Below are 116,419 nucleotides of genomic sequence, written 5' to 3' on the forward strand. Positions count from 1 at the left end.
TACCCAGTGCAAACATGTTTACACAAACGATTAAGGAGATACATTCTTGCAAATAGAGTTAGGCGAATTTAATCAGTGATATTTATTTGAAGATGAATCCCATTAGAACGACAAAAAGATGTTCGAAACACGTCTAGAGTTTGCGCGCATTAAATCAGTGATCCTCAAATGATGGTGTAGGACGAACGATAAAGTGGTCTTGATTGGAGGGTGCAATGCCAAAGGGGCCGTCCATAAATGACGTCACGCACTTGGGGGGGGGGTGTGACGAGTGGGGGGGGGGGTGAGAAATGTGACGTCACATCAAAATGCGCATCCTTAAATAAATAAATATTTGTTATAACAACACTAATTGTTATAACAACACTAATTGTTATAACAACACTCCTACAACATGAGAGTGCAGCGCCACATTAAATACGCACTACAATGACAATAGTTTAAAGCGATTTGAAGCATGTTTGTATTTTAAAAATGGAAATATGGTTTAGGGGGGGGTCAGACATTTGTGACGATGTGTGACGAGGGGGGGGGGGGTGAGATATGTGACGTCACATCAAAATGCGCAACTTTAAATAAATATAGACAACACGTTCTACTTAATTAAATAGACGTTTTAAGAAATGTTTTCTCCTACAACATCAGAGTGCAGCGCCACATTAAATACGCACTACAATGACAATAATTTAAAGCGATTTGAAGCATGTTTATTTTTTTTGGGGGGGCAGGGCTTTGTGACGTCTTATTTGAGAGGGGGGGTTCTGACTTTTTGTGACGCCATGTAACGAGTGGGGGGAGGGTCAAAAATCGTCCAAAATCGCGTGACGTCATTTATGGACGGCCCCTAAGTAAACAATGCAGTCGTGTTGACACACCAAAGAGGACGTGGTGGTTGTGGTGCTGGCAGAACCGGCCCTAGACCTTTGGGGGCCCTAAGCAAAATTTGGTTGGAGGCCCCTTTGATGTATGATTTTTTTCACCCACTCGCTAGCAGTGACTCTAGGGGGGCCCTCTGCTGGCCACGGGGCCCTTTGCAATTGCAAGGGTCGCTTAGTGGCTGGGCCGGCTCTGGGTGCTGGACACGAATTGGGTTCATTGCGACCGATTCCAACAATCTCCTCGTTCTGCCCCGCGGTCACATGGCGGCGACGTCGAGTCACTGTTGACAAACCCAAGGCAAAGCCATTCTTTCTACCGCCAAACCCCACTAATACCCAGCCTCAATCCACCCACACGGTGTCCCAGATCACCACAAATCCTCCCTCCTCCCTCCTCCCTCTCTCTCTCTCTCCACCTAACTACTCTCCGCCTCCTCCTCCTCCTCCCACCACCATCGCTCACTCACTCAGCCATCACCGTCCTCACGAATCCTCCAAGCCACACGCTGCTCCCCCAGTGTGGCGCAAGAGACGGAGGAGGAGGAGGATAAGAAGACAAGCCAGTAGGAGGAGGAGAAGAGGAGGAGGATAAGAGGAGAAGGAGGATAAGAAGAGGAGGAGGAGGAGTTCCCGACAGTGGCTGGAAACATCCGGGGGCCCCCCTCTTCTTGGCTGACTTGGCTGGGCTTTTGAGCAAGAAAGCCAACTTCGCAAAGGGGGAATAGTGAATACATATTACTACTACTAACAATAGCATAACAAACACTTCACGTGGATCGCCAGGGAGCGTTAATTATTAATTTTTAAAACGCATTAGCGAAGAGGATCCAGCAATGCCGGACCACATAAGCGTCCCCGACTTCGTGAGCGAGACTCTGGAGGACTACAGCTCGCCCACCACCTCCACCTTCACCACCAAGATGAACATGTGCCGGTCGTCAGTCAATGCCGTGGAGGAGGTGAGTAGGGAGGACTTTAACACAGCGGTAGAGTTAGTGTGTTGTTGGTGTGTTGTTGGTGTGTTGTTGGTGTGTTGCTGTGTGTGTGGTGTGTGGTGTTGTGTGTGTGGACACGTGTGTGTTGTGTGTGCTGTTGTGTGTTGTGTTGTGTGTGTGGTGTTGTGTTGTTGTGTGTGTGGTGTTGTGTTGTTGGGTGTTGTGTGTGTGTGTGGTGTTGTGTGTTGTGTGTGTGGTGTTGTGTGTTGTGTGTGTGGACACGTGTGTGTTGTGTGTGCTGTTGTGTTGTGTGTGTGGTGTTGTGTGTTGTGTGTGTGGTGTTGTGTGTTGTGTGTGTGTTGTTGTGTTGTTGGGTGTTGTGTGTGTGGTGTTGTGTTGTTGGGTGTTGTGTGTGTGGTGTTGTGTGTTGTGTGTGTGGTGTTGTGTTGTTGGGTGTTGTGTGTTGTGTGTGTGGTGTTGTGTGTTGTGTATGGTGTTGTGTGTGGTGTTGTGTGAACACGTGTGTTGTGTGTGTGAACACGTGTGTTGTGTGTTGTGTGTGGTGTTGTGTGTGTGAACACGTGTGTTGTGTGTGTGTGTGAACACGTGTGTGTTGTGTGTGTGTGTGAACACGTGTGTGTTGTGTGTGTGTGAACACGTGTGTGTTGTGTGTGAACACGTGTGTGTTGTGTTGTGTGTTGTGTGTGAACACTTGTGTGTCATCAGCATGTTACTTCGCAGGTGGGCTTGGGGAAGGCGTCATCCAACAGTGGATAAACCGTGGCCGATATGCAGATATCGTATCGATTATACACATGCAGATATCGTATCGATTATACACATACGTGATGCTACGCCGTAGAAGTGGTGGTAGACTAACCGTACACATGATGCTATACATACAGTAGTGTAAGTGTTGGCATACGCAATTGATACACACGATACATTTATACACAGTACAGTCTATACATTGACACACACACAGTACAGTCTATACATTTACACACACACGATACAGTCTATACATTTACACACACACGATACAGTCTATACATTGACACACACAGTACAGTCTATACATTGACACACACACAGTACAGTCTATACATTGACACACACACAGTACAGTCTATACATTGACACACACACAGTGCAGTCTATACATTGACACACACACAGGGTACAGTCTATACATTAACACACACACATGGTACAGTCTGTACATTGACACACACAGTACAGCCTATACATTGACACACACAGTACAGTCTATACAGTGACACATACACACAGTACAGTCTATACGTTGACACACACACACATGGTACAGTCTATACAATGACATACACAGTACAGTCTATATATTGACACACACAGTACAGTCTATACATTGACACACACACAGTACAGTCTATACATCGACACACACAGTACAGTCTATACATTGACACACACAGTACAGTCTATACATTGACACACACACACAGTACAGTCTATACATTGACACACAGTACAGTCTATACAGTGACACACACAGTACAGTCTATACATTGACACACACACAGTACAGTCTATACATTGACACACACACGGTACAGTCTATACATTGACACATACACGGCTCACGACAGTGGCGACAAATGCTATGTTGCGGTTCTGGGTCTCCCCTGGGTCGGCTCAGCCTTAAACTTAGTACCTAGTGCAGTGTGTGAACATCAGCACTGGGGAGACAAAGGCGGCCCGGCGTGGTGTTGGCCAAGATATTTGTGTTTGATTTGCCCCCCAAGTGTTTGCGTGCAGAGCTCCCCCCCCCCACGATTGTTATTATTTGGGACCAGAAGCTGCCCTTCTTGCCACATCTGTATTGTTTCTATTGTTATTTCTATTATTTTAAATTATTTTTATTTATTTTTTCCTACGTGACTTTACCGAAAAAACCTAAGAGTATGAATCCGTATTGTTGTGTTACGAATTGACCCCAGCGTGCATTTTTAGGGCATCAACAAACACAACACTGTGGTCATACAACTCCTGTAGCAAGCCTTGTTTAATGTTTGAGAAGATGGGGGTGATGTAAAAGCCCTCTTGCAGCTCTGTTATAACGCGTGAAAGGGACACTAATGTAACATAGATGGCATCAATGAAGGCTGGCATGATTATCTACTTTCGTTCTCATTGTACTGAAAGTTTAATAGTAATTCGAGGTTTTGTCCACATTTCTCTGGTTTGTAAGTGATTTTTAGCCCGCCAGGACACTTTTTTCTCTGGGAACTGACGAATTCACGCCATTCTGTGTAGAATTATCGACATTATTAAGTGGAAGGAAGCCGTAGAAGAGTAAAAACGACTGGGATGGGCTGTGGTGGTCTGCACTGCAAGATACATACATTCTTGATCATTTGAAGGTTGTGTTATTCTAACTACTACATGATGAAAATGCTCACCCCAAGCTCTCATTACTTTAATAGTGCATTGTCTTTGAGCTGTCCGCCTTTTGGCGTCCTCTGGTCTAAGACCGTTTGAGACGAGGCTCAAAAGAAAGCTGTCTGGTGTGGACCAATCAGTTTCAAGGACAATGCATATATTATCAGAGTATGTTTCTTGTTTGCATTCTGACCACACGCATTGTGGTTAATGCAGACATGATTCCTTGTAAAAAAAAGGTTTCAGTTTTGTTGCCAGAAAAAAGGGGAGAAACCTATTCATATATTTTGGTACTGGCAAAGGAGGTCCCATGATGTAGATACTAATAGCTAGTCATTCATGTGCCGATTTAAACGCGTTTATCAAGCAACATAAAAAAACATAGTAATTCTCAGCAGGCCCCATGGTGCAAAATGCAGTCTCCAACTCTTATCCATTCTATCATGGGACTTTTCTTGTCACTATCAAAAATATAACAATCATGTCCGCATTAACCCCACAAAACTTGCGGTGAACATGCAAACAAAAACATGCTCTGGTAATATATGCATTGTATTTGAAAAACTGATTGGTCCACACCAGAGACAGCTTTCTTTAGAGCCTAGTCTCAAACAGTGTTAGACCAGAGGACGCCATCATCCATTGTGTCTCTCTGGCCTTTCTATTTACGTCCTATGAGAAGTAGGGCCATTACCCAAAATTTCGCTTCTTATATATTTTTCCTTTTAAGGCCTGTGCACCACTACCAACGCAGCATCACCAAATGATTTAGCTGCAACATTTGGGTCAAAATACAGGGGATGATCCATAATCATAGGCAGCCCCACTAGTTTCCCAATAACCCCATTTTCAACTCGGAGTCAAAGTGACTTTCTTGCTCATATGCGCATTGAGACGGTGCTTATCTCCTGTTGTGGAAATTCCACTTTCCTATGGCTTGACCGAGTCTATCCGTGGGTCAACCAATGTTGACTTCCCCACAAAGTGGTACTCGTCTAACGTGAGCCGGCAGAGATGATGGACCGGGTCAATCCTCAACCATGATTTGAACTCGCAACCTCATTCCCAGCCGATTGTTGTGCCACCAGGTGATCGAAGATTAGCAAAACGATGGTTCAATATCTTACACAGTAGTGTTCAATGATATATAATCCGTATTTTCCAGATTATAAGACACCCTGGAAAGAAAGACCCACTCTGGACTAGCGGTATCCGGTGTCAATTCGATGATACCATTTTGGCGTCTCACACGCACACTCCCCTACCAGATTATAAGACGGCACCTTCGGACGTTTGCTGCAAAACACGGAGAGAAAAGTCCGTCGTAATTATCAGACTACGGGAATATCGTCTATTGAGATTTGTCAAGATTTATGCGACGCGTGTAGAGGCTTTGAAACAAACATTTTTCTCGGTTAAGTCCCCACCCTCCCGCTGTTATTTTAGTGGGGTATCTGTAAACGGACCATCCTGTTTGTGGTCACACTTTTAGTCTGGGAAGCCAGTGTGCAAGCAGCAGATTAGCGATGTTTGAACGCTCAAAGCTTGCCGAGGAACAGCCACGGGGAGGTTGCAACTTGCATTCCTCCATGTTGAGTGTGTTATTGTTTACATGTTGTCTCTGTGCCTCTTACCTATCCTTTGCACTGAAGTCTCCTGCGACTGTGGTATATGTAGGGGAACGCCTCTTGCCCGCGATGATATGGGAGTGCGGGCAGTATCTGGAAGGATATGCATGATTTTACTCCAGCGATTAATAGGATGAATTTGCCACACGGCTACTCTTATCCGTAGAAAAAACCTGAGCATTAGGAAGCCACTTTGCTATGCATCAGGGGTAAAATCGCAGATAATAGGAAGAAAATTGGGCCGCGGATAATAGGAGTTTCCGTGGACCCTACATTTGCCATGGATAATAGGGCCGTGGTTCAGCGTAGTTATGAAATCTGTTTTGCTCCGACACGTATGTCTGTCTTTGAGTTGTGCGCCTTTTGGCGTCATCTGGTCCAACACCAATGGAGACTAGGCTCTAAGAAAAGCTGTCTCGGGTGTGGACCAATCAACTTCAAGGACAGTGCACATCATTATCATCATCAAAGTTGTTTCTTTTTGTTTGCATTTTGACTGCTTGTGTTGTGGTTATTGCAAACATGATACCTTGTATAAAGGTGTCAGTTTTTGTACCAGTTGAAAGGGTAAAAACCTATTACTACGTATGTATAGTTAGCATCCACATCCAGCCCTTTTTCAATCCACTGCGAGCGAGATGAAGGCTTTCCCCACAGCCTCACAGGCATTGCAGTTGTTTGACCACACTTTTTTAACCCTTGCTGGTTAGTTGAAGGGTCATGGCCAGGAATTGACCTCAGGTGGCCCGGGTTCGTAGCGCAGTGCGATAAAGCACTATAGCTTTAATTTATAAGATAGTTAATGCCTTCACACATGTGCACTACTTGTGCATCTTCATGGCTTGTTATAATATACCCCAGAATGTAAGTGATGTCTCTCAATCCGCAACAAATTTCACGCAAGACGTGATTGCGAGCTCGTGAGAGAAGCCAGCTAACATTTCAACATTGCCACATACAGAACAAACTAATTGCAGTAAAAACAAGATCCAGTACAATGTCGCATTCCCAACCATCATATATCCGCCATGACCAATTAACTGCCCACACCCAATGGACTTTGTGCACGGTGTAACTATAATTTGGAGCTTTCGTGACTGCAGGAATTACTCTTTGGTTCTTTCGGTAAAGTCACGTATAAAGATAAAATAATCAATTAAATTACCGAAAGAACCAAAGAGTAGGGTGTAACTATAGTTTTGTAGATATTCACATATCCGACCCTTTTCACATATCTGCCTATGCCTCACTCCCCAGCCAGTCGGAAATGCGACGTTCATACTGACTTTTACATTCAAATTCAAGTTTCATGCTCTTAGGTTTTTTCGGTAAAATAATTTTACTGGAGTAGTTACACCTGATAACGGAGGCTTGTGTTGCTTCCGAAACGTCGTTATTTAATTTAGTTATTTTCATTTAATATTATTTTATTATTATTATTATTTTTTTTACCTACGTGACTTTACCGAAAAAACCTAAGAGTATGCATCCTTGCAGTCACGAAAGCTTCAAATCTCGAATTAATTTCAAGTTTGCTTGTCGGAGGAAGAAAAAAACCCTGGGAGGTGTTTTTGTGGACACCTCTTGGAAAGCCAGACCCGATGCATGCACACACAGCTCGCACACAGCCCACATTAGTCCTTGGCGTGACACCTTCACCACCACCACCACCACACAGGAGAGGGCATAATCACGATCATGGGAGCCACAGCAATTTATGTAACGCAGTCTCGGCTGCGTGAAAGGAAACTAGAGATGAATGGCGGCTTAAAAGAAACGTCAACTATTACGGTCGTTTGCATTTTGAAATGTCAACACGGTTAGCGTTTGCTTTGCACGCCAATGGGAGGCAAAGTGAAAGCTGGTGAGTGAAGGGATCATTGTGGAGTGGTTTGGGAGGTGGTTCCTGGGCTGTATGTCGGCGTCGGTTGAGTGTCTTAAATTATTGTGCTGAATGGGTGGTGGGGGAGGCATACGGAAAATGAGGATGGGGTGGAATGGATAATGCGGAGGTGGGGTTGGTAGTTGGGTGATGGGGTGGAGGAGAGGGCACTTGAATGGATTAGTGGGGGCTGTGTTGGGGTTCGCTGAAGTGGGAGGGTGATTGCATGCTCGGGAAGGTGGAGAAGCAGGGTGCCAGGTGTTCAGCTCAGGTATGGGCTAACGAGTGGAAGGAGTGGGGGAGGCACGTGGTGCTGCTCGAGATGTGGGCGTTGTGGAATGCCGCCGTGCCTGGTCCACAACAATTTGGCCACGGGTTCCCTGTGGGGTGATGGATACAAACATACAGTGCTTGCTGCCGGAGTGAACTGTCAGTCACGTTTCTAGCTTTTTGCTCTCGGTTTTGCACCATACTGTGTCCAAACACCACACTGCAGATCAAAACACCCCCCCCCCCATTCTCTCGCACTGCTGCACTTAAGAATTGCATCCCTTCGTCTCTTTTAACAAGTTCTTGTGACGATAAAAAAAAATTCTGGTCATCAGAAAACATGACAACTGTCATGCTTATGAGTCTTCATTGTGTAAAGTGCAGCATCCAACTCCACTCTCCATGGCCGTTCTTGTGTGCTCACAAAAAGGGTCATTGCCTGAAACGCTACCTTTCATATACTGTAATCTTCCTTTTAAGGCCAAGTGTTATTGATTAATGTATTTTATGTGTGTGTGTTATTTGTGCTCTTTGGTTCTTTCGGTAAAGTCACGTAGGTAGAAAAATAAAATAAAGCAAAAATAATGTATCGTAGAAATGTTCTACCTATGTGACTTTACCGAAAGAATCAAAGAGTATGGATTCCTGCAGTCACGAAAGCTGCAAATCAAGATTGTGTTATTTGTGCTTGTGATCAACTGCCAAAGCAGCAGCATCACCACCACCACCATATACTTTGCTCAACTCAAGAAAAAATAACTCATCACATTTCACCTTCAGCCGTGTTATTTGTTACTGCCACTTGGCGTATGTGGGCCTCTGAGCCTGTGCTCGGCAAACGTGATTTATGCAAGTGAGTGAATAACTTTTTGTGCTCTCAAAGTTTAATTGTGTTTACAATATACTCTACCTCTGTCAGGATACCGCTACCCTGTTTGTAATAAAAGTGTCTGTACACTACCGACTTCAGATGCTCTCCGCTGTGTAGACCAGAGGCCACTTGAAGGGATTTCAGAGACAGCTCTGTGACATCCACTTCTGTGGGACTTGAAGGAGGGATTCTTCATCCCGTGACATAATTCCAAAAGCACAATCAGGATAGAATTGGGGTGGAAAATATTAAGAACGCGACTTCACCAAACTGCACTGACCCGCGTGGGGAAGTATGGCCAAATAATCCGCCCCCTCCCATTTTTCAGCAGTTGAATGATAAATGAACTGTACATGTGCTACATTTTGGCCATCAACAAATCCATAAAAATGTTAATGTGCCTTAGGGGAAATGTAAAAAATAACGTTTGTTAATTGTGTTACGAGCATAACACTGTGACATTAATTGCGACATTGCTTCCTGAAATAACTTTTTTACGAAAACATTGAAATTTATCTTTCTGGGGGAAGTGGGGGTGGTTACCACATGTTTCCTTCCTGTAGCATGTCCATTATGTTGCAAGAAGAATCGCCGCCACGTACCTGATCGATTGAACATACAGTGTCGTTATCACATGACTGAGTGTCTCTGCGTTTCGGGGAAGTGCTTGCCTGGAACCTAATTCTCCACCGGCTTCGTGAGCATTCACTTCGCATGGCAGTTTCATCATTCGAGCCCTTGTTCACTCATTAAAAAGCAACACAATTGTTAACACTTTGTTTGGTTATAAAAAAATAAAACACACGAATTACATTTTTGACGAAAGTTTTCAAAAGTGATTTCTTGCTCAATTCAGCAATTCACGTGGTGTCACTCATCTCCTGTTTACAGCTCTCCTAAGCCATTGGAGGAAATTCCACATTACCATGGCGGGGGGGGAGGAGGGTGAGTTTATGAATAGGACAACCACTGTTGACCTTCCAACATAAGTGGTGCTCTATTTGTATCGACCCCGGCGGGATGATGGGGTGAGTCAACCTGCAATCGGGATTTGAATTTGCGACGCTTCCAATCGCGAGCCGCTCGCTCTACCGCTGAGCCACCTAAACTAGTTGGTTAATTTTAATCAATCATTCACGGCCTTCGTCAAATTCCCCAGCTGGATGAAGGCTTCCCCCGTGCCATTTCAGCCATGTGGGGTCTGTTGGACTGTTGGACCATAACTTTAGCACGCTGTTCCTTGTGGGTTTATCAAAAGGGGGTTGGGGGGGGTAGGGGAGGAGACACCCAGGACCATTCCGATTTCACTCATCACTGATTTTAGCCGTGGCCGGGTATTCAGAATAAAAATGAGAATATGTATTATTCTGGATGAATCCGATGAGCTATTAGGCTCTTTTTTCACAGATGTCCAGTAGTTTCACAAATGTCGTTCAGTAGAATTGAACTCAGGTCGCTGGTTTTATATAGACCAGTGCGCTTAACCACTGCACCACCCCTCCTTCCTGCACGTTTAAGCCGACGTTGTTGATGATTTTCTCCACAGTGCCAGTGAAAGGGAGTGGGCGTATTCCTTTGTTTTGAGAGAGGGGAGAGTTAAGCCCGAAGGTTCACACGACCAAGTTGGGAAAGGCATGTAGGGCTTGAATACAACTCGGCTTGTTCTTTTGTCAATCCACTGCTGGATGAGAGCTTTACCCAGGCCATGCGGGTGCTGCGGGGTTCGCTGGTCAGTGTGGGTTTGCGAAGGTGGAGAACACAGATTCTTGAGCAATATTTGCACAACAGTGGATTTTGGTGCAGTGCCCACTTGCTGCCCCACAATGTAGCCATGTGATCGTCCTGTGTTACCTGTTACGTGTGGCGATGACCCATCCGAGCATTATCCAAGGCTAAACATTGCTTAGCCTGCCAAGCACTCATGAGATCGGGTGCATTCCGGATGATTTGTTCATTGGCGAATGAAACTGCAGCAACGCAAATCCGATAGTTTGTGTTGTCTCTTTCCCTTCCCGTGACGTATTTATATGAACGTCGTGTTTTTTCCGCATTATTTCCTCCTTTCTGGCGGCGACCTTCTGTGTTACAGTACTGTATTGTGTGACCCCGATGAGCGTGCAAGTGCTTGTGTGTGGCCCGATTGCCCGTGGCACTTCTTGCCTGCATCCTTCCTCGCGCTCCTTCCGTCCCCGTAATCCAAACGTACGTCCCCAGTGGCCACCGCGCCATTGTTGGCCGGTTTCTCCTTTCGTACGGCCAGGGGTGTCGGGGCGCGCGACTTCGAGGTCGGCGATGAGCCCGGCGGACGTGGCTACGGCTGGGAGCGACGTCGTGAACGCCGACGAACGAGCGAAGCGCCCGGGCGTTGTTTCGGGCGACCTGTCTCCGTCGTTGAGCCGCAGTCGCATTGCGGGCTGTTGCCAGGCTTTGATGGCTGCCGTGCATATTGAGTGAGCGGGGGGGGGGCCCCGCTCACTCAATATGTGCTGGAATCCACCGCAGTCGGCGTGCAGCATGCGAGGCCCTGCCACCACACTACACGCGCCTGTCAACCCCCGGCAGCGGTGGCAGCACAGATCAGAATGACCCAATAGACAAGGCTGACAGCGAGAACAATAGACGGATTGACGACCGCACGGGATACCGTATTCTCCGGGTTATAAGAGAGCGTTGGCAAGTCAGATGCGCTCCGAAACCCCGTGTTTGTTTCCACAATGTCCATGAAGTTTTACAATTCTGGTCTTGCACAAAACCGCGCACAGCGACTGGATTAAAAGACGCACCCCTAATTTTGGTTCTAAAATGCAGGGAGAGGAGAAAAGTGCGTTATAATCCAGATAATATGGTAATTGCATAATTGATGACAATTTTATGCATTTGCTCAGCCGATCTTATGTGCTACACATGTACGAATACAGCTTTTAGTCATTCTACTGCTGGATGAAGCCGTCCCCATATCACACAGCTCGTGGGTTTTATTTGTACCACACAGCACCACGTTGGTCAGTGCGGTTTAGTGAAGGCAGTGGAGCATTGATATAGGAGCACAGAAGTGCAGCACAACAATGGATTTGACTGCACTGCCATCTGCCGCTCGCCACCTAAGCCACGCAGCCTATAATGCCCTGTTACGCATGGTGGGCCCTGTCCCAGCTCAAAGCCGCTTTGCTTCCAAGATCTGACAAGCTTGGTTGCATTTCCGGGTGACTTGGTCATAGGCGTGCACTCTACAGTTCCGATAAATGTGATAATTTTATTTGAGTAATTTTGTTTTCATACATCATGCTGCCACTGAATGTCCATGCCCTGCGAAGCCTCTATTGCAACGTTTTTTTTCCCAGCCAGATTAAATTTGAGATCTGGGAAAACGTTAAATCAGGTAACTCTAACCTGTATTGACAGTAAGTTTTTCTTGTTGGTAATCTACCGGACACAATATCTGCCATATCACGTGATGTGAGGAAGTGCCATTGCTCAATATTTTTCATATTATAATGGCACAATTTTATCGATGAATGTTAGAGGGGTTTTGTGGTTGTTTAATTGTGCTTCTGCACCACTGCAAATGCAGCAGCAGCATCACCAAATCGTTTGTTTACCATATACAGTGGTGGAAATGTGCCAGTGTCCAATGGTAGGCCACACCAGCACTTCTCAGAATGGTTCCTATTCCTTTAACTGCGAAGTTTCCGCAGAGAGGGAAACAACGGCAGTGAACCTGGCAAACGGCACGAAAGGGTGTAATATTGGCACTTCTACATTTTGGTGACTGACAATATATGTAGTGATCTACAACTTTTGGATTATTCAATTTATATTTTGTCGGTTTGGTCATCATGAGACTCGAACCCTTACTCTAACCATAACCAAAGAAACAATTTGTAAATCACAAATGAGAATACCATTTTAGAAATGTAAAAATTGTATCGATATCATAGGAAAATATCCACGACGGGGTCATTATAAGGACGGTTGGCTACGCACGGTGTGAAAAAGTTTAACATACATAAGATGATTTCACTCTCCTCCTTTTTAATGTTGTAGTTCATGTAATTTCATTAGTTGTGAATTCTTGTAAAGGTGTATTTTAATGTTCACCGCAACACAAGCACAGACATACATTTGCACATTGTTTACTAAGAAAGGAATGGTTTGTTGCACTGAATGCTTTTTTTACACAAAGCCTTGAGGATTAACAATGCAAATGCAGATCTAGTCATGTGGTGCCTCCCAGTGTAATGTACGGTTAAAACAAATAAACAAAAACATCCAATTGAGGTTTACATCAAAATAAATCTCCATTTCCCAAAATTGTGATGAAGCGATTGAACATGTGGTGGCTCGAGAATTTAGCCGATGTAAATTGAATCGGGCAGCCCGGTTGTTATTTTCATATTGACTTGAGAAACTGATTAAGGTATATAGCTTTGTTCCAATACAGTGGCCTTTCTTTCACAGGAAAAGAGGGCCCAAGGTTGCTGGCTTAGTCTGCCACAAAGTCACTTTGCATGAAAAAGTATAATGTAACCTCGACTCGAAAGGCTGAGTGTGTGCTGCCCCTGCTACTTTCAGCACACAGCTGGGCTCGTACCAAAGTCCTCCTCGACAGATTATTCCGAGTGGATGATGGCTGCATACTGGACACGGCAGTTCTGGGCAGCTCTTTTGAGTTCCTCAATATTTGCCAATCTTAAGTGTGAGGCGTTCTCCTTGTTGTCGTATCTGGGCTTCGGGGCTGGCACTTTATATCAGATCCTCTCTCAATCCATCGTCCACTGAATTCCTGCTTAAAATATTCCCGAATTTGCGAGGGCATTGTGTGCCGGAACCCCATCTTGCTGCAGGATGCTTGTTGCAAAGTGACTTTGTGATCACCCTGTACTGTGTGGGTTTTCGTGTTTGCGCTGCACAGCTGTGTAGCTCTGTCGTGTTTTCGTTTTTGCTCGGCTGCTTGTTGTCCGGCGTGATGTCCAACGTTTCGCTGCTGGTGCTGAAGCAGCTGCCAGCAAGTGGAGCGAAGCGCCGGGCGTTAGGACGAGCAACGTGCGATACAAACCTAAAACACATCGGAGTCCTAGCCTGAAATGTCTCTCCAAGACAGAGTGCTTGGTGCTGCTTGAAAGCCACCCAAAAAAAATAGATTGAAACGTCACAAAATTGGTTGGACATCTTCCAACGCCTTTAATTCAGTAATTCCCATGTCCAAAACAAATATCCTTGCGCATAACAGCTCGTGCAAGGCCAAGGGAGGCGAGGCGATGGTTGCAATTTCAAGAATTGACTAATGTTAGTGATATAAATGTTGCCTCTCTTTACAATTGGACAACTTGCCAATTGTTTTTAACAGGTCTCTTAATTAAAATGTGGACATTTAAGGTTCCCATTGACACCTTTTGTAAAACAAAACATTACCACTGCATAGGTTTTCACCGTTGTACTTAATAATTCTCCCGATGTGTTTTCGGGTTGTGCCGCGTGTGCCTTAATGACGTCCAAAGTTTCACGCCAGCGTCTTCAGGGGCTAAGTCGCTCCCAGCACGTGGAGCGAAACGTCAGACATCGTGCCGAGCAAGACGCGGTACGGCCCAATATTCCATTCCTATTAGTTGCAGGGACAAACACACGAGCCTATTTGATATCATCACTGATCGGCGACAGTTACCCATTCTCCTGCTAGCATCTTTGTACCAAGGTACTCTGACTGAATGAAATAACAAAGAGTTTTAAAGCTTTTACCCTTTTGCCCCCATCCCAGCAGGTTCGAGTGTGACAAATAACTTGTGACATCACTGTACAGTGCAGATTTTAGCAACCGCACCAGGTACTCATTTGAGGCCGAGTCGACCTAGGGGAGGGAAAGGACCAGTTTAAATTGTCATCACGGGTTCATAGCGCAGCGTGCTAACCACTATACTACCGCTCCCCACAACACACACACGTACACGCACAACCACTTTAATTTGTGTCTGTCGGGGTAATTGGTGTGGCAGCAGATGCATGCACAGGTTTACTCTCCGGCACGATAATTGCACCATTGCGACAGGTTTTGGCACAGTGTAAATCGTACCGGTACAGTGTTTACTCTCTAATGGATGGCTCGTGTGACTTGCTATCTCTTCACAGTCCTATTTTTTTTTATTAAACGCAATTAAACGTGTGCCTGTGCCTTCAGACTCAGCCTTGAACGCATTAATGCCTTTTATCATTTGCCAGCACTATAGAGCCTTTGCACAGATGTTGTCTTCAATTGAGAACCCAATATTTATTTAATGGAATCATTGTAACGTAGTATTATATTGAGCTTGTTTTTGCACCGTACGTAGCCAAACATGCGAATTGGAGGTGTGGGGGAAGGGACAATCAACTTAACACCGAAAGCAGTTCTCAAGAAATTAGTTTTCACTATAGATTTAAAAGTGCATAGCTCCAGTGGCTTCCAAATATTGGAAGGAAGAGCGTTCCAGACGGCCGCAGAAGTGCACGTTGAAGCGCGGCGATGCAGTGACCGTCTTTGTCCAATGGCCAGACAACATGGAGGCCTCGTCGTGTTCTATATCGTATCGTAGGATGGTGAGAGGTCGCAGCGGCTTGGAGAGGCCTTCATCCAGTAGTGGATTGATCATGGCTGACGATGATGGTGATGTTCTATCAGGAGACATTGATTTTATATTTAAAAGAGGGACTTGCTTTAAAGCTTTCGTGACTGCAGGGATTCATATTCTTGGTTCTTTCGGTAAAGTCACGTAGAAGGGAAATAATAAATTAATACAAATATAAAACAATAAAAAGTTCTCACGACGTTTCGACTGCAACACAAGCAATCGTCATCAGGTGTGAAATCCACAGCAAAATTCTTGCTATCATGACGTTTCGACTGTAAGAAAAGCAATCATCATCAGGTGTGAAATCCACAGCAAAATTCTTGCAAAATTCTTGCTGTGGGTTTCACACCTGATGATGATTGCTTGTGTTGCAGTCGAAACGTCGTGAGAATTTGTATTGTTTTATATTTGTATTATTTTATTATTTCCCTTCTACGTGACTTTACCGAAAGAACCAAGAATATGAGGGACTTGCTGTTTGGTAAAAGGTTTGTTCTTAACGAGTTGCATTTTTGTTGACAACAAAATTGGCGCTGTTGTCTTTGTTAGAACGCAGCAACTCCGCTCGTCACCGCTCTCGCAAACGAGCCGTCGAGATACGTTTAGTTAATCTCGCTCGCGAACGGCGACGTGTTGCCCCTTTGTACCACAAATTCTCGCGGAAGGAATTGCCGTGGCGGGGAGAAGAGTCGGTTTCTTTATCAAAGTGTTGTACGACGTGTCGTCGTATACCACAGCGTTGCGTGCATTCTCGGGGTGCAAAGTGCGCTGGCAGGTCTTGGAGGCCCAGCTGCCAACACATTGACTCATTCGGAAAAAAACCGGTGCTTAAACGTTACAGCGAGTTTCCTGCTGGCATGGGGAGTCGTGTGGCACAGTGGTTAGCAACACTGCACTCTTAACCCGGTGACCTGCATTTGATTTTTGGCCATGACTTACATCAATAGCAAGTGATTTCTTAGCCGGTCATGCCCCCCCCAGCACCTCCCCCCACCCTTACACACCAGTGTGGTGAGGCCATAGTATGGGGATACCTTTATTCATCAACTTCTTCCTTGTTGCAATATATGCCCATATTTGGAGATTTCTCAGAATTATATAAGGCTACGTACCAAAGTGTATTTTCACATCTGCAAACGGAGATGGAGCAATGGAATCGGATTGTGCGCAGGAGCTAAATGGAAATTAAATCTCAGTACCTTGAGAGATGGTGGTAGCTTGGGGCAACGCCTTGAATTCATCCAGCAGTGAATAGATTACGGCTAATTATGAGGAATCTGTTTCGTCGGTATGCAGTGAAGTGACTTAAGCCTGCCAGCAATTTGGAGACAAAGCTACCGCTTCACTTAAATGAATGCCTGTTGCCCGATGCAATTCTTAATTCACTCACGTCACTTTTACTGGCAACATATTGCCATAGGCAAGACTAGATTTAGAATAATCTTTCCACTGCTGGATGACGTCCTCGACTGGGCAAAAAGAAGTGGCACGAGTGGTTCAAAGTTCATTTATTAGGTATAGCCCTGTGAGCCATTCGGCTCTTGAATCTTGGTTGAGGATTACGAGTCTGTTTATAGCATTTGCAAGTGCCGCGACCACACCGCCAGCCCTTTGATTGGAGTGGCCACTTCCCTCCAACGCCTTCAGTCTGATAGTAGCATCTTTAAATCACCAATATGACATATTACTGTTTTTGTTTGAAATGTGTATATTTTGCAGGTGCTCTTTTTTTTCCCCTTTCCGGCTGTAATCTTAATCTTTGTGCACTGGCTTTGAGGGGGGCCAGGTGGTTTTCAGCCGGTATAAGCTGGTGAGATACATTTAAAGGTTAACCTGGAAGTCACATGGAAAGTTTCAGAGAACCTGTAACCTTCAGGGCATCATAATTTAGTTTATTTACCTGTTCTTTACGCATGAATTTCATTTTAACAGCGTTTTTTTAAATGTCACACTCTCATATGCCCACACCACGCCGTTTACTCAGGCCCTGTTCACCAATTTTAGTTTTGGTAAAGTGACGCAGTTTGTATGTGGCAACCAGTTCACAGCTTTTAACCGCACTCATTTAGAAAACATCTTTGCCAATCGTGTAGGTGTTCCTGGTCGGGATGGATGGCTCTCTGATGTGTTTTTTGGGTTGCAGCGTGTGGTGTAAAGTTAGCATTAACAAATAAACAACACGAGTAACAACGATACAATTACTTGTTTTTTGCGGGAATTGAAACTGCTCCATTGCTAACCGGCATCTTGAAAGATACTTAAATACTTTTCCATAGTGTTGCTAAAATATTGTTCAACATTAGCAACATTTCTAGAAGGTGACATAATATGGGGCACCAATGCCACGGACCCTATTATCTGGAAATATACTTCACTGATCCATGGAAAAAAATGGGTTCTTGGACACTCTTCCACATTGACTGTTGGGTAAATTTACAGATAATAGGAAAGAATAGAACAGCGGGAAATTGGATATTTTGCAGATCGTACAACTCTTGTGGATAACAGGAGTCGTGAGTGTACTCGAATAACCTTTTAAGTCAATCCACTGCTGGATGAGGGCATCCCCTCGCCTTGCCAGGCCGTGGCAGCACATTTGACCGTCCGTTACCACGTAGGAGCATGGAAATGTAGAGTAGGACAATGAAGTTACTGTACTGCCCTCTTGCCCTTTGCAATGTAGCCCTTCGGCCGATGACCACTATTTATTGCACACGGTTGTCACGCATCCAAGAACTATCCACTACTCAGCCCTGCTTAGCTTCCAAGGTCTGATGCTACCAATGTTTTCGGATGTTGCTGATAATGTTGGTAATTGTTTGTGCGTACCGTGTATACTGACGCGCGCGCACCCACATCATTGCTACCTAGGGTGCCGTGCATTTGAAATACGACGACGCGAATAGATCTCTAAAGAAATGTGAAAACAGCCCGGTGTGTGAAATGTGAAGAAAAAAAAATGGCACTTTGTTTTAACACCCTTTGCAGCAGCGCGTAACATCACAGCTCAGCAACTTCACGGCAAAACACTCGTCGGGAGAAATGAATGGAGGCTTAAAATTAATTTGACACCAACCGCACCCGGACCTGCGTTGTGCACAGTGCGGAGTTTCTTGTAACAGGAGAGAGAGAGACTTTTTTTTTTACGTTGCACTGAGGGCGGGTTGGGGCGTTGGCCATCTGGCCCGGAGGCCCACCTGCACCTTCTCCGGTCCACATTGTGTGCGACCTGCGTTCGATTATATTGTAGATCACGTTGCACCCTCCCCGCATTGCGAGTCCACGGCTGGGCTGAGATGATGAATGTTGGATTGGGGGGCTAGGGGGGGTTACAATGCAGCAGAGGGTGCCCTGCCAGCATGCCAGCGTGCGATCGCTGTGTCTTTGGCACCGTCGGCAAGAGGCGCTGCCAACGCCGGCGAGCGGTGTGTGTTTTACTGGCAGCCGCCGATTGGTGTCGCTTTGCTCGACTAAGAGGCAGAGGTGCAGCCGCGCAATTTCTTGTTCACACCCCTGCTGACAGAAGGGGCCTCCCATCACGTAAAAGAACTCGAGAGAGCCTTTGGCCGAGGGTTTTCGGTCTACCCTTCTACGTTGGCCAGATCTCTTGGAAGAGGGGGGAGCACTCAAACGCTTGACCCCCACCGCACGCGACCTGCCGCCCCGTTGACAAACTGTGATGAGGCTGTGGGGGATTTAAGAAACATTCTCCCACGTTTCAGTTGCCGTGCCAGGAGTTCGAATCGAGCCAACTGGTACCAGTGTGCCGCCCATCGTCCCAACGCAGCATCCTCGTATTTGCTTTCTTTCGATGTTAACGCGTGCGCCAGCGAATGCAAATGTGTGCGGCCAGTTTCCAGCGTAGCTGCCGCATCGCACTCGGAAGAGCGTGTTACAGTTGTGTGGTTTTATTTAAAGCAGAAAGTGCCGACGAAATGAATTGCTACACCACGCGCAGCGCGTACAACTCTGTCGTTGCGATATTTTACAAGGCTGCGTATGGGGGGGGGGGGGCATTCCCACTGCTCATTCTGCCCAGCTTGCGTTGCGCCGCTATTCCATGTTGTGTATGAATTATCTGGTGGTGATGCTGCTGCTGCTGTGTTGGCAGCAGTGCAGGAATAACAAAAACTCAACACATTCATTGTCAACACTGTGTGGCCTTAAAAGGAAAAATAGATAATAGGTGACATTTTGGGCAATGGCAGTTTGTCATAGAACGTAACTAGAGAGAGGCCAACGAGTACAGAGCGGGTAATTGCTGTATTATCCACTATATATGTTTGGCCTATATGTATAATTGTATGTTGAGCTTCTTTCACACCGTACGTAGCCAACTTATCAGAGGTGCGGGGATGTTGGCTATCAATAACAAGGCAACTTCTATGACTAATTGGGAATGGGACGCAAGCGTAGGATTGATCACCCTGTCGCTGGCCGCCTTTGGGGAGGGTGTATAGTATGAAAGGCCGAAACACCCTAGGAACCAAAGGTTCACTACTGACGATGCGCTCCCCAAATTTCACCAGGCTCACTGTTCATGAACTCTTGGAAGTGCTTGCACAAAGGATAGTAACATCTCATCCTGTGTTCTTGGAATCAACAAACTGAACACAAAAGCAGTTCTCAAGAAATTACTTTTCAATCTAGATGATGATTTAAAAGCACACAGCTCCAATGTGCTATGAAGAAGGGGGCCATTGCCCATGATAGATTTTTGCCTTCTACAGCTTTGCAATGCACTCGTTTAGTGCATACTTAACAATTCATTTGAGGGTGTTATTGTTATTATTTGTACGGTATTTGGATTCATCGTGCTATAAACGTCTCTGAAGGATCTCGTTTTACTTTTCGGTAGCGTTTTGAGTCAACCTGTTTGTTGAGTTCGAACATTTATAAGGGCTGCTGCTGTCGCTGCTGCCTTGGGTTCAGAGCAATGGTTCTTAACCTGGGGGTGCACGATGCCCCTTTTTTGGGGGTGTGAGACATGACCAGATTTTTTTTAGAAGGTAAATAATCAAAAACACATTAAGCACGGGCATGTAAGTACAACTACTGTGTTTCATCAAACTTGTGTATTTATGTTTTTTTTTACCAAGGGGTGCAAGGCTGCAGTCAAAAGTTAAGAACCGCTGCTTTAGACCAAGGGGCGATCGTGGAAACGCTCGCGTTGGAGTGAGCTGCCTGCTGGGATGACGAAAAAAACAAAACGCAACTTCTTCGGGGTTCGAACGAAATTCCTGAGACCTGTTAAGCCAATATCACATCGCTCACTGACCCAACGACATCAGAACGCATGCGCGCTGCGCGCTGCGTGCTTGCCAGACCGTAGCACGGCACATGCAGGTAAAAATAAAACCCATTTCACCTGTGGGACACGGGGTGTGGGGAGGGATGGACTGGTGGAGCCACTCACAATGTTTGTCTCTGGTTCCTGGAAAAGAGAGGGGTGGGTCATCTCGGTCACACTCACACTGTATGCCGTGGCGCTGGGTATATCCGATAAATGAGTAATGGATTTCCCGGCCGATTACATGTCGGTTCAATTACCCGACTTATCGGATAACACGAACATTGTGTGGGGGTAAAAAGCCTAATTGTACTATGGTACAATGCTCTAAAACTAGTTGTGATATCGGGTGGAGTAAGTAATCGGTTACTCGACCAATTATACTATCGATTGGTTCGATTATATTTGACTAATCGGTTCACACGGAAGTAGTTCTCACCCGTGCCGCTGGACGGGAGGTGATGGGCGGGGCTTTGGTAAGCCAACATCATCATTGGCTGCATTACGCTGGGTGTGGCTTATACGGACGGGGGTTTCCTGCCTTCGGGGATTCGGGGTGTGGCAGAGGGACACCATTTTTTTTGAAGGGAGCCAAGTAATCGCCCAAACAGAGACGAGTCTATGAAAAGTTTTCGTCGATTAATCAGCTTGGCCAACTGTCCCGGCCGGTTCTAATCGCGTGAACCCCCGCCCGGTAGCTGCCATTCATTGCATTTCTTTTTTTTAACTCAAAGTTTGCCGAGCCAGACAACCACACGCTTTTAAAAAGCCAAGCGGCCAGCAACAAACGGCGCCGTTGTAGTCGCTGTCGATGAGAGTCGGCACGTTTTTTGAATCGAGTAAAGGTTGTGATAGGAACTTGTGAAAAGTAACGATTCGAAATGGAATTCCATGGTGGAGCAGTGATGGGGGAAAGGAGCAGAGAGAGCGAGGGAGAGATTTGTCCTGCAGTGTGGTTGTTGAACAAAGTGTGGGTGAGACAACGTGGATTTGGAGCTCTGTGAGCTACTTCTGTCCCATTTGGATTCAAGTGTAGTAACTAACTAACACGATGCCACTACACAAGTCACATGCTTCTGCGAAAATCATACATATACTGTCCTCCGTTACCTTAAAAAATGGAATTCCGAAATAGTCTTTCGCTAATTAACCCGTAAAAACTGTCTCCGGGTAATGATTCAGTCTAAGCTACTACAACCTGCGATTAATTATTGCTCGAACATGAACGCATGCGTGGTTTATGTTGTGTGCGCAAATGAATACGTGCACGGAGCGTCGCACGCGGTTAAAACAGAAACGAGACGGCTTGATGGTTAATTCTGTTCACGTTTCGCTTTTCTTCCTGACCTACCCGAATGTCACGTGGAGTCGAAATGGGATGCTGCTTCATTGTTTGTTATCGTCAGCACGTCTTGTTCCGATTTCTTTTCGTAACAATTCAAATGACATTGGTTGAGAATTTGGAAAGTACTCAACTCAAACAAAGACCACCCCCCCCCACCGTACAGCCTTCAATGGAGGCTGTTGGGGGGAATTGCTCTTAGAGACCACCTATGAAGGCCGGCACAGCACCACTCCCCAGGCCGCCTTTGTCTCCCCAGTGCTGATGTTGACACACCAACACCAGGTACTCATTTAAGGCTGAGTCGACTTAGAGCAGGCCCAGGACCTGAGCTGGTATTCCCCACTGATGTAGGTCACGAGCGGGAATCGTAGCGCCCAGAAAAGCCACACAAACAAAACCCGCACACAGCATTGTACTTCACTGCGTCCGTTCGATTAACGTTGCATGAGTCTATGCATCGCCCTGCCTCCTGTCAATATTTATTTGGACTTCAGTCTCCGGGGAGAATGTCATTGTGTTTGATCAACAGCGTGCCTCCTTATCAGCATCATCGTCTGTTTGGTGTCCTTCCCACGCACCTCCGGTTGGCTACGTGCGGCGGTGCGATAGAAGTTCAACGTAACACATCGAACCGTGATCTATCCGCTGCGAGAGGATGGTGGTCTTGCTGCTCAGCCGTCGCCAACCCATCTCACGCTCGTGCCACACGATCATCCTCCAGGGTGCCCCTCATCCTCCTGGGTGCCCCTCATCCTCCTGGGTGCCCCTCATCCTCCTGGGTGCCCCTCATTCTCCTGGGTGCCCCTCATTCTCCTGGGTGCCCCTCATCCTCCTGGGTGTCCCTCATCTTCCTGGGTGCCCCTCATCCTCCTGGGTGTCCCTCTTCCTCCAGGGTGCCCCTCTTCCTCCTGGGTGCCCCTCTTCCTCCTGGGTGCCCCTCTTCCTCCTGGGTGCCCCTCCTCCTCCTGGGTGCCCCTCATCCTCCTGGGTGCCCCTCATCCTCCTGGGTGTCCCTCTTCCTCCAGGGTGTCCCTCTTCCTCCAGGGTGCCCCTCTTCCTCCTGGGTACCCCTCATCCTCCTGGGTGCCCCTCATCCTCCTGGGTGCCCCTCATCCTCCTGGGTGCCCCTCTTCCTCCTGGGTGCCCCTCATCCTCCTGGGTGCCCCTCATCCTCCTGGGTGCCCCTCCTCCTCCTGGGTGCCCCTCATCCTCCTGGGTGCCCCTCATCCTCCTGGGTGCCCCTCTTCCTCCAGGGTGCCCCTCTTCCTCCTGGGTGCCCCTCCTCCTCCTGGGTGCCCCTCTTCCTCCTGGGTGCCCCGGGGTGGTGAGAGCCGCTCGGGGTCCCGTCCGCTGGCCACCCACCCACTGTCCCTCTTTTTAGCGACGTTTCCTTAACGCTCAGTAGACGGCGCCTAACCTTTCCTCCTACAAATGAACATTTTTAATTGCGTTTTGGTATTTTTTCGTTCTTAAATAATTTAAAAAGCACGTTTTTTGTTGTTAAGCGCCGGCGCGCAGGAGAACTCTGGCCTCGTTGCACAATGGGAGTCTTTGATGGAGTCGAGTGCTCAGACCGGGATAAGTGCTGCCTCTGCTGCTGCTGCTGGAGACTGTGGGGGCGTTGAGGGGGAGGGGTTTTCTCGTGGTGGTGTGGGGGTGGTGGTAGAGGGGGGTTAAGGGTTAGTGTTCATTCAGCAGTGGATTGGCAAAGGGTTGTAACTTATAACTGCTTCCTTCTTACGTTATGCCCATATTTGGAGATTCTTCGAATGTCTTTACGGCCACATACCGCAGTGCGTTTTGAGACGCGTGGCTCGGAGGAGATGGAGCAACGAAATCAGCCGGTGTGCAGCAATTAGACAGGTGGATTGCTTGCATCTCGGGATGGCGAGAGATGGCAGCAGCTTAGGGGAGGCTCTCATCCAGCAGTCGATAGATCATGGCTGTTGATATTTTGCCTGGGGGGGGGGGGAAAGGGGAAAGGGGACCCGTGGTGGGATGTCAAGGATGGAATTATCGTGGCATCCGGGAGATGGAAACACAAACCCACCGTGATTCCACCCGGCAGCAGATTGTTCACCTTAGCCGAAAGTACGGAGATTCGGATTCGGGCACAATCCCCCTTTTAGTATCTTGACCCTTTTGAGCCATTGGGGTTATGATCCAGTGGCTTCCGATATTATGAAGCCACTTGGAGCTATGCACTTTAAAATCTGGATTGAAAACTAATTTCTTAGAACTGCTTATTGTGTTTAGTTTGTTGTCCTTCCCTCTGCACCTCCGATCAGCACGATTGGCCACTTCCGTCCACCAAATCCTCGCAGTGTTCTCTCCACTTCTCTGGCCATCGTTGAGTCTTTCAACTCAAACGGCTTCCATCGCCGTCCAGCGTTTTACGTTCATGCAGATCACGGTCTTCTCTCTACCCATCGCCGTCCTTTTCGCAGCCGCTCACGATCCGTTCTGGTCACGTGCCCATAACATTGCGGCGTCCTGTTCTCTCACCGGACTTCAGTGGCCTCGATTGTTTGTCTTGTGCCGATGTTTACCCCCACTTCTCTTGCTGTGCCCTAAGCGATTCCCGCTTGAGGCCAACGCCAGTGACGATTATCTGAATCGGTCCCTGACCTCCCCCTTGGTCGACTCAGCCTTGAATAATACCTGGTGCGGTGTGTAAACATCGCCACTAGGGAGACAAAGGCGGCCGCGCGTGGTGCTGGCCACCCATCCCCTCGTGTGCCGGGCCGGCCTTCATAGGTGCTCGCTAACAGCACTTGCCCCAAACATTCTGTTAAGGTTATACAAGGGATATTCGTCTTTGTGCGTATAAACCCAGGGCAAGGGGAGTGAACAAGACCCTGATCACTTCCGCATCTCTTTCCGCCTCCCGTTCTTCCCGTTTTAAAATTTTCCGTTTATCAGTTTAACACGTAGGCTTTCGCGACCTTTATCAATGGTTTTTTTTCCATGTACTAAGTGGAAACTCATTTTTCGTCTTAATTTCAACCCAAGTTGGATTTTTTTCTCTCGAGGGGTGAGGGGGGAGAGGGTTTGGCGGGGTTTTCGGCAACATCGTTTAAGGGCAAAGGTTAACTCCCATCCGTGGGTTGTACGCACGCAACGGAAGCTGTCGAGTTTCACTATTTCGGATGGACATTTCTAATCTTTTCAAGCTGTGGGTAACGATTAATATCGCTCGGTGGCTTTTTAACACGGGGTGCAATATGCCACCTATTTAGGAGGCGCGCTTCGGATGAAAATAATTTGTCCACCTTGTTTTCGGAGAAACGCTCGTGAAATACCGTCGCATCGGACGTACTCGGATCCGCCGATTCCTTTCCTAGACGCTGGGGGGGATGGGAATGGTACGCGTAGTTTATCGCGAGTGTGTGCATGAAACCACTGACTTATTCGACAAATAAGCCATTTTATTCTGAAACTATAGAAATACAATTACATTAGTTCCCTTCGAAATTGAACCCCACATATGTAGTACGGTACAATATTCAAATAATGTTGACATTTCGACTGACTGCGAGGCTGCGTGATGTGTGGAATAGCCCAGCATTAAGTTTACCACTGTTGCTTTGCCTGACGGATGTACACACACTGTGTAGGGGCCATGCGCCAAAGCCACGAGGTGAAAATGCATTAACTGCACCTGTCACTGGGAACTCAAAAAAAAATCCTCTTTCGGATCGCTGCTTTCACAGCTTTGGGATTGAACGACATTACTGGTGTCTGAAATTTGGAAACGCTCGGTTGCTGCATTTTTGCCGTAACTCCCGGTTGTGATTCGACGATATGTTGCCGTTTTGCTCGATACATTGAGCTGTTACGTTTCTCTCTCCTTACATTTCGCCGCTTCACGTACGTGTGGGCGAGTCCGATAAATGTGGTACATTTCGGCAGAAGCTACCCAAGCTAAACGGGCGTAGCAAGGACTGGAGAAAGAGATGGACTAACGCGGCACAGAAGGATATACGGAGCTGAGTGGACTGGTGATTGACTGGTACCAGTGGTGTCAAGATTGTCCTTTAAGCCCATGAGCCCAGGTCAGATTTTACTGATCAGTACCACATGAAGTACCGTAACTTTAGGGGTTCCGATTTCTTTGTGGTGCATAACAGCGAATTGCTTGATAACAATTTGTAATGAGTAATTCACTCCTGTAAGCCATGTACATAAACGGGCACTACTAAAGATGTGCTTATTGTCGCTGGTACCAATTTGCCTATTTGCGGAGGAGCCTCATTAAGGAAGCTAGTGGGCAGTTAGATGCAGTCGCCCTTCCGGCAATTAACTGAGGGCAGAGGAGTAACGCTCATAGCAGTGGTCAGAACACCTGGCGCCTAAAACAGTTCAGGTACGTGCGCATGTATGTTGAACTTCCTTCGCACCGTACGTAGCCAACCGCGCTAATCGGAGATAACAACAAACTAAACACAATAAGCAGTTTGCGTTTAGTTTGTTTTCCTTCCTCTAGCACCTTGGGGAGCACAGTTGGTGCATCTGCCAGTTTCTGTTGTTGTGGCGCATTTGTGGCGACGCAAGCGAGTGCCAAGGTGTCCGTGCACGTTCACGTTGGGGCTGGTTGCACGCAGGGCGGCCATGTGCCCCCGATAAAGCCTCATCCATTGGCAGATGCACCCAGGGATTATCCCCGCTCATGGCCCTGGAACACGCCAGTCTGCAATCCTTTTGAGTGCGGAGATTTTAGTGAAAGGCGGGATGGGGTTAACAAATTAAAATCGTCGACCTTCGTTTTGGGAAAGACCAAGGTCACGAGTCGAGTTTGGTACGAGGACATTTCTCACTGCGCACGCGGGAATGCACCTTGCGTTCCTGCAGCGCGATTCCCGCAGGCAAACCTCCCCCCCCACCCCTCCCCGTGTCAGTGAACAGCAGCTGAATGGACACATTGGGCCCAGTGTTGTCCCAAGGGTCCAGCAGCACGGAGAGGGAAAAAAGCTCCAGTGTTTTCAATAAAACACTCGAAGCTTTGTTATTCGACGCATTCCACACGGCGCATTGTTCGCGCAAACCACGTAAGCGCGCCGATGTGTTTTTTGAGCATAGCGCTTGCTCGTCAGCTTTAAGCCACGAGCTTCGGTCGGGCGAGATGTTATCTACCTCGCCTGGTATGCAGGATGTCATGAGTTCGATCCCGACCCCTGACGGCTGCTGTATATTTGGACTTTGCATGTTCTCCCCGTGGTTGCGTGGAATTTTCTCTGGGTCCTTCGGTTTTTCCCCTCCACATTTTAGAATCAATATGCGCTTCGAGTGTTTTGCTGGTAAGGCACTTTGTTGAGCTATCATTTGTGGCCAGGTCGCTTCTGAAAATGAGCTATGTAGGTCAGTGGACCTTACCCAGTAAAATAAAAACAGTTAGTAGTTTTAGAAACAAACGGTGGACGGCGTAGGTCTTCGCGGTTGTGCCGTACGGCTCTCCGATGTGTTTTCGGGTTGTTCTGCACGACGTCCGACGTTCCGCTCCACTTGCTGGGGAACTTTCTCGGTTCCTTGCGCTCTTCAGTTCCCAGAGAAGCTCCGAGCGGGTGGAGGGAAATCTCTGACATTGTGCTGAACGACACGCGGCGCAACCCTCAAAAAGGCGCCAGAGAGCTGTGAGCGTTTTGTCTCCTAAATTTTATTAGTCGCCATTGGTCCCTCAGCCTCTGCTCTCTGACCCCCACACAACCCAACATCGTCTCTCTCTCCTCACCCGACGGGCGAAGAAGCTGTTTTTGTGGGACATGTGCTCTCAATCGCTAGGCACGCATGCTCATCCTATTCGTCAATGGCACGCCATTGGCCAATGGAGGGATCGGCGTTGTTGACCCTGAATGTGTAACTGTGGATGTCGGTGGGTTAGCTTTTAGCAATCTTGGCCCTGCTCGGGATCGCGTGGCTTGTGTTTGGTTGCTGGTAATTTCGGCGTGCGCGCTGGGATTTCGAATGTCATCGCCAAACGTGCCTCACTGACTGGGATCTCTTCACAGCTCGGAAGGTAAGCAGGGCTGAGCCTGCATCGTGCTTTGGATCGGTCGCCACCCATGTGCGCCAGGTTGTCTTTGGCAGCTGCGTGGCTGTGCTACACGCGGTTAGCAGGGGGATGCAGAGCACAGTACATACATTGTTGTACTGTGTATCTAGGCTCCCCCGACTTCACCGACTGGCACTGGAGCAACGCGGTGACGCACGGTCACACGGCTCTCACGACCCACACGGCGCGGGGAGGCCCTCGTCCGGCAGTCGATCGACAAAGGGGGCGTAAGTGAACGTGTGTACGAGGTCTCGGCCAGGGTGTCTTTCTCGAACAGCGACCCTGGGCAATGGCCCGATGGCCGGCCGATGGCCAGCCATGGTGAAAAGCAAAAGGTTCCGGTCTTTCGCAAAGTGCAAGCTTTGCAGTGTTGCGGATAATTCTGCAGATCGGCTCATTTGCGCCGCGCTGCGTGCTGAAACAAGCATCTTCAGTCGAGTATTTAAGGAAGCATGCCCATTCTTTCCCCATGGGGATTGCTGCTTGGCCCAGCTGTTGGCAAACTATAGTTCCCCTTTTGGGGGACCGGTTTGCTGGAGCGTGATGAACGGAACGCAAAAAGAAATGTCAAATTTTTTTTTTTGGTATGATTTCGACCAAACGTGGCGCCGCTATTGTAATTGTGTTTTTTGGCGACGTCTGCCTCGGAGAATAACACAGTAAATGGAGGTTAACTTGTATTTGAGGCTCTAATACTGAGTGTAATTAACCAAATCTGCAATGATTTCATAATTCATTAAAATTATTAGCCGACAAAGATGCCCCGGCGCGTCGCTTAGTGGCACACAGGACTCGCGAGCCAGAGGTCACCGGTTAAATTCGATCTCCCGGCACGGCAGTTAATACAATAGGGCAGCATTCTCAAATCTTTGGGTCCGCCACGGCGAGTTGATCAGGATGCCGCATTTGGTGGGGTAAAGTGTGGGTACTCCCCCCACCTCTATCAAGAAGTCTGGCGCTGCGTGTGAACGAGTCGGTCAGAATACCCGCTTGAGGGAAACTCTCCAGTGCCGCCTCTGACGGAGGCCCTACCACTGGTACCACTGGCAGATTGCCAGTGGCGTGAGCAAGAAATTGCGGCGCTGCTCCGGTATCTGCTTCTTCTATCAGAGTTGGTGACCGCACAGACTCGCCGCAACGCGGGAGCGTTCGCATCCGGCACACAGCCTCTCCCGTGCGTGCAAAGCGGGCCCAGCCTCACGGCAAGCGGCGGCCGACGGTCTGGCAGAGTTTCAGGAATTAGGCCGCCCGAGTCGCGGCGAAAGGAGATGGTTCCATTCGTCGTCGAGTCGAAATCTGCACCACAGCCCCGGCTTCTTTGACGCGTCAATCACTCTGTGGCGGGGACTGGTCCGGGACAATTCCACACCCGACGCCAATGCCAGCCCTGTTACAGCAGTGCCGTGCGATTTGCGCCCTGGTGGGCGTTTTTAATGGCTCGTCGTGGTGGGGGTGCTCTGAGCGAGCGAGTGGGGGACACCCCCCCCCGGGAGGCCGGCCTCTCCTCTGTGCTCGCGTTGTTCGCGGCGTTTACAATGCACGGTTCGCGGGGGGTTCGCGAAGCCTCACTGGGAATTGGGACGAAATGCCCAAGGAACAAAGAATCCCAACTCGGGCAACAAAACAAAGTGGGCTTCCGTGCCGTACCCGGCGCACATTAAGAGCCGCCCGCAAGATGCTGTCGCTCTAAACAGCGCCATGTGCCGTGATAGCACGCGTTTATTTTTTAAAACGAGCATTTTGCCCGTCCAAGGACGGGTGTATTGCAGTAAATCTGAAACTTGCAAGCGAAAAGCAGACCGCGACGTGATGTTCATTGCATCCATCCATGTGTAATTTGTAAAGGCGCGGTGACACAGACTTATTCAATTTAAAGATTATAATCCCTTGTTCATCATGACGTTAACAGCGTTACGCTGAGGAGGGGGGAGGAGGCGCCTCGCCCCCCCATGTGGAACGACGTCACCCGCTAATTATTATTAATGGAGGGGGTGTCCATTTGGAGGACGTCACCTCTTCATGATTATTATTGAGGGGGGGATTTCCCCATGTGGAGTGACGTCACGCGTGGGGGTGGCCCTCATGTGGAGTGACGTCACGCGGGGGGGGGGGGCCCTGCGTCCTTTTCAACGCCGTGCAATGCATTACGTCCGTCCTTCAGTCCGTCGTCACATCTGTAAAGTGGAGTGGTGATAACTCTTGTAACGATGATCAAACGTGAACCAAACTTTGCCGTACACTTGTGTTGCTGTTAGGGACGTATCCATGAGAAAACTGGAAAAAATTGTAGCAAAGGATTACCCAAGACGTGGAGACATAATCCACGCAAAAAGGACAATTTGCAAGTGTTGCAAATACATTTTGCCCTTGACAGCTACCCGTTAACTTCTGTCCTGATAATTACAGTACTGTACATGCTTCTAAATACATTGTATGTAGAAAATCAATACAGAATCAATTCATGTGGATTTGCTTTAACAGACATTAACTTAAGGACAGTGGTTACAGAACTAAGATAGAGAACAGAGCTGGGCTGTCCGATTGTTTAAGTCATCAATCACTCTACTGATTATCCACTTGATTACTCGTCTAATTGAATCATGCAAACATAGGGCAAAAAGAAGTCTCAACTCTGTCCCCACGTGGGCCGCTGGACGGGAGATGATGGCTTTGTGACGTCATCGGCGTGTCACGCTGGGCGTGGCTTGTCGGGGGTTTCCCACATTCGAGAGGCAGGATGTGGGGGCAGCCGCCATTTTTTTAAAAAGCTACAGAGTAATCGACCAGGGAAAAAAGAAAACCTTAACGATTTTTATTTCGAGTGTATTGATTTCATGGATGAATTGCGGCCCTCTCTAATCGAGATATGCAGTATCTGAAAAAATGTGCCTGCGTTCAGCGATACACAATGATAGCTTGATGCCCCCCTCTCCTTTGGGGAATTGGTGCCGGGCGGAGAGGTGGTCCCATTTCTAGAGATGGACGAGCTTACGTTTTTTTTGGTGGCATTCGGAGTACGAGCGGTGTGGATTTGGACGTTGGGGGAGATGTTGTTGCAAATCCCTCTGCTAAGTTTGCCACCTGCCTCAGCGCTCTGTTTTGATGTCGCTTTTTATTGAAACGAGCGCTAAAGGGCAGAGCGAAATCCACCGCCCGCAGCAACGCTTGCCGTGCGTTTGTCCGTCATCACTTCGCCATCATTTCTGGTACCGCTGTATCGCGATCCCGCGCTCAGTTTAGCCCGAGACGTTCGGTCACAGCGTACGCCGCCCCAAGCGTCTGGTTAACTCGTTTCACTCCACGCGCGCGAGCCGCGACGGTGAGCGTCGCTTGCTTTTGATCGTACTCCGTCGCGCTAATTACAGGGGACCGTTATCCGGGGTAATGAACTGCCCTCGTCAAACAGGCTCGCAGTCTCTTTGTTGAGGCGTCGCATTCGCAACTCGCCAGCCCCCCAACAGCAACCGTGGTCTCCTCACCGCCATGTCCCGCATCCTCCCGCTCCGGCTCCCCCTTTGTCCGTTCTCGCCGGGGACAATCTTTTTCCAGAAGCGGCTGCCAAATTTTGTTTTCCCCTGAATTCCCACGAATGCTGCGTTTCGTTCTGTCGTGTCCAGACGCAGCTCCGCCGTAGCGCGGCACTTGGCAGTGAACCCTGGGTTTAGTGCCGGTCGTCCCGAATAAATATTGCGGAGCGCATTAATCTTCATTCGCAATTTATTATCCCGGAGCGTTCATTAGAAGCGTTTAACCATTGCCAATTTGCTCGGAGCCATTGTGTGCAGATTAAATTCCTCCCCTTGATCAACGGCTGAGCTGAGCGAGAGATAAACTGCCAATGAGGTGACACAAGTGGAGCCCCAGCTGCACAAGCCCTGGTTATTTTCATCTTCACAGCCAACTTTGAAGATGCAGCTCTCCGACGTGTTTTTGGGTTGTTGTACCACTTGTCCCATGGCACCATGTCCCGACGTTTCGCTACCAGTGGAACCATCTGCCGGGAACCTTCCGTTTTTTAGGAAGTTCGTAGGAACGCTCAGTCCCTGCAGAAGATCCCAGCACCTCATTTACGAACAGCAAGTTACGCCGTAACTTCCTCGCACCTCCGATTAGCACGGTTGGTTATGTACGGCGTGAAAGAAGTTCAACATGCCAAGAGAATGTTTCGGGGATGGAAGAAAGGTCATCGGTGCAAATGCAGCCATTGCGTTATCATCGCATCGCCACGCTCCCGGCCAGCTCGGCCCGCTGCAGTGCCGGTGTTGTGTTCGGCGAGGGCCGTCGCGTCGAGGTGCTCGTAGAGCGATGGCGTCGGCGCATCTTACAAAGTGAAGCCTTGAAGTCGCTGCTGCTGCTGCGATCGAGCGAGCGTGCCCTTCCCTCTGCGCCGTCTCGCCAGACCCCTCCGCCCGCCAAGCGGCCCGTTGTCATGGGGATGTCCTCGTAAATACGCGGCTGCGGGTTTGGATCCCACAACCGCTCGCCCTGATCCCCCCACAACCGGCCTCAAACCCACCCCGCCTCACCCCCCATCAACTCCCATCTAGAAATGAAACAGAATGCATGTATGTGTGTGTGTCAGTGGGCCCAGAGGGGAGCGTGCATTGGCTCCAGGTGGGGGGTCATCATTTCTCTTAACGATTTATGAATCTCGGGGTCGATCTTGACCGTGACCTTTGGGCCACGTCGTGGGCCCTCGGAAAGTCAGCGGAGGAGTTGGGCGACATCCGTTCAGCTTCCCTCCAAGGCCATGCCTTGGGCTACCAGGCCCAGACACCCTTAGCAAATGAGATGTTCCATCTCGAGGGGGTTTTAACAGGTTCAATATTCACCATTGGAACCTCATTTGCCAATAAAAAATATACTGACAGTTTTGTTGCCAGATAGAAGGGTAACAAAAACAATTATCAGGTTCAATATTGTGATGATTAAAAAGAACAAATAAAATAAATAACCTTGGAATGGAGTGAACACGAATTGTGAGTTTGCTCTACAAAGGCTGCGTCGGCTGGGTCAGCTTGTGACTGCTGTGCGGCACACCGTGTGTTTACAGTCTGTTGAGGCTATACGGGGGATCTGTGTTTTGTTTACCTGCTGCAATCATTTCTGCTGCTGCTGCTGCTGGCGAGGGCGGCGATGGTGTCCGTACGCGTGGCAAAAGGTCTCTCTCCATGTCTGTGATGCCGTCTCACGCCTGCTGCTTGTTTTCAAAACACGCACGGACCTCTCGGCAAGCGGTGGCCGACTGGCGTTTACCGCTCCGCCGGCTGCCGTCGTCATCGGGCTGCTCGTATTTTAATTGTCTAATGGCATGTGGCGAGGGCGATCGATTTGCTCGCGGGGAAACGCCGAATTGTTTGTTAAAGGGGCCGTGAATTTAACGTTAACGGGAAGGGCATTTACGAGCGGCACTTTCCCATGGACTGTGCTGTACGGCCCTCCGGTGTGCTCGCGGGTGTTGCCGCCCGTCGGTCGGCACGGTGCCCTCTCGACATTTCACATTTGGGACATCGTGGCGAGCAAGACGCAGTGCAAACATTAATAAAAACAACGACAACAAGAGCAAATTCCTGAATAACCTCCCAGCACGTGTAGCGGAACGTCGGACATCATGGGTACAAACCGCTATGGCCTTCGGAGAGCAATTAACGAACGCGCCCTCTGTTCGTTGAGACGTTGGGGTTTCCGGGGGTTAATGGCATTGCTGCGTCTTGCTGCCATGGCTACGTGGGTCTGCGTGCGCCAGCTCTTACCGTCCCCACCGATGTAAAATGAACGCTTCATTGAGTTAACGAATGTCACTAAAATGCCAGCGTCCCAACCAAGCCCCGCAGGAACACTTAAGAAGAAATGCGCCATAAAAAAAATCTTTTAAATTACAGCTCACGATTTTAGGGGTTAAAATGAAGATGCGATTGCTCTTCATGGTTACAGAACTGCCGCGGAGGCCGCGAATGAGATGCGAGTTACACAGCAGGCGAATGCACACGCACTCGGGATTGGAATGAGTCCCAAGAATGCCTGCCCAGGGAGATGGAGCGACGAAATCATTGCCCAGGTGCAGTGGGGATTGTTGCATCGCAGAACCTTGATGGAGAGTCACGACTTGTAGGGAGGAGGCCTTGATCAGTGTGCCGCTGCTGATGTTGATGATTCGCACAAGAGCGTGAGGGCTATGATCCACTGTCAATTGATGGTGCCATGGGGCGGGTGAGGGGGGCGGTGGGCCCGAGGGCATACAGACAGAGGCTGCGCCAGGTTTACGGATTATAAGTTGCACGGCTGAGCGTGTGGCTTCCGTTTTAGCTGTGAAAAGGGATGGTACAAATTTAGCGTTCGTGCCAAGCCAGCTTGGTCATAAATGCGTCAGGGTTGCGGGGATTTTAATTTTCACTCAAATACGGCTCTCGTTTTACTCACGGCCGAGCATGTTTGTCGTACGATTCGCGATCTGTTGTAGGGGGAGGGGGGGGCTGTCATGGTCGGCTACGCTGGACTTGGCTACGTACGGTGCGAAAGAAGTTCAACGTACGTACAGAGGTTGATCTTTAACACGTAGGCTTTCGCGACCAATATTATTCATAATCAACGTTTTTGGGTTTAGATCGCGTTATTTATAAATGTGTCGTAACCCTCCACCACCCGACACGGCCAATCAGTAAAAAAGTGTCACGTTGACAAAGGACAATTAGTTCACTGCTTTAGCCCACCGGTGTGTTGAAGCGTGAAACCACAACATTTACAATTTGAGTACGACGTTTCGCCCGATGATGCTGGATGCAATTACCAGCGAAACGTCGTACTCAAATTGTAAATGTTGTGGTTTCACGCTTCAACACACCGGTGGGCTAAAGCAGTGAACTAATTGTCCTTTGTCAACGTGACACTTTTTTACTGATTGGCCGTGTCGGGTGGTGGAGGGTTACGACACATTTATAAATAACGCGATCTAAACCCAAAAACGTTGATTATGAAGAGGTTGATCTCTCAGCTGAAACAATGGGGCAAGATTATATATATTTTTTTTTAATCACCCCCCCCCCTCTCCCCTCCTCTGCTCACCCTGCGGTGTAAAATAGGTAAACACCACAGTTGGTAAATCAGCGGGTTGCGTGCGGCGGCCTAAAGCGTGGGCACTACACCACCTCCGAGACATCCGGCTACCGTGGAAGAGTGGGCCCTACTGTACATCCCCCAAGACTCTCCTGAGCTGCCTCCTTGTGGAAGGTCTTCCGTCAGCAATGGCATGAGAAAGAAATTCGCGAGGACTGCAGCTTGTGCCTTGTATGTTGAACTTCTTTCGCACCGTACGTAGCCAACCGCGCTGATCGGAGGTGCGGGGAAAGGACAATAAACTGAACGCAAAAAGCAGTTGGAAAGAATTTAGTTTTCAATCGACATGATTTGAAAGTGCATGGCTGCGGTGGCTTCCTAATATCTGAAGGAAGAGCGTTCCAGATGGCCGCAGAAGCGCTATTTGTACCTTCCCCCCCCCGTGATCTTCACTTGTCCATCTCGAGCCGAGCCCACGTTGAGTGAATGGAGGAATGTGACTGTGAATTGAACGTGGCTGGCTAGACGGCCTTTATTCTTGTGTGTTTGCGGACTGCGAGTGGATTTCAAAACATTCTCTTTGAATGTGACAGAGCATGGCTTTTGACTTGCATGCCCTGTAGTCATCCATTGAGTGCTGTTGGACTAGCACTTGGTTTCCTGCCTGTGTTACTATTGTACAACAGTGTGTTCACACGATTAGTCAGGAACACTTTGAAACCCTTAACCACCAGAGCCTCGCCAAAGCCCACACATCCTAAACGCTGACGTTGCATTGGCAGCGGCTGCGCGAAACATTTGCGTTGTCATTCCCACCCATCTTGACTCCAGGGGACTGCAGAGCCACTCAATGGGTGGGTCGCTCCTTCTCCTCTGCTGCCCCCATGGTGATGAACGCCCCTGTTCAAGTCCAGGCTTCAAACGTTGTCTTCTCCTTTCTCTGACTGATTGCCCCCGTCTCCCTGTAACATCTGAATGTGCCCACTGTTTGTGTACAGCAGCTTGAGATGTAGTCACGTTTAGACGCGATAGAAATCTGCACTCTTGCATTTGGGGTTGTTTGGCCAATTCCGTATTGCTGAGAGCGCGCACGCACGCACACCCCCTCACGTGTGTAATGCCGTGCGTGTTAAAAACACAACTGTGGCTTTGCGGCAGGCAAAGTCGGTCGGGTGCACGCATCACGTGCCGTTATATATATAAAGGGGCAATACATGTGCACACTTAACCACGTGTCCACTGCACTCACTCGCTATCGAGTGCGCAGGCAGTGCAATCGCACCAGGGCTCACGGGATGGAGCTGCCCAGGCGCTGTGCTTCAGAGGGGTTGGGGGGGGGGGATGTTGGGAGAGGGGGGCCCAGGACCCTTGCCAGCCACGCTACGCCACCGGTGGGGCACGGCATGTAACGGTGAATTGAGCGATTTAAAAATCGACGTTTGTGCTTACAGGATGCGCATCCGGGTCCGTGCGTGTCCTCCTGTAAGGATCGTTTGCGGCGTTTTCAAGTCGTTCTAAGCAGATGCTAACGTAACCCTCTGGGCTGTTCGGACGAACGAGATGGAACGAAACAAATTAAATGGACAATTCAGATTTGTCACGATAAACGAGACGAAATAATTAGTTATTGAATAGAACGGTGACCCAAAATCAAAACAAACTCGTTGCATTGTGGAGGGTGGGGCTGGACGGTGAGGGGGAGTGCTGTCCGTTGCAGAGCTAATTCCCAATGAAAGGTGCAATCCAAATATGATTGAAGGTGACGGCGATGCTGATTGGAGTTCATTTAATATTCCAGATGCTCAAGGCATTTGATACACGGTGACCACGTTAAAAATAGATCCCCTGGTGTATGCAGCTGTGGCTCAGTGGTTAGCACACTGCGCTATGAACCTGGCGACCTGAATTTGATTCCCTGCCGGGGCTAACATCGGTTACGTGTGATACCTGAACTGATCCCGGACTCCCTTACCAACCCACGCTGTCCAGCGTGGTGAAGCTGAAATTGGCCCTATGACTGGCATGCATGGGGAGGCCTTCATCCAGCAGTGGATCGACAAATGAGGGTTCGTCATCACTGCGTGCGTAGGCTTCCGTGGTTGTGCTGTACCGTGCTGTCTGACGCGTCTTCGGGTTGTACCGCGTGTCGTCTGGCACGATGTCCGACGTTTCGCCCCACGTGTGCTGGGTGCCTCGGTCAGTCCTTCAAGGGAGCGTGACGCGTCTGTTGCATTCCGTCGACTGTAATTATCACAAAAACTACTTCGTGCACAGTTTAGAAAATTATTTATGATACTTGAAAGTCACGTACTATCGAGCGTGTGACATGCAGCACTCAGCCCAAAGGAGAGCACTTAAAGTGAGCTTGAGGCGCGCCGCTGATTGACAGGAGAGGGCTCCAGCGTGAATATGCATCCTGTTTTTTTGGGGCGCAGCAAGCGGCGGTGCAGTGTGACGGCGCCGCTGGGAGGGAGGAGGAGGAGGAGAGACGGAAGGAGGGAAGGGAGGGGATGGCGAGGGCGCGGGGTGGCGAGTGAATGAGTGAGGGAGGGAGGGACAGGCAGAGGTTGGGAGCGTGAGAGGGTTTTGGCCTTCCTAGGCATAAACACTCGAGCTAGGTTAACTAATTATATAAGTAATCGATTTACTCTACTGATGATATTATCAGTTCGGTTATATGAATATATATTTATACATTTACACGATCTACCCCCAAAAACCTCTTACGGATAATATTGGTCGCGTAAAAATTGTAACAAAAGTAGAGTCACCTGTTCACACGTGTGCCGCTGGATGGGAGGTGATGGGCGTGGCTTGCTGATGTCATTTGCATCATCAGCCAGGCTCCGCTGCGCATGGCTTGTGCAGAGGTTTCCCGCCTCCTGAAGGGAGCATGTCGGAGCGACGGCCGTTCTCTGAAGGCAACCGAGTAATCGATCAGGAAACACGCGCGTTGATTACGAACTTAAGTCGCTTCATCGACCCAGTGGGCTAATCGTCCCAACTCTGCTGAGCAACCGTCGGGCGCCGCCTATGAACATCGGGCCGTTCACCTGCGATTGGTTCTAGTGAGCACGACTGCTGATGAGGCACTGAATGTCGAGGCCGCTACAGGGTGTTGCTCGTATTGAAACCTAAGCAGCGAAGGCCGCGTGGCCAATGGGATTTGTTATTTGTTTTTGCTACACAGAAACAAATCTGGAAAGTGGGTGCATTATTCACTTACATTATAGACGTTCCCAACAGCGAGCGCTCGGTCGATGTTTTACGAAGCCGTCTCATTGTGGTGAGTTCGGGCGGGGGGGGGTGGCTGGCGTTACGTTGGTGCGGACTCGAGAGTTCTTCACCCGCTGCTTCTCCTTGCCCCCCGAAGCGAGCGCCGCCCGCGCCCCGTGACCGGCGAGATGCTCCGTCCCATCATCCTGGGCCACGCTGGGCCACGCTGGCCATGCCGAGCCACAGCGAGCCACACTGGACACATCGCTCCCAGCACCCCGTCCCCCCCGTCCCCCCGCCGTGAGGCCGGCGCTGATGGACGCTGGCGATAAAGTCAGAAAACTTCTCCCACGTTTATTGGGCCTCCTCCAGGGCGGGGTCTTCGTGTGGTCGTGTTGTTGTTGCGTTTGGAAGAGGTCCACGTCGGAGTTTGGGTGGAAAACAACCGCCGAATCCCTTTCCTTTGGCAAGTATTGTTAAAAAGAACCCCTCTGCCGAACTTTTATAAAGCGCAGACACGCAAATTAGGATGATTGGCTTGTTTTAAGAAGCGCATTTTTATTGTGTGTTAGTCCTGCCAGAATGCATTGCAGTGGTGTTTCGGAGAGCCTCAAACGGTGTGCTCTGTTATGAACGATAGAGACCGTCCATCGTGCGTGTGGCGTGACACTGAGATGACGTGATTTATTTTTGTGTAACGCATCCGTAACGCCAGTGATTCCCTGCTCATCACACAAAGTGCTTGCCACAAATGACCAACAAATACCTTGGCCATAAATCATCACGTGAACTCCGGTCATCCTCACAGCAGCGGCTTTTTGCCGGCCATCGAACAAAGACGTTCACCGCATCGCGCGCTTTCAGATGCACTTCTGCAGCCGTCTGGAACGCTCTTCGTTCTGATATCAGGAAGCCACTGAAGCAATGCACTTTTGAATCTAGATTGAAAACTCATTTCTTTAGAACTGCTTTTTGTGTTGAGTTTGTCCTTCCCCCGCACCTCCGATTAGCACGGTTGGCTACTTACTGTGCTAAGTAATTTCAACATACTCTGTTGTACATACCTGAGCCAGTGGTAAATATTCCACATTCCTAATGGCTGGGGAGAGTCTATCCATATAACGATCACTGCTAACTTCACCTCCATCATGGTACTCATTTTACTGACCCCGCCCCTCTCCCCGGGGGGATGATGGGCCACGTCAACCACGAACCAGGTATTGAACTAACTCGAACTGCTTCCCTGCCGCTGAGCCGCAACGTCGTTACCGCCGTGGGGGACGAAGCACTCACGCGACTGGCACATTCCACCTGGGGCAACCGAATTTGTGCGTTTTGGAGGATCTGGAGTTGCGGGCGGTGGTGGTGCCAGCCCAATGGGGGGGGTGGGCGCCTGGAGAGGGGGTCGGTGGGGGGGCTTTACAAAAACAAATTCGGTAGGTCATGTGACTACGGAACATTACGTGTTGGGAAAGCCACTTAACTTAATCGTATGGCAGTTGTGTGAAATCACGATTGCCCAATTGAAAATGTCATTATTTTAATTGTGTTGTTTTTTTTTCCGAATGAAGAGGTTCGTAATGATCCCAATTCCAGATTACATTTTGCACAACGCTATTTGTATTGTGAATTCGAGGAGGCTGCTTGAACTGCTTGGGGCGCTAAGATTTTGTTTCGGTGCTTATACCAGTTGCTTGAGTGGCCCCTGTGGAGGGAGAGGAGATGGTAAGAGAGCTCCAGGTGCATTGTTGGATTTAATCTACACAAATTACGATGAATAGCTTAATCAGTTAACACAAATCAAATCCTAAGATATGATAAAACAGTTATTATTTGATTAGTATTATTATTATAATCATATCCGACTCCTTTGTCAATCCAATGCTGGATGAAGGGCCTCCCCATGCCATATCAGTCATGGAAGTTATTTAACCATACTTCACCACGCTGGTCAATTTGGCTTAATGAAGGTGCAGCAGGAGGACGGCGGATGTCCTAGGATCGGCACGCTGGGTTCATCGCTTGGTGTGTGGAGCCACGTTGCCTCCTCGCTCCGTCCACGCATGGGAGAGGCTCGTTCCGTGCCGTGTCCTTTCTGAAGGGGGTCGGCAATCGTGGCCTTTCTGTCCATGCTGTTTACGCGTAAACATTGGGTTCGATACTCCTTCCAGTTGCATCAATTTGAACAGACCGTTTGCGTAACTTAATTCTCTCTCTTACCCGGGCTTCTTGTACCTATCTTTTTATTTTTACCCCAGTCAATTGAGATGGCACAAACAATAAAAAATATATATATATTTGATCCTTCAATCGAACCGCGACTACAACTTGTGATGATCTATCATACGGGCGGTGGCGCGGAGTGCTGGGTTACACATACCCAGTGAAACAGAGGTGGCAAACATCGCCTTCCCTCGCGTGAAGGACAACACGTGTCATCATTTTAGGAAATCCAACCAGTACGTTCACATTTTTCTAAATGCTCCAGAAGCTTCGCCCCGCCTAGCCTCCGTAGAACGTGCCCCACACGCGTGTGTGTTTTCACGGCACACGCGTGTGTGTTTTCACGGCACATACACATGTGTTTTCACGGCACATACGCATGTGTGTTTTCGCGGCACATACGCATGTGTGTTTTCACGGCACATACGCATGTGTGTTTTCGCGGCACATACGCGTGTGTGTTTTCGCGGCACATGCGTGTGTGCGTAGATAGCACACACGCGTGTGCGTACACGGCACACCGTCGCACATACTACTTGCTGGTGACTGAGGTACAGGCGGATGTGTGAGCAAGTCGGACTTGTGACCGGGTCGGATATGCGAAGATTCCACCACAGGGGAGAAATTGGTTACTCCCCTGTGGTGGAATCTTCGCAAACGGCTCTGAACGTGGGGACATGCTCTGCTGTGCCTCAGCAGTCGGCGAATGTACGCGAGGTTAGATCACCGCCACGCTATGCGGTTTGTGGGGGGTGATTTGACCATTCTCTACCATGCTGGCCATCGAAGGATGATGAAGTTGGGGAGAGCATAGACGCGGGAGCGTAGTACAGCACAACAATCGATCTTGCAGCACTGCCAGCAGCATATCCCCCTCGTGGCATCCTTGTGCACGCTGGTCGCCCATCCAGGCGCGATTGGGACCTCGACTCCGCTTAGCTTCGTGAGATCTGACAAGATCCGGGGCGGATGCCGGGCGATTTTGGTCCGCGGGCTTCTTGCACAATGCGGCGGACGTCGGTCCCCATCGAGGAATGTGCTTCCTGCGCTTCCTCGACCGTTTGCGGGGCGCGACACCCGGCCGCACGACCCTAAGTGACGACGATGACGACGACTCTGCCGCCAGCCTGAGTTGTGACGCGTGGGCCTTCTCAGACGCAACGAGCGGCCTCTCGAGTTGGTGGAGCAGGGCGGTGTTTGCCCGCCTGTCGGCCCCCCGCTTCGTTGCCGCTTTCTCCGGACCTTCCATGACGCAGCCCGATTTGTCCGGACAACGGTGCCTCCCCCCCCACCCCCCCTCTCGTAAGCGTGGCGCAGCGACATAGACCGGCTCCCTGGCCGGGGGACAGCTGTCCTCGTGAATATTTGATCTTGGTGGACCCGAGAGCGGAGAAAGGGGGGTGGGGAGCGGGGATCAAGAGACTTGATCGGTCGAGCGTGGGCCGCGGGCTCCATCGCCCACGACGCCCCCGCACCGTGTTCGGCGAGGGCGACCCATCTTTGCCGTCTCGCCGTCTCGGCCGCGATTGACCCAACGCGCTCGCCGCAGCGCAAGAAGCGCGTCCGCGCCCCGTTACTGCCGAAAAGGCCTCCGTTAGAAAGCGAGCTCTGGAGAGAGACCCCCTCCGCAGGGTATTTGGCCTGCTCATCCGCGATCGCCGCGGAAGAGGTGGGAGTCCCCACACTTTGCCCCGCCGCACGCGACCTGCCGATCGACTCTCCGGCCAAGTGGCCCTGCGGAAGAGCGAGCGGCTCACAATGGGAAGGTTGCAAGTTCACATCCTGTTTGGGGGTTGATTCAGCCAATCATCCCTCTCGGGGTCGATAAAATAAGTAGCACTGTGTGGGAAATATGCCTGTTCATTATTTTGGCACTAGAAGGAGCTGTAGAGGGGACCCCCATTTTTGAGGATACCTTGCTATTCCCCTACAATCAGTCTGCTGCTCAGCAGGAAAACCATGCGACAGATTGACAAGATGAGGCTATTTGGAAGAGGTGGCGGTACCTGCAGTTGTGCCGCCGTAAGCGACCTTCCTTCCAGTCGACACAACTGTTGGGGCTGCGCTCGTGTCCACCGCTGGGTGGACAGAGCCAAGGGAGGAGGGGGGGTAGTTAAGAAACGCGCACCGTTGTTTCAACAGCCGCCCCGCTAACCGTTACACTGCGCAGTGGCAGCGGCAACATCGCGGTCACGCATGGAGGCCGATTTATCCACTCCCGGTCCTCCAGTGGTCGCAGCTCGGAGCGGCAACGCTTGGCCGGCCGTGGTAAAGTAAAGCCCCGAGAATCCGATCCGCCTTTCCGTGAGTCATTGCAATTACCTATTAAATAGGATTAATACGTAATCAAATTCTGCGATGGAGAGGCCGACTTTGGTTACGTCACCCCCCCCACCCCCCGCACGTATCGATTTTCGCGTTGAATTTAAATTGGATTGGCGACGGTCGCGATCGGGCAGCAGAGCGACGTGGCCGAAGCGCGTGTGGGAAATCATATTTTGTTGATCCCGACACGAACCCAACGATGTTACCATCGTGCATCCACCCGTCTGCGATGCCCCTCCGTCTGTATTCCACTGTTGGATGAAGGCCTCTCCGCACCCTTCAAGTAATTGGGGCTTAATGGCCATACTTCGCCACACTGGGCATTGTGGGTTGACTGAAAGTGAAAGTGAATTGTTTCAGGGTTATTTTATTTTTGTCCACAATAATAACCTAAAAACTATGAACTATTTATTTTTATTTTACCACGTAAGGCGCTCACTTGAGCTGTATATCTCTTTTTTAGAGGCGACCTGGCCACAAATGACAGCTCAACCAAGTGGCCTATCACATGGAAATTTATAGCAGTCAAATACTCAAAACGCATGTTTATAAATGTGGAGGGAATAACCGGACGACCCGGAGAAAAATTAACACTACTACGGGGAGAGAGAGAGACACGCAAACCCCAAATATACAGGGGGTCAGGTTCGGGATCGAACCCACGACCTCCTGCGTACCATGCGAGGTTGTTAACATCTCCCCACCTACGCTGGTCAGTGCGGGGTTGGCGAAGGCGAGTGGGGAGTGCAGAACTACGCAAAGTTTTTTGCTGCACCACCACCCTCTGCTGCCCACGGCACCTGCGCTGCACTTCCTGTCCCGTGTGCACGGTGAACCACACATCCCCGAGCGCTATCCCGGCTCGAACCTGCTCAGCTTCTGCGACTTGATAAGATCGGTGCAATCCAGGCTGATCTGGTCATATGCACCGTGTATTTTAGGCCAATACATAACTTTACCAGTCACGTGTTTGTGTATATATACACACACGTGTGGGGGAGTGGTAGTGCAGTGGTTAGCGCGCTGCGTTTCAAACACAGCGGCCGCCCGAGTTTGATTCCCGCTCAGGACCATCACCGGTGACGATTATCTGAACTGGTTCTGGGCCTCCCCTAGGTCGACTTATCCTCAAATGAGTATCTGGTGTGGTGTGTAACTATCGCCACCGGGGAGACAAAGGCGGCCGGGCGTGGTGCTGGCCACCCACCACCTCGTGTGCTGTGCCGGCCTTCATAGGTGCTGCTCGCTAACAGCACTTGCCCCAACAGTCTGTTAAGGCTACACGGGGGCTGCGGGTGTTGAGGGGGGAATCTTCATCTTTGTGTTTTCATTCATTTGCCGGCCTATTGTTAAGATTGACCAGATAGGATTGATAAGATAACTTTCACATTTCGCTGGATGTGCAAGTTTGAAAAAGTAGATTTGCATAGTAGGCTTTCCCCTTCTGCTGGATAGCACGGTGTGCTCGGCCTACGGCTCTGTGAATAATTTATCGCCCGTCCTGTCCTTCTGCCTGTGGAACGTTATTTATGAGTCGAAGGCATAGGTGAACAAAAGAAAATCAGATACAATTTTTTTTCCAGCGGCACCACCTACTGAAGTCTGGGGGCTGGTTCTTTATCAGCATCAATCACAGCTTAATCAGGACACACACCGCCGGTTATTCACCTACGCCCGCCCGTCCCCCTTTTGTTGATTCACTCCGGATCTTCCGCCATCCGCACCTCAAATTATCATGGTTGGCTACGTGCAGTGCGAAAGAAGTTCAACATACATACATCCTCCCTTCTTTCCCTTCTTTACTCCTCTATTGCATCTCCCTCTATAATCTCCCCCTATCCTATCTCCGTCTCTTATTCCCTCGATTATTATTTATTCATTAGGAGACCTCCTTTGCCAGTAGCAAGATTTAGTAATAGGTTTTTACCCTTTTATCTGGCAACAAAACTGACACCTTTTTTTACAAGGAGTCATGTTTGCATAGACCACAATACCTGCAGTCGTAATGCAAACAAAAAACATAACTCTGATAATGTATGCACTGTCCTTGAAGTTGATTAGTCCACACCCGAGACAGCTTTCCTTAGAGCCTAGTCACACATGCTGTTGGACCAGATGACGCCTTTTGGTGTGGACCAAGCAATTTCAAGAATAGTGCATATCATTATCAGAGTTGTCTTTTTTTGCTTGCATTATTGACTGCTTGTGTTGTGGTTAAGGCAAACATGATCCCTTGTATAAAGGTGTCAGTTTTGTTGCCAGTTAAAAGGGTAAAAACCAATTACTATATTATTTATTCCATCACTTGGTTATCCAGAATAGCCTCGCAGGGGGCTCGGTTTTCGTTTCCCAACTAAGTCATCTGCGGTTTAATGTTCCAAATTTGGCGAACTTGGACCTTGTGCCCACTGGCCCAAGATGGCCTGCTGTTCTTCGTCACAGGATCTTTAACTACCTCTACTGTGACACAGAAGTTGCAACGTATTTTACGGTCATAAGAACAGGGTTTTCCCTTCCTGGCAATAAAACAGGTGTTAAGATGTTAAAACACCAAACAGAGCTCCTTTGCGAGGAATCCTATCTGCATTAACCACACGTACTTGTGGTGAACATGCAAACAAAAAACATGCTCTGGTAATACACGCATTGTCTTTGAAACTGATTGGTCCACACCACCGCGGTGATAACCAGGGCCGCCCGCTGGATTGGAACCGCGGGCTCTCTGCGGTCATGCCAAGTCGTGTCATCCGCACCGCATCAAGTGAACGCGGCGGTCGCTTGGAGGACACGCGTGCTCGGCTCTTTGCTTTGTCCGTAACGTCGTTGAAAATGTGAATAGGCGGTTGCAGTTCATCCCCACGGTGGGGTCGCCAGTCGGCTTGAAAGCCTCTCCTTTCCCAGGGCTGTGTTATTTTGCAAGGCATTTTTTTTCCGTCTCTAAATCGTATGAATAATTGACAATTGAGATTTCCAGAGAGCATTGATATTATTTTTTTGCTTTATATTTAGCAACGGCTGAGTGTCTCTGGCTAAGTGAGTTGACAGAAGTGTAATTTAGCCAATTTTAAGAGATGCGAATCAATCCTCTGAATGGTGACATTCTCTATTGCGCCCGGCTGTGATGGCAAAATCGTTGTGCAATGCAGCACAGGTAAGTTTAGCGACATCATCATTCGCGACGAGAAAATAAATAATGATTTGCAGCCCTTCGTCAAATAGACCGCTGCATGTAAGGCCTCACCACACTATTGTCGGTAATGGGGATTGTTTGACCATACTTCACCACGCCGATCAGTCCGGGTTGGTGAGAGGGAGACGTTCCCCAGCACCGGATCAGATAATCACTCGCCACCGATGTTAGCCGTGGCCGGGAATCGAACTCGGGTCGCGTGGTTCGGGGTGCAGCACGTCAACCACCGCACGGCCCGCTTCCCATTCCTCATATGCGTTGTTTAATTTCTGGAATGACTGGCTTATTTTGCAATCGCCGGAACATCATTAACATATTTTTAGAGACAGATCGTAGTAGTTGCTCTCCTGCCTTCACGAACGAGGCACATAGGACCCGAGTTGTGCGGAATCACCTTATGGGTGGCTGAAAAGGCGAAGTCAGCACCGTGTTTCCCTGCAGACAACGGCAGCCGTATGCAAGGCCCGAGAGATAACCTGGCGAGGCCTTCGCCCACCGGTGGCTGGACGATGATGGACAACGTTAGCGTGGCCCTTGGAGAGGACGGTCGATGTGAGATTTTAACTCCGTTCCCTCTAAGCTACGGGCGTCCCCCCCCACCCCCCGCCGGTGCGGGGCAGGTAACGGACGCGCTGTCCTAGCGTTGCGCGGCTCCGTCGTGGAGGAATTCTTGAGAGCCCTTGGAACCCCCCCCCCCGCCCCCCCCCCGGGGTTCCGGCAGCTGCGCCCCGCACCACTCGTCGCGACACTGCCGAAGCCGGGCTGGGAAACTTGCAATCATCAACTGGAATGACACTTGTAATGGGACCCAGAGATGACCCGTGGTGTCTGCCACCCAACGTGACACCCCCCCCCCTGACCCCTTTGCTGACTGATTAGTTGATTCCTACACTCATGATAACTCCCCTCCACACACACTCTCCTACCTCCCCCCCTCTCTATCTCAGTCTACTTCACACACTCTCCTACCTCTCCCCTCTCCATCTCACTAGACACCTCTCTACACATTCCCTGATCTCTCCCTTCACATCTCGCTCGACACCACTCCATGTACCCCTCCGCTCAACTCGCCAAGACTTTCTGTCCAAACGCCCAGGCAGACTTTGTTCTATGGGAGGTCATTTCTTTCTAGATTTGAAGCTTTCGTGACTGCAAGGATTCATACTCTTAGGTTTTTTTGGTAAAGTCACGTAGGAAAAAAAAAGTAATAAAATAATAATAATAAATGAAAATAACTCTATTAAATCTCGACGTTTCAGAGGCAACACAAGTTTCCGTCTTCAGGTCGGACCGTCACAGCTAAATGATACAGTAAATTTAGCTGTGACGGTCCCACCTGAAGACAGAGACTTGTGTTGCCTCCGAAACGTCGTGATTTAATCGAGTTATTTTCATTTATTATTATTATTATTTTATTTTATTACTTTTTTTTTCCTACGTAACTTTACGGAAAAAACCTAAGAGTAGGTCGCTTCTTCTCCTCTACTGCCATCAGCATTTAAAATCACTTCTCTCAGCCCACCGTGATGTTGATTCTCTGCCCCTGTCGAAATCCAGGCTCAAGACCTTTCTATATTAATCCTCTCCTCTGACCGACTGCCTCTCTGTATGAAACAGGCATGCCCCCCCCTGTCCCATATGTAGTCTTAATATAGGGACATATTTAGATTGTCTATAGAGTCATTGTGTTGTATTATACGTGCATCAAATTGTACTTGTGGATTTTTGGTACTGTATTTACAATGCACGCAGATTGCACTGCTGTATGGGCGTGGGTTACCTTTAGGCTAATGCAAAGAATGAGACGGAGCAACAGAAGCCTCGAGACGTTGCAGGGGACTGACACAAGGCAGAGCAAAGGAGACATTGCAAGAGGGCCGTGGAAAACTGGACAAAAAAGCCGATCGATTTAGGATTCGAGTTATGACCCCGAGTAGAAACAGACTCGCCCTCACAGCCACAGAGCTGTGATTCAAGAAATCATTACATGCCTAATCAACAGCATCAACCCCACTGCCCCCCCCACCCCCCCCCCCTTCTTTGCGATCGAATACATGTTTCGGGCTCTCCGTCGCTGTAAACCTTAATATTGGCTGAACGAGTCCAGCCAACCATAATGTCGACATCTCTCTTTACTCTCAGTGACGGTGAAAAAAAAATCCGCTATTTTAATTGATCCGTTATTCATTTTATACGTTCACTAAAGCGGTAACTTCATAACGAGACTGCCGTAAAGAGTGTCCTTAGCAGTCGCTCATTGGTTGGTTGTTTAATATCGAGCGGCATGGTTCGCGGCACGTGCATCCTTATCAGCGCGCGTGAGAATCGGGTGACCAGCGCGGTGAAGTATGGCTCACGAAAAGTCCCCGTCATTGACTTGACGTGGGGAGGCATTCGTCACGTAGGTAAAACATTATTAAAATAAATTAAATCACGACGTTTCGGAGGCAACACAAGCTTCCGTCTTCAGGTGGAACCGTCACAGCAAAATTACTGTATCAAGTCGCTTATACAGTAATATGTGACTTTACCGAAAAAATCAAAGAGTATGAATCCTTGCAGTCACGAAAACTTCAAATCTAGAATGGATTTAAAATGTGTTTTTATAAAGAATGAAAGGAGGAAAACTCGTTCCCGGAGTACGTTAGTTGTGGAGATGGAGCAAAGAAATTAGTTGATCCGCACGAGCCATACGAATTGTTGTGTCGCAAGACTGTGAGTGGGTGACAGCTCGGGAGCCATGGTAACGAGATGTTAACTACCTTGCCTGGTTTACAGGAGGTCGTGGGTTTGATCCCAATCCTGACACGTTTATATTTGGAGTTTGGATGTCTCTCTCTCCCCGTGGTCGCGTGGATGTTTCTCCGGGTCCTCCAGTTTTTCTCTCCACATGTCGCATCAACATGCATTTAGAGTATTTGGCTGCTATAAATGTCCACGTGATAAGCCACTTCATTGAGCTATTATTTGTGGCCAGGTCTGTTCTGAAAAAAAGAGCAATCTAGCTCAGTGGGCCTTACCTGCTAAAATAAAAATAGTTTAGTTTTGGCCTTTATTCAGCAGTGAATAGATTCTGGTTGATGATGATGCTGATGAGGTTATGCTGTAATGTGTTTCATGTGACCTACTGTGATGGCTTTCATTCACCAATGAAGAGTAAAAGATTTCTGAATATGAAAACACAAACTGTTGGTATATCCTTACTTACCAGCCAAGATGTCCTCACAAAAGAAGGGTTTGCTTACCAACTTTATCATCCTCTTAAGCCATGGTCAATCCACTGCTGGATGAAGGCCTCCCCAAACCATTGCAGGCACCCACTCATGATCCTACGTTGCGGCAACCCACCCAGCACCACCTGCACACGAACCGACCCGCCGTTTATTAGATTTTTTGCCGACAAGTTCATTAAAGATTCAAAAGCAAAATCCCAATGTGTGCATGACGTAGAAACGTATCACAGCCTATTAGAGCATTGATTTTGTTTTCCCCCGTCTCATGCGTTTCTCTCTCTCTCTCCCCATCTCTCCTCTCGCTAGATGCTGCCTCTGAAGTGCTGTAATTATTTTCTTTATCTTTCTGGAGGGCATGGCGTGACCTTGTGCGTGCGCTGCAATTGCTGCGGGTTCTCTCTCTCTCTAGGGTAGGACGCTGCGGGCGGTAAGGAAGCGGTGGTGGTGCTGGGCATAAGCAAACAAAGCGCAGGCGTTGAGAGTTCCCAAGCAGCTCAAGGGGTTACACACAATATCAGTTCGAACCCTGATCTTTGTAAAAAAAAAAAAAGCTCAACATTTTTAAGTACCTTAAGATAATTCTAGATTTGAAGCTTGATACAGCAAATTTAGCTGTGACGGTCCCACCTGATGACGGAGACTTGTGTTGCCTCCGAAACGTCGTGATTTTTATTATTTTATTTTTATAAATTTTAATTTTTTTTTTTACCTACGTGACTTTACCGAAAAAACTCGAGGCGGATGGCAGAAGCGATGGCAGCGAGGTGAAATCGCCGAGTTCGGAGGCCACTCCTGGAAAGGAACAACGAAGGATAGCAAGGCAGGGAAGTTACAGGCTGACAACAACAATGATAACAACAACAGCCCAGCACAGTTACGGACGCGTGCGTGTAGTCGTCACGTTCACATGGCCGCCCGTTTACACAGGTCCCCAGCGAGTCGGATACGCGACACCGTATAAAGTACGTTAAATGCAAAGGTTACACGGGTATACGGTGATATTTGTCCGAGCTCGTATTGTACTTGAAATGCTCACATCGGGTAAAGTAACCGGATTAAACCATCTCTCTGTAAACAAGTCGGTGACGACGCCCCAATCGTAGAGACGTTTGTAATTTGCCACAAAAGCTTTGAGAGCCCCCCGGCATAATGCTTTGTGTTGATGAAACACTGCTGCTCAGATTCTTTTGTGAGCCAATTTATGTATTTACTCGGCTTTGGGAGCTCCCTTGGTCCTTTAACTTTCTTGCACGTGACTCACTGCCGTCCGCCACAGCCCAGTCGATACGACTGCCGTGGTGGCTCGTATACAAATGTCCTCGCTGGCGTCCGTCAACTCGCGTTGCCACCCATATCCGTTTTTTCCCCGCATGTTACAGCCCGAAATTACATTTCACAACCTCGACGATCATCGCCGATGTCGGGGGTCGTCGGACTTCGTCGTTGTACTTCACAGTTTCACCATCTCGTTTTTATTTTACGCTTCCATACAATTCAGTTGGGAAGTGATTGCTCAGTCCTGCTCGGCGATTTGCAAAAAATGGAAATTTTTACGAAATTTTGCGGAATCGGACGACACGACTGTCCGGGCATCGCGTGAGGTGCCGCCGCCACCACCGCCGACACCGCCACCACCGCCACCACCGCCACCGATCGATCGGAGCGAGATTCCGGACGTCGGCGGTTCCACCGACCCGGAAACTCTCCGCCACCGCTGCACGTTCGAGATTCCTCGCCGGCATCGAACCAGCCCCCGTTAAATAACGCTTTGCGGTGCACGAACATCGTGCGTTCGGGATAACCCAGCTCATAAGGGTGCGCCTTTATAAATGTGCCTAAACATGTGGCTCGATACTGACGGCTGATTTTCGTGTTCAGTTCGTTGTCCTTTCCCTGCACCTCCGATTAGCTGGGTTGGCTACGTACGGTGCAAAAGAAGTTCAACATGCATATTTACATGTATGTTGATGTTCAACGTGCGTACATACATGTGCAGTAGACTCACGCGGAGACGAGGAATACTATAAGGGCTGTTGCCGTTTATTAAAACACTGTCACACTCAACATCCTACACTCGCACCCGTGTAGGTGCACTCTGTCTCAGTCCTTTATCCCGGACGCTGAATACTATTTGGGTCCTTCCCTCGGCTTCCCCTTGGGCTCTCTCACACGTCTGCCCGGAGTGGGTGTTCAGCCAACACCGCTCCGCGACGAGAGAGAGGCCCTCTTCAGCCGATCCTGACCCTGGCTCCCCACGACGACCACGCCTTATAAACCCCTTGAGCTCTCTCACTCGTCTGCCCGGAGCGGGGGTTCAGCCAACACCGCTCCGCGATCACGCCTTAAGAACCCCTTGGGCGGCTCCTCCCCCCAGCTCGGCCCCGCCTTTGTTCCCGAAGGTGCTCTCCGAAGTCCCTTACACAACCCGTGACGTTACGTCATCCTTGACTGTCGACCCGCTCGCACCTCCTCCTGTTCGCCCCCTCATTGGCAACTCACAATACTCCTCTACACGTGTATGTTGAACTTCTTTTACATCGTACGCAGCCAACCACGCCAAGTTCAACAGACATACATGTGTGTTCAGGAAGTGCTCGCAATCACATCGACCCCTCTATATAAGGAACGAAACAGGAGGATTTATCCACAAATCTGGCTGTCACCTGATAATGCTAATTACTGGTGAAACATCGTACTCCGATTGTTGTGGCTTTGGTCTCCGACACACCGGTGTGCTGTACTAGTCACGAATTGGCATGTTCTGTTTACGTAACAAACCTTACTAAAAGGCTGTCGGGTGGTGGCAGGTTTAACGAGACACATTTATATATTCACGCGATCTAACCAAAACAAACCTCTGTATTATAGATACATACATGTGTGAACTTTTGTTTGCACCATACTTAGCCAACCATGCTAAACAAAGGTGCGGTGGAAGGATAACAAACGAAAGACAAAAATCCGTTTTAAAGAAACGAGAGTTTTCAATCTAAATAAACGCAGAGCGCAATTTGATCCAATCGCATGTAACGTGCGCGCAGTTTTGCGTTGGCGACGTTCAAGTCGGCAAGCATTGGCGCTGCTCCAGTTTTCCCAGGGACCTGTCCCTGTCTCTGTGTGCAAGCGAGCGGGGAGGGAGCGAGACACGACGTGCCACCCGTGCCCTGCCCCGGGGGGGGGGCCGTAGCTGGGCTCGTGTTTGCAACTTCAATGTCAGTGGAGTCGCACGCGCACGCAGAGGCATGCGTGGGCTTTGGCGGAGCGTGCCCATGCACACGATTGGTATTGATTGGGTTGTTGTGTACAGAGTGGAGGTCGCGTGCGACAAACAGAAAGCTAAGTAATAAAAACAAAAATCACGTTTGTGGTTAGATGGTTGATAATGACGAGATGTGCTTGTGTCATTAGACGCGGTCGCTCCATCGCAAACAGGGCCGGTAATCTATCACCAAAGGCTCGGCACTGGCCACACACTCGCCGCTCAGCTGACTGATCAGCCAGACACTCGCCGCTCATTGCTCGGCTGACGCCAATCACCAGACACCGATACTCACCACAGGCACCCACTCCTCGCCACTCACCGTGTGGCACACACTCGACCGAACACTCACGGCGGCTAGTGGAGCTGCAGAGGTCACATGAATCCATTACGTGCAACATTTACGGAAGCGCAAAATGTTAATTGTTACACGCACGGCTCGGTGCGCGCATCGTGACCTTGTGGATCGATATTAATCGGTGAACCGACGCGTTATTGCACCCATAATTATAACGCGGGTGGAGTGGTGTCGCAGTGGTTTGGCGCACTGCAACTACGAACCCAGAGACAATGACGCAGGGGGGCGTTCATTCCTCCTTGCGGAACATTCGCGGTTCAAATCCGGCAGCTACCCTGGTTACCACTACGGGTGTAATAACCGTCACAATAATGAACCGTGTGCTCCAGCGGACATTAAAAATCCCTGGACCGATGTCTTGTCTGAAAATTTAGCCAAATACGAAAAGTTACTCAAATTGGCTTTAATGCACGCACACACACGTAGCACTCGTCAACTCCCTCCTGGACAGACTAATTACCCAGGCCGCTGTTGCGAACGTGGACTATCCCTGGTCTCTTCAGTTCTCACCTGGTTGAACAATCGTAGCTAAACTTAAACTAGGCCTGCATACAATGCCCAGCCACGGGTAGCGTCAGCGATGAATTCGACCTGGTGCTGGCCACCCCGACCCCCCCCCCCCCAACATGAATCCGTGCTCAAGTAAATTTCAAACGACCCCGCCCACAAAGATCGACACGGCACGGCCTTCATCCAGCAGTGGAGTGACGGTAGGGGCCGTACTTGACACGTCACTCGTTCTCGTATGCGTCCGAAAAGCTGCTTACATTTAAAAACAAAGTTCCCCACGTACAGCCCTTCCCCGTGTCGCTGCTCCGCGCTTTTTCCACGACCTTCCTCCCGCGGTTTCCCGTGACACGCGAGTCGACTTGACCTTCAGTCGGCATTGGACCCGGCGATGATGACCACTATCTTGCGGCGCGCAGCGACCGGACTGGGAAACAATGCGAGTTTCCGATCCAGTGGGAATCAGGAAGGTGGGGGAGGGGGGTGAGCGGGCGGGCGGTGGGTGGAATGGCAAAACAAAAAAAAACCCTCATCGCAAAATCGTCCGCAAAACAGGCAGCCGTGTTGTTGGACACAGTGGGCGGATTGTTGCTGGTTCCCCTGGGTGATGTTCCGTGGGTGCGCTCCAACTTCCAGCTGTTGATTCCCTGTTCGGGGATGGCTGACCCCCCACGTCCAGTCGGCAGCCGAGTTACGCGCGGCGCCAGCTGATGCGGCGCTCAGCTGCTGCGCTCGCTTTTCCTTGTTGTTGTTGTAACACTTTCCGACTGCGGTTGAAAGCGTGAATGCATTAGCTCCGTCCGTCCGTCCGTGTGTCCGTAGCTAGCTGTCACAATTACCCCGCGTAGGGATGATGCCCCGGTATGAATGAGACGTTTATGTCTAGTTGTGCTACCATTGGCGACTTCCGTCAGGGAAAACCGGCTGCATTGACCTCGGGGTTGCCCTGCCTTATCCGAGGCCTATGGACGCAGTGCTTCTTGCGCGCGTGCCGCGAGACTGACCATTATAATTGCTGATGAAGTACTGTACTTCCGAGGACGGACGCATGTTGGAGAGCGTTACATAATCCACACGCATGGAGGATTTTTCTTTCCTGTTGTTGGCGGTGTTGGCGATGGGAACTTCCGACTGCGTTCCGTCGGCTTGTTTTTGTGCACCCTTAGCCGATGAGCAAAGTCACCCGGAATGCGACCGGTCTCGTCAGATCTGGGAAGCTAAGCAGGCTTGAGCCTGGATAGTGTTTGAATGGGCGACCACCAGCGGTGGCTCGTCATCAGGGCCCACGTGGGGCTGGGCCCCCTCGAGTGATAAGAGGAAAAGAAAATGTACAAATACTTTGCTCGGTATAAAGATGATAAACTGCATGCACCCCACTCCCTCCCTCCCCCTGCCCCCCCTCCACCGCGAGCTTCTGTGCCTCGCTCATATATGAACCCACCACCTGCCCCTGGCGACCACCATGCATAACAGGTGTTATAGGCCGCTGCTGGGATGCGTTGAGAGCGGTGCGGAAAAACCCGTTGTTGTACTGCACTATGCTCCGGCGGCGTCTCTGCTTCCCCGCGTTCACGAACCGGCACCGAAGTGCCACCGATGCGCCACCGAACCGGCGTGGTGAAGTATGGTCAAATGCGCCCCCCACAACCCGCAACGGGCATGGGGGGAGGTCCTCATCCAGCAGTGGATTGACGACGCGGGCCGTGCGCGCGGTACATGTGACCCGGGTGGTATCTTGCGGCGTAACTTCCTGAGCAAGTGAGTGACGTGAGCGACGGTGAATGTTTGCGGTGCGTGTGAATGGCTCGGGGTTGTGGCTGTTCTTCAACAAGAGCAGTCGTTACCCGGCGTGCTCATGTCAACGCCGGTTGGGTGCGCTTGAAATTCGTTACAGCCGATGTTGACCTTGGTGGGGGAAAAAAAAACATGATTTTGAAGGGTTTCTGGTTCAGATGAGTTGTCCTCCATATCCAGTGTAGTACATGTTGTGTCAAGGACTTATCAGGCATGTGTCACTTGATTGGAGATAAGTAATGTTGTTCAGGTTGGTGATTTTTTTTGTGTGGTTTCTGCGAGCAAAAACGTTTTGGGGGATAAGTTGTCGGCTAAAAACTTTAACCCTGATCATGAACTCTGTCGTTTCTCAAGTGGGTGATGTTTGAACGGTATTTTGTGTGGTTTTGTTGTTTATTTATTGCTGGGACCCTGCGCTGGTTGTGGTCTGCCCCTGCATCATGAACCCTCCAACCAGGCCCTTCGCCTGATCAACATTGATGGGGGGCCCGAGGGCCTTATCGTTTAGCGGGGGGCCGCCCTCTTTGTATTTTTAATTCCCTTCCCTTAACTGATTCACCACCGACCATGCCAACTTAAGCCAAGCTAGTTCGTCACCACGGTTATTCGAGATCCAACTTTTAATTGCGTTGCACAAATTGCAAAAAAGCAAAATCAAAGTCTAAAGAAACTCACCGGTTCACACGTGTGCACGCCACTGGTAGCAATGTGATGTTGTGGTTTTCATTATGCTGTAGGATTTATGCTGGTGCTATAGTATTGCATATAAATCATTATAAAGCATTGCACTCCTTTTTTTGCGGGAGGAAGGGGCTTCAAAATCCGAGGGCCCTGGGCTTGCAGCCCCTAAAGCCCCTGTGCTTTAATTCCGCCTGTGGTCCTGGCGCGTCACCCACGATCGTAAAAGCTGAGCGGAGGCACCTTGAGCCGGCGCTCCGGCACGGCTGCGGCTGCCGCTGTGACGCTTCACGCTGCAAGGTCACGCCGTCTCAATCCATGCGCCATCAGCCAGCTGTACGCTTAAGTATTACTTTGTCAAAACAACTTCACCAAATGTTCCGGCTTAAGTCTGCCACGTGCCCCCCCCACCAGCTCCTCCAGCTCCTGCTCAACTCCACGCCCCCCACCCCGCCCCCGCTCCTTGCCATCGTTTGTCCCGAGGGAGCGCTCCCGTAGCTTTCATGCGCAGCTGTGCCTGGGACGAGGGCTCACACCCAGCTCCAGCTGCTGAGCTCTTAACCGCGACCGCCTGCGGCAGCCATGGCACATGCTCGTGACTTGCGCACAAGTGGCCAATACCTTTTTGAGCCCCGAGCCTTTTTGGGGGCCTAAGAGTAATGCACGGGTACCGCCCTGGGTGGCAAATGCACGCAATAATTTTCTTCCAGAAAAGCATCTTTACGTCACAAATTTGAGCGATAGCAAGCCCCCTGTAGTAGCGTTTCATGAGAAAAATGGAGTTTAAATCAGGGTAACATTGCGTATTTGATCGAGAGAAAAAAACTCCTGTATTGTAATATGAAACATCTACAGAATATGAATATAAATTGTCTGTAAAACAGGTATTGTGTATGCTAGGCAATTGCCCATTATCGATCCTGCTCATGGTGGAGACTGGCAGCATTTGCCAGCCAAGGGGGTACCGATCGACCCCCTTGGCTTATGGGCTGTCTGGTCTATGGCCCTGTGTGGTGCAGCAGAGGAGTGGACAAACGGGAAGAGCCCAGGCAGGATTGCCACCTCTGAGTTAGAATAAAATCGGTACATAACATGGGCGGAACATCTTACAGGACAGTTCAAGCAGAGGGGGGGGGGAGGGGGGGTTGACCGGCATGGTTGGGTGGTTTATTATAACGCCACTGATTAAAATCGGGACGACTTCCAGATTTCCCAGGACAGCTACCTCAACCATTAACTGATCCTGGGAGAGCCAGGGCAGGTGACAGCCCCAGGCCCAGGTGTTGGCTTGGGGTTGGGGGTGGCAGGCAAAGGTCAAAAGTGCGGTTGTGTGATCAAGAGCGATAGCATACCCATCTCCCCACCCTCTGCTTTGTTTACTATTTACTGTCAGTGGCGATGGCTTTTTTTGTGCAATTGTTGATGCCCAGGCTGAAGCCGTCGACTCGCGTGCGCTCTGGATCCCTGTTGTGTTGTGGGCGGCCGAGTCCTGAAGTCTAACGCAGGATCTCAGCGGTGCCGGCTCTGTGCTCTGTCCGCTCACATCCGCGTAAAATTCACGAAGGGGCCCGTTTGCCTTCCAGTGTCACTTAGTGAATTAAAGGCGGCATCGGCACCCCGGTCCGGAAGGACGGGGACTCGCATTTCAGGTCAGAGGGTGTCGTTGTCGGCTTAAGACTGATTAATAGCGACGCTTAATTAGCCGCTCTGACGCCAGCACGGGCGTCACTGAGCGACGGCGACTCGAATGACCCACTCTCGAGCTCGAAGAGAAAAACCCCAATTGGGTTTTCTCATTATGGCCATTTGCGAGCGCCGTCTGGCCAGGAAATGGCTTGCAATTACGCTGATTGAGCTTTCCCTTCCGCTTGCAAAGGTCACCGGGGGGTCACTGATGCCCTGATTGGCTCCGGCTCCTGCTCCTGTTGCTCTCTGGACTCCCACCTTGAGCGGCCGGCTGCGTTCCGCAGGCTCCCAGCCGCGCAGCGCGGCGCTCTGCCTGGGCCCAGTGCGACCTGCAGAGGTTGAAGACACAGGCCCCGCAATTGCCAGCCGAGGCCACTGCTGGCGGAAGGGCCCTACACTAGAGGGAGGCTCCGCCAGAGAGCCCCTCCCGCCCCTCGCGAGAGGGTAATTTGGCCAACCGTGAGCTGCCGATGGACCCTAACTGCTGCGTGCCCATTTATACTTGCCGGGTATGAGTGAGAAAATTGCCGCGCCCGGAGATGGAATCGAACCGGCGACATTACACCGTGGCAGTATCCCTGCTGCTGCTGCTGCTGTGATAAACGCCTGCTGCTTCCGCTGCGCGCTCGGCAAGCGAAGTGCACTCGTGAGCGTGCGGTAACTAAAAGTCATTAGCCGTATAATGAATCCCATTCTCTTCAACTTTAATTTTCCTCCTCTTCCCGACTTGCTTTTGCCGCAGGTCGGTTTGATTACGCCACCGGCACTGTCTGCATTGTGCCGAAGCTGCTCGCGGTGTTTCTTACAAAGCGCGAAGCGATAGGCATCTTTCAGCCATCTTCAAAGTGGTAGACCCTTGGCCCCTGCACTGAAAATATCTTCCAGATGCATTTAAAGCGAAGTGTTTTAAATGACCGCGTAGGCAATTACAAGGCGCTCGGCTTGTGTGTCGCAATGCTTTCCGTTACACTCAACTTGGTCTTTTTCGAATCTCTCCCTCTTTCAGCCCTTGCATCTCTCTGCCTCTTGCTCCTTATCGCTGTACTGTATCTCGTATCTCCGTGCGGTTCATACTCCCACTGCGCCCTCCCATCCTCACCTGTGTCTCATTATCTTTTTTTTTATCACGGTTACTGTGCACAGGCCCAGAGGCCGTTAAATCACCAAACGGCCAGCAACACACGCCACTATTAACATTGTAATTGACAAATGTAAAATCTAGAATGACAAATGTTCATAACATCCCTTGAGTTGAGCAAAGGAAATTGGGCGAAAAGAGGCGTTGGGGTGGAATTCCAGAGCCACGCAGTGCGGGGAGAGCAGCAGAAAGGGGAATTGTCCGTCTCTCGCACGCTCACACGTTGGGTCTGACTACAGGTGTGGTTGGTGCTACCCGGTGAAGGCTTCCGTGTCCCTCGGTGTCCGGGACGCCTCGCGGGGGGGGGGCGGGTGAGGGGGCGGCAGGTTCGACCGTGGAGTCACCTGGAGGCCCTCGTGAGCGAAGGGCACAGGAAGTGGCTCAGACCCAGACTCCACCTGCCGCAGGCTGCTACGGCCCGCGCTCCCAAATCGAGCTGTCACGACCAGGCCCGCCCAGAGGACCGTGGGGCCCCGCTACACGATGTTGTGGCTGCAGGCTGCATTCCTGCCCATCTAAAAAAAAATCTAATTTTTTTTTCGGAGGCCCCTGAGCTTTGTTGTATAGCTGCCCCACCCCTTTCCCCCCCCTCCCTCGCCTTTCTCCCCCCATCTTTTCTCCCCCCCCTCACCCCGAATCAAGCCTGGTCATGGCAGTCGCTCCGATAAACGCCGCACTCCCCCTACGATGGCTCCAACTTCCTCGTTCCTTCCCCTCTGAGATATTCCCAACATCCATGTCAGTATTCTCATCTGTGTCCTTTCAAGCGCTCTTATTTCTCGCTTTAGTGCCCAACGTCACTGTTGTAATAATAAAAAAACGGTGCAAAGGTTGCTGGAAAACAGCTGCCTGGGCAAAAAAAAAAGACATTTTATTTTCACTGAGAGAAACATATCTAGTCGAAACAACTTCACGTCCGTATTTGTTATCCACTCGCCGTGGCTGCGGAAGCAGTCGAAGGCAGAGGAGCAAAACCCACGCCGTAGTTTGTCGTGGCCGTGCCGGATGGCTTTCCGGCGTTGATGGGGTCGTGTGGCGTGGTGCCAGAAGTCGGAGCAACACGTCGGAACATCTTGCCGAACAAACACGCGGCACGACCTGGAAACGCGTCGGGGAGACGCGTGGAATCATTGCAGTCGAGGGCAAAGACAAAAATTCCCTCGTGTAGCCTTTAGCAGACTGTTGGGGCAAGTGCTGTTAGCGAGCTCCTGTGAAGGCCGGAAATGTGGCATACGACGGGGTGGGTGGCCAGCACCACGCCTGGCCGCCTTTGTCCCCCTAGTGGCGATGTTTGCTACACACCACGGCTACACCAGGTTCTTATTTGAGGCCAACCCAGGGGAGGCCCAGAACCGGTTCAGATAATTGTCACCGGTTTTCGGCCCGCGAGTGGGAAATCGGACGTCGGGTTCAAGTTTCAAGTTCAAGTTTCATTTATTAGGTATAGCCCTGTGAGCTATTCGGCTCTTGAATCGGGTGCAACCGCAACAAACAAAAAAGCAAAAACATGAACAAGAAAACATCTTAAAGTGACTATATGACTAAGTGCAAACAGAAAATCCAAGAAAAGACAGCAAAATATTGCAGAAAAAGTACCGTACACCAACACTGTGTGCAAAAATCCCAGTGGGATGCAAGTCAAACAACAACAAGCACAAGACAACTTAGATTAAGGCCATACTTAGATTATGGGTTGCCACCCAGATTAAGGTTGCCACCGGGTATCGTAGCACAGCGTAGCAAGCTAACCGCTGCGCCCACCGCCGCTCCTCCACGTTGGAGAGAAGCGCCGCCATCGTAACCGACGTTCATCCTCCCAGCCACAACTGCCCCCGCCACCGTTGGAGGTGACCGATGTCATCCCGCACCGCCAGCCTGCGGCGGTGGTCAGCGCCTCCCGTAGCGCGGTCGCTTTCCAACGGAGCTTGTGACTTGTTGTTGTTGTTGTTACTACGAGGATTACGGGCACTGTGGGCCCTCGTCGCCTAGGCTCTGCGGAAGGCTTGAGAGGGGCCTTCAGGCTTAAATTCGAACCGATGAAGTCTAACGTAAGGTTAGGCTTCATAGGTTCGTCATCATCATCGTCATCATCGTCATGATCCATGGGCAGATAGCCCATAGGTGTCCACTGCACGTTTTTACATTTGGTGACACTTTCCTCTGCCTTGTGGCAATATGCTCAAGCAGTGGCCAGATCTTTCTGGCACCAATCTCTGATGTCGTCATCGTCAAGCCATTCTCTGTTAGGTCTTCCTCTCGTTCCGGTTCTTTCCATTTGTGCAGAACCCATGCTGCGTGCGCACGATTTTTCTTCCTGGATCGTCACGGCCTGTCCCCCGGGTAGTGGGACCGGCGAGCCCGTCGCAGCGCAACAATTTTTATTCGTGTCGGGAGACATGTGCTTAAGACCGCCGCCGCCTCTGCCGCTCTTTACGGGGTCATTGCGAGCGCGCGTGGCCACCGTTCGTGCTCCCTATTGAGTAATAAAAACGACCGGTTATTAGAGCCGCATCCGTCAAACAAAATTTCCGCCAGATTTTGTTTTCTTCGAATAACGCGGCAGCATTTTTGCCGCCGCGGACGTCTTGCGTCAAGCAACTGTATTTCTGCGAGCACTGTACCTTGTGCTTGGTTAGAGCGTCGCTGCGTTTCATCTCGAGGGAATTTCGCCGGCGTTCCCCCGCACCTCCTCCCACCCCACCCCCACGCGGCCCGGTGTGTGGGGGTAAATCATCGCCGGGGAAAAAAGGGGATCCAGAGCAGAGGGGGACATGTGTGGCACGCTGGCCCTTTTGCGAGCCGTCCGCGCCGACGTAGAGGAGGTTACCACGGCCAGGGCACCGCGTGGGAAAACGTTGGAGGTCGTTTCGAACGACGCAGGGCAACAACCTGACCACGCGCTGCTGGGGAGAGCCAAACGACTGAGAACAACCCGCCACGGCCATCACGTGCGTCGTGTGAAATTAGCGGCCGTGGCGTACGGAGCGTGTGGCATGCCCCCGCCCCCCCCCCCCCCCCGATCTTCGTAGCTCGGCCTTCATGCGCCTCCACTGCAGTTGCACCGCCTGCACACTATTTGGCAACTGCCCGCCAGTTTTTTGAGACACGCTCAATACAAAAAGCAACGTGTGCGGTTTGTAGAAAATGTTTTCCACCTCGATGAGTGATATGGTGCTGTGGTTAAACTTCCGTGTCCTTTCCTATTTTGTTCAATAAAAAACAATCGTGCAACGCCCTTCGTCAGCCCGCTGCTGCACGAATGCAACCACTACCACCGCCGCCCCTCTTTTACGCCGACCTTTGCCATTCCTACACATGAGTTCGGGTTTTAAAGCGCTCTATCTCTTAGATAGTCCAAAGATTTGCCTATTTCTATCGCTAATGAGTCACCGGGGTGAATGAATGTTCTCTTTCTTAGGGCCGGTGAGACCGTCTAAATCGGGTGTGGTGGTTCAGCCGTTGTGGTTTTTTTGCTGGCGTTGCCGGCTCTACGCGAGCATGAGCATTTAGGCCTCGTCCACTTGTTGTTGTTCTTTTACTTGAAAGATTCCACTCGGAGACCACACATTTTTAGGCTCTGCGGCTTATGCTGTCATGATATCTCCACTAAGAGGGTCAGGGGTCACCAAACCTCTACCCCCCCTCCCCCGTGCCCTCCCCCATTAAACCCTGAACACCTCCTTGTGGCTATGGCCATCCTGAGTTGTCAAAATTGTTTGGGATCGTGAAAAGGGGGAGGTTCCAGGACCGTTTAAAATATCGCTTATGCCACTGATGTTGGCAATGGGCAGGAATTGAACGCGAGGTCGCTTGGTTCATAGGAGAGTGCGTGAACCAGGATGTAACTGCTGCATCCCCTTATTCCTATTTTCATCATCAGCCATGGTCATTCCACTTCCAGATGACGGTCTCTGCAATATGCTTCCATATCTGATAATGCTGCTATATAGTATTTCCTGTTTTATGATAGCCTTATGTTTCCCAAAATTTTGTTCAGTTTTTTTTTTAAGAATCTCTATCTGAAGGTGGTTCAATTATTTGCATATTTTCATCGCTAATGAGTCACCGGGGTGAATTCTTTTTTATTTTCTGAAGGTTGGTGAGACCATCGGCTTGTGGTTTTTTGCTGGCTATGCCAGCTCTAAGCATGAGTATTTGGCTTGTGGTTTTTTGCGGGCTATGCCGGCTCTAAGCATGAGTATTTAGGCCTGGTTCACTTGTTGTTGTTTTACGTTATTGCTTTCCACTTGGGGGCTGCACATGATTAAATGTTGAGCCTTTGTGGCTCATGCTGTCATGATATATCCACTTAGGGGGTCAGGGGTCACCAAACAAAACCTTCCCCCCCCCGCCCCCCAACCTCTTCCAAGGCTTCTGGACAGTGATGAAGCATCGGCAAAAAATGCCCTCTAGAGCTTAATCTAGTGGCGGCCCTGCCGCCAACGGGGATGTGAGCGAGTAATTGCAGGGCTGCGCCTTTTACCTTTCTCTACCGAGGAGAGAATCGATGGTGCGTGTTTGCACACAGTAATCGCGTATCTCATTGAGACTGCAGGGATGTGTGATGTGTTCTCCGTGTTTCCCAGGATTGCGGTATTCACCCTGTAAAATTGACTTGGAGATATAATGCTGACTGAGAGGAGTGGGTGGGCTTTGGGTTAAGGCTTACGAGTAGATTGTGAGTGACATACACACTGGGTTATAAAGTGACACACACTATTGATTGTGAGTGACACATACACACAGTGGATTGCGCGTGACACATACACACATGCTGAGTGTCGTAAACATCAGTCCGTTGTGTTAACGGAAAACTAATTCTGAGCTTTTGAGTTTCAAGTTGGTGGTGGCTGGGGGTTGTGTGAAACCATTAAAAGCAAAGCCATCAATTTTCACAGCATTTATAGCCCTAAGAGCTGCGCACTTTGCCACACTGTGAGCGTGTGTGAGTGGCGCCGTATTCATATCCATCGTGGCAAATCCGAGCGAGCGGTGTGATTGCAGAAACCCTCCGTCCTGATCGCCTGAGATATTTTCGTGCTTGTGAGATATGCACCTCAAATGAAGGTGGAGCATGACCGTTTTATATATACATGTTAAAAAAAGTTTTGCTTTAGTAGACGACACTTGAATCCAGAATAGCCACTACATCGGCGTTGGCGGTTGAGCTGTTAAAGATCTCCAATGTCGATCGGCAGTGGCGTCGTGCAGACATTCCGCCCCAAGTGCCACGGGAGCTTCTCCAGGGGGAGGGGAGAGGGGGGGCGGGGGGCGGGGAACTGAATGCTCAAGGGAATTTAATTCCGAACTCTTGAGAGGGAATTGAATTCACTTCCCAAAAGAAGTTATCGGCACGTAGCCGGGGGGGGGGGGGGGGAAACGTTGTTGCACGTCGCTCCGAACGACGTGGGGCAGGACCCCCGAGTGCACGGCGCTGGGAAAGCTGAACACCTGGGAAAGCGTCGCTAAGTCTCGCGGGCGTCGGCAGATCCCGGCAGCATGACGGACGTCGCCTGCTCTCGAGATGTCCGTGTGCCAAGCACACTCGTTGTTGTGCGCGCCCATCGACCGAAGCCGTTTCGCGAGTCATTGTGTCCGCTGTGTCTTGCACAGCGTTGTGAGGTTCTCGTCGACGGGCGCTTTGCTTTTTTTTGTCCCCCACAAAGAAGTCGTTCTGCAAAAAATGGAAGGTGCGATTCCCCTGCCTCGTTTCGTGCGCGCCTTCGTACCGTGGCGTCACCGATCCTCTTGGGAGGCGATTTGGGCCTCGCTCCTGTTTGGTCAGTTTGATGGATTCCCCTTAAAATCGCGTAGCTGCTGAGTACTGTGTTGGTATGTCTGTGGTGGAATTTCCATATAAATCTGGTTTTTGCTTGTATTAGCAAGAAACGTCTTGGTCGGAGAGCGCCTGTAAGAGAGATACCCTAATTGGATTTTTGTTGTAACCATCTGTGGCCAAAGTTGGCTAAATGTGGCATCATATATAGCATCTGCCATCCTGACGGTGTGATTACATTCTGTTTGAGATGCGAACCAGCCGCCTCCCGTCTTCTTTGTAGAACGTGGATGGCCTGTCATTTGGTATAAATCAGCGGCGGCTCTTTGCTTTAAGACCCAAGGACAGAGCAGTTACCGATTATGTTTTAACCGTTTAGTACTAAACTGCATTCAAGGTGCGTGTAATGGTACGTCAGGTGATTATTTTTGCAATTGTGGGGCATTATGGGTAATGTGCCACCACAAGGGCGGCGTATAATGAGTTGCTTTACAACAGCGCTGTTTGCGTTTGACCGGTCGCTGTAATTTAGATGGGAGTGCTCTTACCGATAACATCTGGCAACAACAAACCGGCATTTGTTTAACAGGCCTGACTGCTGATGAGATCCCGGAAGGTTGAAACCGTTGCCGAGTTTTTCTGCTGGGGTAATATAGTTCTTGAAAGCCAATAGAGCAATAGGCTTATTTATTTATATATGGAGACGCATTACACAATTCTGTTTATGTAGCAGCACTTGCACGCAGTACGCACGGGAGGTGCGTTGGCAAAACCCGAGCGGCAAACGGAGAGATGACGAGGCTGGCAGAGCAAGCGCGCTGCGAAGATCTATAGATTTTAATTTTTTAAAACGTCCGAGTGACGAGTAAAAATACAAAACCCCGAGACGAGCAAAAGCAAGTGGCAACTCTCCTGGCAGCCTCGTAGGGAGACGGCACTGGCGGCGGTGACACCGCGGGTCACTGCTTTGTAGCCGAGACTCCCCGAGAAATGCGACAGCCTCATCGGCCTCGCAGGGAGGAGTCTGCGGTTTACGGCTTCTTCACGGCGGGGAGCGGCTGCCGCGTAAAATAGGTCACCGTTTAAATGTTCCTTTGACAATTGCACGACGCTAGGGGGAAGTGAAACGCGTACGATGGCGTGATGTTAACTACCTCGCCTGGTATGCAGGAAGTCGTGGGCTCGATCCTGACCCTGACGCCTGCTGTATGTGTCTGGAGTTTGAATGTTCTCCCCCGTGGTCGCGTGGATGTTTCTCCGGGTCCTCCGGTTGTTCCCTCCACGTTTAGAAACATGTATTTACAGCATTTTGGCTGCGATAAATTTGTACGCGATAAGCCACGTCGTGGCTATCGTTTGTGGTCGGGTCGCTTCTGAAAAAGAGCTATGTAGCTCAGTGGGCCTTACCTGGTAAAATAAAATAAATAGTTTAATAGTTTAGTTTAAATAGTACATCCCGACCCCCGCTGGAACATCTACTTCCCAAATTGATGCCTTATTTAAAAAGAGAAGAAAACGCACGTACAACGGGTTAACTTTCATACGGAGCAGGGTATTTGGCATTATGGTGACAGATATGTGTATGTGTGCGTGGGTTGAAAATGAGAATCGGTGGTGTAATGGTTGGTGCACGATTGCCTCCGCTTTGAGCACCCTGTTTAATCATCGTCGGCCTTAACAGGCACTCGCTCACCGCGGTCGCTTTGAAAGTTCGTCGCCTAAATGGGGATCTTTGTCCGCCGCGTCTCTGTGTGTGTGCAGTACCTGGATTTAGACCGGGCCGCGCTGCAAAAAATGAAGAAGTCGATTAAAGCCATCCAAACGTCCGGGCAATGTGAGTTCTTTTGCGCCCGATCCACAAATGCACGATTTTGTAACCCTGAAACGAAGCAGGTGTCCTACGTTCCGAATGCTGGATGTCGCATTTCGTACACGCATGATTCCTATCGGATGTTCTCTAATTGTGTTGTTGTCAAGGTTCAAGAAAACCGATCCTGAACTACAATTTCGGGTTGCGCAACAGCGGAAACATATGCGTTTTGAATGCCGTGTGTCACGTGTTGCATACACGCTGGGAACAATTCCTTACGTTTTCTCCACTCTAGTTAATGTTGTTGTCAAGCAGAAGCTCAATACGGCTAATGGGTTGAGGATGTTGTTGTTGTTGCTGCTACTGCAGCAACAACAACAACAGATACAATGCAGTTGGTGGTTGTAAATACTTGGCAGTGAGACGGTGTCAATATATATACACATACATATTGCATAGCTATGTGAAACACCATCTTTCTTGTTCCTTGTAATTAACATGTATCCGTTTTATTCCGGGTGCAGTCGAAGTTAAATGCTTAATTAAAACACACGGGTGGCATTTAATAAAGCGGAGGTGTTTTTTTTTTGCCGTCACAGTGTCACCTTTAATTTACGCGTACTTCTAATATAACGGCAGGCTTTCAAATTTACGAAGATGCAGGCAAAATCCACTCTCTACTCATTTGTATTAATCACTTTCTTTGGCTGTTAAAGAGGGGCCGGGGGGGGTAGAGTCGGGAGCCGGGGGGGGGTAGATGACACGGTGGTTCGCGCACTGTGCTATGAACCGGGCAGTCTGAGTTCGATTCTCGTCCACGGCTAACGTCAGCGGCGAGTGACGCCTTCACCAGCCCGCACTGGCCAGCTTGGTGAATTGTGATTGGGCGAAAAAAAGACCACTTGACCGACACGACATGGGGACGCCTGCGTGCAGTGGTGGGTTGACGAAGGTGCTGTAAACGTTAGGGTGCGCGCGAATGGACCTGAGCCGAGAGTCTCCAGTGCTGCCGCCCAGTTATCGTGCCAACGTTGACGAGCCAATGTTCGCATGTGGCCGGAGAACCGTTGGGCAAAAAACTTTGGCCCCCGACGGACGTGCCGCGTTTCTCCGGGTGGTCGTGCCCGTTGACGCCGGTTTTGTGCGCCCATGCCTCACGCAGCCCACGTGGAGAACGAGGAGGCGTACACGCTGTCGCTGGACAAGGTGGGCACCAACCTGATGAGCCGGGACGACCCGAACCTGGGGGCGGCCTTCCTCAAGTTCTCCGTGTTCACCAAGGAGCTCACGTCTCTGCTCAAGAATCTGGTGCGTCCGCACCACCTTCAAACTGCATGCGTTGCGATGTGCACTTGAATAATAATATAAACTATTTAAATTTTACTAAGTAAGGCCCCCCACTGAGCTATGTAGCTCTTTTTCAGAAGCCACCTGGCCACAAATGACAGCTCAACAAAGCGGTCTATCACGTGGACATTTATAGCGGCCAAATACTCTAAACGCACGTTGATCCTAAATTTGGGGAGAAAAACTGGAGGACGCAGAGAAAAGTCTACACGGCCACAGGGAGAGAGACACGCAAACTCCAAATATATCGGCATCACGGTCAGGATCGAACCCACGACCTCCACCATACCAGGAGAGGTATTAAACATCTCGCCACTGTGGCGCCCAATAAATTAGTCAAGAGAGCGCTGCCCTCCCGGGTTTAAACATCGGAGACGACCGAATAATAATTTGGCGCTGCCCACGCACGGATCGGCTGGCGAGGTCTTCCCTCGCTGGAATTTCTGTCAATGCCAGGCCGTGACCGCCAACAATGCGGACGGCGGGCAGCGACGTGGCGACGCTATTTTAATGACGTCCCCTTCCCAACTCCCCCGCACTCCCTTCCGGCCGAGCGCCGGCACTGAATGGCACTCGGCATCTCACTTGGCACCGTGGGGGGTGAGGGTGGGGGGGTCTAGGGCTTTGACCGAGTTTTCTCGGGATCCCTTCACATGAAGTCATCGGCTCTCTGTGCGCAGAACGTGGCCGTTCATTAAGGGTTGTGACGAAGCCGGGTTTTTGTCTTCTTCTTAAATCAGAACGGCACGAATTCTTGTTGTTTTTTTTTGTAAAAAGATGGAATGCGGGGGTCCGGGAACCGTCACACAGCGGAGTGCCATGCGGCCTCCGTTGCAATGGAGGGATCCCAGTTAGCAGTGCCTTGAAGATGGAGATGTAGAATATGTTATTGCTGCGTGGGTGGCTCACGAAAAAGGGGTAAAAGAGAAAAAAAACTACGTCGCGCGCACAGTGTCGCATGAATAAAACATTGTCTTGTGCAGGCTTTGTGAGCGTATGTAGGCTGCCTGTAGAACGCACGTGGCTACGTGCGTGTGTGTGTGGCTACGTGCGTGTGTGTGTGGCTACGTGCGTGTGTGTGTGTGGCTACGTGCATGTGTGTGTGTGGCTACGTGCATGTCTGCGTCTTCGTGGAGGAGGCGTTGGCGCAGGGGTTGGTGCATTGCGCTACGAACCCGGCGACCCGAGTTCGATTCCCGCTCACGGCCAACACCGGTGACGATTATCTGAACCGCTTCTGGGCCCCCCCCCCAGGTCGACTCGGCCTTAAATGAGTACCTGGTGCGGCGTGTAAACATCGCCCCTCGGGAGGCAAAGGCGGCCGGGCGTGGTGCTGGCCACCCATTCGCTCATGTACCGTGCCGATCTTTGAGTGCTTGCTATAACAGCACTTGCCCCAAAAGTCTACTAAGGCTGTACGGGGGAGCTTTGTCTTTGTATCTGCTTGATATAGAACAATCCCTTTAGTTCCCCAGAAAATCCTCACCAAGTCTCAAGGCTCCTTTTTCAGAAGGGCGCAGCTCTGGGTTGTTTGTCCAGTTTCATTACCGAGCGTTTGGCTCGAAGAAGGAAAACTGAGTAAGCGGGGAAAACCGCCGTGCATACAAAGCGGTGACTCTCAAGGCATTGCGCAGGTAGATTCAAGAATCCATAGCTGCAGTACTTTCTCCTGGCCGCTTGGCATTTAAAGTCTGTAACACCTCGTATGCAAGGGCAGTCAATCATCCAACTTCTGCATAATAGAGGGGTTTTTTTTGGGTTAGATCGGTAATATAAAATGCGGTGTTAAACCCGCCTAACCACCCGACACAGCCAATTAGTAAGGTTTGTCACGTAAACAGAACACGCCAATTCGTTAGTAGTACAGCACACCGGTGTGTTGGAGAGTAAACCCACAGCATTTACAGTTCGATAATTACACTAGCATCATTAGGCTACAGCCAGATTTGTGGTGAAGTCCTCCTGTTTAACCCAATCAACCATGCCAATTCTAACCCAATAAACTGTAATAGCCTACGTGTGAAACCATCCAGCGTCTATCCTCGCAAATAGCAGATGGCTGTGCCTAGTGGCTACTGGACATCTGTGAAAAATAGCTTCATAGCTCATCGGATTCCTCCTGCAGTATAAATAAATATTCTGATTTTCACTCCCTTCGGGCAACTGCGGCTCACTGTCAACAACCGCATCCCAACATCAGACGGACGCTGCGGATAGCTTGTGCAACTAATCGGAGACTCGAATTCTCGCTCGCTCGCTCGCTCGCTCATCACTTAAACACTCACAACACTCTTGCACGCACTCACCCACTCGCACGCCCACACGCTCGCTCATTCGCACGTGAATAATGCACACGTGGAAACTCGACGACACTCCACAGTCCGAACGTGGTGAACAAATCAAACGATGGGACATCGGAGTGACCTGCTCTCCCACTTGCATCTTTACGCATTTCCCGGAAACGTCTCTGAGATTCACTCCGCGTCTCCCGAAGCTCTTGACACCGCACGGCAAAATGTTGCTTTTCTTCCATATGATGTCATCGTCATTGTGACTGACCAAGTGCAACCCCCCAAAAATTTCTGAGCTCCGATGTTATATAGAGGGCAATAGAGGTGATGTTGTCGTGTGTGTGTGTGTGCGTTTGGTGGGACCGTGGGAGCGTTGCTGCATTGGTTAGCGCACGGCGATTTGAACCTAGCGACATGAGTTCCATTCCCCGCCACGGCTAACAGTCCTGGGCGTCGCCTTATGTCAACTCAACCTTAAATGATTACCTGATGTGCTGTGCGTGGTCCTGGTCACACCAACCGATTGTGCACCGTGGCTGGCCCTTCATAGGTGCTGCTACTCGCTAGCAGCATTTGCCCCGACAGTCCATTCCAGGTTGTACGGGGGAGGGGGGCGTGGCGGTGGGGAGCGATCTTTGTCTGTGTCTTGACTGCGGTGATGTCGCTGCGCATGCAGGTGCAGAACATGAGCAACATCGTCGTCTTCCCCCTCGACTGCCTGCTCAAGGGGGACCTCAAGGGCGCCAAAGGGGTACGTGACGCTCCGTGGACTCTCGCCGGATGTCGCTCGCAAACGTCTCCTCGCTTCTGCTTCCTGCGGTTTTAGTCTGGAAGACATTTTTTTTCTGAAGCTCTGTTCGACTGTTGTAACAAAAAACTGTTTTTTTTATTTGACACGGTAAGGTCAAATTAAAAAAAAAATGTTATTTTAATTTTTTTCATTTTGACCAGGTAAGGTTAAATGATAAAACGGCTTTTTTTTTTATTTTACCAGGTAAGGCCCACTGAGTTGTGTATGGCTCTTTTCAGGAGCGACCTGGCCACAAAATGACGGCTTAACGAAGTTGGCTCATCTCGTGGAAATGTTTAACGGCCAAATACTCTAAACGCGTGATGTGGATTCTCAGTGTGGAGGCAAAAACCAGAAAACCTCGAGAAAAAAAATTCAGGCTACCATGCGGAGAGAACATGCAAACTCAAAATATACAGGCGTCAGGGTCGGGATATAGCCCACGACCTCGTGTATACCAGGCGAGGTAGCTAACAGCTCACCACCGCAGCGCCCCAGAAAGTGATTGCAGACCGAATGAGTAAGTATGAAACGTAGTTGGATATCTTTCCCTATCTAGATTTACTAAGCGCCTTCATCCAAGGCGCTTTACGGCAACAACAAAAATTGTACGTATGGTGATAGTGGTTGAGATAGAGTGGGGTTATTAGAAGTGGTGGTGTTGTCATGGTGATAGCTGGGAGAGCAGGGAGAGGAGAGGTTACACTCGTGCCTCACAGAAGAAGCACCTGGGTTCGATTCCCAACTTGAGTGTCTTTCTGTATGGAGTCAAAATGTACCCCCCCCTGTCCTGCACGGGTCTCCTCTTAGGTTACAAACAGTGTTGCACTGTCAGTGGTATCGGCCAAACATCTCATTGCTGCTTGGCATTAAACATTAGCGACGTTCCCCTCCCCTGCCCTCCCGCTGTGCAAACTTGGCAGGACCCTCCTAGAAAGCGGTCTTGAGACTCAGGCTTTCCTGGGTAAACAAGCGAATAGAATACAATAACAGGTGTTATAGGCTGTGTTGGGCGACTCGGGTAATAGAAGGCACCCGGCACACTACATCCTGTGTACATCTCGCTATGGCTGTGGCAATTCGTCGCTGTGCCACCTGCTCCCAGCCCAGTCAACAGTAGCCCAAATCTATTAACCTCTGCACACATGCAATATATTCAGAGTCCACACGCGTGTAGCGGTTTGCGCCGCTGCGCTACGAACCCAGGGACCCGACTTCGCTCCCCGCTCACGGCCAACATCAGTGACGATTATCTGAAGCGGTCCTGGGCTTCCCCGAGGTCGACTCAGCCTCAAATGAGTGCCACGATGCGGTGTGTAGACATCAACACTGGGAAGACGAAGGCGGTCGGGCGTGGTGCTGGCCACCCACTCCCTCGTTTGCCTTGCCGGCCTTTATAGGTGCTCGCTAACAGCACTTGTCCCTAAGTCTTTTGAAGGCTATACGGGGATCTTTGTCTTTTTTTTTGTATACCCTTGACTACCAAACGACCGCTCCACAATGTCCTTGTACAATCTCTGTCTGGATTAGAGATGCCTCGTAGAGTTCAGTTGTAATTCCACTCTTGTGCAGATTATGTGCGCTATTTATAGCTGCGACCAGCAGCCGCGAGAAGTATTGAGCACGCCACCTGGTGGTCGTTACAAAAACACGGAACAACAATTCATCATATTCTTGGTTCAAAATTTAACAATTCATCAGTTCATGCGACGTGAAGTCCACGATGAACTTCTTTGGCACCGTACGTAGCCAACCGCACCAATCGGAGATGCCGGGGAAGGACAACAAACTAAACACAAAAAGCAACAATTTATTTTCTAAAATAATGATACAATTATTTTGTAAGCTTGTCGATTAGATATTAATTGCAATATTATTTTGAATTTATCCTGGAAAGTTTCACAGTTATCAGACTGATTTTCTAATTTGAGTGTTTGGTAATATTTCACACTCAGTTTTTTGTTGTTCCCTAAGTTTAACTGTATCCATCTAATCCCACTGGAGCTTCAAGAATACAATATACATTTCCTAAATATTTATTTTTTTAAATGCTCCGAATTACAACTAATTTGTAAAATAGCGCATTTGATTCATTTCTTAAAATCTCACCTACTTCTTGGTTCATCGTATATTCCTGCACTTTGGGGTGTGGTGCATGGCTTAATTTCATCCAGCTCTGTCCGGGTCGGCAATCCGGCGGATATTTTTCTCACCCGGCACACCACATCCAGAATGTTCCTCTCGTTGTGGATACTGAATCGTGCGCCACCTCCAGTCTCTACGGGCGGCCCAGGAACATTCTCCAGTGAGAAATGAAGCCGCGAGCGAATGGATTCTGCCGAACTCCTGCAGCTGCGGTGGCTGTGGGGATAGATGCTGCTGCTGCGGCCTCAGCCAAGGTGCAGCTGTGTTGCTGTTACGAATTAAACCCCAGGTCTCCCTTGAAAAAAGAACTCCTGGTCTCAATCGGCACTTAGCCAATGATAAACAAATGTGATCTTAGCGCCATCGTCATCACCATTGTCATCGGCCCGATCGGTTCACTGCTAGATGAAGACGTTCCCTGCGACGATCCGTCCGGCCACCCGCGCACGCACGCGAGCTGATTTCGTCGCTTCATCTCCACGATGGGCCGCCCTCTCCCCGCATTGCGGTTCATCGTAATCGGTTGCCGCTTTGATGCGGTGGCATCAGAAAATTATTCCAAAGTGCGCGCACGGGTAATCCACACCGCCCGGATGCCCACGCCGCCCGGCGGTGTCCCGGCGGGACGATTGTTACGATTGTAAAGGGGACGCATTAACGGCTGCGCCGATGCCGCGTTTACTCACAGCGCGTCGTATAATGAATAGCGGCGCGCGAGCCGTTCATGGCCGTCACTCTCTTTGCTTGTGGCCCTGACGGCTGCCACGTCCGCGTGGGGGGGTGGGGGTGACGGGGGTCGGAGGTTAAGGCGTGCCGCGAAACGTTTAATGGCTCCGTCGCGAGTTGTCATAAAAAAAAAGTGCCGCAGCTGTTTATTCTTACTGATGCGCGCGCATTTGCGGAACGAGTACGTTTTTATAACGCGTGTCAAACGTGCTGATGGATGTCCGCTCGCTCGGTGCCGGCGGTGGGGGGGTGCGGTGGCGGAGAAGGCGTGGGGGGATTTTTTGAGCAACCGGCGTTTGTCGGTCGTTGTCGGTTGTTGTCGCTCCTCGCTGCGACCGCACGTCTCCCTCGCTCGGCAACGTCACGGCCAACTGCGATGCCGCCGCCTTTCCGGCTCGACAGCTGAAGTGACGCTGCGATTCATCGGCAGGTCTAGCCCAGCGTTCTTCATTGCAAGGCCCGCGGGCCACTGGCGGCCCCCCGTGGTCTTTAGTGCGGCCCCTGACGTGCGCCCCCCCGACAATACACAACAAACGTGAAAATACCCGTCATGCTGTCAAACCCCCAAAGGTTTCAAACGTGTGGTGGCCCCCCCCTCACACTGATGATGTCTTATCGGCGAAAGTGGGGCCCCCCTCCTTTGAAAATTAGTGAAGAAAATTGTTCTAGCCACTTGACCCATTCGCGTTGTGAGCGAGCGGCGCTTTAATCCTTTTTTGTTCAAGGCGCCTTTGCGTTGTCGTGCTTAAAACACATGCCCCCCCCCCTGCGGTGAAAGTGGCGTTTGTTACGGATTTGATGAAATGCTGATTGCGGAGCCGCTTTACCAGAGTATGTCGTTGTGCAATTAATGGCCGTTTGGCAAGGCGTTTCAAGACGCTGCCAAAAATAAGTGCCGTTTTCTTTTTTTAATTGAGTCGTCGCTAGCAAAACGACGATAGGCAACCCGGCGACCGAGAGCAGCGGCCAGGAGCCTTGAATGCCTTGTCGTTTTCGAATTTTGGCGGTGCGTCGCGTCGCGTCAATGTAACATTTTTGGTTTGGAGACATCACCGGTGATCGCACGAGCCTGCGCGACGCCGGGAATGTGCGCGTTCTCGTGTTGCCGCGCAGACATCACCGTAATTATGCCGTGCGTGCGTCGTAATATTTATCGCCCGGCGGGTAATTATGCATTAAGGAAATATGGGTCAACGTAAAAAAAAACACGAAGTTCAGACCTTACACGTGTAATAACTCCTTAGGCAAATTAAGCTGGATTATTCGGTCATTCAGTTTCTGCAATCTGCCCTGCCCAGTATTGTGCCCCTTGGGATCCGTGAAGGTCACGGTGCTTAGCTTGCTTGACAATAAGGAGTTAAATCGACGTGCCACATGCTGGGATGGTAATGTGTTCGTGACAATGCCCAGAGGGGCTTTGTGCGCCCAGGCGATGGCTCCGTCGCCACTCGGCCACGCTCTGCGAGCACGCGATTTTCACTCTCACGGCCTCCTCATTCGTGCTCCTTGTCCGTTTGTATTTTTTTCAGGACCTCAAGAAGCCATTCGACAAAGCGTGGAAGGACTATGAGACGAAGTTGTAAGTGTCTCTCCGCTGTCTCCGTGTAGGTTGGGCTACGTGAGAGGGAAAAGATCGATTTTTTTAAAATCAGCACAGTTTTTTAGGCCTGCGCGCACCGCTCCTCGCCACTGTACCTGGGCTCATCATGACGGTAACGGGAGGGAGTGGGTGGTAGGGGGGTGTCGGTGGTAGTACAGTGGTTAGCGCTGCACTATGAACCCGGGAACCTGAGTTCAATTCCGCTCACGGCCAACACCGGTGGCGATTATCTGAACCGGTCCTGGACCTCCTCTGGGTTGACTCAGCCTCAAATGAGTACCTGGTGTGGTGCGTAAACATGACCACTAGGGAAACAAAGGTGGTCAGGGTGTGGTGCTGGCCACCCACCCCCTCGTGTACCGTGCCGGCTTTTATAGGTGCCCGCTAACAGCACTTGCCCTAACAGTCTGTTAAGGCTACACGGGCGATCTTTGCATTTGTGGGTGGTAGGGGACGGGGGTGGGGGCACTTCTGAAATTTCTATCTTTTTAAGCAGGGCACTGCATTAATAACAAGTAAATAAAAACGGGCCCAGCGCAACGCTTCCAATGTCGCTCGCAGCCTCAAGATCGAGAAGGAGAAGAAGGAGCACGCGAGGCAGCACGGCATGATCCGCACCGAGATCACGGGCGCCGAGATCGCCGAGGACATGGAGAAGGAGCGCCGCGTCTTCCAGCTGCAGATGTGCGAGGTAGCCGAGCCACGGCCGCCGCCTCGCCGCGCACACCGCTCCCCGCCACGCACGCACTGCACTGCGAACACAAAGGTCTCCCCGTTCTCGCCAGTTGTTGGGCGCAAGTGACGTCAACGAGCAGCGCCTTCGAAGGCCGGCACAGCACGCGAGGGAGTGGCCGCTTGGTGGTGACGTTTACACGCCGCACCAGGTGCTCGTTTCAGGCCGAGACGACCTAGGGGGGAGGCCCAGGGCCAGTCTGGATAGTTGTTACCGGTGTTGGCAGTGAGCGGGAGTCGAACTCTGCTTGCCAAGTATGTTGCGCAGCGCCCTTAGCTGCTGTACCACCACTCCCCACCACACACACAGACATACACAGTGCCACCAGCATTGGCCTGGTCTTAGCTGGGGGGCAGGGAGTAGCAGTAGCAGGGTGGGCTCGGGAGGAGAGACAGCTTTTAAGGGAGAAGTCGCCAGAAATTCAGGACATTTCTGAATTTCAAATCCAGTTTCAAGCCGTGGACAAAGCTGCGCTCGTGCAATGGGTCAGCACGCTCGAAAGCTCGAATCGCAATCCAGAGGTCGCCGGTTCGATGCGACTTCCCGTCACGACAGTTGAGACCACGGTGCAGGTGTTTTTGAACCACCGCCTCCCCACCGCCGCCTCTGTGCCCAGCGGTGCAGATGGGTTAAGCACAGTGAGTCTACGGTCGTGTGCGGTAGGATAAAGTGCGGACACTACCACCGTTTCGAAGACGTCTAGCCAGTGTGGAAGAGTAGGCCAAATACCATCTAGTGGGGCCCTCTAGAGCTCCCTCTAGCGGAGGTCCTTCACCCCCAGCAGTGGCGTGGGCAAGAAATTGCTGCACTTTCAGCTTTTAATTGAAAATAATTAAATATTAAGAACAAAAAAATCCTCCGCGTGAGAGTGCAAGGTTACCACCAGCAGACGGGCGCACGCAGGGACACGCAAGGGCACGCAAGGGCACGCAAGGGCACGCAAGGGCACGCAAGGGCACGCAAGGGCACGCAAGGGCACGCAGGGACACGCATTCCCCAATGACGTCGGTCTACCATGCCCTCTGCTTCGCGTGACCTTGTGGTGCTCTCATTTTTTTTTACGTTAAACGTCGGAACAAAACAACACCAAAGAATCCCCCCCGCCCCCCCCCCCCCGAAAAAAAAATTAAGAAAATGCCCAAAAGCAAGAGAGCACAGGTCCTGCTGTGGTTCTGCGCCAGTGAGATTCTCGCCTTGACCTGCGCTCACCGTGCCGATGCCAAGTCTTGGCTGCAGCTCGGCCTGCATGAGGGCATGGGTGGAAAAACCCCGATTTTTCCAGCGGCAGGCATCGGTTTTTTTCTTTAATACAATTAAACCAGATTTCGGGGAATTAAAACCTGGTTTAATGAATACGAAACTCTGATCCAAGGCTTAGGCTGCTTCCTCGTCGGTGCTGCTATCGTACTCGGGGGGCCGTCGGGCACGGGGTAGTCGTAGAATGTGGCGGGCAGGTTGGTCGTGATGAACACGAGCTTCTCCTCCACAATCGTGGGCGCCAGTGAGTTCCTTCGCTTGGAATGGATGAAGCCCATCGTTGAGAAGTGCGGTTCTGCAATTAGAACCAATTAAACCGGATTTCTCCCAATCTCAGATGATCGGGTTTAATATAAAAAGACAATTAAACCAGATTGTAAAAAAACCCGACTGTGCCACCCTTGCATGAGTGCAGCCGCGGGCTCCGCCGAAATCCATGCGGAAGGATGCTGTCCGATAGAGGGAATAAATGTCCCTCCGTGATTTGTGTCTGTTTTGCTGACGTCCTTTGTCTGGACGTGTTTATTTCATCTTTGGACACGTGCCATGCAATCACTGTGGGCGGCACTGCAGTTTATTCTGGTCTTCAAACGGAATTGGCTGCTGCTGCCAGCACCGACACTTGTTTGTTTTCCAGACTGCTGGAATGACGGGCTCGATAAATTCTGAATGAGCGCGGCAGAGATATGGAATGTGACAGTCTGAGATGGCTCTTCAACTTCCCTCGATGGTTGAAATCGCTCTCTGGAATCGAGGCCGATTAATGTCATTCGCAGTCATTCTGCCGAGCGCTGGCGAAGTGGGTAGCGCTAAAATCTGTGGCAAGTAAACTACTAAACTATTTAAATTTTGATTTAAAGCTTTCGTGACTGCAGGGATTGATATTCTTGGTTCTTTCGGTAAAGTCACGTAGAAGGGAAATAATAAAATAATAAAAATATCAAGCAATAAAATTATCACGACGTTTCAACTGATGATGATTGCTTTTGTTGCAGTCGAAACGTCGTGAGAATTTTATTGTTTTATATTTTTATTATTTTATTGTTTCCCTTCTACGTGACTTTACCGAAAGAACCAACAATACTAAACCATTTGTTATTTAACCAGGTCAGGCCCACTGAGCTATGTAGCTCTTTTTCAGAAGTGACCTGGCCACAAATGATCACCCCATGAAGTGGCTTGTCATGCGTTGGTCACTTTGGGCTCGTAAAAACGTGCGTAGAGCAGCAGGCTTCTTGCGGCGACGCCTCTTGCTTCGTGTTCCCCCAGTACCTCATCAAGGTGAACGAGATCAAGACCAAGAAGGGAGTGGATCTGCTGCAGCATCTCATCAAGTTCTACCACGCGCAGTGCAAGTAGGCGGCTCGCCCACCCCGAAATGCGTCGCGTCGGAGATGCGTGTTTGTGCCGGCCCATCGGTGTGCCGGCGACGTCCCATTGAGATTGGTCAGCCCTGTCCCCTGCCCTCCAGCTACAACGAGGCATACTCCAAACCCTATCACTACCCCTATCACTGCCCTACCCCTATCACTACCCTGATCACTACCCCTATCACTACATCATCCCCTATCACTACCCCTATCACTGCTCTACCCCGATCACTACCCCTATCACTACACCATCCCCTATCACTACCCCTATCACTACACCATACCCTATCACTACCCCTACCACTACCCCAATCACTACCCCTATCACTACACCATACCCAAACACTACCCCTACCACTACCCCTATCACTACACCATTCGCTATCACTACCCCTATCACTACCCCTATCACTACCCCTATCATTGCCCTACCCCTATCTCTACCCCGTCACCCCTATCACTACCCCCTCACCCAGCCTCCCAGCTACGACGAGGTCTACTCCAACCGCTCCTGAACCACTCCATACAGCAAGGCACCCGAGTTGGGAATCGAACCCAGGCCCTTCTTGCTGTGAGACACGAGTCGCCTGACTGTCACCGTAGCTGCACCACCACCACTTTTAATAACCCCAACCTTTATGTCAACCAGCATCATCTTACGTGCAATTTTAGAATTGTTGCAAAGCACCCCGGAATAAGGCGCTATATACATCTAGATACGATAATAATATATATTATCCTTAAATACATGATATTTTTGTATTGGTAGTATCAAAAACTACAGAAGCAGGAGAGAGATCGGGGGCGTGGGGGGGGGGATACGGCATCCTCCGATTTGACCGAGGCACACGCGCGCGATCGTAGTGCTCTCCGGACGTGTGACGTCGTGAACGAGCGGTCCTGACCACTCTCCAGAGGAGTTGTCTCTCGAGTTGCCCGCAACGGGGAGGGTCGTCTGCCAGCAGTGGCTGGAGCAAGCAGTCCAACACGTAGCAGTAGGGCTTTCACGACCAACGTTATACATAATGAAGGTTTTTTTTTGGTGAGATCGCTTAAATATAAACGTGTCGTTAACCCACAGCCACCCGACACAGCCAATTAGTAAGGTTTGTCACGGAGAAACATGGAAGACCTCTTCGCAATTGTGGCTAATCGTATGACGAAGCTGGTTGTGATCGCCAACGAAACGTCGTACTCGAGCTGTAAATGTTGTTTGGTTTCCTCTCCAACGCACAGCCGGTGTGCCGAAGTGGTAACGAGTCGGTGCGCTTCGTCTCCGTGGCAAACCCCCTTGATGATTTAGCGAGCAATCGCGGGGCCTTTTTTTGCCGCGGCGTAACATTTTTTTTTTGTCCCTCACGCAGTTTCTTTCAGGACGGCCTCAAAGCCGTCGAGTCCCTCAAGTCGTACGTGGAGAAACTCGCCAACGACCTCTACTCGGTGAGTGGGGATCGCGAACGCCAAATTCTGCCGCTCCAAATGGCTCCGCTCTGCCCACCCCCCCCCCCCATGCCCACCGGTAATTAGAACGGACAGGTTATACAATATGCCGCGTTGTGAACACTAAGCGCCTAAAAGCCATTGGGGAAAAATGAAAAAAAAAATGGGACAAAAATACCCTCCGCCGTTTTGAGAGGCAGCCGCTATCACCGTCAAACTGAAATCCGCTCGTTTTTGGGCGTTGCGTAAATTCGAGCTGGAGCTCGCGAGCGAGCGAGCACCGTGGCTCGGACGGACGCACGGAGCCCTCGCCATTGATGTGTGGGTTGAGCGCCAACGTCGGCGTCTGGCAGGGAGAGGCTGCTTTTTTTTTAATTACAATTTGCCAAATGCTCGCGAAAAGCGTCTAAATGCCAAGTAGCCAGCAACTAACATCACTGTTGAAATGGACACGGGTTGAATCGAGCAAGGTTATGAGGATGACGTCTTATCATCATCTTGGCGAGCGAAGCGGATGCTTTTCGTGATGGATTGTGTCTGAAAGTTTCGAGTAACACTTCAATCGATTTGGCAGGTTGTCTGCAGGATAAATCCCGAATAGCGACAACGTTATCGACTGAAAGTTTCATTCGTTTTGGACCATCTTCACGGGAGTTATGGTGACCCCACTTTGCAGACCGACGGACAAACGGGCAGAGTCGGTGCTAACTTAACACGCAAATTTTTCTATTCTTGTGATTTAGTCTGACTTCCTGGTGTCCAGCAAGAAGCGCCACGAATCTAATTGATGACTTTTGTCGTGAGAATTGCTCTTCCACTCACTGGTGGCGAGCGAGCCACAACAACAATAATTTGCACGTTGTTAAACCCTCGTACTCGTGACCACTTAATTTGTTTGGCTATGCCGGGCGGTGGAGGGCCTCGCAACGTAAATTTGGCTCAATCGCTACGTCGCCTCTCCCAAAATCCATTTTAAATCGCGATATTGACTTGTGCGAAACCTCCTTGCTCGATCATAGTGACTGTTGAGAAAAATAAGCGGCATTGGGCAATGACGCACCACGTGGCTCGAAAGGATAATGATGATGATGATGGCCGTCCGTGGAGACGAGTGACAGAGTGGCATCCAAAGCGTGGGGGGAACCGCGCGGGAGAGAGGGGCGAGAGAGGGGGGCATCTGCCGCAGAGTTGCGCCGACGCTTCCTAAAATCGTCGCCGCTAACGACGCATGCCCCGTGCGCTTGTCCCCCGGCACGCAGATCAAGCAGAGTCAGGACGAGGAGCGCAAGCAGCTGTGCTCGCTGAGGGACACGCTCAAGACCTGCCTGCAGGTGGAGCAGAAAGAGGTACGGGCGACCGTGGCATCACCAGGGGGGTGCACGTGACGGGACAGGGCGGTTGCGATGTCTGGAGCTCCCCACCCCCCATCTCGTTAGGGCGGTGTGCTGGTTGTGGTTTGGGTGGCAGGTAGGGGAAAAAAAGCTGTTAATTGACTTGCTGTTTAAAATTTATTTTTAAGCCAATGATGCCCGCATCATATAGTGGTAGCACCGGTGCTTAGGGGGTGCACTGCGGTGGGTCCTGCACCACCAGATCTCCCCCCCCGCTGCTTCAAATTTAAACATGATAAGCCACTTCGTTGAGCTATTATTTGTGTTGCCAGGTCGCTTATGAAATATAGCTGTATAGCTCAGTGGGCCTTACCTGGTAAAATAAAAATAGTTAAAAGTAAAAAAAAAATCGCTAATGAATGAAATGTGTGAGCGCCCGGTTGCCACCGGGCCCATTCGCTGGTGTGGGCTAAGGGCTTGTGCCACGATCGAATCCTCCATCGCCAATGGGCACGGGTGGGAACTTTTTAATTTGGGCCATCAAATACCTTTGGCGGGCAACCACACTTTGACGCACGCACCTCAGTCCCTTCCGCCGCTGCAATAGACGCGAGGCCCTTCAAGTGTCAGCGGTGACGGAGGGCGGCGCTAAAAAAAAAATTAGAAATGGCGCCGTTGCCAGGTCGAAAATTTTCCTCCTCTAGTACCCGATTAGTGTGGCTCAGATGCTCGCAGTGGCGAATCAATATCGTGTGTGGGGCCGCGTTGCAGCGGCAGGGCGTCGTGTGGCCACGGGCTGTCGGATTCCCCCAGCCTTAGCCACGAGGTTCAGCGGGAACAATTCATGATGTTCCTACTCTACTAAACCCCCCTGATGATTAGTGCGGCTGAGATAAAAATAGAAAGGCTCGGGCAGTCGGCTGTTAGAGTCAAAGTGATGCAGTGTAAATTCACGCTGGACCCGGAATGTGAATGAAAAGATTAAAAAAAACATGTTTATATTCACTCCACTTCGCGAGCCCATTCTCAATCCACTGCTGGATGAAGGCTCCGTCCCACCCTGTGCCGTGTTGACCCCCCCTTCCCCATTTACCAACTCTCACATTGGCCAGCGTGGGGAAGTATGACCAAACAACCCCCTCGACTGATGGTGGATTATCTCACCGACTTGTGCGTTGCATCATGCTGTCTGGCCAATTCCACGTTCGTCTTTGCACGTGACTTGAATTGTACAGTGCGGGGAGTCTCATCAAGTCAAAATCGGCGTCTTCTCTGCTCAGAGGTGTGAAGGGCAGTGCTCATTTGTACTGGTAGCTCTTAAGAGGGTGGTGAAAATTCCACATTCATATGGGGAGTGGGTGCCAGTATATCGATAAAACTTGCTGAAAGTGGGAGATTAAACGTCTTTTTAAAAATCTAACTTACAAATCTGTTAAGAGAAAAATGATTTCCATCGCCTTTATTCAACTCGGTGAACATTTCCCTGCAAGGTTTTCCCCCCTTGGAACCACCGCTTTAGACATTCGGTTGAGACATTTAATCTGAGAAGTGTTCGATCCGGAGCATTTCGCCAACGTTCGTTGCCACTGGCAGCTAATGTTCCTCTGATGGCAGAAGCAGCAGCGGCGGCGGCAGTTTCGGCTTCAAAGCGATCGTCCTCATTAAAAATGCATCACAGCCCGGCAGCGTAAGAGGCATTAAAAGCCAGCAGCCGCCCGTCTCCCACGTTTGAAAGTGCGCACCATCTCGAGGGCCGTTTAACTCTCCCCTCGACCGTCGCGCCAGGCAATGGCAAGGAGCGGTGGCGACGTTGGGCCTCGTTTTGGGGGCCTCGTTGACGACGACGAACGATGGAGGACGATGCTCCAGGGCTGCCTTGTTTTGACAGCCGGTTCAATTGCCATGAACACTTTGGCCGTGGTGTAACGGTTGGCATACTGGACTTTGTAATCCAGAGGTCGCCGGATTAGTGCGGTTCAAATACTCCAGCGGAATCCGTGGATACACCACAGCAGGTCGCGTGGGGTGGGGTAGAGCGTGTGGTTTACTCCCACCTCTTCCAAGACGTCTTGCCAGCGCTGAAGAAGAGGCCAAGTATCCTCTAGAGGGGCTCTCTGGTGTATAAATGTATGTGGAACTTTGCTCGCATCGCACGTACCGAACTGTGCTAATCGGAGGTGCGGGGGGAAGGACAACAAACTAAACACAAAAAATGTATTCTAAAGAAATTCGTTTTCAAGATTTAAAAAGTACATAGCTCCAGTGGCTTCTTAATAATAGTGCTCCCTATAGCACAGGCCCTTCTGCCAGCAGTGGTTTGAGAAAGAATTCGCAGGCCTTCACCTTTACCTCCAAATGTCCCCTTGTGATATATTTAAAGGCGCGATTGTGTTCATTGTTTGGATTGCATCCTTTAACGTCACATCCAAAATCAAATATATAGGTTATTAGAAGGCGAACACGAAGAAGGAGAAAGGGGGGTGGCTGAGACGGCGTGAGCGGTGACTGCGTTACCAAGTTTTACACGCCCAGATGCACTTCACCGATCAATCACTGTTGGAGGGAGCGGGGTAGCTGGGCCCAGTGTTCCGCTCAAGGAGGAGTGCAGCGCCAAGGGGCTCCTCCTGCGATGCTGACGACGATAATAAACGTGCTTAAACTTCCCAAACCCGTACTGCTGACCCCGAGCACCCTGCTGCACGGCTGCAATGTAAAAATATATACATCCTTTAGCCGTATAATGGGAGAAGCCGTGGTGCAGTGGCTAAGACGTTGCGCAATTAAACTGGCCGCCCGAATCGTTTGATTCCCGGCCACGGTTACCGTTATTGGCGGCTCACGAGTGAGAACCGGTCCTGGGCGCACCCCCTACCACCTCCTCACCGGCTTGTACCGACCAGCGTGATGGAGTATGGTCACATGACCTCCGTGACCAACAAGGCGAGGGGGGGGAGGGGTGAGGCCTTCATCCCAGAGTGGATTGACGAGGGGGGCTCCGAGTCGTAAATTATTTGGCAATGAAAGAGACGTCCCGCGTAAGACAGTGAAAAGAAGGTACTCGCAAAAGGTGGAGAGAAAGCAGCAGGGGGCAATCCAATTCTGCCATGTCAGGGGGGTGATGCTGTGTGAAGATTAGCGCGTGAGGCAGGTATTTGATCTCCCCCTGCGCGGGCGCCCTTTGGGCTCCCTGATTAAGCTACTTTCCCCGGGCAGCTGAGATGGCACGGCGGGGGGTGGGGGGAGGTGCTCGATTGCTTGGGCAACATGAATCTCGAGGTGAAGGAAGGTGGCGAGGACCTGCGATCATTTATTTGGCTCTCTGGGGGTGGACGGGGTCGGGGGATGGGAAAGACGACGGTGACTCTTCTGACTGATGAGGACTCGGACGCACGTTTGTCCGGCCGTCAGAGTTGACCCTTGAGCGGCACGTGGAAACGAGCGTCCAGGGGTAACCATGCCGAGACGTGCCGCCACCCGGGCCTCGTGCCATCGACTCACCCCGCAGCCCGGCAGACGCCGCTCGTTTTTGTTTTGTCGGCATCGTCGCGACGGCTCCCGCTCGCCCGTCTGGCCGCCGTAGCCATCCGCAGATCGACTGAGCTACCTACCTCCGTGAGCACCCATTACAGCAATTACCTGATAATCCTCAGCGTGGCTGCAATACTGAGGGCCGTGCACCACGAGAGGGGGTTGGAGAAGGGGGAGCGGTGTGGAGATGGGGGCGGAGCACCGGAGAGCTTTACTGTTGCCGCTGCTGCTTCTGCACGCTATCCCGTTGCCGAATAATGGATCGTCAGCAAATAAATTATACAGAGCCCTGACACTTCCCCCGCTGCACTGCGGTCAGGATTTCGGAGGCACGGGGGGGGGGTGTGGTGGAGATCCATGGCCGGATGCTCTGGCGTCCGCCCCTTAAAAAGATCTCTGCCCTTGGGCTCTGCCTCTAAAGCTCCGGGCCGGGGAGTATGGTCCTCAGTGGTGCTCGGTGTCGCTTAGCGCCGTGTCGACCGCCGATTCATTCGTGGGACGCTTGCGGGCGAGTGGGAGCCGGCTGCCGTAGGCCTCGTTCGCGTAAACATGCATCTCAGGGCCAACCCCACCTTATCCTCCTGCTGCCGGTAACGTGTGGCTTTTTGGTTCATGGTAATGAGTGGCTTTTTGGTTCACGGTAACGCGTGGCTTTTTGCTTCATGGTAATGTTTTGATTTTTGGTTCACGGTAACGTGTGGCTTTTTGGTTCATGCGCTCATCTCCGTTTGTTATTCTGCGTTCCTCAAACTAAATTCGGGTGCCATTGACGAGAACGCGTGGAGCTGTTCGCCTTGCCAGCCGTGTGCCCGTTGAGTTTTTTTAATTTAGACATCTCTCAGGAGAGTAACGCCACACGAGCTCCAGGTGTTAAGTTGCCACGTTGCGTCATTGGTGCTGCAAATTGGTTTTTTCGCCAAATTTAACGTGCGAACGGGAGGCGATGGTGACGCGTTTATTTTGGTTTCCCGGAGATGGCCACCACGCGTTGTCTCCGCATTCGGCGAGCGCGAGTAAGGGCAGGCTCCAAGCTGTCGCCCCTTTTTGTCACAGCCGTCAGCCGTCATGCTCTGTGAAGACGTGTCGGGGGGAGTGTTTTACGGAGGTGTTTGAAGGTGCTTTGCAACGAGCGCCGTTACAGCTCTCCGATGTGCTCTCAAGATGTTCGGTATCGATGTCCGACGTTTCGCTCCACATGCTGTTGGGAGCTTCTTCACCAACCGTGTTCAGGAAGTGTGTTCCTGAAGAAGCTTCCGGCACGCGGAGTGAAACGTCGGACACCGTGCCGAGACAACACCGCGGCACAGCCCCTATACACATCGGAGAGCTGTACAGCACAACAGCGAAAACCTAAGCACTGGTTTATACCAGTGAGTATATGAATTTCATTTATTTCCACGTAGTTGATATATTGCCTATTCAGTAATTATGAACAGTTTCATTACATTTTTACTGGAGGATTTTTTTCTAGCTTGCTCAGTATATGGAACACATCGTTTTTTTTAATTTTTTGTTGTTATTTCTGTCTAGATAACTTTTCAAATGGCGCGATTTCCCCGGCAGAACCCTTCGTTGAGAATTGTACAAAAGACACACATTGCTCTGCATAAGCACAGCACGTCAACTGTGATCAATTACCGGTTACTGCGTTAGTTTGTTGTAGCAGAGCCCCGCTGAGTTGCTGCTGCTGCTTCTGCGAGCAGATTTCACTTGGATGTAGTTCTGAGGTAGGCTCGAGCGCGGCACCGCTTACCATTTTTTTGGTTTGCCGTAAGTTGCCGTGGCGAAGGAAGGCTTCGAGAGTCGAATTGTGGAAGCTCTTTGCTTTGCAAACGTACAAAAGGAATAGGCCGTGAGGTGGCAGGGCTCGTTCTATTTAAATGCATTCTGCTGTCTTTCTAGCAACGCGCGAGACTAATTAGCGGTAAAACCTCTAAAGCATCGCGGGCCCAGGATCTATTTGACAGTTCTATTTTGGTGACGAGCACGCGCCTACGAGGCGGCGCTCTTCAAACGATGTTTGTCTTTCTCTTTTGCTTTGCTCGAATTAGTGCTTTTATGGCTTTCTGTTTGTTTGTTTGTTTTTTGTAGTTGCTTTCAACGTACGGCGGCGTGGCATTTAATCAAGGGGGGGGGGCCGGGGGGGGCACCGCCGCAGCCGCCGTGAGCTCAAAGCCAAGGCTGGTTGCCAAAAATATAAAGCTGCAAAAAAATCCGTGCTGTTTTCTGAGAAGTCACTAAATCTCTCGTTCCCCTCCCCCGCGCTGCCTGTTTGCCTCTTCTACTCCCAAGTCTAGAAGAGTAAGTGCAGATTTCTGTTCCGCTCCACGGTTTCCACTCCACCGCTTGCCCTCTCGCCCGCTCGCTTGCCCGCCCGTCCGTGCCATCGTCTGTGCATCGTCGGTGCCGCCCTCCGCTCTCTTCATTGTCGCCGGATGCGTCGCGCGTTACATCTCCGCTCGCGGTGCCCCGCCGAGATTCCAGGGTTTGACTCCAGGTTTCGCCACCTGTGATTAAACCGGTGTTTCTCGAGTTGCAGTGAGATGATGACTTAAGCAAAAAAGCATCGCATTAAACGTGGCGGTTCGTTTAATTTGCCAGAATTACAGCTCTGAGAGTTAAAATTCTCGATTTGACCGTCGTGTAGCAAACCTCGCCCTTCATATGCAGAGCGAGTGGGAAAGTGCTGCCCTCTACTGTGTGTAGAACCAGAGGTCACGTGATGAAGGGATCTCAGAGGTAGCTCTGTGATGTCCTCTTCCGTGGGTCGTTCTCGACCACGCAGAGGTTACACTGCTCTGTGAACGATACGAAAGGTTGCATCGTCGCGTGACGTCACGGCGAGAGCGCATTCGGGATAAAAGTGTGGATAAAATGACAAAAACAATCAGATCCGCGGCTGTTTCAGCTGCATGTTGACACGGGAAGTCTTATAAGTGGGCGTAGCTGTTGTGCCAGTGGCACGAAGTAGACAATTTATATTTTCGATGGAAATTACAAAAATTGGTAGACTTCGCTCAGTCTTTGTGAAATTGTTGCTGCCATCTCAGCTTAGATCTTAAAACTTGACCATCCGGTTTCCTTTCACGGTGCGCATCGTCTCCCTGTGTGTGATGTTTTTTTCCGGTGATTGTTCAGTTACAAAGTACCACAATTCTTCATCGTGTTGTGCTTGATACCTATTGAGGGTGAATGAGTGTCCGTTCGATTTCCGTTTTGGAATGCAATGTTATTATTATTTCTCCCTCAACTTATCAAGTGACTAATTGGGTTAAACACCTTTTGAGTATCAGGGGAATGTTGATGACATAAAGGTTCAGTTTTACATCAATAAGTGTTAATCTCCACAAAATTGATGTGAACACCAGTTTCCAGTTACATGCAACATCGTGTGTGTGTGTCGTATCTCCTCGTAAAATTGTAATAATTCGTAGCCCGTGATCAAAATCCACTGCTGAATTAAGGCCTCCCAAAGCATTGTTACTGATGGGGTTTGTTTGACCATATTTCTAAACACGCGTTCGTTCAGATATCACCTGCTACTGACTGTTAGCCACGGCCGGGGAATGAACTTGGGTAGCCTGGTTCGTAGTAAGTAAGTGCATTTCTAAACGCTCACACCTTATATAACCGAGCTTACCACGAGTGCGCAAACCGCCGCACCACCGGTCCCCCTCACTTGAAATTCCTTTATAAACAAACCTGAGGGATAAAAGTTATCCTGAGGTGTTTTTTATGCCATTGAACCGCCGCAGGGCAATATACCCGGTTGACGCGCGGAACGTCACGCCAACGTTGACCCAACGACGTTGGACGAGTGAACTCGTCGATCCGAGCCGGGTGATTTATGAGCTCGGCGTCTCCCCTGCCGGCCATTGTCGGTGGGGCCTTCCCTGCGGGGCCTGCCCACGTGCGCGTGTTCTACTTTGGAAGCCATTGGCGCGTTGGGGCCCGCGGACGTGTGCCCCCCCGCCTCCCCCCCGCTTAGTAAGCCTCGGCCGTAAGCCGGTACAGTCGGTGCTGCGGTGCGTAGACACCGGCACCGGGGGAGACAAAGGTGGCCGGGCGTGGTACTGCAGGCGGAGCGCCTCCTTGTGCATCGTGCCGGCCTTCAGAATCGGTGCTCGGCTGACGACGCTTCGCCCCCCCCCCGCACCCCCAAACGGCCTGCGTGATGTTTGTGCTCGTGGGTGCCGTGTGCCAGGATTCGCAGGGGAGGCAGAGTGGTGCCGGCTACAGCCTGCACCAGCTGCAGGGCAACAAGGAGCACGGCAGCGAACGCACCGGCTACCTCTTCAAGAAGAGCGAGGGGTGAGTGAGCAGGCCGGATGCTCGCGCGTGCGGTGCTGGTGGGGGTCAGGGCGGCGATGGTTACGTGTGGATGGAGTGTGCAGCGGTATGCTGTGGCTGCTACTGCTGGAGCAGTAGGAGGGTGGCTGTGTATGTGCTTTTTTATGAAGGTGCAGCTTGTAGGGTTGGTTGAGGACACGTGCAGGAGGAGGAATGCTGGGTAAAAAAATATAACGTTTACCCAGGAGAGTCTCGCTGAGTCTCAAGACTTTTTCAGGAGGGCTCTGCCACGTTTCGTCGTCGTGGGCGGTGATTGCGATGTGCTTTCCCCCATTTGGAGTAATTTTCGGGTACATTTTCAAATTTGGTGATTTTTGAACCACGACTCCAGGCACGTGTGTGGTCTCTTGCTCTTTTTTTCACGCAACGTCACGGGATTTTCGAGGCCCACTGCTGAAGCAGACTATCTGGTTAAAACGGTATTAACCGGGGTGGCTGCAGGGTTCGAACCTCTGCAACAGGTGGTAAAATGTGCTTCTGCTCGGCCACTTCACCACCCGAATTTGCTTGGAGAATGGGGCGGAGAACGAGGTGCTGCTCTCCCACGTATTTTTCCGGTTGGTACACAGGAGGTCGTGGGTTCGATTCCGACCCTGACGCCTGCTGCTGTATATTTGGAGTTTGCGCGTCTCTCTCATCACGGTGGTTAGATGTTATCTCTCTCGCCTGGTACGCAGGAGGTCGTGGGTTCAATTCCGACCCTGACACCTGCTGCTGTATATTTGGAGTTTGCGTGTTCTCTGTCCGCGTGGTCACGTGGATTCTTCCCCGCACATTTAGAATCGACATGCGTTTAGAGTATTTGGCTGCTATAAATTACCACACGATAAGGTCGCTCCTGAAAAAGAGCTATATATCTCAGTGAGCCTTACCTGGTAAAATAAAAAAACATAGCTTAGTTTAGCTTGTTTGTTTGTTTGGTTCGGCACTCTGTCTCCCGACGTTTTTGCTCGACACGGCCGGAGCTCCTTCGAAAACTGAAAACAACGCACGGCGAGCCGCGCATCACGACCGCGAAAACCCACGCGTTCTCGGATGTGGTGGCGCGTGCGGTTTATTCGTGCCCAAATAATGTATTTTGGTTTTCATCACAAGAGCAAATGTAAATGTATGGCCTTGTCACGGGGAGGAGGAGACGGCGATCGCTCTCTTGTCGTCTCAGTCTTGAATTGAGCCCAGAAAACCTCTGTGGGGCGTGGGAGTCCTCTATAAATAGCACTTTCATTTATCCAAAGACACTCGCAGTCACACTCATTTTTAAATGCCAACCCGTTCATTGGCTCTTCACATTCTCAAATGTCAACCGCGCGAGCTGCCGCGAAGATTAATTGAGCTGCCCTTACAAGTGGCACCAAGTGTGTTACAAGTGCGAATCGCCGTCACTTTTACCTGAACGCTGCCACTCGCGCAGCGCGCCGCGACGTCTGTTATTGATGTCTCCCGTGACAGTCGAGCGTTGTTGTTGTTGTTGTTGACGGATGTCGCGATACCGCCCATGATGAGCCAAATCTCTCTCTCGCCCTCTCCGCTTCGGAAACGCGTGCGCAGAATTCGCAAGGTCTGGCAGAAGAGGTCGTGCGCGGTGAAGAACGGGTACCTGACGATCTCGCACGGCACGGTGAGGGGGGTTCCGCGATCCGCTCCCTCGTCTGCGTAGTCACCGCGGTTTCATTTTCATTCCGGATGTTTCCCAGACGGCTATTCCGCTGCAGGAGATGGCCCATGACTAAGTAGTCACAACGGGTGGGTTCCAGTTTTGCTGATCGATCTGAAGAATTCTGAAAATCGGGCCTGCGTTAAAAATTTTGCGCGATCCGAAATGGTTTCTTTTTTTTTACGTCAAGATTAGTGCAACACTTCCTGTGACTTTTTTTTTGTAAATCTGAAACTCATCCCCTTGTCACCACAGAAATGTTTAAGTTTACTGGGATTTGTTACACAAATGAATGTACGTTGAACGTGTTTGGCACAGTACATTGCCATCCGTGCTAATCGGAGGTTTTGGGTGAAGCACAGCAAACTACACGGAACTGTTTATCCAGTTGCCCGGCTATTTTACAAGGGAGATCCGTGGTGCAAGAGCACAGCAACAACAAAATAAAGACAAAAACATCAATAGTGCAGAGAACGAGTACAGGGTCCTTCAGAAATATTGCACAACTAACAAAACGAGGTATCAATGTTCATAAATGAAACGCAAGGGAATCAACTAACATTGTCTTCCCTGCGCATCTCGTGCCTCTGTCCCCACAGGTGAACCAACCGCCTGCTAAGCTGAACCTGCTGACGTGCCAGGTAAAGCCGTACCCCGACGACAAGAAGAGCTTCGACCTCATCTCACGTAACTATCCCTCGTGTGCTGCACACCACCGGCAGAGATGCTGCCTGACCCGTTCGCTTGCCCACTTTCTCACCCTCTCGCTCGCTCACCCGCTCTCTCGCCCGCACTCTCAACCGCTTTCTCATCCGCTCTCTCGCCCGCTCTCTCACCCTCTCGCTCGCTCGTTCGCCCGCTCGCTCGCCCGCTCGCTCGCCCGCTCGCTCTCTCGCTCGCTCTCTCGCTCGCTCGTGAACGAGAGAGCCCATCGTGCGCACACGTCGTCTTGCGAGCCACGACGAATTCCCGGAGGATATTCACTGATACACCAAAAAAAAGTTAATTTACTTTGTTTAATGTCGCGTGCCGTACTTGCACGCTGCTGCTGCGGCACAATGGCGAGCAGCGCGCTGCACTAGCAGCAACCCAGAGGTCGCCGATTCGATGAGAAAATCCCGACTCGGCCTTTGAAACAGTGTGGGAAGTTTTTTTAATCCCCCACACCACCCCCTCCCCCCCACTACCGTCTCCTCGGTCGACCCAGCGGTGTGAGTGGGTTCGGCACGGTTAGTGGATCGGGTAAAACGTGAGTACTCCCACTTTCTCCAAGGCGGCTTGCCAGCGTGGACGAGTAGACCAAAGTACCCGCGAGAGGGGCTCTCCTAGAACAAGTGGTGTGAGCAAACGATTGCAGGGATGCATCCTTGACCTTGTACTGTTATTCAAAGCAGACGTAACCACTTAACCGTTACGTTTCATGAACTCTGCACGGATTTTCTTCATAAATTTTGCACTTTCCCCTACCTGCAGCTCAGCGCCTGCTTGTGCCGTTTATTCTAAGGCGGCCGTCACTGCCAGCTCTGCCATTGCCGCCGCCGCTGCTGCTGCTGCGCTTTTAGAAATGCAGGCGGCACGGCGTGCCTGCCGCTGATTTGTTGATCAATCGCCGCATGTTGCCGTCCTCGGTGTGCAGACAACCGGACCTATCACTTTCAAGCCGAGGACGACCAGGACTGCCTCATGTGAGCACCCCGCCCCTCCCCGCCCCCCCCCCCCCGCTCTCGGCACACGTATGCACGTTGAACTTTTTTCGCGCCGTGCATAGCCAACCGTGCTAATCGGAGGTGTGACCGCGCTTACGTAGCATTCTCCACTCGTTGCTGGGGGCCGTGGTTGGAGCCCACGGGCGCTCTGGATTTTTGTTGCTTTTATTAAGCGTTTTTATTATTATTGTTTTTCAAGAGCCAAGGATACAGTCGGAATATCAGAGGGAGGGTGAGATGGCGTTTAGCGAATCGTGCGATTGACGTGGCGAGTCACTGCACCTTGTGATTTGGGAACGGACGGGGGCAATGGCCAACCTAGTGGGTGTGTAAACCCTAGTGGGTGTGTTAACCATTAAAAAACATAATACGCAAAGCCTGCTTCAAAAGGAGTAGTAGGCCATGTGCAGCTTGGAAAAAAAATTGCCAATTTCCTAAAATTACTTAATTGGGAAACCCATAAACCCCTCCCACCCTCCTATAGTGACCCTCCTGGTAAAAGAGTCCCGAGACTCTGTGAGGCTTTCCTAGGGAAATAATGTAATTATAATAAATAATATTACAGCCGTGGTGCACTATTATACTCGAGGTACTGAAGGGCGAGATCTTCAACCTGGCAGCAACACTAATAACGTGAGTGCACTCGGCCACCTCTGACACTGCAAGGGTGCTGTTGCGGTGACACGAGTGATTTGTTGCTGGGAGACCGGGAGATCATTGATCCGCCGGGTTGGTGGTGGCGTCAGTCGTGATATCTCACTTAACAGAGCCGGCCGTGTGACGACCGCCGTCTTCCACTGCAGTGACAGAAGTGATGCCGCTGTTGCGACGCCGAGCTTGCGACGCCGAGCTTGCGACGCTGCGGGTGTGTTCGCAGGTGGATCTCGGTGCTGACGAACAGCAAGGAGGAGGCGCTGAACATGGCGTTCAGTGGCGAGGCGGGCAGCGACGAGTGCGACAGCGCCACGGACCTCACCAAGGACATCATCGCCGACATCCTGCGCACGCCCGGCAACAACAGCTGCTGCGACTGCGATGCGCCGGGTACGCGGCGCCGCCCCTCGGGGCTCGACTCGGCACCCTGTGCAGCGCGCCCGCGATCGCCACTCGTGTTTTTATGTTTTTCTTTTACCAGGTAAAGGCCCATTGAGATATGTAGCTCCTTTTCATAAGCGACCTGGCTATCACAAATGATAGCTCGACGAAGTGGCCTATCACGTGGAAATGTAGAGCAGCCAAATACTGTTTCAAGAAAAATATCTGGACGTTCGCCCCTTCTCCACCCCTCCGTGCCCCCGCCCCCCCCATGCCCCCCCCCCCGCCCCCCGCCGCCCCCTCATCATCATCGTTGCTGCTGCTGCTGCTGCCTTGCGCTCTGCACAGATCCGTCGTGGCTCTCCACCAACTTGGGCATCCTGACGTGCATTGAGTGCTCGGGGATCCACCGCGAGATGGGCGTCCACGTCTCGCGCATCCAGTCGCTAACGCTCGACGTCCTGGGAACCTCCGAGCTGCTGGTTGGTCTCGCGGCATCTGGCGCGCGGCGGTGTCTGTCTCACGGGGCCTGTGTGTCTCGCGGATTGATGCGCCACGAGAGGCTTCGGAGAGCTGAGTGGACTTGGCGATGATCGGTACGAACGGTGTCAAAGATCAGCCTCTGTGGAGGAGGAGGCTCGTGAAGGACGCTACTGGGTTGGAGGCAGTCGCCCTCCAGCAACAACGGAGGGCGGAGGAGCGACGCTCACAACAACGAGCGGAGTGCCGGGCCGCTATAGCACAGCGAGTTGGCACAGTAGGAGGCGCATCTGCCAGTCAACCCATGGCACCTAGGTTTGTCCCGTGACCTCCTACCAGCGGGTGTTCGACTTCACGTTGCCTTAAAGTGCACATAGCCTGGCACGTGAAGTGGCGAAGGCTCGCTGACAGGAGGTCACGGGACAGACCTACGTGCCATGGGTTGACTGAGATGACTGGCAGATGCACCAGCTGTGCTTATCTCCCCACAGCCATGCTCTACACATCTTCCTTACCTTGGGGCCATCTCGTTAAACAGCCCCGTGCCTACGCCTGCCTGTTCTCTTCTGTGATTGTGGACAGTAGCTTAGCTGTTGAGCTGTGCAGGCAGTGCAACTGCACTGGGGCTTATGGACTGGAGTGGCCCAGGCACCGCGCTACGATAAGAGGGGGCGGGGGGGGAATCGCATTCCATTCCTTGCGCCAGGGCCCATGCCGACCAGGCTATGCCACTGGCCGTGGGTGTGTCTGTGGTGCGGCCACAGCAGGGGTTTACTTGGTGGGTGCCCACACCCTCGTGCCTGTGCGTCATTTCTAACGGACCGCGCGTCCTTCCCTTCTAGTCCGCTCGGTGGTACAGCCCGATATTTCTTGCTAATTGAACTCCTGCCCTTACATCAAGGGGTGTGTGAAATTGATTTGGCAACGCAGGTCCTAATCTATTACTCGTGAGTGATGTGCCTTGCCCTCCGTCTTTCATTGCCTCGGTCCCGTTCACAATTATGTTTCGTCAAACTGGTGAAGCTATGGTTGTTATTTTTTTTTATTAGGGCATTATCTCGGCTATCTATAATCGTTTTTCTAAGTAATGAGCAGTGATTTGCAGATGATTCCACAGGCACGAGCCTCAGACGTCAATTCGATCTCTCACGGTAACTTCGCTGCAGAGGCCATTGTTCCACCTCCCCGCCCCTCTCCCACCACCAGCCCCATAGCAGGGGTGAGATTTACGTTTTGACCTAGAGGAGTGACCTTCATAGCTCCCGAGCTACAGCTCCCTGGCACTGCACACTGTCGTTTTTGTTCCTTGTTTTTCTCTTTTTTTTGTTACTTGCATCGTCTGACATGTAAGGCTAATCAATCGTTCAGCTTGCCACCTGCCGGCTTTGCGGCCCAGCACAGCATTGCATTGAGTGCCTTCCGTGTAGGGTCGAAAGCGTTAATGCATTAGCTCTGTCCGTCTCTCCGTCTGTACGTTGGTCCATTGCGGGTTGATGGGGGGGTCACGATAACTCCGGTAAAGATGATCCAATGTGAATTAAACTTTAGTATGAAGTCTCGTCGCTATTCGGGACTCATCCTGTTCATAATCGCCCAAAAACTTGGACGACCGGAACGTGTTATGGCCTGACCAGCTAACCTTGAGCTTCCGTACTTCCATAAAAGCACTGCCTTCCAAAACAACACACACGGTTGGAACACTTGACATGATCCATGCACGTGCATGATTTTTCGCAACTCGTTTGTAACCGACGTCCCTCGTTGGCAGATCGCGCGCAACGTGGGGAACTCGGGGTTCAACGATGTCATGGAGGCTCAGCTGCCGGACGCGTCCAGCTCCAAGCCGACCCCGAACAGCGACATGTGAGGGCGGCCGCTCCTCCCTGCCCGTGTCTCACCGCTCGCACGTGCTGTCCCGCGCGTTTCCGGGTTTGCGCCGTGCGTTGTCCGAGGTTTCGCCGCGCGCGACGATGGGAGAGCTTCGCCAACTTTCGTAACGAGCGGCCGTGTCTCGTCTGCACACGCCCCCCCCTTCCGTCCCCCCGCTCCTCCCCACCTTCCCCCCGCCCCCCCCCCGGCCCATACGCTCGCGCTTTCCCAGGGTGGCGCGCAAGGAGTACATCGTGGCCAAGTACGTGGAGCGGCGGTTCGCCCGCAAGTCGGGCAGCACGTCGGCCGCCAAGCTCAACAACCTGTACAACGCGGTGACGTCGCGCGACGTGCTGGCGCTCGTCGCCGTGCACGCTGAGGGGGTGGACCTCACCGAGGCGCTGCCACCGTACCCGGGCCAGGTGTGGGAGGCGGGCGAGCGTGCGGGCGAGCGTGCGGGAGAGCGTGCGGGCGAGTGGGCTGGCGTGTGGGCGAGCGGGCGTGCAGGCGGGCGGGCGGGCAGGCGGGCTGGCGTGTGGGCGAGCGTGTGCCCGCCGCTCCTAGCGCGATAGTGTAATGCGCATTCACTGCACAAACCATGGCAGATGCGGATACCGGATGCACAAATGGAAAGTTAAAAATTCTCCAGTAGTGTGCTGCGACTGTGGTCATCCAGAACAGACCGTACAACGAACAATGACACAATGCCCCGATCCACAAATACGAACAAGACATTACAGCGATACACTCCGCTACTGCTCCTGACGCGGTTATATGGCTTAACTACCTGAATGTGAAATTGTAGTCGTTGCTATGGTACAAAATACACACATGAAGGACCCACAGACTGACACGGAGATCCGTATACTTTTACGGAGATGCATAGATGAACACAGAGACCCATAGACTCATAGAATAAAACAATACAATGTAGATTCATACATCGCAGCTCAATGCGACCGCATCCCAAGAGGCTGTTTCAAAACAATGACCTATAGACTTAGACAGAGATTTATAGGTTTACAAGGAGACCTATAGAATGGCATATAGCATACAATACAGAAGCAGTCGGCACATTGTAGAGCATTTATGGCTGATGTATATAAATACGTATGTTGAACTTCTTTCGCACCGTACGTAGTCAAACGTTCTAATCGGAGGTGGTGGGGGGGTGGGGGAGTTGTAGAGCACGGGGCCAGCAGCCCTGCACCGCGCACACGGCAGGCTCCACGGCAATAGCCACGGTCGCGATGACCTTGCAACCCCACGCAGCAAACATTTACCCGCCGTGCAACGCCGCTGCTTGTGGGATACGCGATAGGGCTCGTGATAAGATTTTACCGGCGGTTCGCTGCTCCGTATTTGTGCGCAGGAGGTTGGGGAGACGGCGCTGCACTTGGCCGTCAGGAAGATGGATCGCTGCTCCCTGCACATCGTGGACTTTCTCATTCAGAACAGGTGCTTGGGGTCAGGGGTCACCGCGATAGATCTCTGGTTCAAGGGTGTAGATGTGCTGGGTTGTGGATAATTCGAGAGATATGTAGCGCATGAATGGAACAAAAGCTGAAAGAGAAACACGTGGACATGAGAACATACACAAGTTAGATTCATCATATTGTATATTGAGAAAAGAGAGTGAGTTTTGGCAGAATACGTCGCTGGATGGGAGGATGGCAAGTGGCCGAGTCTAATAACGGATCACGACAGAGGACAATGTGCGGGAGCTGGATAGATTGCTGATTTTGCAAGACTGCTAGAGTTGGCGACGGCTTGGGAAACATCTTCATCCGGCAGCGGATGGAGCACTGCTTGAATGTTGTTTGCCTCAAATGTATCCTCTACCCAGTGCCTGCAATGCTATGATTAATTCGCTGCTGTAACTTTCTTATATTTCCAGCGTCGACAAATACAATCGGACGGCCGCTAATGATGGCCCACGAATTAATAGTTTAATTAATCGCCCTCATTGCTCTTGTTGTTATTAACCCTTTCCCGTTCTGAGACGTCCGCAAAGTTGCAGGGTGGGCTTACGTTCGAAGCACAATCGCTCCAGCGTAAATTTTATTCAGGGAGGCGCAGCACCGTTTTTTAAAATACATTGTACTCACCGCAGAGAACTGTAGTGACACGACCGCAATGTACGATAGCAGGCGTCAAACTGTGCCACACGGCCCTCCTGCATGGCCTTGTGGGAGCCTCAGTACCGATAAAGTGATTTTATTTTATGTTTTATTAGTACGTGTACACGTAAGTCATCGGAACGGGAAAAGGTCGGTAGGATTTCGCGAGATCTGACCGACTCGCGCGCACGGTTGCCAACCCGCGTTGCGCCGCGACTCCTCCCCGGGGTTAACAACGGGCGCCTTCTCCTCGTTTGCAGCGGGAACCTGAACAAGCAGACGGTGAAGGGGAACACGGCGCTGCACTACTGCTGCGTGTACAACCACACCGAGTGCCTCAAGCTCCTGCTCCGCAGCAAGGCGGCCACGGATATCGGTGAGGGTGCCTGCGTCGTACGGAGAGCAGGGGGTCGTCGTTCCGACTGGGAGGTCGACGAACAGTGATCGCTATCCGAATGAAAATGATCAGTGGCACGATCACAAAATGAATCTGCAAATAAAAATAAATAATCTGGCCATGTTTGAGGGCGGTGATGAACGTCGTTGAGTTTGTTTTGTTTACTGTGCTTGTGCACCACTGCCAACGCAGCAGCAGCAGCAGCAGCGTCGCCAAATAATTTGATTATAAAATTACGCAGGGAGGGCTGCCTGAAGTTTGCCAGCATCCATCCCCAGGGGAGGTGCGGGGGGGGCGAGTGGGGAGTGGTGCTATAGTGGTCCGTGCATCGCAATATGAACCAGCTCACCGCAGTTCTATTCCCGACCATGGCTAACAACACGAGCGGTGATTGTCTGAACTGGTCATGAGCCTCCCCTAGGTCGTCAACCAGGCCTTGAATGAGAACCTGGTGTGTTGTGTAAACATCAGCACCGGGGAGACCAAGGCAAGGCGCTGGCCAACAGGTTGCATGGCTACAAGGCGGATCTTTTTCTTTGTACTTTGGCGGCACATGGAGGGAAGTAGGTACAGGGGGGGGGGCACAGGTGATGCATCTGCCAGTTATCTCAGTTAGTTAACCTATAACACCTGGATCCGTGTCCTCTTGCCAAACAGCACCTAGCCTGGCACAAGCGCTGCGGTGACATCACCGTCACTTCCTGGCGATCGGGCAGCTTGTTGTTGTTGGCTGTTGGTGTTCATGCGTGGCTTCAGGAAACCTTTTTGTTTAAACACAACTACCTTCTACATCGCACAGCTGTTGAGAAACACGCCGTGACAAAGGTTGTGTTGGCCTAAGCAAGCTGCCGCGTGTTGTTTTGTGCCAATGCGTGGGTGTGTCTGCGTGTTTGCGTGCAGCAAACGAGAGTGGGGAAACCGCGATGGATATCGCCAAGAGGACCAGACAGTCGCAGTGCGAGGAGCTGGTACGATGGTCTTCTCCCCTTCACGGCACGCTTGCTAACCAGCAGGGGAACATGTGGGATATGGCGCGCCAGGGTGTGGAAATATTTTCCGGTTCGCTCAACTGCAAATTTATCCGTAAAGTGGAACAAACGTAGGCATAGTTAAATGAGAATTACATAAAAGCGATATCCCAGTGGCCAGCAGTCAAGATCGTCGTCATGTCGTCACGTATCGCACACCTTCTGCTCACATCAGATTTAAGTTCACGCATCGGATTATTGTGCAACTAACCCAATTGCGAGTACACGTAGCAATCATCGCCCCCCAGCTGCGAGACTAATGCTCGCTTGCAGGCAAGGTGCCGGGTCACCTCGTGCTGAGATGAGAGATGCAAGCTCGCTTCATCTCGCGTAAATCGCTCCCGAGATGCCACGGTGTAAAGCAGGCCACTCTCTCTCTCTCAAAGACAAATCGTCGTGATTATTATAATTATTATTTCCAACATTTCCCAAAAGTGCAGCTTTGCCTCCAGTTTTGAAATGCATGTGGTATTGACATTGAACCTTTGAAATAGGTCAATGCAGACATTTATTTTTTGCCGTGCTTCAAGCGAACGGTGCGCCACTTGGTGGACAAAGCGCGGCGTTGCCGCCTACCGCACGGTGCCCCCGGGGGGCGGTGGAGGCTTGCGGTATACTCCCGGAAAAAAAATCACTCTCTCCGTAGAATGGGCTTGCGACCGCGTTGTATAAAAATGCATTACCCCGTACCGTGACGTGACGGAGTGGCACGTGAACTGGTGGTGGGAAATCCTTGCCGGTGCCAGTAGCACGTATATTTGCCGTGAGCGATGTCCGATTCTGCTGCTGCTGCTGCCACCGATCGCTCCACAGCTGATGCAGGCTCTCATGGGGAAGTTTAACCCGCACATCCACGTGGAGTACGAGTGGCGTCTGGGCGAGAACTTTTTGGACGAGAGCGATGACGAGCTGGATGACAAGGTGACCGCGCGTCTTCCCGCACCGTCCCGCACTGCTGCTGCGAGGTTAACTCACCGCTGCCAACAAACGATTGTGGGCGCCACGGTGGCTAGGAGATGTTAACTACCTCGCCGGGTAAACAGGAGGTCGTAATAATTTTGATTTGAAGCTTTCGTGACTGCAGGAATTCATACTCTTTGGTTCTTTCGGTAAGGAGGTCGTAGATTCGATCCAGACCCTGATGTTACCTGTACATTTGGAGTTTGTATGTTCTCACTCCCCTTGGCTGCATGGATTTTTCTCCGGGTCCTCCAGGTTTTCCTCCACATTTAGAAACATGCGTTGAGAGTATTTTGCTGCTGTAAAATTCCAAGCGATAAGCCAACTTTGTTTGTGATAGCCAGCTCGCTTATGAAAAAGCGCTATGTAGCTCAGTAGGCCTTACCTGGTAAAATAAAAATTGTTGAGAGTTATTAAATAAAATAGAGTGGCGTTCGCGTGACGATGGTGGTTGATGCTCCTCGCCGAGACCCTCCGCCCTGGGCGCGTCTCCCCTCGCAGCCCAGCCCGGCGAAGCGCGAGGGCTCGGTGCGCCCCGTCACCGTGTACGGGAGCAGCTCCACCACGCAGGGCGGGGTGCCACCAGCGCCGGGCGCCGTGCAGCTCCCCATGCCGGGGCCGGGCCCCACGCGCCTACGCCCCAGCAGCTCCACGTTTGACAAGCGCAGCACGGGCGGGGGCGGCGGAGGCGGCGGAGGCGGCGGGGGCGGCGGGGGTGGGCTGGGGGGAGCCGGGGCAGCCTTCCAGGTGGACAACGAGACGTACGGAACCGTGGTGGACGGGGGCAGTGCGCCGACGTCGCCGCCGGGCGCCGTGCTGGGCGCGCCGCCGCTCCCTCCCAGGAACAAGGGTGAGCCGAGCCTGTGCCCGTGCCGTGCCGTGCCGATCCCGTGCCGTGCCGTGCTGTGCCGAGCCAGCCCGGTGCAGCTCGGGAGGCGTGACGGCAGAAGCCGAGCCGTGCCCGTTGACCTTGCGCGTAATTAAACGAGTCGTAAGTACGTACATACGTTGAATTTCTTTCGCACCGTACGTAGCCAACCACGTTAATCGGAGGCGTGGAGGAAGGACAACAAACTAATTTCAAAACGAGTCGGGTCTCCCCGCGGCGTACCGGCCAATGTCGCACACGCACGTCAGTCGCGTGCGTAGCGTCCCACAGTTTAAAAAAATGTAATCCCCCCTCCCCTCGTTGCCTTCCCGGTCCACAGGCACCATTCCGCAGGCGCCGCTGATGCCGCCCGGCCTGCCCGGCTCGCTCGACTTGTCCAAGAAGAAACCTCCGCCGCCCCCCCCCGGCGCACCGCTGGGCCCGCCGCCGGCGCCGCCGCAGCCCCCCGGCGGCTTTCCCTCGGGCCACAAGCGCGCCATCTCGGACCCCGTGAGCCCGCTGCCGCCGGCACCGCCCGTGCGCGGCACGTCCGTCATAAGTGAGCAGCAGCAGCTCTCTTTATCCGGGGTGCCCTCACCCTTGGTTGCGTGCGTTCGCATTCACACGTTTGTTTTTCTTCAGCCGCACAGGGAGGGCTGCCTGAAGGTTGCCAGCATCCATCCCCAGGGGGGTGGGTGAGTTCCTGCCAAGTTCGTTTTTTGTTTTATTTCATGAAGGTTTCCAGTCAATTAAGGAGTTTTTATTATACGAGCACCCCGGACAAATCGCATGCCACGTGCGAGGGGGCAACACTCTATCCCCGTACAGATGGTACTGCCTTCTCCTGGCGGTCCAGAGTGTGGCGCCTCACCACATTTGTTGCGATCCACCAACCCCCCCGCCTCCACCGTGCCAGATTACCGGCGTGCACCACTCCCACCGTCACCACCATCATCACCACGCTGGCGGTTATGGGTTGCCCCGGATGGGCTGCCTCCCAGCACCAGTTTAACGTTTCGCTCAGGTTGAAGATTAACTCCCGTGGGCCGGGGAACGAACTCGGACTGCTGGGCTCACAACGCAGAGCGCAAAAACCACTGCGCGGCTGTGAGAATTCTCGAGTCGAGATGTATGCAGAAGGTCGTGGATTCGATCCCGAACCTGACACCTGTACATTTGGAGTTCTCCCCGTGGTCGCGTGCATTTTTCTCCGGGCTACTATAAATGTCCACATGATAAGCCACTTCGTTGAGCTATCTGTCGCCAGGTCGCTTCTGGAAAAGAGCTATATCACTCGTTGGGCCTTACCTAGTAAAATAAAACTGGTTTCGATTTTGTTTATTGATTTTTTTCTTTTCATCTTTCTAACATCTCCGTCAGGGCACGATCTCTCCCAGCAGCCACCTCCCCCCGTGGCCAAGACTCCCAGCGTCATCGAGGCAATGGTCCAGCAGGGCAGGTGAGGACTGGGAACAGACGGATGCCGAGGCTGTTGAGATTTGAAAAATTCGCTGTTTTTTATTTCGGCCGAGCGGGAGCGCAACCGGAAACCGGCCGTGCGACGAGCCTCGCGCTGATGATACGCGCCATTGTGAGTGGAACAAACGAGCGTTGAGGGTTCATGAGAAGAAAACTCTCCGATGCGTTTTCGGGGGTCGCACGCCTGCGCGTCGTTCGGCTTTGAAGTCCCACGTTTCGCTCCACGTGCTCGGAGCGTCGGCCTATAGAGCGGAACGTCGGACTTTGTGCCGAATGACATGCGGTAAAAGCCACAAAAACACTTGGGAGAGCTCTTTTCCCATAAATTGTAAATGCTTGCTTATTTTCAGGCGTAATTCGATGTGATGATACACGCGCGAAAAGCTTATGCACAGGTATTTATGCACAGTATATGCAGGCGATGTGTCATTAAAGTTAGGCTCATTGAAGTGGACATAACTGTACATGCAGAAAAACACGAGCGTGCAAACGTGACGAGTAAAAAAAAAACATAACCAGACGACAACCAAGAGATGCTTGAATTGAATCTCATTACTCTGAATCGTGACGCTGCGTCGACTTGCCAGGGCTGTGGGCCCAGTCACTCAGTCGTCACCCACCAGTGTCAAGGCCAACCTTATTGATTGTGTTACCCGAGTTTATAACTTCGTTCTGCGCGCGCCTTTTCTGCCGCTGCAGCACGGAGAACGCCGCGACCAAGGCAAGTCGGGGTCCGCAAGGGCTGCCCAGCAAACCGCTCGGTTTGTTTTCCGCAAGTCGACACGCGGCCCACCGAACGAAACGCGCGCGCGCACACGTCCGTGTAATGTTTGTCTTGTTTAGCCGGGTAGAGGAACTCTAGAGGCCACCGCCTCACAAATGCCCCGGTGGGTTTGAGTTCAAGATATCCGCTGCACCCATATTTTTGTTCAGTCGTGAGGGGACAACTTGAGCGACGAGCCACTAGAGGCCCTAAGGTTTTGCTTATTTGGTTCATGCCTAGCATCACCACTCAACTCCGGTGTAGTCAACCTAGGGCAGACATCATACGGTTCAAACATAAAACAGTAAGTGTATGCAGCCAGATGTGATGCCTAGCATCATTGTTATTGCACATAGCAGGAGACAGCAAGTTATTAATGATTACACACGAAGCCACTCTGGCTTAAACTCAGCATGTTTAGAGGTTAGGTTTTGGGGTGGCCTGCAGGTGGCTCAGAGGTAAGAGTGCCGAGGTCCTGGGTGCAATACCAGGTTTCTGCTGCCTCTGATTAAACCGGGTTCTCAAGAGTAGCGAGTTGATGGACTCTACCCTCATCTTCCTGAACACCAATGTCTGAACACAATAAACCCCGTGATGTGAATTTGTTCAAGTCTGTTTGACTGTCATGAGGTGAACATTTATTCTGTGGCTCGCTGGGTAAGAAAGCAAGTCCTGCCCCGACTGTAAGAGACCCAGAGGTATCTTGCATGGCGCTTGCCTCTAAGGGCCGTTCTTGATTTACATGGCGTTGCTATTCTCCGCAAGAGTCGCGAATGCCTTCACGGTCTCGTGACGTGATACCGACAGCACGGTAACGCTGGGCAAAGAAGCGACGAGAAATAGAAATGCATCGGGCAGCACGTGGACATTGGACGCGTTTGGCCAGAGGTCACTTGTGAAGGGATCTCGCGAGGTAGCTCTGTGGTATCCACTTCCACCGGGCCGTTCTCCCACGTGGGGGGATCGCGAGGTAGCTCTGTGGTATCCACTTCCACCAGGCCGTTCTCCCACGTGGGGGGATCGCGAGGTAGCTCTGTGGTATCCACTTCCACCAGGCCGTTCTCCCACGTGGGGGGATCGCGAGGTAGCTCTGTGGTATCCACTTCCACCGGGCCGTTCTCCCACGTGGGGGGATCGCGAGGTAGCTCTGTGGTATCCACTTCCACCGGGCCGTTCTCCCACGTGGGGGGATCGCGAGGTAGCTCTGTGGTATCCACTTCCACCGGGCCGTTCTCCCACGTGGGGGGATCGCGAGGTAGCTCTGTGGTATCCACTTCCACCGGGCCGTTCTCCCACGTGGGGGGATCACGAGGTAGCTCTGTGGTATCCGATTCCACCGGCCCGTTCTCCCACGTGGGGGGATCGCGAGGTAGCTCTGTGGTATCCGATTCCACCGGCCCGTTCTCCCACGTGGGGGGATCGCGAGGTAGCTCTGTGGTATCCGATTCCACCGGCCCGTTCTCCCACGTGGGGGGATCGCGAGGTAGCTATGTGGTATCCGATTCCACCGGCCCGTTCTCCCACGTGGGGGGATCGCACTTCTCCCCGCGAGAGTCCCGAGTGACTTCTTAGTCTCGTGGCGTCACGGCGACAGCAACATTTTGACAAAAATAAAACTGGGAAGCTTACAACAAGAATTGGAACTAAAATTGTTAAAAATGTATAACGAACGTGGCGAGCGAAACGCCACGCGGCAGGAGGGCCTGCTAACGGTTGTGGTGTGCGGTTGTCACTTGTGGTTGTTGTGCGGCAGCGTACGTGAAGTTACACAAGGAGAGCCCTCCTCTACCTGACACTTCCAACTCGCTCCCGGACGTGCCGCTCCCGGCTCCTCGCAAACACATCCCGGTGAGTCGCGCAAACACATCCCGGTGATTCGCCCCAGCGGTGGTGGCGGTTCCGTCGCCCCGGGTCGAGGGGGCAGTGGAGTCTTCCCCAGGTTTTCCAGTCTCCGTCGTCTTCTTTTGTACGGCGGCTGATGTGGATGCCAGAGCAACGACGACAATTTCACATTCAGGTGGTCAAGCCGGACAACCGCGTCAGGAGCAGCAGCGAAGTGTATTGCCGTGTTTGTGGACCGGACGTTACGTCGTTATATAAGTGGCACGGTTTGTTCTGGATGACCACAGTCGAGCACTGGAGAGTTTCTCATTTTCCGCTTGCGCATCAGGTGTCCGCATCTGCCGTGGTGTTTGTGCAGTGGATGCGGTTTAGGTTTTCCAGCCTCGGGTGATTATTTTTTGACAGATGTATATTTATTGGGGAACTGGAATGCCCTGGCAGCGGCTTCGTCATCAGCAGACGGACGCATTCAGCCACCCCGTGGCCTCGTGCAGTCCAGCACTGGGGGAGGGCTTCATTCGATCTGTGCTATGAACCCAGCAGCAACATGAGCTTGATACCCTACGTCCACTCAGCGACAAATGAGTACCTGGTGCAGTGTGTAAACTTCGTCGCTGGGGAGACGAAGGAGGCCTCGCTGGTGCTCACCTCCCAAACCCTCCTTCGTGTGCCGTGCCGGCCTTTATAGCACTTGCACCAAAAGTCCGTTAAGGCTATGGGGGGGGGAGGGTCTTTTGTTTGCATTTAGATAGGCATTAAGGGAATACCTGGGAGACGAAGGCCGGCCAGGAGCCAGACATGAAGGCTGTGTCGGCCTTCATAGGTGTATTCTAACAGCACTTGCCCCGACAGTCTGCTAAGGCTATACACGGGGGGATCTTTGCCTGTGTGCACGCGTGAGCGCAGCCAAAGCCGCGCGTGCGACGCGTCAAGGCCGTCTACGACTGCATCGCCGACCACGGGGACGAGCTGAGCTTCCACGAGGGTGAGGTCATCGTGGTGACGGGCGAGGAGGACCAGGAGTGGTGGGTGAGTATCTCGCCTCCCCTCACCACCCCACTCCCCACTGCTAGCCTACCGGGGGTGGTGCCGTATCGTGATAGGTTTCATTGCAAAGCAGTCAAAGTGATTGTTTGAACGAGCACTCGCCGATTCACTCCAGCAAATCGTTCACCGGCTGTCGGTCGCCTCCCTGTCACTCTTCTATTGCTACTACCGTGGTTCCTGTTCTCATGAATGTCACTCATCGATCTCTCCGCCAATGTTAAGGAATCAGTCTAACAGGCTGGCGGTCTCCTCGTTTCATCTGCACTGCATTTCCGCCACCACGCCGCAGGTCAAAACAACTTCCCTTTCTGCTTCAGTGGAATTACAACTTTTCTCGTCCCCAGTTCTTACAACCTTGCTCAATTCGAGTAACGCATTAATGCCTGTCTATTATTACACCTTCGACAGCGCTGACTTAAAGCTTTCGTGACCGCAGGAATTCATATTCTTGGCTCTTTCGGTAAAGTCACGTAGATAGGTTCAAAGAAAATAACAAAAAACTACGACGTTTCGATCGCAACACAAGCGGTCGTCTTCAGGAAAAGGGGGGTTAGCTTCCAAGGCTTTACCGAAAGACCCAAGAATATATTTCAACATTGCTGTTTGTCCCTTTGACAGTGTGGGCCTTTGGCCCTATGCCACCCTAATGGGATTTAACAAAAACCCCAACATTTCTAGGTTTCGTGGTGGGAAGTTCGCGCTGTCTGTGAGACGCGACGATGTTAATGGTTGACGGCCAGAATTGACGGCCGTACGGACCGGCCAGTCACCTCGTCGCCCGCCCTCGTTTGCCTCCCTGATGTCGGCGACACTGTGCTGTGCGTTGCTCTGCCGCAGAAGGGGCACGTGGAGGGACACCCGGAGAGGCAGGGCGTGTTTCCCGTCTCCTTCGTGCACGTCCTAGTCGAGTGAGGTGGTGTCGCCTCGCAGCAGGGGGGAGAGCAGAGGCTCGCCAAGGGAAACGCGCTCCTCCGTACAAATCTGTACAAATCTGTACAAATCTGCACTGGACGATGGGACATCACAGGGATCGGTGGGGTTCTTGCTTCCGTGGTGCAAGACGATTGAACTCCATACGGCTGCCTCATTCTTCATGCAAGACGTGTCGACAAACGGAAGATTCGTGCACCGTGAGTGCCCAAATTAGCGGCATTCACATGAAGAAACACTCCTGTTGCAAATATTGTTATCATGGGGAAAAAGAGACCCTTGGGATTGGAATAAACTCGGTATATGTAATATGTAATGCAATTATTGTAAGTAATAGAGATATCTCCGAATCGGTTTGGAGAAACGTTTTGTTTATATTCGTTCCTTTATTGTATGCCGTTGGGAGTTCCACGGACGTAACACTGTAGGACATTGACACACGCAGCGTAACTCTCTTAAGCGGCCGTTGGAAGCGCAGCTGGCAGCAGCGGCCGGCGACCAAACGGTGAGCAGCCCTCGCGACTGTTCTCGTCAGCTTCGTCCAGAGGCTTTGCAGGGAATTGTGTGTAGGTCCCACTCGCGACCCGCACGCACGCGCGCCGGTGTGCGTGTGTCACGGCGATTGTGCGTCAAGAGGATCCGGAACCTCGGCGGGGGGAGGGTGGGTAGGAAGCAGAAGCTCCGAGCAAGTGGTGCGGCAGATCCATCATGGCGATGCGTTCATCGTGAGGCTCCAGCTGAGCAAAGTGAACGGCCACCCGCGTGGGGAACGGAGCCTTAAGGGGGGCGTGTTAGTTTATATCTACTGTAAATTGCCACAAGTATTTAACGCTTGCACTACTACTGCATGTTTCTTAAACAACAAAAATTACAACAATAAGAATGACAACGTTGGAACAAGTTGCCTTATAAACACACCCATTGAGAAGACTTGCAGCAGTTGCTGAAAATATTACCAAAAGTGGGGATTTTTTTGCTTTTTGTTTCAAGGGAAATAATAATGTTACAGTATATTTTAATTCTATTGGTAAGCCGCTCAACCCACGTACTCTATAATACACCATGGGAAGACGTGGCTATTTTGGTGGCTTGAAACTTGGCTCCAGGAGACTTGATTTTATGATTTAAGCAATGACACGGAGTCCAGTGATGGAACTTTATATTGGCGATGCCACATGTGACAATGATGAACGTGGTTTCTTCCCCTCACCCCCACCCTCAAGTGTTATGCCGATTATGTAATCGGCATCATGTCATGAGAAAAAATTTCCGTTCTGATCTATTGCAGAGCAGTGCAATCCTCCCTGTTAGAGAACAGCCCGTGGAAGTGGATATTGCAGAGCTACCTCTGACATCCCTTCATCATGTGACCTCTGGTCCACACGGAGTGACAGTAATGCGTGTTACATTTAAACCAATATTTTACATCTCAGAGTTGGAATTTAGCCAAATTTAGTGCATAAAAATTGTTTATGGGATTGTCTTTTTTGAGCGGTCGTTGGTGACCCGGCTGAAACTATCAACTCGGTACCCTTGAAAACCCAGTTTAATGACAGGCGACAGAAACCGATATATCGAACCCAGGAACTCAGCACTCTGACCTCTGAGCCACCTGCAGGCCACCGTGAAACCTGATCTCTAAACATCCTGAGTTTTAAGCCAGAGTGGCTTCATGTGTCCTTAATTGCTTGTTGTCTACTGCAATGTGCAATGACAATGATCCTGGCAGCAGACCTGGCTGCAAACACTGTTATATGTGTTTAACCCGCATGGTATTCACGATTAGCTTATACACAGAGTTGCGTCTGCCCGAGGTTGACTACACTGGAGTGCAGTGGTGACGCTAGGCATGAGCAAAATAATAATAATATAAGCTTAGGGGCCTCAATTTGATAAAGCGGTCCCCCACATAACAGAAAGAATCGGGGTGCAGCAAATACTAGCCTGAACACAGATCCTTATAAAATGTGTAATTATATTAACATAATTGTCATGGTAATTCGCTAAATTATTTCACACAACTGGGCATGTATAATGATGTAGCCCCTTCATCGTGTAATGGTTGTGGTCAGGTGACGCACTCAATGTAATGAATGCTTAGGGGGGCACCAACCGCCCAGAGCTGGTTGAATATCCCTCGCCTCACATTTGTTCATGAGATAATTTGTCCAAAGCTGTGTGGACTTCAGTGAGACCCCCGAATGCTGGATCAAGACGTTTGAATACTGGGAACCACGTGCTCTGTTGGCCATCACGATCCCAACAGCGTTGTCCAACGCAGCCCCACACACAGTACTAGCCATCGTGGACCAAGCATTGACCAACAGCACCGACCAATTTTACTCCAATGAGGGCCAAAGATAACTTTTATTTTTTAACCACATTAATCTTGCATGTACACTTTACTAATTATTGTATATTTAAAGAACATGTAGAAACAAACCAGTTTGTGAAATAAAATTTGTTTCACTTCATAAAACTGTCCTCTCAAAGTGAGGAAATGGATGGGGTTGGCCAGTAAACTCTTTGGCAAATAGATATTACCTGCCACTTTCGACCATAGGCTTAAGTGAAATAAACATTACAGTAGGGATGTTTATCATTGAACATAAACAAGGTTAAGTCGCACGATTGAATGCCAGATGCCTTGCTCTTCTTTTCGAACAGTACACATCAGATTAGCGCAATTTTGGGTGTCATTCAGGGGCCTGCCATTAATCTGATATCCAACGGTGCTTTTTTTTTTACTCGATTAGAAACCCTCGCTGGGATCTGCACTTCATCAGGTATTGCATCATTTTCATAATAAAGGTTTTTAGGTTAGATCGTAAGTATAAATGTGTCGTAATCCTCCACCACCCGACACAGCGAGTAAGGTTTGTCACGTAAACATCGCGCCAGTTAGTTTACTACTTCAGCCCAGCGGTGTGTTGGAGAGTAAATCCACAACATTTACAATTTGAATACGAAGTTTTGCTGGCAATTAAATCCAGCATCATCGGGCGATTTGCCAGCCCGATGATGCTGAAGGTTTGTTTATGTGACAAACCTTACTGACTGTCGGGTAGTGGAGGGTTACAACACATTTATTACTTACGCGATCGAACCCAAAAACCTTTATTATGAATATTGGTCGCGAAAGCCTACGTGTTCAATTGAATAATCTTGATTGCAAAGGACAGTTGCGTTTCATCTTGTTTGTTATTAAGGCGAAAACAACATTTTCTGCCACGTTCCAAAAATATAAAAGGTTTAACTATGAGTAATAAATAAACGAAATCACGTGACGTGTTTTTCATGTAAGAAAAAAAAGTACCATTGGGACATTTTCCCTGGTGGAATCAGACAGTTACGTTGAGGGAGGGGGGGAAACACAAATTGGCTTAAAAAAAGTAAGATAGGTGCGCCACTTTTTGACAGGTCTGTTATGGGAAACGCAACGCGTTTTTACATGTTATAAACTAAACGTGTCGCTCTGTTGTGTTTTAAAGCCATTTGCTCAAGCGTGGAGCCTGCTGAAACTCAAGTATTTTCGCTTTAAAAATGGGGAAAATTATGATTAAAAAAATCCATAATCAGCATATAAGTAATGTCCATAAACATAAGTAAGGAAAGCACCCATTAACACCCAGTTGGCAATATAATTGTGTTTTTTTTGTTATCGGTGAGATGTTGCATAGTTTTTGTTTGTTTGTTTTTATGGCGGACAGTTACACAGTATAATCTGGGAAATGTAATCCAAGCGTTTGAAAGTTCAAGAAAAGCGTTCGGCTCGGTGTTTGGTGTGCGTTGCGGAGGGCCTGGCTTAACTCGATATTACAAACAAGGGGTCATGCCTTGCGTGCATAACTGCAAAGTAATGAGTGGATTTGACGTTTATACTATTAAATGCCTATTGGAATGTGTGGTTGTGTAATGTACCATATGTTTTAGTTTCCGTCTTGTAAATTACTAAAAACTGCACTGGTTGCAGCATGGGGTATTTTCTGGGACCTGAGCGATTTAGTTTGGTTTCTTCTTCCTTTGGGTACATTACGATGACATTCTTAGACGTGCTTTTTTCTTTTACATTTTTTAACGTAATAACCACTGTTGTACATGTTTTATTTGGGGGGAAACTGCCTTCTGCATGTTACTGATTAATTTAAAATTATGTGGCTCAGAAATAAAATGTGATTTAACAAGTGTGTTGTATGCAAGACCACCCCTCCGCCACCTCCATCCTCTTCTCTCCACAATTTAATTGCTCGTCTCTTTCCAAGGTCACAGATGGATTCGTTTTTGCACGTATTGGTGAATGCAGCGGCCACCAGTGGTGACAACGGTCAGGTGAACACATTATATACGTGGCTTCATTGAAGAATCGATGCGTAAATACTGGGCAGTACACTAACCATGAAATACGTGGTGCCTGCGTCACAGTGGGAGTTCAAGATCCCGTGACATTCGAAAACTTGTGGGCCCTGTGTGCAGACGTCAAGGTCCAAATCTGATCAATTAAATGCAAATTACACAAACTTAACTTGGGGGGGGGGACCCCACGTCAACTTCGCCCCCTACTGCTCGGCAAATGCGCATTTGCAGGACAGTGCTGGGTAAACATCGTGCCGCGTAGCGACAGCTGCTCTTGGAGCAGAGATCCCCCTTTGTTTTAAGGGGGTCCACGGTGGTTCGGAGACGTTAACTACCTCGCCTGGTATACAGGAGGGGGCATGGGTTCGATGCCGACCCTGAAGCCTGTATGTTTGGAGTTTGCATGTTTCTCTCCCCGTGGGCGCGTGGATTTTTCTTCTTACACATTTAGAAACACGCGTTTAGAGTATTTGGCTGCTTTAAACTTCCGCATAATTAACCACGTCGTTGAGCTATGATTTGTGGCCAGGTCGCCTCTGATAAACAGCTATATAGCTCAGTGGGCCTTACCTGCTCAAATACTAAATAGTTTATTATTGGGTCTTTGGGTAAAGTCACGTAGATAGGTTCAAAGAAAATGAAAAACAAAACTACAACGTTTTGATCGCAACACAAGTGGTCGTCTTCAGGAAAAGGGGGGTTAAGCTTCCAAGGCAAACGTTATAAGGGGAGGATTTCCACACAACTCAGACACGACTTCAACCGAGAAGATGGATGCAAAATTTTGAAGATGGATGCAAAATGTAGCAATCTTTGGAAGGACGTTGATCAACCAGGTAAAGTGTTAACTGTTATGTTGGCCGACTCTCTGAGTTGCATTACATTTCTAAGTTTGCTATGTTTGATCTTTTTTTCTCTCACCTTGTTCCCTCTGAATTTCACCCCCACCCTCCCTCCCCCTCTCGGATGAGCCGAGGTATGCCTCGCTCTGCGATCTTACATTCACTTGCAAATTCCATCTTACCCTTGGGTTGTACCCACCTCAAAACGTATAACACATTCCTGCGGAGGGAGCTGGTAGGAACGTTGGGTTGCTCGGTCAATGGCCAGGGTCAACGGCGGCGTGGTGTATTCCGCAAATATGCCCGACTGAGGGCGGGCACAAGCCGGCGTGAGTAGGTAAAACGTTGAGTTTTATAAGGGCACCACGGAGTGACCAGCCCCTCCCCAACCTCCCCTCTCCACCCAGCCCGACCCCTCCCATTTTTGTATGCACGACGGACGGACACTAATCCCCTGTGGGCTGGTGGAACCAGGTGGTTCCTACCAGTATAACCTTTGTTTGCAGTAGCTCTCTCGCTACATTTCTTCCTGCCTCAGCAGTCCGCCTGCTGTATTGTTTCACCTGAAGACGATTGCTTGTGTTGCAATCGAAACGTCGTGATCTATTAGTTATTTTTCTATCTGCGTGACTTCACCGAAAGACCCAAGACTATGAACGCCTGCAGTCACGAAAGCTTTAAGTCAAGATTTAAATAGTTTAGTTTGTTTAGTTTAGACTGCATGAGGGCTTGAGAATTGAAAGTGATGCAAAGCGCCTTTAGTTGCTGAAACACTCAAATGTCCCGTACGTGTACCACACATTATTTTCGCTCCTCTAGAATCTATCGAATGAGAAACCCTGTGAAATTCTACAAGGTGTGGCACTCCTCCCGTCAGAGAACGCGCCTCGAGTCGTTATATCATTGACCATTGCATTTCTACGTTTTCATAATTCTAGCATTGATATCCTTGACGCAACACAACCGTAACGAGTAGGTCATCAATGTTAGCTGCTATCGAACGGTGGCAAGATGACGAAACAGCAACGGATTATTTAATCCATCTGTATTGAACTTGGAGTGGTATCGTATCGTCTAGTATTTCACATTCCTTCCACATGCCGAACATTAAGTGGCATGGGATAAACATTTCAATACAGCACCCACCAGCCATATTAAGAGTCCTGCAACTAGGCAAGGGATTTCTACGAGGTGAATCTACTTAAACACCCAAAATGAAACCTTCACATTTGGTTTGACTCGCATTTCACTCGTGAAATCACAATGGGAAATCCTCAATCTAGAACCTTGCTAAGCAATCGTGCATTTAAAACCAAACGAAACAGCAACAATCGCCAAAGTCACTGTTGGGTCCCCTGTTCAATGTTCTCAGTGAGCACACAAACGCACGGGGTATAGGAAGGGCATTCCATCTCTTGCAATTGCACAAGGTCCTCCAAGCAGGGTGAGGCTACCCTGGTCTGGCTTCAACAGTGGAACCTGTCCATCGACATTCATGAACATGACCGCACCTGTGTCAGTGCTGCAGGGTGGGTGGAGGGGGGTATCTTCCAAACGACCCGGTTTTGGCCGGGACAGTCCCGGTGGTTTCATGAAGTCAATCGCCTCCCCCACAATGAAACTTGTAAACAACACAAATATGCTGGATAAGGATATTGCCCCCAGTTTAACAAAAAAAATTTCCCCTACCCACGTTCAATTATGAAATTGGCAATGGGTGATGCCACTTGAATGAGGTCGGGGCCCCGAATGACAGGAAGCGTGGAGACGAGACGGGGGGGGGGGGTCTTGTCGATGACATTTTGGTATCTCGCCAACAATGATTCTAGCAAAGCCTGTGAACTGCTGAAATCGCGCTCCATAGTTTGCTTGAGCTGAATCAATGCTGCTGGAAACGATGCACCGTACTCCCAGAAGGCCTTTGATCCGATGAATCGTGCAGGAAATACTTGCTGGTTTTTTTTGTTATACTCCAAAAAAATATATGAAAAACAACACTGTTCTATTTATTCTGTTGTTTGTATTCGTCATGACGCTCGGCGGTGATTTGGTGAGCGCGAGCGGGTCGGCTAAGCCACCACGAAGTGTGGCAGCCCTAGGCAATGGCAGTGCACATTTACATCCTTGGGTGGAGTTCGTTTATTGTGGTGAAGGAATGAGAACTCGGTTTTGTACAATTACAAATGTTGTTTTAACCACTGCAAAAGTGTTTACTTCCCATATTAGGAGTCCACCGGAGCTGTGCACTTTTAAGTCTAGATTGAAAACTCATTTCTTTATCACCGCTTTTTTGTGTTTAGTTTGTTGTCCTTCCCCCGCACCTCCGATTTGCACGGTTGGCTACGTACGGTGCGAAAGAAGTTCAACATACAATGCACTTCACACAGTGCCAGTGGACTTGGGTGGCGAGCTCATGGAGAGAACGTGCAGTGCCACCCCGTTTAACCGCAAGGTCCCAAACTCGCCACGTTGCCACAGCAAACAATTGCGACACGTGACGTTACAACTGGCGTGGTTCGTGACATTAGCACGGCCCTTGTGCCAGGCTAAGTGCAGCTTGAGGCCACGTGAAATGCCGAAGGCTCGCCTGCAGGTCACTGGACAGATCCAGGTGCCATGGGTTGACCGAGATGAACAGCAGGGAGTCACCAACTATGCTTCCCACATCCATCTCGCCAGCAACAATTCGAGCGTCGCACACATTTGCCCACTGCTGTTGTTGGAGGGCGGGCTGGCTCAAAGTGCCCCAGTAGCGTCCTTCAGGAGCCTCCTCCACAGAGGACGATCTTGAGACACCGCTGATATCAGACTTTGGCAAGTCTGTACCGGATCGGTCCATCTCTTTTCCAGCCCGTACTGCGCCCGTTTAGCCCCCTCTGTTCAGCCAAACAGAAGCTGCTTGGGCATGCGATGGCTGGGCACGTGGGCTTCATAACCCAGGTGAACGCAGCCTCGCCTGCCAGAGGAGCTCACTGATGGTGGTACCGTGTCCAGATCTTTCAAGGATCTGTGGAGCTTTTCACACAATGCAGTCTGGTTAAACCCCAGGATGAATCGTAGGCAGGACAGCATGAATGTTTCAAACCGGCGCAGATGTTTATTCAAAAGGGGTCCACGTCTTGCAAGCAGAGAGAATGGAGGGTGTCGCTGTGGCCGAGACGAACTGGAGCTTCGTATGGAGCGATAGGCTAGGTAGTTTCCACACACAGTAGCGTTACGCAGCCAATGATTGGGAGAGAGACCTCTGCTGCCAAACCGGAGCCGGTCATAAGCATCCTTCCCAGGTTCGCAAACTTCTCGATTCTCTCCACAGCACACTCGAGGAAGCATTCATTAGAAGGCCTCTCTAGATCGTGTTTTGCCTAATACTCAACACTGGATAGACGTCTTAGAAGAGGATTAACACCCGATTAACTCCCACCCCAAAACACGTGACCGCACAACACCGGATTAATTGCAATCTAAACGCGTGACGTCACTACCCGATTAACCGCAACCCAAACACGTGACGTCACAACACTCGATTAACCGCAACCTAAAACACGTGACGTCACCACCCGATTAACCGCAACCCAAACACGTGACGTCACAACACCCGATTAACCGCAACCCAAACACGTGACGTCACAACACCTGATTAACCGCAACCCAAACACGTGACGTCACCACCCGATTAACCGCAACCTAAAACACGTGACGTCACCACCCGATTAACCGC

The 116,419-nt window shown here is 50.7% G+C and overlaps 1 protein-coding gene across 1 annotated transcript; it reads left to right on the forward strand.

Moving 5' to 3' along the window:
* Nucleotides 1-1,323: 1,323 nt before the first annotated feature.
* Nucleotides 1,324-111,965, forward strand: LOC144946237 (arf-GAP with SH3 domain, ANK repeat and PH domain-containing protein 2-like). Its single transcript, XM_078875121.1, has 28 exons — nt 1,324-1,837; nt 66,372-66,444; nt 67,583-67,728; nt 70,735-70,809; nt 75,249-75,298; nt 75,881-76,010; nt 78,579-78,664; nt 80,044-80,119; nt 81,379-81,465; nt 89,183-89,289; nt 90,877-90,946; nt 91,582-91,669; nt 92,619-92,667; nt 93,566-93,732; nt 94,072-94,205; nt 95,972-96,066; nt 96,305-96,494; nt 97,445-97,530; nt 98,453-98,568; nt 99,490-99,557; nt 100,431-100,538; nt 101,079-101,427; nt 101,786-102,004; nt 102,826-102,904; nt 103,624-103,685; nt 105,441-105,535; nt 106,436-106,558; nt 107,414-111,965. Exons 1-28 carry the CDS (start codon nt 1,712-1,714, stop codon nt 107,486-107,488), a joined length of 3,129 nt encoding a protein of 1,042 aa, XP_078731247.1. The 5' UTR covers nt 1,324-1,711; the 3' UTR covers nt 107,489-111,965.
* The last annotated feature ends 4,454 nt before the right edge of the window (nt 111,966-116,419 follow it).

Source organism: Lampetra fluviatilis, chromosome 2, assembly GCF_964198595.1.
Source record: "Lampetra fluviatilis chromosome 2, kcLamFluv1.1, whole genome shotgun sequence".
Taxonomy (NCBI): domain Eukaryota; kingdom Metazoa; phylum Chordata; class Hyperoartia; order Petromyzontiformes; family Petromyzontidae; genus Lampetra; species Lampetra fluviatilis.

Coding starts and splice junctions, on each gene's coding strand:
- LOC144946237 (XM_078875121.1), top strand. CDS start 1,712: ATGCCGGACCACATAAGCGTCCCCGACTTCGTGAGCGAGACTCTGGAG. Junction 96,067..96,304: donor CCGACCCCGAACAGCGACAT/GTGAGGGCGGCC, acceptor GCGCTTTCCCAG/GGTGGCGCGCAAGGAGTACA. Junction 99,558..100,430: donor AGTCGCAGTGCGAGGAGCTG/GTACGATGGTCT, acceptor ATCGCTCCACAG/CTGATGCAGGCTCTCATGGG.